The sequence below is a fragment of the Emys orbicularis genome, chromosome 4 (assembly GCF_028017835.1).
Source record: "Emys orbicularis isolate rEmyOrb1 chromosome 4, rEmyOrb1.hap1, whole genome shotgun sequence".
Classification (NCBI taxonomy): Eukaryota; Metazoa; Chordata; order Testudines; family Emydidae; genus Emys; species Emys orbicularis.
Genome location: NC_088686.1, coordinates 107487981 through 107605616, shown reverse-complemented (window position 1 = coordinate 107605616; position 117636 = coordinate 107487981). Strand labels below are relative to the sequence as shown.

The 117636-nt window shown below is 47.4% G+C and overlaps 2 protein-coding genes across 2 annotated transcripts in view; one reads left to right on the top strand and one right to left on the bottom strand.

Moving 5' to 3' along the window:
* Nucleotides 1–10977, top strand: part of LOC135877784 (serine/threonine-protein phosphatase 6 regulatory subunit 3-like) — a 14621-nt gene extending 3644 nt beyond the window's left edge. The window contains exons 2-7 of the mRNA XM_065403336.1: nucleotides 3347–3414; nucleotides 3897–4027; nucleotides 5279–5397; nucleotides 7178–7331; nucleotides 9695–9801; nucleotides 10823–10977. Coding sequence (XP_065259408.1) covers nucleotides 3347–3414; nucleotides 3897–4027; nucleotides 5279–5397; nucleotides 7178–7331; nucleotides 9695–9801; nucleotides 10823–10977 — 734 coding nt within the window. The remainder of the gene's footprint in view (nucleotides 1–3346; nucleotides 3415–3896; nucleotides 4028–5278; nucleotides 5398–7177; nucleotides 7332–9694; nucleotides 9802–10822) is intronic.
* A 40537-nt stretch (nucleotides 10978–51514) lies between these two features.
* On the bottom strand, nucleotides 51515–116774 carry LOC135877783 (NACHT, LRR and PYD domains-containing protein 3-like). The gene is made up of 11 exons (XM_065403335.1): nucleotides 116459–116774; nucleotides 111305–113027; nucleotides 101687–101776; nucleotides 82834–83004; nucleotides 72685–72855; nucleotides 66995–67168; nucleotides 65067–65237; nucleotides 63221–63391; nucleotides 60716–60886; nucleotides 53584–53754; nucleotides 51515–51614 (listed from the first exon to the last, which is right to left on the bottom strand). Exons 1-11 carry the CDS (start codon nucleotides 116772–116774, stop codon nucleotides 51515–51517), a joined length of 3429 nt encoding a protein of 1142 aa, XP_065259407.1.
* Between the last annotated feature and the right edge of the window lie 862 nt (nucleotides 116775–117636).

Genomic DNA, 117636 nt, shown 5'->3' with positions numbered 1-117636 from the left:
GGGATATGATAGAGGTCTATAAAATCATGAGTGGCCTAGAGAAAGTAAATAAGGAAGGATAAATAAGTAAATAAGGAAGGATAAATAAGTAAACTGGGGGATGGCGACCAATCCTTGACCTCAGGCGGCTCAACAAATTTGTCAAAAAGCAAAAGTTCAAGATGGTTACTCTCACCACCATAATCCCAGCGCTGGAGCAGGGCGATTGGTTTTTAGCCCTCGACCTACAGGACGCCTATTTTCATGTGACTATACACCCGGCCCACAGACGCTTCCTACGTTTTACTCTTGGCTCAACACATTTTCAATACAGATTTCTCCCCTTCGGACTGTCCACGGCCCCCCGTGTTTTTTCCAAGATCCTAGCCGTAGTTACTGCCTACCTCAGAAAACAAGGGGTCGTAATATTTCCTTACCTCGACGATTGCCTCCTCAAAGCTTCAACGTTCGACGAAGCTCTCCGATCCACGCGGCTTACCGTCGATTGTTTCCTATCTCTAGGCTTGCAAATAAACAAAAACAAATCCACATTATGCCACACCCAACATCTGGAGTTCATAGGGGCATACCTCGACTCCCGGACGGGATTGGCATCTCTTCCACCCGACCACTTCAACTCCATAAGCCGACTGGCCACAAAAATTCGCAACAGTCCCCAGGTGACTGTCCGAGACTGTCTACAAATACTAGGTCACATGGCCTCTTGCACTTTCGTCGTGCAAAATGCACGCCTCTACATGAGGTGCTTCCAAGCGTGGTTTGCCACGGTTTACAGACCAAATGTGCACTCTCTAAACAAGACTCTCTCCATACCTTTCCGAGTCAAAGATTCTCTACTGTGGTGGACAGTTCACTCCAACCTCTGCTCTGGAGTCCCCTTTCTTCAGGAGGCTCCATCCCTCATACTGACTACCGATGCATCTCTGACAGGCTGGGGTGCACACATGTCTCACCACACAGTCCAGGGGCTATGGTCTTCAACCGCGACCTCTCTGCACATAAATGTCCTAGAACTTTGAGCCATTCGCAATGCGTGCCGTCACTTTCTTCCACTAATCAGAAATCACCATGTACACATAATGACAGACAACATTGCATGCATGTTCTATGTAAACAGGCAGGTAGGAGCTCGATCCCACTCGCTTTGCACAGAGGCTATGAAGCTCTGGAATTGGTGCACTGAGAACAACATCCGGGTATCAGCTGCCTATCTTCCCGGAGTGATGAACACCACAGCGGACGAACTAAGCAGACCCTTTCCCTGGGATCACGAATGGGAGATAGACGAGAAAACCATTCACAACATATTCCGCATTTGGGGTCACCCAACCATAGACCTTTTTGCAACTGCAAAAAACAAGAAATGTTCCGACTTTTGCTCCAGAGCGGGACTGGGCAAACATTCCCTGGGAGACGCATTCATGATCCCATGGCACCGAAACTTACTCTGTGCGTTTCCCCCGATACCGGTTCTCAACAGGGTCCTGATAAAAAGGTGAACAGACCATGCCAAGATGATCCTAATTGCCCCGTCGTGGCCCAGACAACTGTGGTTTCCGTTCCTCACCAGAATGTCAATTCAACCACCAATCTCGTTGCCTCTCATCCCGAACCTCCTATCACAACAACACGGCCGATTTCTCCACCCCAACCTGTCCATGCTTCACCTCAAAGCCTGGTTCCTACATGGTTCTCCCAAAGCGAACTAGATTGCTCTGAACAAGTTCAAAGAGTGCTCCTACATAGCAGAACACAATCTACTCACACCATCTATCTACGAAAGTGGAAACGATTCACACATTGGTGTTCAGCTAAACAACGTTGTCCCACGTCAGTATCTCTCTCGCTCATACTTGACTATCTATTGGACCTTAAGCGATCCGGCCTTTCTTTCAACTCCATCAGAGTCCATTTAGCTGCTATTACAACTTTTCATGACAAAATTGATGATACTTCTGTTTTTGCTCATCCAATCACCAAGCGTTTCCTCAAGGGACTCCAAGCCCTATACCCAGACATTAAACCACCTACCACCCTGTGGGACCTTCATTTAGTACTAGCTTGTCTAACTCAACAACCGTTTGAACCCCTAGCCACGTGCTCCCTTTTACACCTTTCGATGAAAACAGCATTTTTAGTGGCAATTACCTCCGCCAGACAGGCAGGAGAAATAGCAGCTCTTATGGCAGACCCACCATATACGCTATTTTTCAAAGACAAGGTTACCCTCAGATTACACCCCAAATTTCTTCCAAAGGTGCATTCGTCATTCCACATTAATGAGCCGATACACCTACCAACCTTTTTTCCGAAACCACATGCGAACTCATTCGAAGCCACAATGCATACATTAAATGTACGCAGGGCCTTGTCCTTCTATTTGGATAGAACAAAACCTTTTAGAAACTCTTCTAGACTTTTTGTCTCCATCGCGGAGCGTTCCAAAGGTACTCCTATTTCTACCCAGAGACTTTCAAACTGGATTTCTCAGTGCATCCAGTTGTGCTATCAGATGAAGAAGGTTACACTTCCAGACAGCATCAGAACGCACTTCACTAGATCTCTGGCTGCCTCTATAGCATTCTTACGCAAAGTTCCCCTGGCTGATATCTGTAAAGCAGCCACTTGGTCCTCTGAACACACATTTGTTAAACACTATGCCCTTACTCAAGGCCCTCTCTCTGATATACGTTTGGGCAGGGCTGTACTATCTACGGCATTCCTATCAGATCCGAAGTCCCTATCTCCTTGAGACACACTGCTTTTAAGTCACCTGGAGTGGAGCACCCACAGGGACATCTCTCTCGAAGAAGAGGAGGTTACTTACCCTGTGCAGTAACTGACGTTCTTCGAGATGGGTGTCCCTGTGGGTGCTCCACTACCCACCCTCCTCCCCTCTACTTCGGAGTTGGGGTAGCCTCCGTTGTAGAGAAGGAACTGAGGAGACCGGCCACGCATGCGTACTATTAAGCTAGACTCACAGCGGGGGGGCAGCCTCTGCGCATGCGTGGCCGGTACGAGTACAGCTACAAAAATCTCCGAGCAAAGGCGCAGGGACGCACCAACACCTGGAGTGGAGCACCCACAGGGACACCCATCTCAAAGAACGTCAGTTACTGCACAGGGTGAGTAACCTCCTTTTTAGGAGTTCCCTAAGTTAGTACAACCTAGGGAACTTCTAGAGCATGCCAGCAGCATCTGTGTGGGACATTTACTGCGTAACATGTTGGTGTATTTTAGAAATCACACTGCTCTAGTGCATATTGCTGCACTGGGTAGACAAGCCCTCAGATTCAGGAATAGACTCGGATCTCATTCTCTGGGTCTGTGCTGTTTGCTTATTCAGTTTATAGTGTGTGGGTAGTAGCTGCTCAATCTTCCACCAAAATGCAAAGTATGGTCTTAGCCAGCAAGGTAAAAGGAATAAGGGGACAGAAGTGTAAAGATCTTTCCCCAGAAAATGTTTCTCTGATGTGCTAACCTCTCCCTCCTTGAGTGTATGTGCCTCTCCCTTTAACCTCCCACCACTCCCCCCAAAAATCTGGAGCATTCTTTGGTGCAGTGAGCTGAGAGAGAATCCACAATGGGGAAAATGTCCCGAAAACGTTGAGATGTTCTTTAGCTATGCCCAGGGAGGGAGCAGGCAATGTTAAAACAGGCACCCCTGTAAGGCAGAGTTTTCTGAACTGCCCTCATAGAAAACTTAGTCAAAGCTGATTAATCCAAATCTGGGTGCATATCTCATTCATGGGATATAGTGTGGGCTCCTTATATGCACCTTTATCCTTTTCTGAGACTATATTAAAATTGTTTAACCATAGAAATAAGGTGGAGTAGTGTACAGTTTGTGAATGGTCTTTACCCTGTTCATATTTTTGCTTTGTGTTCTGCTGTAGGGGAATATTGCATTGTTTGAGGCATGCTGTAAGGAGAGAATACAGCAGTTTGATGATGGTGGTTCTGATGAAGAAGATATATGGAAAGAAAAACACATTGCGTTTACACCAGAATCCCAGAGACGATCCAGGTGAATAGTGTTTGTTTTCCATCCAATTTGTACTACAGAAGAACCTCACTGTTCTCACTGAGTACATCTGTTGATGCAGATTCTTGACTGCTTGGAAGGCCTGCCTAACAAAGAGAATTCAGAGACAAATTGAGTGGTTGCTGCTGTTCTTGGATAACTTATTAGAGGATGGGCCCAGCACCTGTCCCTTCCAATCTTCTGCCTCTGTAAGAGGTTTAGGCATCAGCCCTCTTTGCTACTCAGCACTTCAGCTTTCCTTTTTTCTTCCATCCTTGCTCCTTTCCTCCACTGCCACTTGGGCCAAACCTCCGCAGTCGTCCTCCTGGTTATGATTTTCAGAGGCACTGAGCTGTCCAGCCCAAGCAGCCTGCCTTCCCTTCAGCATGCTACACCAGCAGGAGGCCAGTGTACTCAGGCTCTATAGTGCCAGGGTCCCCCTCCTTGTGCTGCAGTAATGGAGATTTTTTTTCAAAGAGCAGGTTGAGGGGAATCCGTTGTCCCCAGTGCTTCCACTGCCCCTTCAGCTTTCTACTGTCATCCAGAATTTCCTTTCAGGGATCCCTTTGGAATGTCTCCTCTGACCTTCGCACAATAGCACCATATACCCTGTTGTCAGTTCTCCCTCCACTTGCAAATACCTGTGACCAGGAATTTCTGGGCCAGACCATTATGTTGCTGCTGCATTTAGGAATGTGTATAGGGCCAGGTTATCAGTGCTGTGATGTCCATGCAGAAGTGAAGGAACAGCCTGGATGTCCGTCTGGAAGGGAGGAGGAGTGGGGAAGCTGTTGCCCTGCTCTCCTTAGGACTACGTCTGGCCTTCCTCTGGCATTGCAGCAGCCCATGTGGAGCAAATGAAGTCCATCTCTGCTTTTTTGCCTGTTGTTGTTTGGCCTGGCCCGTAGCTATACTCCCTCCACTTTCCTATTTACCCTTGCATGAGGGCAGTGGCAGCCATCTTTCCTTTCCCTTGTTGCTGTGGGAGAGGAGATGGGTCAGTTAACTTTGTCAAGTCAAAAAACACCCTAAAATCTTCATCCTTTCTGGCAGTGCTGAAGAGTAAGTTTAATAGCTAATGCTGCAGTGTAGTTCCAGCTGATCCCTCAGTGTTTATGGTCAGACTTGCCTCATTCCTACATGCTAACTTGATTTGCAGTTCTGTTTTAAACTTGGGAAAACTTCACTAGCCAATGCACCCCAGGGAATTCCTTCTAAGTATTGAATGTAAACAATCCCTTTATATTTTTTAAGCTCGGGCAGTACGGACAGTGAAGAAAGTACAGACTCTGAAGAAGAGGATGGAACAAAACAAGACTTGTTTGAATCAAATACCAATACTGAAGACAAAATGGAAGTGGACTTAAATGAACGTAGGTGGTTTTTATCCTACTGCCTCCATCTGCTTAGATTACCTGATGGCGGAATTAGATTGCAAGTTATCAGTGTGGGAAAATGTAATGGTCATTCAGTTAAGTGGTAGAGCATAGTTCAATTTTGTCTTCCTTACCACTTTATTGAGGTCCCTGCAGTTTAATATCTCACCTTTGCAACAAGAGATTTTCTGAGTAAAGTCCTCATAGCAGGATGTGAGTGTTGTCAAGTATGAGCACCTCAGGTGCCTGGCTGAGTCAGACCCTGATCGTGTAGGCTCTCTGTGAGCTAGGAGTTGAAAACATTTCTATTTATAAAATGGGTTTGGGTTTTTTTTAAAGAAATTGTTTTTCCTCCAAAAGGGATGTGTAGTTTAAACAAGTTTGAATCTGTTTAAAACTGATAAAAGCTTTGGAGACCATCAGTCTAAACCATTTGATATCTTCACTGAAACTAGTGAAAGTAAAAATTTGGCTGTGAGCAGAAAATATGTACCCGTTTCAGACAAACTTTTACTCCATGCTGGTTCTTTTTTAATAGTTTTACACAGGAGCCAACAAGTGACTTGGGCTGTAGATACAGACAGTTAATGTTTTAAGGCATTAGACTTCTAGGGGTTCTTAAGCCTGGTCTGAACACACAGATGTACCTGTTTTACTAAAGGCACGACTTTATTTTATACTGATTTAGTAAAAGTGGTGCAATTTTGTTTGTAGATAATCATATTAGATTAAACATGGCTTACGTCAGTTTGGGTCACATCAGTAAATTCACAAGTGCAAGCTAAACCGATATAACCTCTTTTAAATTGAGAGTCCACACATACAAGTTGCACTGGTTTAATAAAACTGATTTAAATTAAACCAGTGCAACTTCTGTGTGTAGAAAAATCCTAAGCGTTTTTTATATTGATTATAAGGAATTATAAAACCAAAACAAAATGAGGTGTTTTTTTTCTCTTTTTTGCTTTTGTCAGATTGGTGTCCCTGGCATCTGTGTCTCCAGGTTTTGATCCTTGTGGATATCCTCCCATATCTGTCTAGATTGGGATTTCCTATTAACATTTTAGTTAGTCACAGAGCTTCCTTTTCAGCCTGTTTTATGTATGTAAATGCTAATGAAAACAAATATTTGCTTATGGGAAGATGAAGTACCTTGAATGAGTACTCTAAGTTAGAGACCTATTTTCAAAATAAACTTGCTCCAAAATTTAAAATTCTAATGGGAAGAATTTTAAAATGTTAAGTCCTCATTTGTTTTTTGCAACAAACTTTGCAGCACTGTGCTAGTGAACTGATTAATTTATTTTCTTTGTTGAAGCTAAGAAAAACACACCTAGTAAACAGAAGCTAAACCGTGAGAACAACACTCAGTTTTAAAAAACTTTCATTTTTAGAAACAGGTGTTGACAGTAACAAATACATATTTTTTCTGTAAAATGTTGACTATATTAATCCCTGGTGTAACTCCATTAAATTATTTTTAATTTTAAGTGTCATTTGGTAGATTGGCTTGATTGCAGAATGCCATGAGTTATAGTGGTATTTTGCTCTAGCTTCATAGACCAAATTAATTTTGTACTTGTGAATTGCATTCAGTTTCTAACTTTGCATAGTGTATGCTCTTCTATATGTACATTATGTAAGCCCCTATTATAATTAGGGAGTTTGCAGTGTTTCAGGATAGCTATATGTGCATGTATAGAGTCATAACGTATTAAGAAAAGTGAATTATATCAATTTCTAAATACCTTATCATTGAAATTGTCACTGTTTCTAGCACCGAACTGGTCGGCTAACTTTGACGTACCCATGGAAACTGCACATGGTGCCAATTTGGATTCTGTTGGGTCTGATGTATGGAGCACAGAAGAACCTATGCCAGGAAAAGAAACTGGCTGGGCTTCTTTTTCAGAGTTTACATCTTCTCTAAGGTAAAATAATTTTATTATTCTTCAGCCCAGGCTACCAGCTGCCAATGATAATGGAAGCTGGTACTAGTCCCTTTCAGTGGGCATATGCATGTCTTTTGCAGAAATGTTTGCATAATACATTACGGAGTTCTGCTTTAAACATAATTAGTGTTACTTGTAGTTTGCTGTACCATGTTGTTGGGGATTTTTTGTGGCGTTAAAAGGTATATTGTGCGTAAGGGTGTCATCTACTCTACAACTATAATCTACTCAGGAGACCCAGATATGGTCCATTTCTGGTGTAGATGGTATCTGATCATACATATCTTGCTAATCAATTTGGTTGATTGCTAGGATGTTTGGGTCCTAGCCACACTTTAGATTGGGCCTAAGTGACACATGCAGCTGTTTAATGTGAAATAAATTGAAAGACTCTGATGGCTCTGTTTTGTGATGTAAAAAAAATAGTTTTGTATATGTCTGAAAATCCATCCACTCCATGAAGCCCATGGTGACTTGCTTAGACAGTCCCATAGTACTTTGAAGTGCTTGGCACTTTTTTGCTGTGTATTGGTTTACATCAGAAATAGTCAGAGCCCTAGGTATAATGAGATTGTAGCCATGTTAATATCCCCATCAATGTGAATCTTTAAAAAATTGCCAAATTATTGTGCTCCAGAATGTACTTGTTCATGTAGGGCCGGTCTACACTTGAAACACTACAGCAGCACAGCTGCAGCGCAACAGCTGCCCCGCTGTAGCACTTCAGCGTAGACACTGCCTACAGCAACAGCAGTGGGAGGGGTTCTCCTGTCTGCATAGGTAATCCACCTCACTGAGAGGGGTGGCAGCTAGGTCGACTGAAGAATTTTTCCATTGACAGATTGTTAGCTACACTGGGGGTTAGGTCAGCTTAACTGCGTTGCTCAGGGTTAGCTGGGTTGACCTAACTTTGTAGTGTAGACCATGCCTTTAGTCTCTTGCCTGCATGGTTGGTGAAGATAATATTCAGAATATAAATCAATTAAACAGATGCAGCGATGTCTGCCTGAGTCTGCAGCTGCCCTGAAGCAACTGGTCCAAGAGATGTGACCTGCACCATTCATCTCCATTGGGTTGTTATAATGAAGTCTCATCATTTCAAATGTCACCGTTACAGCTCTTCAATGCAATGCCCGAAATGGGGGCAGGGTGCAATTGGCAGCTAGCTTGTCAAGAATTACTGGTGTGAGGACCAAGTAATTCAAACTGCCCTCCCAAATTTAAAATGAACTCTGCTCATAGATGATGGGAAAGAGATGTATTCCCTCTCTGTAACAAGTGTCCAACTATTTAATAGGTAACAAAACCCAAAACTCTTCCTTACCTACCTGCCAATATCTGTATTATTTCCTGTAGCTTCTGCAATGCAATTAAACATTAACAGTACCAAAATCTACAGCACATTTCAAAATTGAAAATTTGGGGGCAGTGTACAATAAATTGAATTTAATATCAAATTAAATAACACAAGGGATATTGTCTGACCTAGACTGCTTGGAAGTAAAAATGAACAATGCTGCATAATTTCAAGGTTTCTGCTGCAGTTTTGGGATCCCAGCCCCTACTGTGTAAATTGCATCTTGTGCCCTTGGAATGAACCCACTATTGTTTCAAATTCACTTCAAAATGAGACCCTAATTCTGCAGTTGATAGCATGTGGGTGGACTGCTATCCTGCACGGAGCATTGCCTTTTATAGGACTTAAACACATGCTTTCATGAATAGGGATATTTTTGCTGAATCAGGGCAAGAAATCATTTACAATTATTTCAGATTGGAAGTGGCAGAAATGTGGTGTCTGTTTGGGGTTCTGTGGGATGTATACATTTTGAGAACTTAATCCAGATACCAATGGACAAGCCTCCATGTTATAAAGATCACCTTTGTGGTCGATCAACCTTGTTGGCAGAGATGGCATTGATTTGATTTGGATATAGAGATTGAGCAACCCTCTTGCCCAGATACCATTACCTTGAAAGGGACAATATATAGCTGAAAATATATTTAAAAGGAAACTGCAAGGGGCAAAAAAAATTAGGCTTGTCCTTTTTATCCAATGCCCCTCTCTCTCACACACGCGCGCACTCTTCATGATAGTAAACCAGGAAATCTTAATTCTGGCTTTTCCTAACTTTTTAGTGCTTGACTTTGCATCCTTAAAATTCTTTTAACATTTCTTGGATGAGTCTTAGTATAGTTGATTTCAGTAGGATTCTGGAGTCGATAGTATTCACAGAAATAGAAACATTATTTTTAAAGGTTCTGGTTGCATGTGAGCAAATTTCATTTTAATGTTTAGAAATCTTTTTCCAAAATGTAATTCACTTTCATTTGTATTTAAGTTCGAAAGAGTCTTTAAGAAGTAATTCTCCTGTGGAAATGGAAACAAACACAGAACCAATGGATCCCCTGAGTGCAAATGTATCTGCACTTGCAACACAGCCAGAGGGTAAGTGCACTGAAATTACTCAAATTATGTGCAAATGAATAATTTAGAAGCAGAGTGGCTTAAATGAGTAGCGCATTGGACTTCCTGGTTCTACCACGGGCTTCCTGGGAGACCTTGGGCAAGTCATTTCCCCTCTTAGCACCTCTGTTCCCCCATTGGTAAACTGAGGGTAAGGATACTGACCTCTTCTGAAACGAGTTTTGAGATCCATGGAAGAAAAGCACAGTATAAAAGCAAGCTATTAGTGTTAATATTAACTTTACTTTTTATTAGTCAGTGAGACTTGGGCAGAGCTTTAGTTAATTAAGATGGCCTTTAGCATCTTGAGTCTTTGGATGCAGCAGTGAACAGTCTGTGTGCCCTTCTCTCCCTCCTGTCATCTAGCTTTTCCAACACATGCTCAAAGTGGATTAAAAATTACCAGATCAAACCCATGTTACCCCACTTCCCAATTGCATTGTTAATGAACATAACAAGTGCTGGAAGTCCGGGATCTTCAGACCTAACTATGGGCTTGTCTACGTCGGAAACTTACCAGGAGACCTGTACCAGTATGATAATACCAGTATAACTCCCCATGTGAATACTCTTGTTCCAGAATAAGTGTCAAAATGGGGAGTTATATCAGTAAATTTCCCTGTGTGGACAAGCCCTAACTAAGAGCTGTAGCTGCTGCAAATTATCTACATTGCTAATTGATTTGGAAAATGAAAAGATTATTATGAAACATGTATGTTTTCTTCAGTAGCTATTAAATATTTTAAAATATTTGATTACTGTGTGTGTGTGTGTGTGTGTGTGTACACACACACACACACACACACACACACACAGAGCTGAGGATGCAGAAAATTGAATTGATATTTTACCTGCCATGTGGGATTTGCAAAGTAAACAAAACTGCAGCGAGATTATGTGTGATTACAGTAGACATTATCCTCCTACACATCCTCACTGATTTGTACTTGCTCATTAACTATAAAAATCATTAGCAATATCCTAATTTGTTTCACTGTATCAGCCCAAGGAAGTGTTGCTATGGAGGCCAGTTCAGATGGAGAAGATGATGTGGAAAATGCAGACAAGGTAACTGAGACAGTAATGAATGGCAGCATGAAGGAAACACTGAGCCTTACTGTAGATGCTAAAACTGAAACAGCTGTCTTCAAAAGGTGAGCAAACCTAGTTCATTTCTCTTATTCACTCAGGGTGTACACATTTTTTTGTTCCTCCTTTAAAAAATTTTTAAATAAATGTTGACTGAGCATTTTATTCAGTCCTTTTGGAAGTATTTCATAGAACTAATGATTTCCAGGACACTAATTAGACATCTGCATGCAGAGATTTTAAACTTAACAGTCTGACTCCAGTTTTCTGTTATCTGAGCTTTCATTCATATGTAAATTTCGATAGAGGTTATGGAGCTAGGTTATGTTCTGCATTGGGACAAAAACAAAACCTTTTCAACCGTTAACCAAATTGTGTTGAGATGTCAGTTTTTAGATTGAGACTTGTTTTTTCAATTAGGGAAGGTTTTGTGTGACCAGGGCTTTTGGGTGAGTGAGCTGCTTCTTCGAGTATTGGTCCCTACGTGTCTTCCACTGTGGGTGAATTCTTTCAATTAGTGTCCTTTGGTCCATATATGCACCCGTGCCTTCTGTGTGCTTTCAACCAAAGGAATTTAAGGGTGGAGCGAAGAGGACTGGACTAACTGCCTCTCCAGTTCCTTCTTACTGCCATATGGCCTTGATCAGAATGTCCAGTGTCTGGAGCTTTCCTTCGATTTCTCTGATCTGTAAATATTCCAAAATTTGCTTTTGCCTATAGTTCTTTAAACCACAGGTGTTTTCTCAGTTTCATTGTGAGCCCTGACCACTTTCAATGTAAAGTGCTCTCTTTTGGCCTTGCCACTGCCTTTATAGTTAGTTTTTTAAATAGTTTTATAGCTTTTAGCAGAGTTTTCTAGTTAGATTTCCTACCTCAGGAGACTCCCCTCTTCCCCTCCCCTGCCCATATCCCTTCCAGCACTATGATAATTGTTGCTGCTCTTCTGAGTTTCTTCTAGTTTGATAGTGTATTTCTGATCATGAGGTGTCTAAAACTGAATGCAAAATTGCTTGTGCAATAGCAGCAGAACTGTTTAGAGCGTATATCCCCTTACTGCTACATGATGGTGATGTTTATATATAACAAAATATGACTCTTTTTGGCCAGTGTTTGAGTAAATCGCACATCTAACTATTCTCCTAGTCTATCCCTGTCTCTTTGAATTTTATAGTCCGTTTTTATTTTGACTGGTCCTTATTTTTTGATCCATGCAGCGTGAAGTCAATTACTACTATTATGGTTCTTTTACCTCCTGCCTAAGCTGCTTCCATTCACAAGTTCTTTGCTATAGAATTGTGAATTCTGAGATCCATAGAAGAGTGAAAAAAACAAACTCATTGTAGAAAGATATCTTGACTTCTAACCCTCTGAAGGAGACTATATAGTTAGACCTGAGCTTCAGATGAAAGTCCCAAAATACCTTTAATTTGAAAGGAAAGTCCCCTAGACCAATAGCATGCCTAGTAAGACAGAGATCAGGTCAATGTGAAAGATGGGAGAGTAGCTTGGAATAGGAAAACGTAACTTGTAATCCCACAAATCGGGGGAATGTTCCAGAATGCAGTATGGCAAGCTTTGATAAAATCAACTCTCTGACAATTGTAATCATGTGCCTTTTCATTCCTTGTAATCCTAATCTGTAAATGTTTCAAAGCAGTGCACAGAATTTTGTGGGAGCAGTAGAACTCCCATTAGAGTCAATATTTGTGTGGCTAAAACCCCATTTGCTGCTTTGGAAAGCTTTGGGATGTGGGGATGTCCAGAAGTAGTGAGGATATAGAAATTTGCATCAGTCCTTCTGGCTTGTTCCTCCCTGAGTTAGGCACTGTATACAAATTCTTACCATATTCTCTCATTTTGAATTTATTTAGGCTGCTGCTGATAGAAAATTGGTATAATGAAATTGACAGGGTCCCAGAGAGACTTGGGTGTTCAGATCAGTCTCCCTCTTTTTCCCTGAACCATGGGAGCAAAACTTGAGATTGCACAAGGGGTTTTCAGTAAATGTATTTAGGGCTTACTTTAGGTCAGCTAATTTATTATTACTAACCGTTGTTTGAATTGAGGTAGCACCTGGAGGCTGTAATCAGAATTGGGCCTTTTTTGTGCTAAAATACATACATGGAGGTACACACAGTTCCTGCCCCAAAGAATTTTAATTTTAAAGGAGGTATCAAAAACATTTGTGGGAGAAGATGGGAAAATAGTTATAGGCATGTTTATTTGCAAAGACAAAACAAATACCAGAAATCCCTCTTGGGCATCTGTCATCAGTTGGGGTTGTTTTGTTTGTTTGTTTTTTGGTAGGCATCTTGGGAAAAGTTGCTCTGAGGAAAGATTTAAAGGAGAACAGAGTAATAGCTTTATGGACTAGTTAGGAAGGGTGTTTCATGCACTCTTTAGTGTTGCTCTTTATGGCAGTGCTTATGGAAGAAACTGATAAATGGGTAATGAAAGCTGACAGAGTAGAGGTATTTAAGTTGTGAAGGTCTATAAAGACCAGAAGTTTGAATTTCAAACAGTGAAGAAAGGAGAGCAAGTGGAGAGACCCAGAAGTGGGAGAAAATTCTGGCCATGTCACAACCTATCTGAGAGAAGATCCAGACAAGAATTTTAGTGGTATGAAGAAAAAAGGGATTAGCTATGTTAGGGAGTCAATATTAGGAAGATTTGGACATGGCCTGGATGTTGTGCAGGTCTTGAACAAAGGTGGAGTCAAAGCTGACAGCCATATTATGGACCAGTGTGACAGGAAGGATAGCAGGTGTCAGGTGTGATGGAGAATGGGTGGAGTGGGGAGGGCTTTGGAGGAGACAGACTTGAGTTAAGTTTTGGTTATATTACATTTAAGTTAATGGCGAAACATCTAAAAGGAGATGCCAGTTTAGATGGATGAGCTCTTAGGTGCTACTGTAATGCAAACAAATAATAATGGAGGGAGATGGGTCAGTGGTAGAGAGATGTCAGTATGATTGGCACAGAGGTGGTAGCGGGATCTGAAAGTGTCAGTGAGGTCATCTATAGATGGGATCTTCAGGAAGAAAGGAAGTGGGCCAAGGACAGAGCCTTGTGGGATGGGATACCTGGGTAAAGTGAGATATGAAAGCAGGAGGATCCACTGAAAGAACAACCAAAGTAGTAGGACAACTGGGAGAGGAGAGTCTCTCAAATCTTAAGAGAGAAAAAGGACTTTGTCAGATGACTTACGTCATATGGTGGCAGGTTTACAGTTTGAGAGCCAAAAGGATACTCTAAACAATGGCCAATGATTTATTTTAGAAAGTGTCCCAAGCAACGTGCCTAAACATTACATTGCATACAGAAATAAAAAAACAAATGTATAATGGTATTTCTTTTAATTCTTCCTGTCTTGCATTTCATACAATGTAATGCTAGAATATCTCCACAGAGAGATTCCAAATGGTAAACCCCAAGAAATTACTTGATCCATCTGGTCAAAATAGAGGCAAACCACAACAATCTTCAGGGTAAAAAAGGACAACCAGTGTTACTTGTTTGTGCATAAATGATGCAGGAACCCACTCACTTTAAAGAGGAAAAAAAAGTGTCCCATTCTATAAAATGGAATATTCCTACTTTGTCTTACTTCCAAGTGAGCACTCCTGAATATATTTCACATGTTGGTATCAGAGTATTTTTAATGCACTACTGCTAACTTTATCTGCTATCTTGAGGATGTCCTATGTTGTATTTTTGTGATTGTTACTGAACCAGTTATCTCAGTACCAAAACCACCAACTTTGGCTCCAGATGTCTGGGTTCCAGGTATGGTGTCCTTGGGGGAAGTAGCACTGCTTGTTTCCTCTAGTGATCTCCTGTTCCCTAGCAAGCAAGGAGAAATGCATGCAGATACTCGCTGAAAAGTTTTGCAGTAAGATGGGGGCGTTTACAGGGATTACGAAGATCAGATGAGGTTTGAGGCATTCTGTGTTACATTCAAATTACAAAAGGTGATAGTTCTAATTTTCTGTTGTATATTACCTACACCAGAAATGCTGAATCATGAAATGGAAGTTATAGAAAATAAGTAAATTTATAATACCCAGATTGTGATAAGTTTCCAGAAGTATTTTTCTTGTGTTAGGAGATAGTGGGGTTTAAAGGTATAGTTGGAGAATTCAACTGCCCATTTGTGAGATTTGAATGGGCTCCATCTTTATCACCCTATATGTACTGATTGAGATTTTAACTTTTTATGGTAAAAATTTGTAAATATGCCCCTTTCCAATTTTTTCTCTATCACCTGTATTGAGAGTTTAGTTCTTAGCGGCAAACTTTTCTTTCATCTATCACCCAGTTACAGCAGAGTATTGTCCAACAATGCTGCTTTTATGAGAGAGTGCCAAAGGTTCAACAATTGTTAGTGTACACTGTGAAGGACAATAGTGATGTCGAGTATAATTAAAGGATGACTCAGCCAAACTGGTCTTTCTCTGGTATAAGGTATTTACTCCAACAACAGGGAATTTCCTTACTTGTGTCTCTTTGTGAATTCCAGATGCATGTTCAGAGCTCCAACTCATAGTTATCTAGCAATGAGGACAAGCCCATCCTCTTGGCAGGCTGCAACCTTCCAAAAGGGGGGGAGGGATAGCTCAATGGTTTGAGCATTGGTCTGCTAAACCCAGGGTTGTGAGTTCAGCTCTTGAGGGGGCCACTTAGGGATCTGGGACAAAATCAGTACTTGGTCCTGCTAGTGAAGGCAAGGGGCTGGACTCAATGACCTTTTTTGGGGTACCTTCCAGTTCTATGAGATAGGTATATCTTCATATATCAAAACTTAATCTATAAACATGAGCCATATAATTAATTTGTATAACAACTATAGGGGTAGGACTTTTAAGCTCACATAGATACCTGGGATCATACTGTATTTCTGATTCCTGGTCCAGGACTACTATTTGAAAGCTTTCTGGTCCAACTAAGTGTTCTTAGCCTTGGTTGCAGGATCAAGCCATAGGCCCTTACTTCAGTGGAACTAAATAGCATGCTAAAGTACCTTGCTGAATTAGGGTCTTAAAGATCAGATCATTCAGATACTCTCTGGAGATGTCTGTTCCACCACAGATGGGTAGATCTTTCCCTTCTTACATTGTAGGAGGTAGTTATAGCTGTAAAGTACCTCGTTGCATTCCTGCCCTAGAACATTGTCTCCCTGACAGTGCAGAGCAGCAAGGGAGTACCTTTTTTTTACCTGCATAATTTTTTATTTTGCGCGTTTATTATTTTACTACAATTATCAAATTTCCTGTCGTTTTCTCTTTCCATTTTTCTCCTTGTTCTCCACTGAGAGACACGTATAGAAGGAAGGGAGTGCCTCTTTTATTACCTGGTCAGAATCTCTTTCAAATATAGAGGTTAAAGCCAGGGTATCTCTAGATCCTTTGCAGTGGATCTTCCGTAGTGTTCAGAGCAGTCTCAGCACAGTTAGAACCAGTGCAGCCCATCCTTCAATGTATGTGTATGATGGGCCAGAATAAGAGGAGGGTAAGCAAAGCCATGCAGCTCTCTTCTGCTCTCTCAGAAGTGCGGCCTCTGCAAACAGATCGATTGAGACCAAACAGCCCCTGTTGTAACGGCTTACAGTTTTGTTCTTTGGGCTGCTCCCGGTATGACTACACTAGGGGCCTCTCCTCTGACGTGTTTCTTCTTTGAGTGATTGCTCATGTTTATTCCACAATAGGTGTGCGTGCTCGCCACGTGCACCAGTGCTGGAAATTTTCCCCCTAGCAGTACCCATAGGGGAGGGCCCCAGCGACCCCTTCATGGCGCGGTATAAGGGGCACTCCCCCCACCTTCAGTTCCTTCTTGCCACCAGTGAAGGTGCTTTGGAACTGCTCTGCTCCAGCTTTGCTGTAGCTCGTCCCTAAAACTGCTTGTTCATTCAGTGTATGGTACCTGTAGTTAGTTTAGTTTAGCTACAGCGCCCAGTCCGGGGCATGCCCCGTGCCCCAGGTTTTAAGTCGTGCGACACTTGTAGGTGTTCTATGCCACTGAGTGATCCGCACGCAGACTGTCTGCGCTGTTTGGGGGAACCCATCTCAGCGATTGCTGCAAGATTTGCAAGTCGTTTAAGCCTTGGACCAAGAGAGAAAGGGACATTAGTGTCCGGGCTATTCCGATGGCATCGGTGCTGACCCCGGCTCTGGTGCGCCGCTCCGAGTCGGCACTGGCCACCGCCGTGTTGGTGCGTGGTGACCCTTCGGTGCCATCGACTAGTCGGCACTGCTCCCCGTCCGTGGGGCACGCCAAGAAGGCTAGAAAGAGGCCTTCTTCGCCATGGCACCAAAGTAAACCCGGGACAGATGCTAGACCCATGTCGGGCAGTCCTCGATCCCCACTGGCCACTAGGCCTCCGACTCAAGTCGAGCGGAGTAGCCCGGCCCAGTCGGAGCAGGCCTCCCTGGATGTCCGGATGCCCTCCACGCCGGAGGCCCTGCAGGCAGCCCGGGATGTTATGTCCATGCCGGTATCAGGAGCACCACCGATGTCGGCCCCGCGCTCCTGAGGTAAGCCACCACTGGGATCTCCGCAGTCGCCCCCACCTCAGTACCGGTCTCAGTCAAGGTAATGTTTCCGATGCTGTTCGCCGCCCAGTGACGGCTCAGGGCAAAGTCTACGTGGATCGCCCTCGATGCCCACCAGGCTGTCTGATTGGGTTCCATCTGACCGAGACTCTCGGTACCACTCCGCCTCAAGGAGCGAACACCGACAGGACCGAGACAGACGTCGCCAAAGGTCCTCGTCTCGGAGGGGTTATCGTAGCCGGTCATGGCATGGACGTTGATATCATTCCTGTTTGGCATCCCGCTCCAGGACCCTGCCATGGCACTGCCTCCGCAGCCCCGGGCGTCGATCGCTGGCGTATCGCCGTCGCAGGTCCACCTGCCGGAGCTGATCGCAGAGCAGCTGTTACGGAGGGTACGGGTCCTCCATGTTAGGATAGCAGTCCTGTGGTTGGCACCGCTCCCAGCACCGCCACTCCTCCTGGTCTGGGGACAGCGGTAGGTCATATATCAGCCCGGCCTCCTTTCGAAGTCGTCCACTGATGGGCGAGGCCAGCCAGGCCAAACAGCTGGTCCTGCTGGTGCCACAGCAGATGCAGTGGCACCAGGCCCCAGGGGTGGCCCAATGGTACCAGTGGGCACCATGGCCTCTGACGCAGCCCCCGGTGGCTGGAGCCTCAGAAGGGCCATCATCCTCCCTCTCAAGACCTCCGAGGAAGGAGTTGTGGGATGTACATCCTCGGCACCGTGCCCGGAGACCGACCAGGCGGTGGACCCTCCAGTGCCGGTGGACACCCAAAGTACCGCACAGCCTCCTCGCCCTCCCCAGATGACGCGATTACAGCCCCTCCTCCCTCCTTCCCCCAGGAGGACTTTAGGCCCCACCAAGAACTCTTAAAAAGGGTGGCATCAAGCCTCCACCTCCAAGCAGAGGAGATGGAGGAGCCCTCGGGTTCCATGTTTAATGTGCTGTCCTCCTCGGCACCAGGCAGGGTGGCCTTGCCTCTCCATGAAGGGGTGTCAAAAATTTCAAATACCCTGTGGCAAACACCAGCCTCATTGGCCCCCATCTCCAAGACAGCGGAACGCAAGTATTTTGTACCCGCTGAGGGACATGAATACTTATACACCCACCCTGCTCCTAACTCCCTGGTGGTCAAGTCGGTCAACTACAGGGAGCGGCAGGGCCAGCCAGCCCATACCCCGAAGAATAAAGATTTACAGAGGCTGTACTCTTTTGGAAGGAAAATTTATTTATCCTCGAGCTTCCAGTTACAGGTGGCGAACCACCAGGCTCTCTTGGTCGAAGTCTGAGGACTCCCTCCAGGAGCGTGACAGGAAGGAGTTCAAAGCGCTGGTGGAGGAGGGTACAGCAGCTGCCAGGGCAACCTTGCAGGCAGCTTCGGATGCAGCAGACACAGCCACGCGGTCCATGGGCTCAGCGGTGTCCATGAGAAGGGTGTTGTGGCTCCTGCTCTCTGGACTGTCCAGTGAGGCGCAGACCCCCTGCAGGACCTCCCGTTTGATGGCAAAGCTTTGTTTGCGGAACAAACGGATACAAAGCTGCATGGCCTGAAAGACTCCTGCACGACTCTCCAGACTCTGTGTCTCCAAACTCCGGCTAAAACTAAATTCAAGCCGCAGCAGACTCCTGCTCAGGCCACCCACCCAAAATATGAGACCGCTTCTAAGAAGTTGTGGGACTATAAGCGGTGCCCACAGAGGCAGTCTTGCCCTGTCTCCCAGCTTGGGTCCTCCAAGGGCAAGCCGGTGGGGGAAAAGGCGGTTTTGACGGGACGCCTGGGGGCACCCTGCCAGTTCTCATCAGGGAACCACCCCCAATAAAGCTTCCTTTTTCCAATCGGCTGTGGGTTTTCTTCCTGGAGTAGCCGCGGCTGACCTTGGACCGATGGGTCCTCAACACCATCTCCCGGGGCTACGCCCTCCAGTTTACTTCCTCCCCGCCCCCGTCCTTCCTGGGGGCCCCCTTGCATGTAGCCCTGCTCGAGCAGGAGGTGGGGCAGCTCGTGGGCCTAGGAGCAGTGGAAGCGGTAACCGGGGAGTTCAAAGGCAAGGGGTACTACTCCCACTACTTCCTTATCCCGAAGGCCAAAGGTGGGCTCAGGCCCATCTTGGACCTGTGAGGCCTAAACCAGTACATGGTGAAGCTCAAGTTCCACATGGTATCCTGGCCTCCATCATCCCCCTCCCTGGATCCCAGGGACTGGTACGCCGCCCTCAATATGCAGGACGTGTACTTCCACATTCATATATTCAAGGGGCACAGACGCTTCCTTCGTTTCACGGTGGGCCAGGAGCGCTACCAATTTACGGTCCTCCCATTTGGCCTGTCCACAGCCCCCAGGGTATTCACAAAATGTATGTCTGTGGTGGCGGCCCACCTCAGGTGCTGGGGAGTCCAGATCTTCCCCTATCTGGACGATTGGTTGGTAAAGAGCACCTCCCGGTCGCAGGTGCAGGATCATGTGGCGCTCCTGTCCACGTGCACCATTTTGGGCCTGTTGGTAAACAACACCAAGTCCACACTAGTCTCAGTTCAACGCATAGAGTTTATCGGGGTGGTCCTGAACGCCTCGTCGGCCAGAGCCTCCCTCACACCAGACAGGTTTGACACCCTGAAGGTGCTCATTGACATGGTCACAAGGTTTCTGGTGACAACAGCCAGAGTGTGCCTCCAGTTCTTGGGTCATATGTCAGCGTGCACGTATGTGGTCCGTCACGCCAGACTCAGGATGAGGCCCGTCCAGCTCTGGTTGGCCTCGGAGTTCTCCCAGGCCAGGGACAGGATGGACAAAGTCCTCACAATACCCGAACCAATGATCACCTTCCTAGGGTGGTAGTCCTTCTTGAGAAACATGCTCCAAGGGGTCCCATTCAGGGGCAGGCCCTGGCGCTGATGTCAGATGTGTCAGGCCTGGGATGGGGGGCCCATGTGGGGACGTTCAGACCCAAGGTCTGTGGTCGGCTCGGGATCTGAACCTCCACATAAACGTTAAGGAGCTCAGAGCGGTACGGCTGGCGTGCATGGCCTTCCACTCACACCTGGAGGGCCGGGTGGTCAGGGTCCTCACAGACAACACGGCCTCAATGTCCTATATCAACGCAAGGCAGGGCCCAATCCTCTGCCGTAAAGCCCTCAGGCTTTGGGACTTCTGTATAGCCCATGACATCTGCCTACAGGCCTTCCATCGGCCAGGTGCCCAGAACGCGCAGGCGGATTGCTTGAGCAGGGACTTCTCCTCTCAGCACGAGTGGTCTCTCCACCCAGAGGTGATGCACAGACTTTTCCAAGTGTGGGGAACTCCCTAGGTGGACCTGTTCGCGACGCGGCAGAACCATCGCTGTTCCTGGTTCTGTGCCGGGGGCTGGGATAGGGCACTATCTCCAATACCTTCCTCCTGTCCTGGTCAGGCCAGTTTCTCTATGCCTTTTCCCCCATTCCCACTGATCGGCAAGATCCCGGAAAAGATAAAGACGGACAAGGCCCGGGTCCTTCTGATTGCCCCGGCATGGTTCAGACGGTATTGGTACAGGACCCTCATGGGCCTGGCGGTTGCCCCACTGTGGCTGTTGCTGTCCCGCCTGGACCTGCTCTCCCAGGACCAGGGCTGCCGCCTCCATCCCAACCTATCGGCACTCCACCTCACGGCGTGTCTGCTCAATGGTTAGGTAGGGAGGAAAGGATGTGCTCAGAAGGGGTTTAGTGCATCCTCCTAGTGGTCTCTAATGGTCAAAGTGGTCTCGGTTTTCCAGATGGGCGGATGAGCAGGGCATTTCCCCGGTGGCTGCCCCGATCCAGCTTATCCTGGACTACCTCCTTCACCTTAGAGCCCAGGGCCTGGTGCCCTCGTCAGTCAAGGTGCACCTGGCGGCCATATTGGCCTTCCATCCACCAGTGCAGGGCCACACGGTATTCTCCCATGCTATGACTGGCTGATTCCTTAAGGGTTTGGATCGTCTCTTCCCATATGTTTAGCCCCCAGTCCCGCAGTGGGACCTAAACTTGATGTTGGCCCGTCTCACAGGGCCCCTGTTTGAGCTGCTAGCCATGTGCTCCTGGTTGCGATCACGTCAGCTAGGCGGGTCTCGGAGCTCAGGGCCCTGACCTCCGAGCCCCCGTACATGGTGTTTCATAAGGATAATGTCCAGCTCCACCCACACCCCTCCTTCCTCCCGAAGGTGGTCTCCGCCTATCACATGGGTCAGGACAGTTTTCTGCCAGTCCTCTGCCCCAAGCCCCATGCGTCCAGTGATGAGTGCCACCTCCACACGCTGGATGTGAGACAGGCTCTGGCTTTCTACCTGGAACGGACTAAGCCGTTCAGAAAGTCCTCTCACCTGTTCGTTGCCTCTGCCGAGTGCATGAAAGGTCGGCCAATCTCCACTCAGCGGCTCTTCAACTGGATCACCTCATGCATCCGTACCTGTTATGACCTGGCGGGAATCCCTCCGCCACCAATTGTGACGGCGCACTCAACTCTGGGGCAGGCCTCATTGGCTGCCTTTTTGGGCCACGTCCCCATTCAGGACATTTGTAGGGCTGCCATGTGGTCTTCAGTGCACACGTTCACCTTGCACTATGCGATCATCTCCCAGACCGGGGATGATGCCGGGTTTGGCAGAGCTGTGCTTCGTCCCGAGAATTTGTGAACTCCTACCCACCTCCAACAGATATAACTTGGAATCACCTATTGTGGAATACACATGAGCAATCACTCGAAGAAGAAAAGACAGTTACCTTTTCCGTAACTCGTGTTCTTCGAGATGTGTTGCTCATGTCTATTCCACATCCCGCCCTCCTTCCCCTCTGTCGGAGTTGTCTGGCAAGAAGGAACTGAGGGTGGGGGGAGCGCTCAGCTCCCCTTATACCGCACCATGGAGGCGCCACTCCAGGGGTCGCTGGGGTGCTCCTCTATGGGTACTGCTAGGGAAAATGTGGTGAGCACGTACATCTATTGTGGAATAGACATAAGCAACACATCTCGAACACCAGTTACGGAAAAGATAACTTTTTTTCTCATCTTCTCTCCTGTAACCCCTCTATTTGCCCCAGAGACCCTACCTCATCTCATCTCCTGTCTCTCTCATGTCCCCCTCCCTTACCCTTCTCTTCTGACTTTCCCCTCAAACACAAGCATTCTTTAGTCTCTCCTGTCTTTAAAAAACAACAACAACAACAAAAAACCCCAAAATTTCATTTGCTTCTCAAACTACTGGCAACCATTTTCTTCTTTCTGAAATCTTGTCTTCAGTGATGCTGTCCTCCCCTGGCTCTCCTTCTACCATCTCTCTAATCACATCATTTTGTCCTTGGGAGGTTCCTCCTCATGTCCAACTTTCCAGGACAATTGTTGTTTGGTTCCTCTACATCTCTTTTCCCTCTACATCTTATCTTGGGGTAGTCTCATCTGGAAACAAATTCAACTATCATCTCTGCCTTGTGATAACCCAAATTTACATGTTTAATGGCTAATACAAGTTTAACTAACTTTTCTTATTGCTGCATAAGTATGTAGCTTTAGAAATTTTGCTTTCATTGTCAAGTTCTCCCATTGAGTGAAAGTGTCCTGCAATAACTAGGAAAGGACTTTCAGTGGGTATGTGTAACCTCCATTGCCACAGAAAAGGCTTCTTGATGGTAAAAGGATTGTTTTCTATTACTAACTGCCACTAAGTCATGGTATGGGTTTGGGTGACTGTAAAAAAGCGCTTTGTGCAAATGAGGTGCAGTGCTCAAACTTGTTTCATAAAAATTTTAATAACACTATATGTTGTCAGTTTACTTATGTATTATTGTATAGACAAACATATGAGACAAACATTTTAATTGATAGCTTTGAAAGGTTTACTAGAAAAGTACAAATACTGCTTTGTAAACTCTGTATTGCTAATGCTACTCTCTATTCTAAGGGAAATTCAGTTCTGTAATGATACTTGTGTAGAACAATAGAACAACACTAAAGGAGATAAACCTGAACAAACTAGATTTCACAATAAAAAGGGAAATCAATTATACCAACAACAAAAAAAATCTATTTGGGTATAGTAGACTCTAAACTCAAATTTTAATAACACTATATGTTGTGTGATACAGGAGGGCCAGGGAGCAGTGGTAGAAGTGAAGTATATAAACCCTAGGTTAATTAAGGCGTGGTTCCCTGTAGACTAGGGCGGGTTGCTACAGGTTAATAGGAGCACCTGTAATCAATTAAGGCCCTGTTAGAAACCTAATAAACCCCCCTGCTTCAGGCAGTCAGGGGGAAGGAGAGAGGACTGGAGCTTGGAGGTGTGCTGTGAGACTTGGAGGAACAGAAAACCAGAGTAAGGGAGACCCTGCCCCAGCGTTTAAGGACTGAAGGTACCCCACCCAAGGGGGAAGAGGGTAAGAACCTGCAGGGGTTGAGAGGGGCTGGGACTCAGAGTGAGGAGCAAACCCAGACCCCTCCCCTGCTTCCCTCCTTTACCACCTTCCTGGGCCACTAGTGGGGCCCACGGTGCCCCAAGAGCAGGGGTAAGGGGTGGTATTTTAGCCCCCCCCACCAAGAAAAGTGCAGGACCCACCATACTATATCGACCATCTTGTCACAGTTGTCAGTTTACTTATGTATTATTATATAGATAAACATACAAGACAAACATTTTAATTGATAGCTTTGAAAGGTTTACTAGAAAAGTACAAATACTGCTTTGTAAACTCTGTACTGCTAATGCTACTCTCTATTGTAAGGGAAATTCAGTTCTGTAATGATACTTGTGTAGAACAACACTAAAGGAGATAAACCTGAACAAACTAGATTTCACAATAAAAAGGGAAATCAATTATACCAACAACAAAAAATCCATTAGGGTATTTGGGTGTAGTAGACTCTAAACTCTTCTCCTTCAAAGACTTCTGCCTGGATTTCTTGTGTGGTAGCTGATGGTGCTGGAGCACTTTAACCTTTCATAAGACTGACTCACCAATGGATTGTCCTTGAGCTGCCAAAGAAGTATTCTGTTTGAAGAGGGGAAAATTTTAAAAATACATTTCACATGAATTTAATGTAATTGATATGATATATGACATTTCTATACTTTGAAACAAAAATTTAACTGGTAGTGCTTCATCCAGTGGTTTAGGTGTTGCCAGAAAAAAAAAAGTGCAGTCCGCCTAGTTGAAAGGCTGCAAAACCAATACCACCCACACTTACCACAGATCAATTCCTAGCATTTCTACATCCAAGCCTCCAGGAAACCATGTATCATCTGCCCCCCACCAAAAAAATTGGGAAAAGGTGTGTTTTGAACCAGGTTTGGAAGGTCATCAAACAATGCAATTCTTTAGTCTGAAAGTTTTCTTTAGGAGGAATGATATGCAGTTGTCATAACCTGAGGTGGAGATCCCAGCAAATTGAAGAAATAAGTGTTTTTTCAGGAACACGAGATTCTGATGCCCTTCAAATGACTAGCTATGGCACTGTGATTCATGTGCCAGGGAACGGGGACATTATTATGAGTGAAACTGGATGAGGTACACCATCCGTTGTGGTAGGCATACGTTGGACTCGTGAATCTTGGATGGCTGTAGGGGTGCCTTCTTCGCCAATATCTCCTGTGACCTACATAGCATTTAGAAGCTGGCACATCTTCCATAGTAATTTATGTTGGTGCTGCTGGCGGCTGCTGCTTTATTAAGTACTAGAGTTAGAGTGTAAGACTCACTGTCACAAATGTCTTTTTCCTCCTTTTTTAAAGGAGGTTCCTGTCATGAGCGAAGCACTGCAAGAATGGGGCAGAGTAAGGACCCCCTGAAGGTCTGGTAAGAGACTGACACTACCAGAATCATAAAGGCACTCTGGAATGATTAGGATCATCAGGGACAATTGGAAGAGAAGGGTTGATTTCACCAACAGCCTTAATCTGTATTTTCTTCTTTGTTGTGGCTGTTGACAACAGTGCTACGTTGTCTATTCTTATCAAAATATGATGGCTCTTCCAGAATAAACTGAGGGACAGAAGTGGAAAATTTGCAGGTTATGGCATTTTGACAGCTATCGGATGAGGTGTTATAATTGGACTTTATATTAAAATATAGTTTATTCCTATTTTTAAATAAACAGGATGGGGGGGGGAGAAATAGTATATTTAAATAAATAAGCAGAATATCGTGAACTCCAACATGTGGTAACAGAAAGTATGTGCCAATCTATTACTTTTAAGACTCACTAAAGGAATATTAAAGGGTTGTGTGTAGGTATAATTCCATTTTTTTTACTATAGAATTAGTGTTAATTCTCTCTTCATCTGTCCATATATATATATATACACAATGGCAGATGAAGACAACTTAGACACTGGTTAAAAAAAATCTCTACATCTGAAATGTCTGGAGCTGAGGAATTCCTACTAGAGGACCCTCAGTTTGGATATTTACTAACAGAGCCAGAGTTTACTGACTCAGGGCATGATGCAAAGCACATCTCTTTTCTCAGCCTTTTGCCTGGATGAAGTGAACATTCTTGTCTTTTGTCTTGTACAGTATTCTTAAGGTTAAATCGAAGGTGCTCACTTCAAAACAGATTTATATTTGGTATGTTTCAAACTTACAGAATCTGAGTGTAGTGAATGACGACTGCTACCATCTGTTTCCACAATATTTCCAATGGTAACTGTATGTGCAAAAAATATTGTATTAGCTATACTATAAAAACAATCTATTCAAATTCAATTGTAAAATGGGGGGGGGGGTTTATAGAGGGCAATAGATGCTGGCATATAGATGGTACATAGTTATGTCCATGCTAGGCTAGTCCCTTGGTATAGACTCATGAGTCCTTTGTGATTGTCATCTTCACATTTTCCATGTGTAGTTTGTATAGTAATTTGTTTACTTCCTGCCAAAATCCTCAATATTATAGTACACTGCACATGCACTGGTCCCTGATGTGTCACTTCAGCACATCACTGGAGCTCTAACTCAGGATAGCACAGAGACAAGCAAGAGAATGAATAAGGGCTCATCCCCCATTGAGAGGTTATACAAGCTGGGAATAGAACACAGATCTCTAATATGGCAGACAAGTCTAGGTCACTTAACCACACTGTCTGACAATTTTTTGTCCTGGGTTAGACTGTCTAAAATGGGGCTACTCCTGCACATGTACCTACTATTTGTGTATTACACTTCCTGTTCTATTGGCTACTTCCTAGAGAAGAACCCTGCTGATGACACATTATGGAGGGAGGGGTTTGTTACAGATGCACATAGTAGAATTTGGTTATTTTTTAAAAACCTAGAAAAGTACAATTTAAAAAAAAGAGTACAATTAAGATTGAAAGATCATTCACTCAAAAGTTAAGAATTGCTAGAATACAGATTGCCTCTTCATGGATGGCAGATATAGAATGGTGGAAGGGTGGCTAGGAGGCAGATGCATAGCTTAATGCCAGAAGAGACCATTAGATCATCAGTCTGTCCCCCATTCAATGTAGGCCATAGAATTTCACTCCTGGTAAGTCTACACTACAGTGCTACGTCGGCACAACTGCGCCACTGTAGTGCGTCTGGTGAAGACGCTATGCCAATGGGAGAGCGCTCTCCTATTGGCATAATTACTCCACCTTGGTGAGGTGGGGGGTGGGGGGAAGAGGCTTTTTCACACCCCTGAGTGACATAGGTTAGATCGACTTAAGCAGTAATGTAGACCTGCCCTCAGTTACCTCTGTGTTCAGACCAATAACTTGTATTTGACTGAAGCAGGTCGGGAGAGAGGGAGTTATAGTTACTTAATTTTAATACTTTTTCCATCTAGATGCCTCTTGAAAATGGTTTGTTTTGGTACGTTACCAGGAGTGTTCTACTTCCAATTCCTAATGTAGCTGCAACTAGTCTAGATAATTAAGTGCTAAATACCATGCATTTTTACACATTTTTAAAGTATTACATGCATGTGAGAGAGAGAGAGCCTCTTCCTCACCCTGTCTCCGATGAGATGAATGATATTGACACACATTACTGCATCTTCTACTCCTCCTCCTCTTCATAGTGGTAGTAGTTGGTACAATTAGCAGTTTTGTTACTGCAGCAGTTCCTTGTACCTAAAATATTGCCAGAACCAAAACTTAGCATAGGAAACCACACCACTACAATCCTCCTTACAAAACCCACTCACTGCACCTCACTTCTGTCTTGCAGCAACCTGTCCTCATCCTTTCTGTATTACATACTGCTTATCATACTGCATTTTGTCAAATTATATGTCGGACTTCACATGTCTGAGGCATAAAGAGCTAGACTCAAGACTACCTGATTTATTTTTACTAGTGACCCAATCCATGTTTGAAACATCTGAAATTCACCCCTTCTGTCCCTTTGTGTCAGATCTAGTTTTAAACCATAAACTATAGTATAACCATTAAACCTTTAAATATCTCATGCACGCAGTCTCATCAAAGTATAGTTAATTCTTAAACACAGATTGCTCCAGCAGCTTCAAACCCAGAGCTAAATATTTAAGCTTGTAAACTTCATGTAACCCAACCGGTATCAAAAGTTCCTCAAGATTTCTTCCCTGCCCTTAGCTCAGCATCCCTGCTGAGCTCCTAAATTCTGTACGTTTTCCTTGGTTCTACCACATCCTGCAACCCTCCTGGGCATACAGTTTTCTTGCCTGAGTCACCTGCCACATACTTCTTAGCTCTCCCAGGTGCCATACCTCAATCCTTCCTCCTAGTTCCATTTTTTTAGTCCATGTAGACTTTAAACGCTTTAGGAGCTGTTGTAGTGCCTGCTGACTCACTAAAGTCTGCCTATAGGTCCTGTGGACATTAAAAGTCCAGAAGGAGCAAGAATCAAGGCATGGCATGTGGGGAAGAAAGGGAGGCTGGGGAGTAGTGGGAAGCTGACTTGAAAAGGTTTCCTGGCTGGGGAGCCAAGCATCCAGTGTTATGCAGAGCTCTTCAGTGCCACAATGTTCCTTGGGTCTCAATGCCCTGCAAAGTGTTTTGGCTCACATGCCCCCCTCTAAAGATTTTGGGTTCTACAGTGTGTCCTACTGTGCATGCAATCAGCAAAAAAAAAAATCCCATACAAAAAATTTTCTCTAACTGAAGTTAAGATTGAGAGCACATATCAAAGAAATATGAGCCATACTATACAACAATTAAATTGACAATAAAATGAAAACGGGAACAAGATTTTAATATGTTCAAAGTAAAAAGGTGGCAGATTTTATATCACAATCTATTCAAAAATTAAAATATTGAAATGAGAAGAAAACAAACCACTGGTGTTAAATATTATGATGGTTAAAAAACAGTGAAAGAATTAATCAGAACAAACAATCCTACAACATTTCCTGAACCATTGTATAGTAGCCACTTTAGAAACAAATTATTTTTCAAAGTTGATACTTGTGACACATCTAAATATTAGCATTTAAAGGCAAGTATTTAAATAGTAAATATATATGTTGTATAGTTTAAAATATTTTTATAAAAATATAAAATATTTTATAAACTTGAAATAAATATTTTCTAAGTGAATTTTTAAATTAAACTTTAATGTAACTTGATGGATGCATCTTTATATTCATAATTGCATAGTGTAGCACTTAAAAAAAAAATCCAGTGGGATCCCAGTGCAATACTTATATTGTGCTCAAATACAACAAATTCTATCACAGGCTACATCATAGCCGATTAACAATTTATAAAAAGCACAATCTTCACGTACATAATCGATTACACTTATAAACAAGCACCCAACCAAAACTACTTTAACTACTGCCCCCTGTAGTCAGCAAGAGTAATATATGAAAAGCCAAGCAATTTTCTTCATTTGTAGCAACAAGTTGGAAATTATCAGTGATCAAGCACACTGGAATATTTTACTCTTGGTGGTTCAGACATTCTGCAAATTCTAGCCTTGCGAAAAGACAAACTTTAATTAATGAATAAATAGCATGCTGAAAGACCTAATTAAAAGCCAAAATTAAAGATAACTTCAGCGATAGTATAGTATATCTCTTAGAACTCTTATTAGATATAAAAAATAACACATCATTAAAAGTAGAGATGTGATCATGAAAATCCTTAATTGTGTGAATCAACGGTTTTTAAAATAAGGTTGTGGCTGTAGATAAGAAAGGGATAAAAATTAAAATTGTAAGATAACATTCTAGAGCCAGAGTTAATGTCATTTTGATTGACCATTTGCTGTAGATGATATACATGAATACTGAATGAGACCAGATTAAAACCTGCCCTTGCTGTATAGTGTGTTTGATATCACTCTGGATTTCATAGGGTTTTTTATGTTTGGGTTGGTTGTACCTGCCAGCTATCTTAACTGTTACAAAATTTAGTGGTTTTGTTTGGAATTTTACATATGGCATCGCAATTATTAAGTAAGTAGGGTGGAGCAGGAGCATTAGAGTTAAAGTTGCATTAGTGTTTTCATTGTAGCATGGTGTGACAAGGTTGGGGATCACCACCGCGGCGCCTCCTACTGGTCGTCTCGGGGAATTGGTTCGATCCAGTAGAGCGCCCCCTTCTGGTAGTGTCCCGTCTGTCGTCCCACCTTTGGTTGGCGTGTGGACCCTCGTTGCTCCCGACGCATGGTGTCCTCTTCTGGAACACTGCCCTCCGACAGTGTCCCTTTGTCCATTCACACCCCCTTCCGGGGCTGGATGATCAACAGCCCTACACCTCCAAGTCCGATCCCTACAGCCCAGGATCTGGTGTAGTCTCTACTGGCCACTCCCTGTGGCCTATGGCTGGGTGTACTTGCAAGGGGAAAAAGGGGGGGGGACCCAGGCCCGCCCACTACTCTGAGTCCCGGTCCAGAGGCCCTCTAGCGACAGCCTCGCTGTCCTCCTTCTCCTTCCTCCTCTGTCTGTTCCTCTGGACCGCTTCCCCAACGGCCCTTCTTCCCACTAGGCCCTTTCCTTCAAGGCCTGCCGCCGGGCAGACTACGGAGTAGGACCTTCTCCCGCTCTCCAAGGCTGGCTTGCACTGCGCTGTCCGTGGTGCTGGCCTCCCAGCTCTGGAGACAGGCCTTCCCTTCTGAAGGCCTGGGACAGACTGCCCGCTCTCTGCCTAAGCAGTCTTTTATATGGCTGAGCTTGGCCCTGATTGGCTCGCAACAAGCCCTTCTCTTATTGGCTGCCGGGATATGCAGGCACCCGGGCCTGCCGCAGCCCACACTCTCCGGGTGTGGGGCAGCCGCCCCACCACACATGGGCATTAGTTTCCTCAATTTTGTGTTTTGATTTGCCAGATTAATTTGAAATAATTTTAGTTTGTAAATCGCTCATATAAAAAGAGTTGGTCTCAAAACAGAGTTTGAATTAACCCAAACAAAAGCTCAGCTATGGCAATACAAGACATTCAAATAAGATCCTGATTAAATATCTATGCTTTACATTATGTTCTCTACTTGAAAGGAGGAGTTTCTCTCATTATTTTCTAAGTATCTGAAAGCATCTTGTAACATTCCTGTTATTTTTGGTGCTCTGATGATTATTTTGTGGAGGAGAGAGATTTATGAGGATGTCACTTTTTTTCCCCCCATATTGTACACTTTTTATAACAATAATTCTTCTTACCTGATGGCAAGTTTTTAGGTAAAATACAGGGTGCAAAATAAGGTTGCAGTTGTTGATAATCTTGTACCCTTCCGTGTACAAGAATAACATCATCCATGGTTCCATCATAAATATCGCATTTGCTGTGGGTTGGTACATCCATCACATAAACATAAGGCAACTTTGTACACATCTTACATGACCAATCCTGCAATTAGAAGCCATGTAAAATGTATTATTTTAACCTCCCGGGGGGGGGGTTCTGATCAGCCTAGTGGCCTGGAACCAGGAAGTTAGCCTTCGTCCCAGGGCAACACAACTTACTGGCTCAAGTCTAGGAAATTAGCCCTCGTCCCAGGGCAACACGGCCTACTGGCCAAAGTCTAGGAAATTAGCCCTCGTCCCAGGGCAACACGGCCTACTGGCCAAAGTCTAAGAAATTAGCCCTCGTCCCAGGGCAACACGGCCTACTGGCCAAAGTCTAAGAAATTAGCCCTCGTCACAGGGCAACATGACCTAGTCACTGTCTCAGCAGGGGGGTCCCACCGAAACACGTTGAGGCTTACCGGGTCCGACGTACCAGTCCATCACTCCCCTCGGGTTGCTTACTACTAGCTCGGACGCTGGGGTATCCCACAGGTCTCCTGATTCTCCGCAGGGCTCGAGGTCTGCCGCCTCTTCTGGTTCCTCCCACAGTGAGGCTCCACCCCGACCTGGAGAAGTCTCCATTCCGGGCGGCTTCAGGAGTGCAGGCTGGTCCTCCACCGGAGCTTCCCGGATAGGTCCTTCTCCTATGCCTGCCTGCCTAGGCTGGGCTACGCTCTCTCCCTTCATACTCTCTGTGCACTTGGAGCATACCCAGTACGAGCGGGACGAGTCCTCCACCATCAGGGCTACCTGCCAGGTGCTGCTGGAGTTGGGGTGGGGCATGGCTGCCCCGTTGCAGACCTCCCCCTTTACTAAGGATCCCCCGATTCGGTCCGTTTCCTCGCCCTCCTCCCCCGGCCTGGAGAAGAAATCTGCATTAGCATGGGCCTTACCCAGGCGATGGAACACGCGGAAGTCGTAAGGCTGAAGGGAGAGGTACCACCGCATAATTCTAGGGTTTGTGTCCTTCATACTGTGGATCCATCGTAAGGGTGCGTGGTCTGTGATCAACTTAAAACTATTCCCCAGCAGGTAGTAACGTAGGGCGTCGATGGCCCACCATACCGCTAGGGCCTCTTTCTCTATCGTCGCATAATGACTCTCCCGGGGGAACAGCTTACGACTTAGGTATAGTACCGGATGTTCTTCCCCGTCTATTTCTTGGGATAGCACTGCGCCCAAGCCTGCTTCGGATGCATCCGTTTGAAGTATAAATTCCTTCGTGAAGTCCGGGTGTCGCAAGACAGGTTCTCGAGTGAGCCATTCCTTTAGTGTTGCAAAGGCTCTCTCGCATTGTTCGGACCATTGTACCTGTCGAGGCTGAGAGTTCTTTGTCAGGTCTGATAGGGGGGCGGCTATGGATGCAAAATCTGGCACGAAACGGCGGTAATACCCAGCCAATCCTAAAAACTGACGCACGTTCTTCTTTGTCTTGGGGACGGGTACGTCTTTGAGTGCTTGCACCTTGATAATCAGGGGTGTTAGCTTCCCCCCTCCTACCATGTATCCCAGGTATGTCACTTCTTCTTGCCCTAGGTGGCATTTTGCCAGGTTAGCCGTAAGGCCGGCCGCTCTGAGGGCCTGTAACACCCCTGCCAGGTGGTGTAGGTGGCTCTCCCTGTTGAGGCTGTAAATCACAATATCATCTATATAGGCCGCCGCATATTAGTTGTGGGGTTGGAGGACCTTGTTCATCAAGCGTTGGAATGTAGCCACTGCTCCGTGTAACCCGAATGGCATGGTTATGAATTGGAAGAGGCCGAAAGGGGTAGGGAAGGCTGTCTTCGCACGGGAGTTTGGCGTGAGGGGCATCTGCCAGTATCCTTTAGTTAGATCTATGGTTGACAGATACCTGGCTCCCCCGAGCCGCTCCAACAATTCGTCCACCCTCGGCATTGGGTATGCATCAAATGGGAGAGGGCGTTGACCTTTCTGAAGTCGATGCAAAACCGGGTAGTCCCATCTGGCTTCGGGACTAAGACGATAGGGCTGCGCCACTCACTCGTCGATTCTTCCACCACCCCCATCTCCAGCATAGTCTCTAATTCCTGCCGGACCATATCCCACATTTTCTCGGGTAACGGTCGGTGATTGTCTCTCACCCTCTTCCTGGGGTCGGTGGCGATATGATGACTCAGAGTTGTTCGGCCCGGACGGGCAGATAAAACATCCGGGAATTCCTCCACTAATCATTGTAAGTGTTCTCGCTGTCTGGGGTTGAGGCCTGACCCCAACGTGGCTGGCCTTCGGTCGGGAGTATCTCCCGCTAGGAGTCAGAGTTCCGAGTCTGGGGTGGACGGGCCAATGAACAGGGCTTCCCAAGTTTTCCAGGCCTTCAGAAGATTGACGTGGTAAATGCGAGTCTCCTTACGTCGCCCCGGTAGTCTGACTTCGTAGTCAACCGGCCCCACTCGTCGGATTACTTCGTAGGGGCCCTGCCATTTGGTCAGGAGTTTTGACTCCGCTGAGGGCAGTAAGAGCAGCACCCGATTGCCTGGGCCGAATTTCCTCCCTCTAGTCCCGCAGTTATAGAGGCGTTCCTGGCCTGCCTGGGCCCGTTCCAAGTTCTCCCGGGCGAAGGCCCCTAATGTTTGGAGTCGTTCCCAGAAGTGTAACACATATTGTGTGGTTCCGAGGACCCGCGTCTCCTGGGCTTCCCACTCCTCCTTCAGGAGGTCCAAGGTCCCCCTGGGCTGCCTCCCGTATAAGAGCTTGAAGGGCGAGAACCCCGTCGAGGCCTGTGGTACCTCTCTTATGGCGAATAATAAGGCTGGCAACAAGGCATCCCAATGCGAAGGGTCCTCCTCTACAAACTTCCGCAGCATAGCTTTTAGAGTGCCGTTGAAACGTTCTACCAGGCCATCGGTCTGCGGATGGTACACCGACGTCTGGAGTGTTCGTATGTGGAGGAGGCGACACAGCTCTGCTATTAATTTGGAGGACACGTTCGTACCCTGGTCAGTCAATATTTCCCCGGGTATCCCAACCCGGGCGAAAATCTTTACTAATTCATTCGCAATAGTCGGCGCTGTCGCCGTCTTTAGGGGAACGGCTTCGGGATAGCGCGTTGCATAATCCACCACCACTAGGATAAAGTGGTTCCCCGTCCTACTCCTTTCGAGGAGACCGATGAGGTCCATCCCAATCCGCTCGAAGGGTACACCAACGACCGGCCTGGGTACCAGGGGCGCGTGGGCTACCCCTTTCGGCCCAGCTCGCTGGCATTCTGGGCAAGATGCGCAATAGTCCCTCACCTCTCGGTGTATGCCCGGCCAGAAGAACCGGCGAGCCACCCTCTGTAGGGTCTTCTCGTGCCCCAGGTGTCCTGCCCAAGGGTTTGCGTGGGCTAGTTGGAGGAGGCCGAACCGCAGTCTCCGGGGCACCAACAGCTGATGGAACGTCTCTTATGTCTGGGGTTCCTGCGTTATGCGATACACGCGGTCCCGCCATATTTCAAAGCGGGGGCCCTGTGGAGGCCGTGGTGTCAGGTCCCCCTCGGTGCCCGGGTTGGTGGCCTGCTCCCAGGCTCTGCTTAGGGTTGGGTCTTCTCGCTGTTCCTGTAATAAGTCCCTGTCTCGCTCTAGTTCTGCTTGGGCGTCCTCCACTGAACGGGGCCTGTCTCCGGGGTGATGCGCGGCGGCCTCCTGGGTTGCGGAGGTCCCCTCGCCGGGGTCACTCCGTGGTCTGCACCCGAGCAGTCCCGCTCTAGGCGCCTTAGTCCTGTCTGGTCGGGATTCGGGCGGCTGGTACTTCAGGAGAACCTCCCCGAAGCCCGGCCAATCCCGTCCCAACACCACTGGGTAGGCCAGCCTGGGGGCCACTCCCACCCGGAGACCCCCCTCTCGGCAGCCTACTTCTATTTTCACCCAGGCTGTGGGGTACGGGCGGATGTCCCCATGTACACACTGTTGGTGGATCGGGGGTCCTGAAAGATTAAGGTTCGGGACCAGCCCCTCCCGTATGAGGGTTTGACTGCACCCTGAGTCCACGAGGGCGTTTGTGGGGGTCCCTTCGACCCGGACAGGGACCACCAGCTTTCCTATCCCTCTCCTCCGAGCCCTTCGTCCAGCCACCCAGGCTTGCCCGTAGCTGCAGTCCATGAAAGGGCAATCCCGTCGAAAATGTCCTTCTTGTCCGCAACCCCAGCATCTCTCTCGAGTCTCTGCCGGCCCCGGGCCTCCCCCAAGGAGGCCTGCTCGCTCTGGGGGCTAATGCTCCCTCCGAGTCGTCACCTGGGGTGTCTTGTGTCTGGGCTCGGGAGGCCTCGGAGGCGCGTGCCGGGTGCCTGCCGACGGTTTGGGGGGTCCCAACCCACAGAGATTCCCCTTTTCTATCCCGCCCTTGCGACCAAGGTTCCCTGCCGCTCGGGGTGGTGCCTCAGCCCCCTCGGCAGATAAGTAGTCCTCCATCAAGGCCACCGCTGCTGACAAGATAGCCGGTCGATGTCGTCGCACCCAGGCCCTTCCTTCTGGGGGCAGGATCTGGGTGAACTGTTCTAGGGCCACCATCTCCGCCACCTGGGGGCCCGTCAAGCCCTCCGGGTTCAACCACTTCCAGCAGTGGTCTCGGATGCGTTGGGCCACGGCGCGGGGTCGGGCCCCCGGGGGGTACTGTTCCTTGCGGAGGCGCTGGTGGTAGATTTCTGGGCTAATGCCGGTATGATCCAAGATGGCCTCCTTCACTCGGGCATACTCAAGGGCTTCCCGGGGGTCGATGCTACGGTAGGCGGCCTGAGCCTGTCCCGTCAAATAGGGGGTTAGCAAGGTGGCCCAATGTTCTGAAGGCCACCGGGCAGCGGTCGCTACCCGCTCAAACGTCACCAAGAATGCTTCTGAGTCGTCTTCAGGCCCCATCTTAGTGAGGCGTACGGGTAGTGCCTCTAAAGTATCCCCAAGTCTGGTCCCCATGGGTGTGGCAGGGGTGACTCCTGTCGGGCGTAATAACACAGCCATCTGCTGTACCAGGTGTTCCTGCTGCGCCTGCTGCTGGGCAGCCAACTCCCGGAGGAGCTGCTGCTGGCGCTCTTGGTGCGGAGTCATCAGCAGTTGCTGTTGGCTAGTCATCTGTTGCAGCATTTGTACCTGCTGCTGTTGCTGCTGGGCCGATTGCTCCTGTTGCTTTTCCAGCATCCACTTCAGGAGCTTCTCTGCCTCCATCTTGGGGGTCAGTGGGGTACTCCTGATTCAACCCCCGCACTCTGGACCCTTTAACAGGTCCGGATCAATATGCCCACATTCTCCACCACGTGTCACAAGGTTGGGGATCACCACCGCGGCGCCTCCTACTGGTCGTCTCGGGGAATTGGTTCGATCCAGTAGAACGCCCCCTTCTGGTGGTGTCTCATCTGTCATCCCGCCTTTGGTTGGCGTGTGGACCCGCATTCCTCCCGACGCACAGTGTCCTCTTCTGGAACACTGCTCTCCGACAGTGTCCCTTTGTCCATTCACACCCCCTTCCGGGGCTGGATGATCAACAGCCCTACACCTCCAAGTCCAATCCCTACAGCCCAGGATCTGGTGTAGTCTCTACTGGCCACTCCCTGCGGCCTATGGCTGGGTGTACTGCCAAGGGGAAAAGGGGGGGGGACCCAGGCCCGCCCACTACTCTGAGTCCCGGTCCAGAGGCCCTCTAGCGACAACCTCGCTGTCCTCCTTCTCCTTCCTCCTCTGTCTGTTCCTCTGGACCGCTTCCCCAACGGCCCTTCTTCCCACTAGGCCCTTTCCTTCAAGGCCTGCCGCCAGGCAGACTACGGAGTAGGACCTTCTCCCGCTCTCCAAGGCTGGCCTGCACTGCGCTGTCCGTGGTGCTGGCCTCCCAGCTCTGGAGACAGACCTTCCCCTCTGAAGGCCTGGGACAGACTGCCCGCTCTCTGCCTGAGCAGTCTTTTATATGGCTGAGCTTGGCCCTGATTGGCTGTCCCCAATCTGGGCTCTGATTGGCTCGCAACAAGCCCTTCTCTTATTGGCTGCCGGGATATGCAGGCACCCGGGCCTGCCGCAGCCCACACTCTCCGGGCGTGGGGCAGCCGCTCCACCACACATGGGCATTAGTTTCCTCAATTTTGTGTTTTGATTTGCCAGATTAATTTGAAATAATTTTAGTTTGTAAATCGCTCATACAAAAAGAGTTGGTCTCCAAACAGAGTTTGAACTAACCCAAACAAAAGCTCAGCTATGGCAATACAAGACATTCAGATAAGATCCTGATTAAATATCTGTGCTTTACATTATGTTCTCTACTTGAAAGAAGGAGTCTCTCTCATTATTTTCTAAGAATCTGAAAGCATCTTGTAACATTCCTGTTATTTTTGGTGCTCTGATGATTATTTTGTGGAGGAGAGAGATTTATGAGGATGTCACTTTTTTTTCCATATTGTAGACTTTTTATAACAATAATTCTTCTTACCTGATGGCAAGTTTTAGGTAAAATACAGGGTGCAAAATAAGGTTGCAGTTGTTGATAATCTTGTACACTTCCATGTACAAGAATAACATCATCCATGGTTCCATCATAAATATCGCATTTGCTGTGCGTTGGTACATCCATCACATAAACATAAGGCAACTTTGTACACATCTTACATGACCAATCCTGCAATTAGAAGCCATGTAAATGTATTATTTTTTCCATAAATAAGAACATAACAAAAAGCCTTGTACTGTACATTTTTGAAACATTTGATTTGTCCAAAATAAATTACATTCCATAAGAGGAGAATCCAAATATGTAATGTATTTTAGCTATGTAGATATATTTTTTGAGAAAGGAATCTTATCTGATAATCAGTTTGTGTGTCAGTACACACAAATAGAGATTCTCCTTTAACCTAAGGAAGAGCTGGCAACAGCGACACAATAATTTTCCTGCCTTTCAGTTTGAAAGTTTTACTTTTTCTTTTACTCCGCATCTGAAAGTTGATCTGGAAGGAGTACATAATTTTTGATTCGAGGCAGTCTTGCTGCAGGCTATCAGGCACAGAACCTCAAAGGTATTTAGGCTCCTAATTTCCATCTGGGCATCAGTGCTAGCTTTACCAGATGCAATGGGAGCAGGGTTCTCCAATAAAAAATGCACATAGCAGCATGCAGAGGAAGCTAGCCTTTCCGTGCACATTTTTTTTTTTTTATACAAGCAGATAGTGTACTGATCCCAGCATAGCAAAAATGGTCCCAACATGGCTGGATAAATATCCAGAAGTTCACATTTCTATCTGAACTATCCAAATTTAGGACGATCCCACCAACCTTCATTGTTCTCCATCTCTACATAGTCCAATCCTCTTCTTAGTCCAATCCCCTTCTTACAGAAAAGCCAGGAAATCATGACCCCAAGGACACTGCTGACCCTGCCCAGAGCTCACAGGGTGAATGGGGTGTGGGGGGAGCAGGCCAGGCTACAGACTGCACCAGCACTTCTCCTCCCCTCCCCCACTAGAAAGGCACCTGCTGGCAGTGAGCTCAGCAGGCAGGGGAGTGATATTGGCACAGATCCTGTGGGCTAGGAAAGACCCCAGTGGTGGGCAGCGCCGTGACAGGGACTGTGAGCTCAGGCATCATGTCTGCAGAGAGAACTAACATCCTTTTCTTTCCTTATTTTCCCCACAGAGTGGACTTTCACCGTCTAACTCCAGAAATGCAGGCAGAGCTGTATGCAGTGAAAAAGATAAACCCTGATTTGATCATAAAGATGCAGCCAGAGGACTGAGTGGGAGCCGCTGCACCAACACAGCTCTGGCCTGGCTACCCTGCCACTAGCTGGGTCATCAGCCAGGGACAGTTGAAGACCTGGCCCACTTACTAGACATCCCACCATCCCCAGGGATTCCAGCATCATATTTCAGCATCTGTGGCAGGGGGCTAAGTAGAGATTGTCAGGCCCAACCCTCCAGTCTGAGGGCAAGAAACTCTGGAGTAGAAGCTGGATTTGCTCCATGCTTGGTTTGACCTTAGAGGGGGGAGTTGATTTGTGGGGTGGAGCAGGAGGAAGGAAGGGGGGGCAGTGCAGGGGGGTCACCCAAGAACCATCCTTGGATCCAGTGGGTTCTGTTACAATAATTCAGTCATTATTGGTTGTATTTTTCTTCCCCTACACCCCCCCTGTCCCCCAATTTCACACAATTCCCTGGCCATTAAGGTGACATTCTGTGTCCATCTACAGCATTTGTTTATGCCAGATGTATGTTTCTGTGTCAGTTTTGCTGGAGTCCAATAAAGATCACAAATCAAGAACTAATGCTGCACTTCAGAGTTTGTATTTCTTTGTATAGTTTTTGCTATTCTTGTGCACGAGAATTCTCCCATTGTCCAAGGCTGGGGGAGTCCTCAGGGCTGCTTCTCAGACCACTTTCTCAGGGTCAAGAAGCTTGCACAGGCAAAATGACTGTTTGGGCAGCTAAAAGAGGGTTCTTTTACCCTTCTCTGGGTGCTCATGGCTTTATCAGAAAGGTGCTCTAGGTGGCCACAAAGGCCCGTGAACACCCATTTGGGAGTGGAAAATAAAAAAGCAGGACAGGAAGATGATTAAGGCCTGGCCAGTCACCTGGTTGCATGTGCCCAGACGAATGCTGCTGTTCTAGTTATGCCTGGTGAACGATTAATATATCAGCACAAGTGAAGACACCCACCTCACTGCCACTCACTTGCTCTCACAGTTACAACACAGCCACAGATCCTATTACGCATTGATTAAAATACCCCCAAACACACAGACTATGCAGGGCCGGCCCACAACATTTTGGCACCTGAGGCAGGGAACTCAAATGATGCCCCCATGCCCCCTCGCTTGGGCCAAAACTTTGAAAGGTCTCAATTCTGCCTTCTTCCTGTTCTACTCCTCTCATAGTACTGCTCTGCTACCTACCCCAATAGAGGAGAACTAACAACTTAAAATACCTTGTTCAAAAATTTTAAGTAACATTTAACTTTCAAATGTAACTTTTCTTGTCTGCATAGTAAACTCTGGCATTTTTATCTGTTTGAATAATCAAAGTGGTGCTCTCTGTGCCTTCTTGGTTGCAAAGATTTGAACCAAGGTCCACAGTCTGGGCCAGCTCATGCGCTATTGAGATGGTTGCAAGGCCGACTAGCCTCTCCTGTGTCATTGTGGAGCGTAGATATGTTTTTATTAACTTCTGCTTGGAGAAGCTGCATTCTCCACTGGCAACTGTTTCAGGAAGTGTTAGAAGTATGCACAGAGCAACAAAAGCATTTGGAAAGAGGGTGGTCATCTTATTTGTGCAGATATATTCCAGAACAGCCTTTGGAGTTGATCCTGCTGAAATGTATCTTGAAAGGGCTTTCAGTTCATCACCGAAATCACTTGCATCAATATCGCGCATGTCATCATGTGTCAACACTGTCTCTAATGCCCTGCATTGCTGGTGTAAGTCTTCTTCAGGTATAGTGAAGAATTTTGGAATATCATACAACATCCCAAATATACTGCTGTGTTCCTTGAGCTGCATGAAATGTACTTCAACTGACTGTATTGCACAATCTAGCACCTGGTTAAAGAATTCAACTTTGAATTGTTGTTTGGGGCTCTCATGGGATTATCCCGTGACTCGTAATCAAAATGTTGTCTTCTTTGGTGACTCTTGTATTCGTGGGAGAATAGCTTCAGTGTGAAGTTCCTCTGCCAACTTCTGTGCACTCTTCAGAACATTTAAATTATAGAGAGAGAAAGAGACCTATCTCTTAGAGCTGGAAGGGACCCTAAAAGGTCATTGAGTCCAGCACCTGCCTTCACTAGCAGAACCAAGTACTGATTTTTTCCCAGATCCCTAAGTGGCCCCCTCAAGGATTGAACTCACAATGCTGCATTTAGTAGGCTAATGCTCAAACCACTGAGCTATCCCTCCCCTTCAGCTGACCGGTAAGACTGCAGGTATGACTTTGCTTTGTCCAGTTGTTCCATTGCTCCAGATATATCAAGGTCAACACCTTGGAATCTCTTGCTTACAACATTTATTTCAACAGTATGTCATGCCACAACACTAAGAGACACAGAAATTTGAAGTTATGTATGTTTCTGGTGATTCCATTTCCCTCTGCCACTCTTCTCCCACGAACAATTCCTGTCATAGTATTATCCTCCATAATGGCAACTATGGCAGCATCTATCTTCCCAATTTGGTGTTTGATAGGCTTTATCACCTCCACTCAACTTTCCCATCATGTGGCAGTCAGTGGTTTCAGTGTCAGAGAGGATGTTCCCAGATGTTGCTTCAAAATTTGCCATCGATGAGTTGATGCAGAGAAAAATACATAGATGCTTTGAATTACATTAAAAAATTCAGCAGCCTCATTAGAAACTGATGCTGCATCACTAACCAACAAGTTCAATGAATGAGACCTGCATGGGACAAAAAAAGTTTGAGGGTTTAACTCTCGGGTCCGTGTCTGCACTTCTCTGTTCTTTCCTCATGTTGGCACCATTATCGTAGCCCTGACCTCTCATGTCAGCTATCACAATTCCCAAATCTTCCAGCTTTTTAAGAAGTACATTTGTCATACCAGCTCCTGTAGTATCATCAATGTCAATAAATTCTAGAAAATGCTCTCTGACAGTCACCATTGCAGGGACATTTTCACTAGGTTCTGTTGTTGTTACACAACACACCATTAAAGTCTGTCAGGTGTGCAGTCCAGAATAACAGAGTAATATCTTGCTGACTTCAGATCTGCCACTGTTACCTTCTCAAAGAAGGAGATCAGGTTGGTTTGCCACGATCTACCTTTTGTAAAACCATGTTGTATTTTGTCCCAATTACCATTGACCTCAATGTCCTTAACTACTTTCTCCTTCAAAATTTTTTCCAAAACCTTGCATACTACAGATGTCAAACTAACAGGCCTATAGTTACTCGGATCACTTTCCCCCACCCCCCTTCTTAAAAATAGGAACTATGTTAGCAATTCTCCAGTCGTTCGGTACAACCCCTGAGTTTACTGATTCATTAAAAATTCTTGCTAATGGGCTTGCAATTTCATGTGCCAGTTCCTTTAATATTCTTGGATGAAGATTATCTGGGCCCCCCGATTTAGTCTCATTAAGCTGTTCGAGTTTGGCTTCTGCCTCGGATGCGGTAATATCTACCGCCATATCCTCATTCGTCATCCTACCATTATCCCTAAGCTCCTTATTAGCCTCATTAAAGACTGAGGAAAAGTATTTGTTTAGATATTGGGCCATGCCTAGATTATCCTTAACCTCCACTCCATCCTCAGTGTTTAGTGGCCCCACTTCTTCTCTCTTTGTTTTCTTCTTATTTATATGGCTATAGAACCTTTTACTATTGGTTTTAATTCCCTTTGCAAGGTCCAACTCTACATGGCTTTTGGCCTTTCTCACTTTATCCCTGCATGTTCTGAACTCAATAAGGTAGCTTTCCTTGCTAATCCCTCCAATCTTCCACTCCTTGTAGGCTTTCTGTTTTTTCTTAATCACCTCTCTGAGATGCTTGCTCATCCAGCTTGGTCTACAACTCCTGCCTATGAATTTTTTTCCCTTTCTTGGGATGCAGGCTTCTGATAGTTTCTGCAACTTTGACTTGAAGTAATTCCAGGCCTCCTCCACCTTTAGATCCACAAGTTCTTCAGTCCAATCCACTTCCCTAACTAATTTCCTTAATTCTTTAAAGTTAGCCCTTTTAAAATCAAAAACCCTAGTCCCAGATCTATTTTTGTTTATCCTTCCATCTAGTTTGAACTGAATTAGCTCATGATCGCTCGAACCAAGGTTGTCTCCTACAACCATTTCTTCTATGAGGTCCTCACTACTCACCAAAACCAAATCTAAAATGGCATCCCCTCTTGTTGGTTCTTCAACTACTTGGTGAAGGAATCCATCAGCTATCGCATCCAGGAAAATCTGAGCCCTATTATATTATTACTAGCACTTGTCCTCCAGTCTATATCTGGGAAGTTGAAGTCTCCCATGGTCACACAATTCCCATTAGTGTTTACTTCATTAAAAAGATTAAAGAGGTCTCCATCCATATCCAAATTGGATCCCGGCGGTCTGTAGCACACCCCAAGCAGTATCTCAGGGGAGGCTCTAGTAGCTTTCTTTCCCAATGTGATTTTTGCCCAGACAGACTGTCTTATTTCTTATTTCTTTACAGTCTACCTCATCATTGATATACAATGCTACTACACCACCTTCGCCTTTATTTCTGTCTTTCCTAAACAGCACATAGCCTTCAATACCTGTACTCCAGTCATGACTACTATTTCACCATGTTTCTGTTATCCCTATAATATCTGGTTTCACTTCTTGAACCAGTAGCTCTAGTTCCTCCATTTTGTTACCTAGGCTCCTCACATTAGTGTACAAACATCTTAATTTTTGCTGTTTGGCTGCACTGACATTCTTTACCCGATTAGGCACAGACATTCTACCGCCAGTATCACCTATTAGACTGGTATCTACACAACCCTTCCTCCTTACGTCTATTCTCATATCCACGGCGGTATCCTTTCTTACTTTGTTTTCTTCCTTCTCAATGTTAAATTCCGGCGTGGAGATTACCTGGACATCTCCCAACCGTCTCCCCCAAATTCCTAGTTTAAAGCTCTCTTCATCAGTTGTGCCAGCCTCCATCCTAGAAGTCTATTTCCCTCCTTACTCAGGTGAAGCCCATCCCGAGAGAACAGTCCTCTGTCCATGAATGCTTCCCAGTGGCCATCCCAAAGCCCTCCTTGTAGCAGCACTGCCTGAGCCATCTGTTGATCGCCATAATCTTGTCACACCTTTGTTGCCCTTCTCTAGGAACAGGCAGAGTCCCACTGAAGATCACCTGAGCCTCGATTTCCTTAAGCGTCTTCCCCAGCCTGGCATAGTCTCCCTTGATACATTCCAGCGAGAATCTATCTGTAGCATTTGTTCCCACATGAAGGACAACCAGCGGATTCTTTCCCGCTCCCGTTAGGATCCTTTTCAGCCTCAGGTCCACATCCCGTATCTTAGCACCTAGCAGACAGCACACCCTTCTGTTCTCCAGATCAGCTCTAGTTACAGGCCTGTCTATTCTTCTCAGTAAGGAGTCCCCAATCACGTAGACCTGCCTTTTCCTGGTAACGGTGCGATTCTCCGGTCTATCCCTTGCTCCCTCTGGGTGCAAGTCCTCTCGATTTCTATTGTCCCTTGTAATTCTCCGCAACCCATCCCGTATCCTCCTGGGGCTCATATTTGGTGTTGTTATCTCCATTGACTCTTCCCCTCTTCCTATAGGACTAGCTGCTCTTCTCTTCTTCCTTGCCCTCTGACCTTCAGCGACCACCTGCTGTGCCCCTTCTTCATTTTCCAATTCCGCAAACCTGTTCCTGAGCTCTATTTCTCCTTCACTAGCCCGTCTTTTCCTCTGCCTGGTTCTCTTAGTCAAATGCTTCCACTGTCCACTTTCCTCACCCAGCAGTCTCCCCTCAGAATTCTGTGGTCCTGTTTCCATCTGCAAGTCTGAGCTTTTTCCTTCAGCCTCCTCATGTCTTTGCTCCATCATCTGCTCGAACCCCCTTCTAAACTCAACCAGAGTTTCCATCTGCATCTCCAATCCTTGGATCTTTTCTTCCATCAGCTCTATCAGGCGGCACTTCATGCAGACGAAACTTTTTTCAGATACCCCCTCCAGGATCATGTACATGCCGCAGCTTCCACATCCAGTCATCCTCATTGTATCTTCCACTGCTGCCTCTGTATCGGTCATAGCCTTCCCACCTAAAACCTGTTAGTCCGGGAAACACAAACCAAACCACCACCCCCCACAGGAAAAAAAAAACAAAAAACAAAAAAAACCACCACACACCCCAACAGGCACCAAAACAGCAGCAGACCACCCCCCCTCCCTTCACTAGCCTGTCTATTCCTCTGCCTAGCTCTCTTAGTGTCCCCCACAAACTCCCCGGGCCAACTCCCACTGACACTCCCCTGTTTACAGCTCTGTTTGCTGTCTCCTGTGCCACTGCAGCTGTCTATGCCGCTGCCTGACTGGCTGGCTACCTTTATAGGATCCCTAAGCAGAGAAGCCCCGCCCGCTAATCAGGGCTCAGCTTCTCTCCCAGCACAGCCTCAGTTCACCTCGGGGTAAGGCCAGCCCTGAGGGTTGGAGTGAGACACATGTGCTTGTGGGCTTGACCTGGGCAGGAGCCAGACTGGGCTTTGTCTAGCTCTGAGCTAAAAGGAGTTAGAAGAAAATATACATTTTAATAGCAGGTCATTTTGAAGAGAGGCGGGCTGGGGATAGTGGGGGACTGTAACCCGAGAGCCTCTTGACCAAATGAGTCCAAGTTTCAACCACCAACTCCACCCTAGGATCTCTACTGGCCTAGCAATTTTCAGGCCAATCTGCTACTGCACATGGATTTTAAAATGCTTGGAAAAATCAGCTGTAAACTGCAACACAACCTTAGCTATGGGGCAGCTCTTTTCCCTCCATAACTGAAAAGGGGCTTCTGGGAGACTCCTAAACTTCTTTACAAAGGGTGACTATAGGTGAAGAGCCATTACACGCTCAGTGGGCACTTGTGCAGCATTCCCACATGATATGATCTTGTAAGCGGAAATTTGGAAAGTCTTGAAAATAACCCAGAGGGGCAAGATATTTGAGGGAGAGCCCCAGGACCACTGGAAAAGTTATTGCCCATGAAATCTGAACTTCCCATGCTTGTGGAGACAGAATTTGATAGGCCATGTCTGCCATGAGGTGCTTGGTGATTGGTAATGCCTGGCTGAGAGGTAACTAGCAATGAGAGTGCAGAGAAGGTCACCCACCTGTCTCCAAATGCTCCTCATCTCCCCTTGCTCCGTGAGGGTTACCGCTTATGTTTGTCTTTTGATTTACAAATATTTTTGTCTGAAGAAACGTGTTTGTTCCTTTCCATACTTAGGGCAACTTAGCTCCGGAGTCCTGAATTGGATTTTCAGTCTGTGAGTTTATAGCGATTGGAGCAGCCGTGCAGCAGTTTATCCTGTTAAGCCTGGATTGTTTTACGTGGTAATTCCTCTCTTACAAGACTAGAGTGGAGACAATAGGTTGCTGTGGCACAAGGGACAAAATCTGCTCTCAGTTACTTCCATGCAGCTCCACTGAAGCACAAATGTTACACATGGACAAGACCTGGGATCTTAGGGCTAGTGCAGGATGGTTCCTGCAGAAGCCAAAGTTGCTGCACAGGGGTAATTCACGGTGGAATTTGACCCTAACACATTAAGGGGTTGATTCTCCCCTGCACGGCCCCATGTTCAGACAGCTGCATCTGAGCAAAGCTGGTGAGAAGAGCGTATTAAACCTTACTAGGGAATTTCACCTGCTCTATAGGTCTAATACTGCAGCCATTGCAGTGAACTGCAAACTTCCCATTGACTTCAGTGGGGCAGGAATAGGCTTTATGGGTCTGCTCCAAAGCCCACTGAAGTCAAAGGGAATCTTTCCCTGGGCTTTGGATTCAGCTTTATGTGGAAACGCTACCGCTGGAGTAATCACCACATCACACCAGCATTGGACTTTTTTTTGAACATGACTGGTCTGATTTGGAGTTATGTTGGTGAGAGCTTTTTCCTCTCACGCTAAGACTATGCCCCCATGTGCGTCATATACTCATGTCCAAGAACCCACCTATGCTTTGATGGAAACAGGTATAACACTATGTACATGCATAGCTCTGTGGCCACACTACCACTGTAAGTACACAACAGTAGCCCTGCCACTTCAGGGGTGTCACAGGGAGACACTACAAGAACCGCTTTGCTGTGAGGTATTGGTACTGTCCTCCACCTTCACACGCTTGCCTATGGCATGTCTTGGTCATGTCACTCTCTGATTGTTACTCCCTACAGAACTGGGAAGACGACATGGAGCAATTGGATGATGATCTGGTTCGTCTCCCGTTCCTTACTGAGGGATAAATGGTTATGCAGTGAAGTGGGTGCTCAGCAAGCTGCTGGATGGAATCGAAGATGGCTGACCCTGTGGGGCACTGACAAGTCAATTCTGCTCACACTGTATAGCTATGTGAATGCCAGTATTGTCACGGTGCACCCTTCTAGCGACTGTCACATCTGGTGAAGGAGAATCAGCACAGTGTGGTAGGAGCCAAGTTTTGTGCCGAAGGAGGCAGTCGCCCTTCATGGTGCACTGTGACGAGCTTGCACTAACTCTCCAGCACCAGAACACTTGATTCAGGGAAGCTGCACCAGTTCAGAAGTGGGTGGCTATTGCCCTGTGGATGCTGGCTATACCAGACAGCTATAGGTCCATTGTAAACCACTTTGGAGTTGACCCATCCACTGTCAGGGTTGTGGTTGTGCAGGTTTGTGAGGCAATGAACACTGATTTACCCACAGGTGGTTGCCATAAGAAAAGTTCCAGCACTACTAGTTGGTTTTCAGAGAATGGGGTTTCCGAACTGTGCAGGGTCATCGATGGCACCCATAGCCCAATATTTTGCCCCCTGTACCGGGCAAGTGAGTCAGTGAACTGAAAAGGTTACTAGTTAATCGTTCTGCAAGGCTTAGTGGATCACATACTGCTGAATGGAGGGATTTGGTAATCTATGAAGGTGGACCAACCAGATTTGCACTGCCGGTGAACCTGAAGAACCAGCTGGAGTTTTGCTGCAACAGAAATTGGCTGAAATATGCTTACAGGGCGGAAAAGTCAGCACATAGTACTTTAAATGCCCTTGATCTTAAAACTGAGAATTAAGCACCAGAGCAAGAAGGGATATTAGTGAGGAGAGTGAGGGGGCATTGTAACTCGGGGTCTTCCTCAGTTCACCATGGGGGTGGGGGGCGGCTGCTTCAACCTGCTCCTATTCTATGCAGTCTGGCAGGGTGAGGGCACCTCTTCCAAGCTGCAGCCACAGAGCATCTGGTGGCACCTGAAGATGGGAGACCCAAGCTGCATTTTGCAAAGGGTAGAGAGTGTGCCCTGCTCCATGGCCATCCTTCTCCCTGTGCCCCTGCTAAGACCTGTGTCCCTTTTCATGCTCCCCTCCCTCCCTGCCTTTTCTGTACATGATTATTGCCTGGCACATAGTCCATGGCAATGCCCATCTCTTCGCTTTGTGCAATATAGAGGATCATCCCCACAGACCGTGTTTGATTGCAGGGAGCATGTGACAACCAATGAGGACTGGTGCAGAAAGGAGATGGGGGAGAGAGCAAAATGTGTCAAAACATCTGAGCAGTTGATCAGCTGCTAAAGTGAGGCCCCCTCAGATCACAGCCAGTGCTTGTTAGGAGTGAGGAGGCAAGATCTTCACATGCTAAAATGTGGGTTCTGTGCTGGTGCAGACCAAGTGGAGTACCATGTTCCATGCACCTGTTCATTTTCTACCACTCATTCAGTTCACACATCACCCCTCCACATCATACCCTGTCATTCTGTGCACATATCCCAGCACCTCAAACAGTAGCCTCCACTGAGCCAGCCCACAAGCTACACAAGGGAGGGAAAGCACAGTCGCAGGCCCGATCCTTCATAGGTAGAGACCAGGGCAAGGATAGGGCTTCCGTGTGTTCAGGGGAAGTCCCATCCTTCCCAATAAGCACCCTAAGCCCATGGCTCCCTGCCCCTAGCCCTGTCTCCCATTTCCCTGGGAAAGAAACTGCCCCACCCTTAGACCCCCCGCCCCCGAGGGCCCTGGCTTTCCCCAATATCTGGTTTCGCAGTTCACAGACTTAAGGCAGAAAGGGCTGTTGTGATCATCTAGTCTTACATCATGCAGAAGGCAACACAACGTCCCTGAATTAATTCCTGCTTTGAGTCCAATAGTTGTGCTTGATCTAGAGCAAGTCTTTCAGAAAAATATCCACTCCTGATTTTAAAAGTGATGTCCACAGTTCCATTGAGAAAATTGGCTGGCTTAAGGACTGTCAAAAGAGGCTCTGTGTGTGATTCAACATATTCATCCTTGTGGGACAAGACGTCCATCTTTCCATTTCTAGCACCCGGACAGTAAGTCACAATGAACTCGAATCGGGCAAAGAATAGTGACCAGCAGATATGATGCTGATTTAAGTTTTGGGGCTGTGTGGCAATATTCCAAGTTCATGGAGTCAGTAAGTTCCTTCCAAGAGGTGGCACCACTCAGCAAAGGCTGCCTTCATTGCCAGTCACTCCTTAGCCCAGATATAGTAGCTCCTTTCTGCCAGGTTAACTTTTGTGACTAAATGGCACATGCGTGGCGCTGATTATTAAGGGAACAAATGGGTCTGCATAAAGCAACGGATACCTACAACTGTACATGAAATGAGGTTAAGGGATTCTCATCCCTTTTTATTATTGCCCTTAGGCCTAAGCACTTAACCAATATTCGGGGCCTTGCTGGGCTGTTTCTATTAGGACGAGAAGTTGATTATAGAGTCAGGAATTGATTTGGTGCAATCTTGTTTATTTACAAAGAACGTACACAAAGTTCTGATTCCTGAGCACAGTAGGAACAAACAGGAGGCAGTTTTACTCAGAAATCCCCACCTGCCTTTGCAGCTTTTCCTGTGCCCCAAGGACTCGGTCTGTGCATCTCCTACTGGTGCATCTCGGGAGGTGCTGCGAGGTAGCATTAGTAAAATTTGCAAACTTAAGAACCCAGGGTAAGGCTAAGAAGCCTCACCTTTCAGGTAAACAAGCCACCTGAGGGAAGATGGGTATTGCAGAACATCTGGGATCCCTCACCTTGGGGAGAGGAGGTCCAGACATCAACAAACTGGCTATGCCAGCTTTTCACCAGTCTCCCTGCACCCAGTAATATCTCTCTAGGAGAAGTGATGTGTCACCAACATCACCGTCAGGCTCCTTGACAGCAGTTCCAGCTTCTAAGGGCTGGTCTACACTGGGGGGAGAAGAGGGGGGATCGATCTAAGATACGCAACTTCAGCTACGCGAATAGCGTAGCTGAATTCGAAGTATCTTAGATCGAATTACCTAGGGGTCCACAGGGCGCGGGATCGACGGCTGTGGCTCCCCCGTCAACTGCGCTACCATCGCTCACTCCGGTGGAGTTCCGGAGTCAACGGGGAGCGCGTTCGGGGATCGATATATTGCGTCTTAACGAGACACGATATATCGATCCCCGATAGATCGATTACTACCTGCCGATTCAGCGGGTAGTGAAGACGTACCCTAAGTGATGAGAAACCAGACAACTGCGAGCACTGAAGTGTTCACCATCCCACCCCCCACCCCCATCATCTTAAATGTCTTCTTTTCCCCTTTTTTCTATTTTTGTCTTGGTTTTGTTAACTTGGAGATGTCCCAGCCCTTTTTATTCTCTAATCTGATGGTGTGAAAGCGTGGTTTTGTACATGCGTGCAGCATGTGCGTATGAGCACCAGTAGAATCCACACCAGGAAAGTGCCTTAAAGAAAGTTCCCCAGATAGAAGTAGCCCTAAAATAGTCTCGAAGATATTTGCTGAAGTATGTTCTGTCTGTGTGTGTTTGAGGCCTGAGAAACAAAGCTGTCAGCTGTAAATTGCTAAATAAGTGATGACAAACTTCTGCCTATCAGTGTTTTGTTTTTTTTAAGCCTGCACTGTAATAGCTCTGGGTGAGGGGAGGAAAGTGTTCACCACCACACACTGAAATGTCAGGAGGAAGCTTTGTAATTAGCTCTGAGCTTGTGGTTCAGACATTAGATAATAAACTACTTACAGTATTAAGATAGTGACCCAGCACCAAGTTATAGATTTGATTGACTGGGTAAAATTCTTTAGTTGGGATTCATAACCAAAACAGTCACCTTCTTAGATCCCTTTTTAGGATTAATACAACAAATAATCAGTTCTTTTTAATCTGATGAGGTAACTAACTTGGTGACATAATTTTGATCCAACATTGAGACTAATTTAATCAGGGTTTGATTTTGATTGTTTAGTTGCATTGCTCTATGCCTCATTTAGTTTTGTAGTACGATTAGTAGCTTTGCTTTGGTGATACAGTTTGTTGGCGTATTAGTTTTAATACAATTTATAAAATTGATACCAAACAACATTTCTTTCAATAAGCAACATGGGTCTACAACCTTGAGGATGTGGGCAGATATCAATGGGTGAACCTAACAGCCTAACCAGCTCCACATAATAAACCTCTGGTTCTCTCAACCCTGACAGTCTCTTCCAGCCCTGCGCCTGTGGAGGCTGAATGTGTGAGTTCAACAAGCTCACAAAACCGGAGCATATTTTCCCCATAGTGTGAGGTTCTCACTCTTAACACCAGTCAGGAGAATGTGCATCCGGAGTCCTTGGTGATGGCAGAGATGCCTTAAAAGAGGCAGGTCCTGTCCCTAGCCGCTGTCCCAGCTAGCAGGCCGACAGCCAGGCCAGAGCGGTGTCGGTGCAATGGCTCCTGCTCACCAATTCTTCCATATACGTATGATCATATCAGGTTTCCTCTTTTTCACAGCATCTAGCTCTCTCTGTGTGTCTTCATTTACATTGACACTGCTCAAGCTGTGGGGGAAAACAAGTCAGAAAAAGTGTTAGACATAATGCCCGAGAACACAGCCCCTTTGTAGCAAAGTTAGCCACACACCATTGTTTTTCGTGAAATTATCTTTAGAATGGACACAAACGACTATTGCAATGAATGTTCAGACATAACTATCTGGGCCCATCTTCTTTCCCCATCCCACACATTTTGGGTCCACCCCGGTAGTCACCATCTGCACTGGATTCCCTTTGGAGTCTGACCAGGCCCCTCCTTGCCTGCTGAAGAGGCTGCTGTTGAGTGACGTGCGGAACTCTCAGCCCACTTAGAGGGAGGGAGATGCCAGCATGTGACATTTATAGCAAGCAAGAAAACAGACTTCAGGGAAGTTATTTGTTCCTGAATTGTTATTAATCTATCAAATTATTGTTTTAAATCTAAATCATTTTGAAAGCTTTCATCCTGTGTTTTGGTTGTAACATCCCAGAACCAAAGGCTGTGTAGGGGATGTCTAGGACTGCGTGGAAAACTGGACGTTGTTTAAATGTATTTGCTATCCCAACGCTCCACAGAACTGACTTCCATTTTTTAATTCCCATCGGCCTTTTATCTTCCTTTATTTCTGGTCCTTTTAGTTCTCTCTCTTTTATAGATTTGCCTTTTCCCCTTCAGGCCAGTAGTCTAGAAATTTCAAAACATTCTCTTGTAGCTGTGGATTTAAAACTCCTAGCTGGCCGGCTGTGCTGGATTTAAATGCTGCTTAAGCTGAAACCCTGGTAGCTTTTATGATCTTAAAAATCATTTAAAACTGCCTGTATTGTTCTGGAGGAAAAGGCAGATGTCAGTTGCCTAATGAGCCAGCTGGACCTTCCAATCCTACCAATATCAGTATGAGCTGCTGACCGGAGCGACAACCAAGATGAGGAGGAGAAGAGTGAAGGAACTGGGTTGCCACCATAGACAGAAACAGAAATTAAACAGAAACAATTAGGTATTCACTTTGTATCCTTTCCCTCTTTTCCATCTTCTTTTTCTGTTTGTCTGTTTGGCTTTGTCCCAGAATTATTTGTTGAAATGGTGGTAAATTATCTTTTGAATGGAGGGCTATTTTAATTCATTTATGAAACACCCCAGACTTCTATTCTCAGTCCTGCTTCCTGATTAAAATAACAGATTCTAACATAAAACGACGCTGCCTTTGGAGTGCTCAAACAGCCACTTTATTATCCCATGTTTAAGCCAGTAGAGCTGCATGAATAATAAATTTTTCAGGTTGGTGGCTGAACTGAAAAAAAAGAAAAGAAAAAAGAAAAGGTTCATTTTGAACCAAAACCTCATTTTTCCGTTTTTTAAAAAGAAATCAAACAAACAATTTTTTTTGGTGCCAAATGAAAATTTATTTGATCTGAAAAAAATTCGGGTCTTTTTGTGGTTTTGTTTAGTTTCTTTTTAAGTGTTTTTTACCCTCAAAAAACCAATTAATCAAATTAGCTACATTTCTAAACAAAACATTGTTTCAAAGTGACAAGTCAAATCTTTTGTTTAAAAGAAGTCAGCTTTTTATTCTTCCAAAATTATTCACCAAATGCAACCTCAATTTGCAAATATTTTCATCCTGAAACTGCATTTTTCTGCAAATTTACTATTTGAGCAAAAAATGTCACCCAGCTCTACTATTATCACAGCAGTGGGTCTCTCTTCCTTTCTCTGCGGGAGGAGATTAGGTGCCAGTTCTTGGGTGCATGGACAATAACACTGTGACCCCAGGAAAAAGAGCTTAAATCACACCACTATGTGCCAGATTTTCCAAGGAACTCAGCACCCACAACTGGGGCTGGATGTTCAAGGGGACTGACGTCCCATTTACCCAGGGTGCTGAGCTCGTCTGAAAATCCGACCATAGAAGTCACAAGCTACGACATGCTGAGCACTTTAGAAAACCTGGCCCCATGTGAAAGGAACACCCGTGAAAGGAGCCCACTTGTAACTTACCCCAGTTTCTGCAGTTTGCAGTTTGGGTGTTTCAGTCCTTCACACAACTGTTTCACACCTGAATTGTCCATTGTTTTCTCTCCCAGAATCAACTCTGTCAGCGTCTGGTTGGTGCTGAGAGCAGAGGCGAGATCCCCACAACAAGCAGCTGTGAAATGGCAACCACTCAGTCTGCAGGAGCCAGAGATATACAAAGATTTGTGACTGCTTATTTTTGCCCCATTCGCTGGCATCAGCAGTCTTCATTCTAGGCATGTCCAGATAAACCACAGTGCTCTGAGAGGAGGCTTTGGGATTATTCATAAATTCCAAGGCCAGAAGGGGCCACTGTGATCATCTGGTCTGACCTGCAATATAGGACTTCCCCCAAACAATTCCTGTTTGAACTAGAGCAGAGCTTTTAGACAAAAATATTCAAACTTGATTTTAAAATTGCCAGTGACAGAGAATCCACCACAACCCTTGGTAAATTGTTCCAGTGGTTAGCTACCCTCACTGAACCTTATTTCCAGGCTGAATTTGTCTAGCTTCAACTTCCAGCATTGGATCCTTTTATACTTTCCTCTGCTAGACTGAAGAGCTCATTATCAAATATTTGTTCCTCACATAGGTACTTCTACACTGTGATTATGTCACCTCTTATACTTTTCTTTCTTAAGTTAAGTAGATTGAACTCTGTCACTATAAGGCAGGTTTTCCAATCCTTGCATTATTCTCACGGCTCTTCTCAGGACCCTCTCCAATTTATCAACATCCTTCTTGGACTGTGGGCACTAGAACTAGACACAATATTCCAGCAGCAGTCACACCAGTGCCAAATACAGAGATAAAATAACCTTGACTCCTACTCGAGATTCTTCTGTTTATACATCCATTAGTGCTTTGGGCCACAGCAACGCACTGGGAGCTCATGCTTAGTTGATTATCCACTGTACACGCCCCCCCCCCCAGTCTTTTTCAGAGTCACTGCTTCCCAGGATAGGGTTCCCCCCCTGTAAGTGTGGCCTACATTCTTTGAATCATAGAATATCAGGGTTGGAAGGGACCTCAGGAGGTCATCTAGTCCAACCCCCTGCTCAAAGCAGGACCAATTCCCAACTAAATCATCCCAGGCAGGGCTTTGTCAAGCTGGGCCTTAAAAACCTCCAAGGAAGGAGATTCCACCACCTCCCTAGGTAAAGCATTCCAGTGCTTCACCACCCTCCTAGTGACATAGTGTTTCCTAATATCCAACCTAGACCTCCCCCACTGCAACTTGAGACCATTGCTCCTTGTTCTGTCATCCGCCACCACTGAGAACAGCCGAGCTCCATCCTCTTTGGAACCCCCCCTCAGGTAGTTGAAAGCAGCTATCAAATCCCCCCTCATTCTTCTCTTCTGGAGACTAAACAATCCCAGTTCCCTCAGCCTCTCCTCATAAGTCATGTGCTCCAGACCCCTAATCATTTTTGTTGCCCTCCGCTGGACTCTTTCCAATATTTCCACATCCTTCTTGTAGTGTGGGGCCCAAAACTGGACACAGTACTCCAGATGAGGCCTCACCAATGTCGCATAAAGGGGAACGATAACGTCCCTCGATCTGCTGGCAATGCCCCTACTTATACAGCCCAAAATGCCATTAGCCTTCTTGGCAACAAGGGCACACTGTTGACTCATATCCAGCTTCTCGTCCACTGTGACCCCTAGGTCCTTTTCTGCAGAACTGCTACCTAGCCATTCGGTCCCTAGTCTGTAGCAGTGCATAGGATTCTTCCGTCCTAAGTGCAGGACTCTGCACTTGTCCTTGTTGAACCTCATCAGGTTTCTTTTGGCCCAATCCTCCAATTTGTCTAGGTCCCTCTGTATCCGATCCCTACCCTCCAGCGTATCTACCACGCCTCCCAGTTTAGTGTCATCTGCAAACTTGCTGAGAGTGCAGTCCACACCATCCTCCAGATCATTAATAAAGATATTAAACAAAACCGGCCCCAGGACCGACCCTTGGGGCACTCCGCTTGAAACCGGCTGCCAACTAGAGCCATTGATCACTACCCGTTGAGCCCGACGATCTAGCCAGCTTTCTATCCACCTTACAGTCCATTCATCCAGCCCATACTTCTTTAACTTGGCGGCAAGAATACTGTGGGAGACCGTATCAAAAGTTTTGCTAAAGTCAAGGAATAACACATCCACTGCTTTCCCCTCATCCACAGAGCCAGTTATCTCCTCATAGAAGGCAATTAGGTTAGTCAGGCACGACTTCCCCTTGGTGAATCCATGCTGACTGTTCCTGATCACTTTCTTCTCCTCTAAGTGTTTCATAATTGATTCCTTGAGGACCTGCTCCATGATTTTTCCAGGGACTGAGGTGAGGCTGACTGGCCTGTAGTTCCCTGGATCCTCCTTCTTCCCTTTTTTAAAGATGGGCACTACATTAGCCTTTTCCCAGTCATCTGGGACCTCCCCCGATCGCCATGAGTTTTCAAAGATGATGGCCAATGGCTCCGCAATCACATCCGCGAACTCCTTTAGCACCCTCGGATGCAGCGCATCTGGCCCCATGGATTTGTGCTCATCCAGTTTTTCTAAATAGTCCCGAACCACTTCTTTCTCCACAGAGGGCTGGTCACCTCCTCCCCATACTGTGCTGCCCAGTCCAGCAGTCTGGGAGCTGACCTTGTTTGTGAAGACAGAGGCAAAAAAAGCATTGAGTACATTAGCTTTTTCCACATCCTCTGTCACTAGGTTGCCTCCCTCATTCAGTAAGGGGCCCACACTTTCCTTGACTTTCTTCTTGTTGCTAACATACCTGAAGAAACCCTTCTTGTTACTCTTAACATCTCTTGCTAGCTGCAACTCCAAGTGCGATTTGGCCTTCCTGATTTCACTCTTGCATGCCTGAGCGATATTTTTATACTCCTCCCTGGTCATTTGTCCAATCTTTCACTTCTTGTAAGCTTCTTTTTTGCGTTTAAGGTCAGCAAGGATTTCACTGTTAAGCCAAGCTGGTCGCCTGCCATATTTACTATTCTTTCTACACGTCGGGATGGTTTGTTCCTGCAACCACAATAAGGATTCTTTAAAATACAGCCAGCTCTCCTGGACCCCTTTGCCCTTCATGTTATTCTCCCAGGGGATCCTGCCCATCTGTTCCCTGAGGGAGTCAAAGTCTGCTTTTCTGAAGTCCAGGGTCCGTATTCTGCTGCTCTCCTTTCTTCCTTGTGTCAGGATCCTGAACTCGACCATCTCATGGTCACTGCCTCCCAGGTTCCCATCCACTTTTGCTTCCCCTACTAATTCTTCCCTGTTTGTGAGCAGCAGGTCAAGAAAAGCTCTGCCCCTAGTTGGTTCCTCCCGCACTTGCACCAGGAAATTGTCCCCTACACTTTCCAAAAACTTCCTGGATTGTCTGTGCACCGCTGTATTGCTCTCCCAGCAGATATCAGGGTGATTAAAGTCTCCCATGAGAACCAGGGCCTGCGATCTAGCAACTTCTGTTAGTTGCTGGAAGAAAGCCTCGTCCACCTCATCCCCCTGGTCTGGTGGTCTATAGCAGACTCCGACCCCGACATCACCCTTGTTGCTCACACTTCTCAACTTTATCCAGAGACAGTCAGGTTTTTCTGCAGTTTCATAACGGAGCTCTGAGCAGTCATATTCCTCTCTTACATACTCTCTTACCTCATCCTAGAGGTACACGTTTCTATTTGTCTGTACTAAAATGCACATATTGTTCACTTGCGCCCAATTTCCCAAGCAATACAGATTGCTCTGTAGCAGTAACTTGTGCTCTACATCTCTACATTATTTCCCATTTTGCAATTTTTGTGTCATCCGTAAACTTTATCAGTGATACTATGTTGTCTGCCAGGTCATTGATAAAAATGTTACAAAGCATAGGGCCAAGAATTGATCCCTGTGGGACCCCCATAGAAACACACCCTCACGACTTAAACACTACAAGCCCTGGAGGGAATACTTTACCATGTGCAGGTATTGTGTCAGTTACTATGTGTTCTATATGCGATTGTTCAGATGAGTTTAAGGGAAAGGTAGATTGAGGGTCTATTTCTAATGGGTGGGGTAATCCTAACAATATCCTGTAATGACCTGCTGGCTCCCTATTGGATACTGCCCCCTCTAGAGTGGTAGGAAGAGAAAGGACTAAATCCTAGCTTATTCTGGTGGAGGAAGGACCTTGATTAGCATCTCACCAGCAGGGGGCGCTGTGTTAACCAGAATGATGAGGAAAGAGAAGTGACATCCTGTGGACAGAAGGGCTCAGGCTGGGAGAGCGACATGGCCAGTGTGTGTGAGAGGGTGAGCAGCAGGCTGCAAGCAGCAAGGACAGAAAGCCGGGCAGTGGTATCCTGAGAGCCAGGGCAAGGAGGCAGGTGGGAAGGTGAGAGCTGATCAGGGAAGCAGGCTGTGGCTGGCAGGCTGGGAGCAGCAGCACCAGGACATGTGGGGTGGAGCAGCCTGCAAGCAGGAGGGGAGAGGCAATTGCTAAGGCTGGGTGACAGGAGGACAATGCAGATTGACCCCAAGGAGATCAGAGATGACAGGGCTGAGCTCTGGCCAGTGGGGTCGCAGACAAGCCCTAAATTGTCTGCCATGAGAAAGATGGGCCAGAAAGGGCACCAGGTGCCAGCCCACAGCCAGCTCTCAGTGACACACTTGCTGGCTGGGCTGTGTTATCAGTAGCTGGGTGACACTGTAGATTTGGCCATGCACTGCTACTGGCTGGGGACAGACTGGCTAAGCAGCAGTTCTGCAAAAAAGGACCTGGGGATTACAGTGGATGAGAAGCTGGATATGAGTCAGTAGTGTGGCCTTGTTGCCAAGAAGGCTAACAGCATATTGGGCTAAATTAGTAGGAGTATTGCCAGCAGATGGAGGGAAGTGATTATTCCCCTCTATTCGGCATTGATGAGGCCACCTCTGGAGTGTTGCGTCTAGTTTTGGGCCCTGCTCTACAGAAAGGATGTGGACAAACTGGAGAGAGTCCAGCGGAGGGCAACGAAAATGATTAGGGGGCTGGAGCACATGGCTTATGAGCAGGGCCGGCTCTAGGTTTTTTGCCGCCTCAAGCAAAAAATGTTTTGGCTGCCCCCCACCCCAGCCCTGGGCTCCCCCCGCAGCGCCCTGCCACCCCAGCCCTGGGCTCTCCCCCTGCACCCTCACCCCCTGCTGCCCCAGAGCTGGGATCTCCCCCCCACCCCCTGCCGCCCCAACCCCTGGGCTCCCCCCCCACCCGCACCCTCTGCCGCCCAAACACTGGGCTCTCCCCCCCACCCCCCCGGGCTTCCCCCCACCAGTGCTGACTCTGCCCACTTCCCCCCTCGCCTCCAGCCGGTCCGGCGCTGGCAGGGTCGGGGTAAGCAGCGGGGCTCCCTGGCCGCGCCTCAGCCCAGGCTCCCTCCAGCTGGGGCTCCCACCTCCAGGACCGGCTGGGACCCGGGACGGCAGAGTCGGGGACCGCCTGGCAGAGGGCTGAGGAGCTGGGGCAGGGCAGCCCCAGAGAGAGCGGAGCCCCGGAGAGCAGGACACAGGCCCCATACGACAGTGCCTCGGGCACCAGTCCCCACTATGGCCCCGCTGCTGCTGCTCCTGGCCGCCCTGCCGCAGTCCCTGGGTGGCTTGGGCCGCTTCGCCCAGCCCCGGCTGCGGCGCTGGGGGGCGGCCGCCCTGCGGCACCTGCCATAAGGTGCGGGCGCTGCTCCCCGACGAGAACTGCAGCGGCCCCAGGGCGCCCCCTGTGCAGGACGCGCTGCTGCTGCCAGGGCCCGCTCTAGGCTTTTGCCGCCAAAAGCGCAAAAAAAAAAAAAAAAAAAGGCTGGCTGGAATGCCGCCCCTGAAAATGTGCTGCCCCAAGCACCTGCTTGGTTTGCTGGTGCCTGGAGCCGGCCCTGCTTATGAGGAGAAGCTGAGGGACCTGTGGTTATTTAGTCTGCAGAAGAGAAGAGTGAGGGGGGATTTGATAGCAGCCTTCAACTATCTGAACGGGGGTTCCAAAGAGGATGGAGCTAGGCTGTTCTCAGTGGTGGCAGATGACAGAACAAGGAGTAATGGTCTCAAGTTGCAGTGAGGGATATCTAGCTTGGATATTAGGAAACACTATTTCACTAGGAGGGTGGTGAAGCGCTGGAATGGGTTACCTAGGGAGGTGGTGGAATCTCCATCCTTAGAGGTTTTTAAGGCCCGGCTTGACAAAGCCCTGGCTGGGATGATTTAGTTGGGGTTGGTCCTGCTTTGAGCAGGGGGTTGGACTAGATGACCTCCTGAGGTCTCTTCGAACCCTAATCTTCTATGATTCTATGAAATGATGGGTGATGATCGGGGGGAGTCCCAGCCTCTTTGTGGGAAACACATTAATGTTGATGTTGCTTATTCACATTTACTGTTTACAGCCAGTTTGGGAGAACAGAGCAGTATTCAATTTCCTTTTCTTTCCAGCCCTTTTGGTAGAGCAGGAGTGACAGCTCAGGTTCAGGACAGTGTGCACATATGTGGGGCTGTTACTGCCTTAGTGAGTAAAGTCATTGTTTTTCTAACTTCAAAATATGCTGCATTTGTGGTTGCTAAAAACCACAGGATTCTGCCCTTGGCTGCACCAAGTTCACATCTGGCCGTGCTGAGAGACTTTGAGGAGAAAATATTGGCTGTAACCCACCTTCCTACTGCCCTGATCCTGGACCAGGTGGGGGCCAAAACAGCCTCTGGTATAACTTAGAGGAAACTGCGGAACTAAAATTCATTTGCAATTTAACACCATTAATTTGTGCTTGAATAGGGACTGGGATTGGCTGGCTCACTACAGAAGCAACTTTGCCTCTCCTGGAGTTGACACCTCCTCATCAATTGTTGGGAGTGAACTACATCCACCCTGATGGTGTTGGCCCTGTCAACACTGGTTCTCCACTTGTGAGGTAACTCCCTTCTCTTCATGTGTCAGTATAATAATGCCTGCATCTGTAATTCTCACTCCATGCATCTGAAGAAGTGGGTTTTTTACCCATAAAAGCTTATGCCCAAATAAATCTGTTAATCTTTAAGGTGCCACCAGACTCCTTGTTGTTTTGATAAATAGAGTGTAACTCACAACAACACCATGTTAACAGGCACTGACTAAATGGAACCAGCTGGTACTTACTGCAGTATCTGTAATTTGCAGTTTGGATGTTTTAATCCTTCACACAGCAGCTGCACTCCTGAATCTCCTAGGTTGTTCCACCTTATGCCGAGCTCTGTCAGGGTCTGGCTGGTGCTAAGAACAGAGGACAGATCCTCACAACAAACAACTGTGAGATCACAATACCCCAGTCTGTAGGATATGAAGATATACAGAGAGCAAAATGACGACTTGTTTATGCCCCATCCTCTGCATTTCCCCTCCTTGATACCTGTATGCAACTCTAAAAGTGATTCTTAATTTAGAAGCAATACAGAAATCACTTCATTTTGATTCAGATTACAAAAAGACCCCTATAGAATATCAGGGTTAGAAGGGACCTCAGGAGGTCATCTAGTCCAATCCCCTACTCAAAGCAGGGCCAAGCCCCAGACAGATTTTTGCCCCAGATCCCTAACTGGCCCCCTCAAGGATTGAACTCACAACTCTGGGTTTAGCAGTCCAATGCTCAAACCACTGAGCTATCCCTCCCCCCCATACAAAGCTGTCGACCTGGGTGGGCAAACTACGGCCCACAGGCCATTTTAAGCCGGCCCTCGAGGTCCCACCGGGGAGTGGGGTCTGGGGCTTGTCCTGCTCCGGTGCTCTGGCGTTCCAGCCGGGGAGCAGAGTCAGGGGGCTGCTCTATGTGGCTCCCGGAAGCCGTGGTATGGCCCTGCTCCGGCTGCTGCGCACTCCAATGGCCCCATCCGGTGCTACTGCTTCCGGGAGCCATTTGAGGTAAGAGCCGCCCGGAGCCTGCATCCCTGAGCCTCTCCCCATGCCCCAACCCTCTTCCCCAGCCCTGATCCCCCTCCTGCCCTCTAAACCCCTTGATCCCAGCCTGGAGCACCCTCCTGCACCCCAAACTCCTCATCCCCAGCCCCACCCCAGAGTCCCCACCCCCAACCAGAGCCTGCACCCCTTCCCGCACTCAAGCCCCCTGCCCTAGCCCTGATCCCCCTCCCACCCTCCGAACCCCTCGATCCCAGCCCAGAGCACCCTCCTATACCCCAAACTCCGCATCTCCAGCCCCACCCCAGAGTGCGCACCCTCAGCCGGAGCCCACACCCCACTCCCCGCCCCAGCCTGGAGCCCCCTCCCGCACCCTGAACTCCTCATTTCTGGCCCCACCCCAGAACCCGCACCCCCAACCAGAGCCCTCACCCACTCCCGCCCAATTTTGTGAGCATTCACAGCCCACCATACAATTTCTATTCCCAGATGTGGCCCTCGGGCCAAAAAGTTTGCCCACCCCTGCTCTAGATCTCTATCACACAGTTAGTGCTACAACCAAAACCCCAGTAGCATTAAATTAATTATTCTAATAGGAACTCATCCATCCAGCTACAGAAAACACCTTCTCAACCCTCTTTAAAACCCCAATCAAACAGAGGCTCTTTGCAGCATGCCCAGAAGGTCCCTAAATGTGGGGTATTTTGGACTGGGGGGAAAGGCAAGTCCCAGAGCCCTCACAGAGGCCAACCATCCCTTCTCTTTTATAACAAAGGGGGGATTAGCTCTGTCTCCCATGCTGACTGCAGTTGGGGCAGTCTGGCCCAGTGACAGACACAATCCCTCAGGTAGGCCGGTCCCAGGCCATTTAGGGCTTTATAGATCAGAACCAGCCTCTTAAACTCCACCCAGAGACCAATGGGCAGCCAGTGCAGATCCTGCAGCCATCTGCTCCCAGCCGGATGCCATGCTCAGTAAGTGACCTAGCGCTGTCTACACTGGGGCATAGGTCTGCTTAACTAAGTCTCTCGGGGGTGTGACTTTTTCATGCCCCTGAGTGACGTAGCTGGGTCAACCTAACTTTCTAGTGTCGACCAAACCTTAGTTAAATAAACAGAGGACCTACAGAAAATATCTATGGGGCATGAAGAGGCTCTGTGTGACCCAACTTCTCTCTAGTAAAATATGACAAATCTACAGTGCAGTGGGGTCTCTCAGCTGTACATGGGAGGAGAGTAGGTGTTTTTGGGTGGTCATTAGAAGAACTGTTTGGGATTTTTTCAGTGAAATAGTTTTGCCATCAGAAAATGCAGATTAGTCACAAACTTTTTGTGGGAATGTCTCAGTGTTGGGAAGATACCGTCTCTCCGAGCCAGGCTGGACTTTCTGGGCAAAACTACAGAGAGAGCAAGACTAGAATAGCCTGTAGCCCCGTGGTTGGGGCATTCACCTGGCCTGTGTGAGGCCCAGCTTTGTCTCCTCCCAAATCAGGCAGAGCAGTGACTTTAACCTGTGCCCCCCACATCTCAGGTGGGTGCCCTAACCAGTGGGCTATTGGCTAGTCTAGCTTCTCTCTCTCTAAGAAGGTGTTTGTTTCATCACAATGCAGAAGGGGGGAAATACTGAGTTTTCACAGGATAGAAAACAGTTCCCCACAGCTGTTAGTAGTACTGATGCCTCAGTAGACAAAGCTCAGGTCACTGTAGTACAATGTTAATAAGCACAGACTGCAGGAAATCAGCTGTTACTTACACTAGTTTCTGTAGTTTGCAGTCTGGATGTTTCAATCCCTCACACAGCAGCTGCACGCCTGAATCCCCCAGTTTGTTATCCGCCAGTTCCAGCACGGTCAGGCTCTGGCTGGTGCTGAGAATAGTGGAGAGATCCCCACAGCAAGCAGCTGTGAGGCTGCAACTCCCCAACCTACAAGAGACAAACACACAGAGAGGGAAGTGATCACTTGTTTCCTCCCGGTTGGCTGTGGTTCCCTCACTGTTGTCAGTGTCTGTCTGGAGAGGGTTTCATTTCCATTCTGGAGGGAGGGAAGGATGGCTCTTGCCATATGTGCCACTAGCCAAATACTTAGGGGCTAGGGACATCCCAGGTCCTCAGTGAGTAAGGGGTTAATTCTGGCTTCCTTCCATCTGTCCTTGCACAGGTGCTCAGGGAAAGGGCTATCAAAACAGCTGCTGGGGAGCGAGTGGGCGCAGAATGGCTGTGGGTTGAGATGGCTGCAAATCCAGGCTGAGCGAGCCTCAGGCTGGGGTGGATTATGATTTGATGTGTTTAAGTTGTTTTGCTTTGCCTACTGAGATTTACTTGTGCTGAAATATCCTTCCTGATTACCAGAGTCTTGCTGCCTGTACAGTGCTAGGACCATGGTACCACCCTGTACACCTGCTGCTTACGCTGCCTCTTCCCGACTCTCAATAAGACATTTGCTGTTGCAGCTGAGTCTTCAGAGCTTTGCTGGCCCTGCAAGTTTGGCCTGAAACTACCTCTGGGAGGATATATCACGTAGGGTCCCGCAGGGGTCTGTCCTGGGTCTGGTACTGTTCAATATTTTCATTAACAGCTTGGATGATGGAGTGGCAAGTACACTTAGAACATTTTCAGATGGCACCAAGCTGGGAGGGGTTGCAAGCAATTTAGAAGACAGGATTAGAATTCAAAATGATCTTGATTAATTGGAAAATTGGTCTGAAATTGATCATATTAAATAGAGACATGTGCAATGTACTGCACTTAGGAAGGAAAAATATCAAATGCACAACTGCAAAATGGGGACTAACTGGCTAGGCGGCAGTACTGCAGAAAATGATCAGGGGATTAGAGTGGATCACAAAGTGAATATGAGTAAACAGTGTGATGTATTTTTGGAAAAAGGCTAATATCACTGTAGGGTGTGTTAGCAGGAGAGTCGTAAGTAAGGTATGGGAGGTGATTGTCCCACTCTACTCATCACTGGCGAGGCCTCAGCTGGAGAACTGTGTCCAGTTCGGGGCAACACAGTTCAAGAAAGATGTTGACAAATTAGAGAGTCCAGATGAGAGCAACAAAAGTGAAAAGAGGTTTAGAAAACAAGCTCCATGAGGAAAGGTTGAAAGAATTGGGCATGTTTAGTCTACAGAAGAGAAGGCTGAGGGGCAACATAACAGTCTTCAAATACGTGAAAGGTTGTTATAAAGACAATGGTGATCCATTGCTCTCCATGTCCACCAAGGGTAGGACAAGAAGTAATCAGCTTAATCAGCAGCAAGGGAGATTTAGGTTGGATATTAGGAAACACTTTCAAACTATAAGGATATTAAAGCCCTGGAACAAGTTACCTAGGGAGACTGTGGAATCCCCGTCATTGGAGATTTTAAGAACAGGTGAGACAAACACCTGTCAGGGATGGGCTACGTTTACTTAATTCTGCCTCTGCACTGGGGGATGGACTTGATGACCTCTCGGGTCCCTTCCAGCCATACATTTCTATGGAGTGGAAGGTGCAGGGCCTGGGGCTGGTGGAAAGAAGCATTACAGTTCTGTAAACCCAGCAGCCAGAGCTACCATGCTAGCAGGCACAGACTGGAGGAGACCAGCCGGTACTTACAGTATTTTCTGCAGTTTGCAGTTGGGATTTCTCAGTCCTTCACACAGCAGCTGCAGTCCTGAATCTCCCAGCTTCATCCCCCAAAGGTTCAGCTCTGCCAGGGCCTGGCTAGTGCTGAGAGCAGAGGAGAGAAACCCGCAACATACAGCTGAGAGTCTGCACCCCTCCAGCCTGCATGACATGAAGAGAGAATGGAAAATGACTCATTTCTGACCCATGCTCTGTGTTCCCCTCACAGATGTCCGTGTGAGTCTAGAAAGATTTGTTATTCCGGGAGTGCAGGGAGAGACGACAGCACTGTGGGAAGAGGCCAGGGGGAATAAAAACACGAAAGGCCGTTAGTGTGGATTTCTTCCATGCACGCCTGTCAGGCAGGGTTTAGCTCTCATTTATGTTGGTGTAACTCTGGAGCAAATCCCTTGCAATCAATAAAGGCTGACTTGCAAATACAGAGCAGCTGAGAGCACAGTCTGGCCCGTTATGTCGGTTACCCAGCACTCCACAAGTGACTGTTCAGTTGAAGTGAAGGGAGGGGGCAGGTTGTGGGGGCACTTTTAGTGGGTTGGGAGGGGGAAGGTTGTGGCTGGAAAATAGTTCAAACGTTTTCATTGCTAGCGCTCTGGATCCCTTCTGGTTTAAGCAGATGCAGCCAGAATAAGCTCTCCAGCCCCAAATGTTCCCCAGGGCCGTTTTGGGGCAGATTTTCAAGAAACAAAAGCACCAGCGAAGTGAATGTCAAAATCAGCCTTCTTTTACTGCAGCTGCTGTCTATCATTGGAGGTTTGGGGTTAATGCCACCAACCCCTAATTCAGGGACCCCCATTCTCTCCCTAGAACATCAGAGCCATGGCTGGAGGGATGAGCTGCTTCTGTCCCCATCTCTCCCCACCAACCTCCAAGCAGGGCCTCAAAGCTCTGCCTGTCAGTATGTAGGTGGACAGGACTCGTCTCAGGGCTCTTTGTTTTTTCTCCACCATCAGTAACGATTGGCCTCTCCTCCCCCACAGCCCTGCAGAGAGTGATGGTGGCACCTCTCTCTGGTGGCAACTGCCCCGTCTCTCCCTCACAGCTCAGAGGAGGGTGGGTAACGAGAAACTCACTAATAGTGATATGGGGGGGGGGGAGGGGAGGGAAGATTCACAGCTGAAGTGTGTCTGCTTCACTGCTGTGCTGCTCTGACAGATCTACTGGAATAGTCCATGGAATAGTCTCCACCTGGAAGTGGTGTAAGCTCCATGGCTTGGGCCATCATCACAGACTAGACAACTCATGGGGAAATACACAGTAGGGAGCAGGGTATGACGTGAAATAATGGCCTTGTAAACCTGGTGCAGTGCCCACCGCCCACCAGCTTTGGATCTAATGTGCTGCAGAGAAGGGGTCTCTGGAGACTGTGTTAGTGACAGATCACTCCTACATCACCACCCACCATACTCTGATTGACAGCTGCCTCAAAAGGAGGCAGCTTGTGCCACTCATTGGGCTGGGGTATCTGCACTCAGCTGCTTTGACGCCGTGGAAGGCTTTTAAAGTTTTAAAAGTTAATATATAAAGGTGTCAAAGTCATTAAAGTTATCTTTAAAATGGGCTGTTAGTGGAAGGGTAAGAGTGTTCTTTTTTTTTTTTTTTTTAAAAGCCCAATATTAAAGAATTGGTTTAAAAAAATTCAAATATTTATTTTCCCAAGACTGGGACTGTGTTGCCAGCTGTCTGCTGTGGGCCCACCTTTGCTTAATATTTCCATTTTCCAAACAGGGCAGGCTGGGTGCGTGTTATGAACCATTGACAATGGTGCTGGAGAGACATTTAACTCTCAGCTTTTCCATATACCTACAGAGGGCAGACACCAGATACCAGCGACAGCCCCTGTGAAGCGCTTTACATAGAGGTCACCTGAAAATACACAGAGGAGACCAAATATTACTTACCCCAGTCTCTGTAATTTGCAGTTTGGATGTTTCAGTCCCTCACATAGCAGCTGAACTCCAACATCTCCCAGAGAAAAATTATAACTGAGGTCCAGCTCTGTCAGGCTCTGGCTGGTGCTGAGAACAGTGGAGAGATCCCCACAGCAAGCGCCTGTGAGACCGCAAAATCTCAACCTGCAGGAGAGACAAATGCAGGGCAGATCCATCAGAGAGCGAATGAGGCTCATCATCGGTGTTCGACAGGTGGCCCCACCCATCATCTCCTTTCCCTGACCAATCAGCATCAGGAATGAGCCAGAAATCCAGCCCTAGACTCTGTCCCAAGACCCATCCCTTGACCAGTGAGAACCCAGAACCAGGTTTGGGTGTGACTTCCTGCATTAGCCCCACTGCTTGCACTATAGAGAAAGAGAGAAAGTGAAGTTTCAGGGAAGGCTCTAGGAAAGGCTTAGGAGGAGGAAAATGGGGAAGATGGACGTAGAAGTTTGGAGGGTGGAAAATATCAGAAGAGAGAAGTTAATTGGAGGGTAAAAAGAGACACTACAAAACAATGAGGAAAAAAGAGTCAGAGAGAAAAGGAGAGAAGAAAACATTCAAGCAGAGAAAAACTAAAAATAGTAAAGGGAAGACCTAGTGACACTCTGTTACATTATTTTATATCAAGTTTGATCCCAAAACGTTGCAATAAAATACACTCATGGCATGTGGCCAACCCCAAAAGTTCCAAAATTATGAGTCAGGCTCCAAAAAGTCACAATATCAGCTTAGAATTCAGGGGATTTTTTTTACAAATACATTTTGGGTTCTTTTTCTTTGTCTTCTGTTTTTTGAGACTTTAGGGTTTGTGTTTTCAGGCTCTCTCTGTAACCACAAGGGCTAGAAACTTAGCTTTCATTTTTAAAAAGTGAGGGGCTCACTTATTCACATGACTCCAGAAGCTGTGACTTTAAGAAAAACCATCAAATATCAAAATTTGTGATAAAATCATGAGATGGCAACAATGTTATATATCAGACACCATGACTCCATAGGACTACGGGGTCTCTGTAGCCTAGTTAGGAATGGTAGGCGGGCTTGGGAGTCCATTTGTCTGGAGATTAGAGGAGGGAATAACCTGATTTTTGTTTACCTCAAAATCTTTACTGTAAAATAATGGGTTTTCAGTCCTCCTTTAATTGCAAATCTGAATGCAAACTTAATTATAGAATTGCTAGCACTCCCTCCACAAGTTTTTCCCCAGTGTTGGTGTTGGGTTTTAGAATATTTCATGCTTGCATCTACCTGAAATAATCATATATATTTTGGGGTCCTGTGGTTTTGATGCACATCTGTTTTTGCAGTACATTACCTGATGTACTAGCAAGTTATCCTAGCACAGAAGTCCAGATGAACACCCGCTGTGCTTGTATTATTGATTATTTTATTACATTATTTTTATTGCACAGCATTCTGACTTTGAAACATATGAAAAGCTTCTAAAATAAAGGAAATTGCACCTAACTTTTCAAAAATGTCTGGGTGGCCATGGCTAGTTCATGCCACTGCTCACCGCTGCCCGTGCTACCACGGCTACGCTACTATTTTTAGTGCAGTAGCTCAGATCAGCACTAGCATGCATGTGTGTACATGAGCTGGGAATCACACACCCCCAGCTCCAACTGCAGACATAGCCTAAGGCTTCTAGGGCCTGGTCTACACTACCCGCCGGAATGGGCGGGTAGAAATTGACCTCTCGGGGATCGATTTATCGCGTCCCATCAGGACGCGACAATCGATCCCCGAATCGACGCTCTTACTCCACCAGCGAAGGTGGTAGTAAGAGCCGTCGACGGGAAGCCGCGGAGGTCGATTTTGCCGCCGTCCTCACAGCGGGGTAAGTCGGCTGCGATACGCCGAATTCAGCTACGCTATTCGCGTAGCTGAATTTGCGTATCTTAAATCGACCCCCCCCTGTAGTGTAGATGTAGCCTAGGGCAGAGAGCTACTTATCAATGGATAGACACTAGGGGCAGTGATGAGGGGTCCAACCACAGTATCTGATCTGAGGAACTGTGTCCAGAAAATTCAGGAACCTGTCTACCCAAGGCCTGGAGCTACCCAAGCAAAAATGCAAAAGCCATGAAGAGCTGTGGGGAGGTGAACTCCTGCCACCCGCCCCATGGATACATACTTGGAACAGCTAGCTCATGCTGCTGCTCACGCTGCCATAGCTACATCACTATATTTAGCACGCTGGGTCGATGAGAGCTAGTGCGAGTGTGTCTAGTCACTCTGGGAATCACACCCCCAGCTCCGAGTGCAGACGTAGCCTTCGTGTGGGCAAAAGACTGTGGGAGTGTCTCATGGATATGAGACTTTTCCACTCCAATCCAAGGTTTACATGCAAGACACACAAGAAATATAAGCCAGCCTCTGGAAAGCATTACTCTAAGCACCAGCCACCAATCCAGTGCAAATGAGTTTCAGCCACGGCACACAAAATTACTACAGACACAGGCACACCTCAGGATCAAAGCTTGTGTTGAACAAAGGAAGGTTAGTGGCTTAAAAGCCCTTATCAGCTTGGATTAGATCCCTGACCTGGTCTGCATCCCCAGAGCCTGGCTATCTGACACTGCAGGCTGGGAGCTGGATCATTTCATCCTATCAGCTGACACAGGGCCCTACAGACCCAGACTAGGCAGTTCCCCCGGCAGAGAGCCAATTTTATTGCTATCCAGCTTCAAATGCAAAAGAAACTGCTTTGTAACAAAATCCCTTGAGTGCATCTACTTAATCTGAGAGACCAATGACAAGACCAATAAGACATCCCAGTAGCACAGATCTATTACCTACAGAGAGCTCAAGTTTTCTGGAGGAGCTGACAGAGACACTGGCTGACATGGTGATGCAGTTCCTGAGGCTCATCATTCTTGGAGGCTTAACGATTCACACTGACAATGCATCTGATCCAATGCACAAAACTTTCTATTTGCCCTGTTCACCTTTGGATTCTCACAGGCAGTCTCTAGGCCTTAAACACACACACAGCTGGTTACATCCTGACCTTTATAATGAACGTGGATCACTCCCTGATGCCAGTCAGATTACCACCTCCAAAAGAGAAAGAACATAAGAATGGCCATACTGGGTCAGAGCAAAGGTCCATCTAGCCCAGTATCCTGTCTTGTGACAGGTGCCCCAGAGGGAATGAACAGAACAGGTAATCATCAAGTGCTCCATCCCCTGTTGCCCATTCTCAGCTTCTGGCCAACAGAGGCTAGGGACATCATCCCTGCCCATCCTGGCTAATAGCCATTGGTGGACCTATCTTCCATGAATTTATCTAGTTCTTTTTTGAACCCTGTTATAGTCTTGGTCTTCACAACATCCTCTAGCAAGGAGTTCCACAAGTTGACTGTGCATTGTGTGAAAAACATACTTCCTTGTGTTTGTTTTAAATCTGCTGCCTATTAATTAATTAATTTCCAGGCAAGACGGTCTTAACATCATGGTCCATACTAGAGAGCTCATTGATCCAGTTAGACCCACAAAGCACTGATGCCCTAGCCCAGCAGCTAAGGACTAGAAGAACCAGTGAGACATCACAGTCACTGACTGACCACAGCCATGAATACTTTGGTTCTGAAGCACTTCCTTCCCGTATGGCCCTCACAGAGCTTTGTGGTTTCTTCTTCCTGTGACAGATGATGCAAGGAGGCAAGAAAACCCAAGTGTCAGTGTTGAGAACACTCAAGAAGAAACAGATTTCTGAACAACGAATTCTTCTTAGTCTCCTCCATGGCCAAGGAACAGGCAAAGAGATCCTCCTTCTCCTCTTCCATAGCAACCACCAAGGCAACATCGATGCAGTTGGACTATGGAGGTGTGAATTGCAACAGCACAGCATTCTGGTGCATGCAGCTCCCCAATGTGGATGGTCCTAGTGTGAACTAAGAGGTACCTAGCTTGTGTTAACATAGTCCTCTTCAAACAGGACTATGTTAGGATGCACTAGGTACCTTTTTGTTTGCACCTGCATTGTCTATATGGGGGAGTTATAACACAACACTTCGGTGCATGCTGCACTTCACACCCCTGTAGTCTGAACTGCAGGGCTGTGTAGACACGCCCCAAGTCACACCCCACAGAACTATTCTGGATTGTCAATAACATTGCTAACCTAGATGTCTCCTAGCTCCAGAGCCCAGCACCACTCAGCGTGAGGAACTGTACCCACTTCACAGAGAAGATCTTCCACATCCAAGATGGCCTCTATGGCCCTCAGGGACAACACAACACCCTCCTCAGAATTCTGTTCATTCACAGAACAGGAATCCTAGAGATGCTAGAGGAAATCTGAGCCTCTGCCTATGACTCCGATCCTTGATCTCTGTGGCTAGTGCAGGACAGCAAGAGCAGGGCCATCCCTAGGGGGGTGCAGGGCCCGGGGTGGATGTGATGAATCCATCACTTCCGGGACCGACCCGTCACTTCTGGGAGCGAACGCGCTGGCCAATTGCTCTGGCCCGCAGGGCCCCCCAAAGTGCGGGGCCCAGAGCGGTCGCCCCGATTCGCTGTACCCTAGGAACGGCTCTGAGCAAGAGCATCTAGAACCCCTACTAACAAATACTGTCATCGTCTGCTTTTGAGGATAGAAATCTGCTCCCCCAACCTGGAGCATGCAGTAACCTGGCCAGGACTTAAGAATCCATTGCTTGATACAACCAGCCTTACAAACGAATGCCCGGTATCATCAGGTCTCCTGTTTCTGAGCAATCTAGTCAAGCAGCTACTGAACAGTTGCATCCAACTTTACCTGTCCATTGGCAATATCCAGCTGGATTTTAAGCCTAGACACAGAACAGACATGGCATGCCAAGGCTGATGGAGAACCTCCTCCTGTCCACAGGTGAGGGGATTTTTGAAGCTTTTTACTGTCAGGGTTTGCAGAATGGTGACAAATCCTGTTCTTGTTGGAGTCAACAGTAAAACTTGGAGATGGGGTGGGGGAGCACCTTAGTATTGGGATGTTGTGTGCAGCAAAAACTGCTTTCATCAGGCTGAACAATGATGGGAGGACATGGGATGGCGAACAGAGAAGATTCAATGGCAGCCTGGGTGTAGGTGGGAGGACATGAGGAAGTAAAAATCAACAGGGAGGTCACAAGCGTAGATGGTGGGGGAGGTTCGGGACAGAGGGAGGAGCAGGAGGGGATCAAGGCAGCAGGAACGGACTTAAATGAATCTTATATTCTTTTGTCTCCAGTTGGCTCAAGGGGGTGGGAGGTGAATTCCCTCAGCTCTGTAAGTGCTTTGAGATCCTCAGCTAGACGGTGCTCTAGGAGGGCATGTCATTCAGCTTCAGGGATAGAGACTGTTCCTGTCCCTCCCACCACCTACCATACAGACCAGGGGAGAGGGATGAGAAGTGGATGCGGGGGTGACTGAACATGAGGAGAAATTGTTCACAGAGGGATCAGAGCTGTCCTGGATTGCAGGTGGTGATTTTCCTTCACTGAAAGGGTCCTCCTGGGTAGTGCCTCCTTCTTGCTCTCACATGCTTGGGGGTGGGGAGAAAGTATCCCCAGCTGAGGCATGAATAGGAGAGACTCAGATTTTAGCCTCACCTCGTACCTGCAGGAAGTTTATCATACCCCATCACACCTCCTGCCAAGGTCTGTACATAAAGGAAACTGGTCAATACTTACACTAGTCTCTGCAGTTTGCAGTTTGGCTGTTTCAGTCCTTCACACAGCAGCTGCATTCCCATGGCTCCCAGTTGATTATTACTCAGGTCCAGATCTGTCAGCAACTGGTTGTTGCTGAGAGCAGAAGAGAGCTCCCCACAACAAGCAGCTGAGAGTTTACAAGCCTTCAATCTGAAAGAGATAGATGCACACATTAGAGAATGAGCACGTCTGTCTAGCCGGTACTCTCTTCTCAATAGAAATTCCAGCGTGGAAAGCCAAGAAGCCTTTACCATAGTCGCCATGACCCTTAATTTAAGGATTTGCAACGTATCAATAAACAAATGAATAGAGACTGGTGTGAAAAATGAAGAATAAGGGAATTATATAGGAAGCCAGTTGTAAATTAGAGTTTCTCTTTCTTGTAGACTAAAAGTCTCAGTGCTTTAGAAAGAAATATCACCCAGATCAAGGAGACTATGACCAAAATAGACAAACTGAAGATATATTGTCCTCTTGTATCAATCTAGCTGCATTTACACCAGGGGTTGAATTTTTAATTTATTTTAATTTTAATTGACTTTTCCACACCTCTGGTGTCACGTAGCTATGTTGACCTAAATTTTAAGTGTAGATCAGGCCTTAAACATGATGGCTAGATACTGAGGGCTTATCTATACAAGGACATTGACCAGAACTGCTCCCTGTGTGGACACACTATTCCAGAATCAAAATCACTTTTCCTTTAGAACAATTACTCTGCTTTGCCAGCTACTGGGATTCTCATCTGTTGCAAACTGCAGAGTTGTCCATTAGCAGCCTGGGCATCTCGGAGCTGCTCTAGTTTACACTAGGGAACCATTCCAATACCTGGAGCTGCCCTGAATCTGGGAGGCATAAAGATGGTTTAAATCCACTTAGCTCCACCCTCCCTCTGGAATGTGAGATCTTTGCTGCACCTCTTAGAAGCTCAGCGATGAATCTTAACCTTGGTGTTGGCAGCAGTGGGATTGTAAAAGAGAAGTTTACACTGGGGTCCTTCTATGTGCATCTGTTATGTCCATTAGCCTGTGTTCCACAAGTGTGTGTTCAGCTAAGCTGAAGGTGAGGGTAGAGCGTGGCTGCATTTTCAGTGGGCTGGTGAATCCTGAAATGCAGCTGTGAAACCGTTCAAAACTTTTTCTCGCTGAGCTTGGAGGGGCCATGGGAAGTGCCTTGCCTCTATTTGCCAGAAGCTGGGAATGGGCGACAGGGAATAGATCACTTGATGACCTGTTCTGTTCATTTCCTCTGAAGCACCAGGCATTGGCCACTGTCGGAAGACAGGATACTGGGCTAGATGGACCTTTGGCCTGACCCAGTATTGCTGTTCTTATGTTCTTATGTGGTGTGGCTGTGAGGAACCCCAAATGTGGGCCTAGTGTATGAGGAAGGGGCTCTACACATCCATCAGCAGCATAGTAGGCGCAGAGAGGTGTGAAGTGGCCCATTCATCTCAATGGGACATTCTCAGCTGAATGAGAACACCGCATGGAGATGAAAACAGCCTGAAACAATAGCTCCGAGAGGTGTGAACTGCTCCATTCATCTCAGTGGGAGTTCTCATCCCCCCACTCCGTCAGGTATTTAGTATTCTGGTTTACACATGGGAGGCAGGAAGCTGGGCTCAGATCCCCCAGAAGTTTCAAACGTAAGTAATGTAGGCTGGATCTGACCTACAGGCTGTTTTAGGCTATGTCTACACTACAAAATTAGGTCGGATTTATAGAAGCCGGTTTTATAGAAACCGGTTGTATGCAGCCGATTGTGTGTGTCCCCACATAAAATGCTCTAAGTGCATGAAGTCGACGGACCGCGTCCACAGTACCGAGGCTAGCGTCGACTTCCGGTGCATTGCACTATGGGTACCTATCCCACAGTTCCCGCAGTCTCCGGCAGTCTCCGGCGCCCATTGGAATTATGGGTTGAGATCGCAATGCCCGAATGATGCAAAACAGTGCCGCGGGGGGTTCTGGGTACATTGCGTCAGGCCCCTCCCCCGCCGTCACAGCAACGGCAGACAATAGATTCGCGCCTTTTTACCTGGGTTACCTGTGCAGACAACATACCACGCCAAGCATGGAGCCCGCTCAGCTCAGCTCACCGTCACCATATGTCTTCCGGGTGCCGGCAGACATGGGACTGCATTGCTACACAGCAGCAGCAGCTAACTGCCTTTTGGCGGTAGACGGTGCAGCATGAGTGGTAGCCTTCATCGGCAATCAGGATGCTGGTAGCTGTGGGGCTGGCAGCCGTAGGGCTGCATTGCACCAGCCCCTTGCCTTTTGGCAGTAGATGGTTTATTACGACTGGTAACCGTCCTCGTCGGACAATCATGGATATCAGTCATAGTATATTATTTCCTGCCAAGTATTGTCTGCTGAGCACCCAGAAGAGGCCGAGGGCGATCTGGGTGCTGGCAGACATATGGCTGGCACACGTGGGGCTACATTGCTACACAGCAGCAACCCCTTGCCTTTAACCGTCCTCGTTGGACAATGATGGCTACCAGTCGTAGTATACTATTTTCTGCCAAGTATTGTCTGCTAAGCACCCAGAAAAGGCCGAGGGCGATCTGGGTGCTGGCAGAGATGTGGCTGGCACACGGAGGGTTACATTGCTACACAGCAGCAACCCCTTGCCTTTTGGCAATAAATAGTATATTATGATTGGTATCCATCATCATCATACTGGTACGCGCCCAGTATTTGCTGCCAAGCACCCAGAAAATGCCGAGGGCTATCAGTCATGCTGCACTATCGTCTTAAGATGTAAAAAATAGATTTGTTCTGTATTCATTTCCTTCCCCCCTCCCTCCGTCAAATCAACGGCCCGCTAAACCCAGGCTTAGGAGTTCAATCTCTGGGGGGTGGGCATTCTGTGTGACAGTTGTTTATATTTCTCCCTGATGCACAGCCACCTTTCTTGATTTTAATTCCCTGTACCTGTACGCCATGTCGTCACTCGCCCCTCCCTCCCTCCCTCCCTTCTTCCCCTGGTCTTTAGATACTAGTTTCGCGCCTTTTTTCAGACCAGACGCCATAGCTAGCACTGGGATCATGGAGCCCGCTCAGATCACAGCGGCAATTATGAGCACTATGAACACCACGCGCATTGTCCTGGAGTATATGCAGAGCCTGGACATGCCAAAGCAAAACCAGGACCAGCTGAGGAGGAGGCGATTGCAGCGCGGTGACGATAGTGATGAGGAAATTGACATGGACCTCTCACAAGGCACAGGCCCCAGCAATGTGGAAATCATGGTGTTACTGGGGCAGGTTCATGCCGTGGAACGCCGATTCTGGGCCCGGGAAACAAGCACCGACTGGTGGGACCGCATCGTGTTGCAGGTCTGGGACGATGCCCAGTGGCTGTGAAACTTTCGCATGCGTAAGGGCACTTTCATGGAACTTTGTGACTTGCTTTCCCCTGCCCTGAAGTGCCAGAATACCAGGATGAGAGCAGCCCTCACAGTTGAGAAGCGAGTGGCGATAGCCCTGTGGAAGCGTGCAACGCCAGACAGCTACCGGTCAGTCGGGAATCAATTTGGAGTGGGCAAATCTACTGTGGGGGCTGCTGTGATCCAAGTTGCCAGGGCAATGAGAGACCTGGTGATATCAAGGGTAGTGACTCTGGGAAACGTGCAGGACATAGTGGATGGCTTTGCTGCAATGGGATTCCCAAACTGTGGTGGGGCGATAGACGGAACCCATATCCCTATCTTGGCACCGGCGCACCAAGCCACCGAGTACATAAACCGCAAGGGGTACTTTTCAATGCTGCTGCAAGCCCTGGTGGATCACAAGGGACGTTTCACCGACATCAACGTGGGCTGGCCGGGAAGGGTACATGATGCTCGCGTCTTCAGGCACTCTGTTCTGTTTCGAAAGCTGGAGGAAGGGACTTTCTTCCCGGACCAGAAAATAACCGTTGGGGATGTTGAAATGCCTATCGTGATCCTTGGGGACCCAGCCTACCCCTTAATGCCATGGTTCATGAAGCCGTACACAGGCAGCCTGGACAGGAGTCAGGACCTGTTCAACTACAGGCTGAACAAGTGCCGAATGGTGGTGGAATGTGCATTTGGGCGTTTAAAAGCGCGCTGGCGCAGCTTACTGACTCGCTCAGACCTTAGCGAAAAGAATATCCCCATTGTTATTGCTGCTTGCTGTGTGCTCCACAATATCTGTGAGAGTAAGGGGGAGACATTTATGGCGGGGTGGGAGGTAGAGACAAATCGCCTGGCCGCTGATTACGCGCAGCCAGACACCAGGTCGGTTAGAGCAGCACAGCAGGGCGCGGTGCGCATCAGAGAAGCTTTGAAAACTAGTTTTGTGACTGGCCAGGCTACGGTGTGAAACTTCTGTTTGTTTCTCCTTGATGAAATCGCAGCCCCCCCACCCACCCGGTTAACTCTACTACCCTGTAAACCAAGCACTCCACCCTCCCCTACCCTCCCCTCTTCAAGCACCACTTGCAGAGGCAATAAAGTCATTGTTACTTCACATTCATGCATTCTTTATTAATTCAGCACACAACTAGGGGGATAATTGCAAAGGTAGCCCGGGATGGGTGGGGGAGGAGGGAAGGAAAAGGACACACTGCACTTTAAAACTTTAAAACTTATTGCACTGGAAATCATCTAGGCTGGAGTGACTGGGTGGCCGGAGGCCCCCCCACCGTGTTCTTGGGCGTCTGGGTGAGGAGGCAATGGGACTTGGGGAGGAGGGCTGTTGGTTACAGAGGGGCTGTAGCGGCGGTCTCTGCTCCTGCTGCCTTTCCTGCAGCTCAACCATACGCAGGAGCATATCACTTTGATGCTCCAGCAGCCGGAGCATCGATTCTTTCTTTCTGATTACAAGCTGACGCCACTTCTCCTCTTCAGCCCGCGTTTCAGCACGCAACCTCTGCTCTTCAGCCCGCCACCTCTCCTCTCGCTCATATTGGGCTTTTTTAAAATCAGTCATTGACTGCCTCCACGCATTCTGCTGTGCTCTGTCAGCGTGGGAGGCAGTCTGTAGTTCAGTGAACATTTCGTCACGCGTCCTTCGCTTACGTTTTCTAATATTCACTAGCCTCTGTGAAGGTGAAACATTTGCCGCTGGTGGAGGAGAAGGGAGAGGTTGTTAAAAAAGATACATTTTAGAGAACAATGGGTACAGTCTTTCACGTTAGATTTTGATGTTCACATCACACAGCACATGTGCTTTCGTTACAAGGTCGCATTTTTCCTCTTATATTGAGGGCCTGCCGGTTTGGTGTGAGAGATCACTCACGCAGTGCCAGGCCACAGATTTCAGCTTGCAGGCAGCCATGGTAAGACACAGTCTTTTGGCTTTTTTAACCTTGTTAACAAGTGGGGATGGTTTCAAACAGTACTGCTCTCATTAACCATACCAAGCACCCGTTGGGTTGGCCATTTAAAATGGGTTTGCAATGTAAAAGGAGGGGCTGCGGTTTCAGCTTTAACATGCAGCACAAACCTAACTAACTCCCCTCCCCCACACACCCAATTCTCTGGGATGGTCAATTCACCCCTCCCCCCCACCGCGTGGTTAACAGCGGGGAATATTTCTGTTCAGCAGAGCAGGAAGGGGCACCTCTGAATGTCCCCTTAATAAAATCGCCCCATTTCAACCAGGTGACCGTGAATGATATCACTCTCCTGAGGATAACAAAGAGCGATAAGGAATGGATGTTGTCTGCATGCCAGCAAACACCGGGACCATACGCTGCCATGCTTTGTTATGCAATGATTCCAGACTACGTGCTACTGGCCTGGTGTGGTAAAGTGTCCTACCATGGCGGACGGGATAAGGCAGCCCTCCCCAGAAACCTTTTGCAAAGGCTTTGGGAGTACATGAAGGAGAGCTTTCTGGAGATGTCCCTGGAGGATTTCCGCTCCATCCCCATACACGTTAACAGACTTTTCCAGTAGCTTTACTGGCCGCGATTGCCAGGGCAAATTAATCATTAATCATTAAACACGCTTGTTTTTAAACCATGTGTAATATTTACAAAGGTACACTCACCAGAGGTCCCCTGTGTGCCCACAGGGTCTTGGGTGAGTTCGGGGGTTACTGGTTCCAGGTCCAGGGTGATAAACATATCCTGGCTGTTGGGGAAACCGGTTTCTCCGCTTCCTTGCTGCTGTGAGCTATCTATGTTCTCTCCATCCTCATCTTCCTCGTCCGCCGAACCCGCTTCCCTGTGTCTTTCTCCAGTGAGGGACTCATAGCACACGCTTGGGGTAGTGGTGGCTGCACCCCCTAGAATGGCATGCAGCTCCGCGTAGAAGCGGCATGTTTGCGGCTCAGCCCCGGACCTTCCGTTTGCTTCTCTGGATTTGTGGTAGGCTTGCCTTAGCTCCTTAATTTTCACGCGGCACTGCTGTGCGTCCCTGTTATGGCCTCTGTCCTTCATGGCCTTGGAGACCTTTTCTAATATTTTGCCATTTCTTTTACTGCTTCGGAGTTCGGCCAGCACTGATTCATCTCCCCAGATGGCGAGCAGATCCCGTACCTCCCGTTCGGTCCAGGCTGGAGCTCTTTTGCGATCCTGGGACTGGGACTGGGACTGGGACTCCATCACGGTTACCTGTGCTGATGAGCTCTGCATGGTCACCTGTGCTCTCCACGCTGAGCAAACAGGAAATGAAATTCAAACGTTCGCGGGGCTTTTCCTGTCTACCTGGCCAGTGCATCTGAGTTGAGAGTGCTGTCCAGAGCGGTCACAATGAAGCACTGTGGGATAGCTCCCGGAGGCCAATAAAGTCAAATTCCGTCCACACTAACCCAATTCCGACCCCTAAGGCCAATTTTATCGCTAATCCCCTCGTCGGAGGTGGTGTAAAGAAACCGGTTTAAAGGGCCCTTTAAGTCGAAAGAAAGGGCTTCGTCGTGTAAACATGTCCAGGCTTAATTCGATTTAACGCGGCTAAAGTCGACCTAAACTCGTAGTGTAGACCAGGCCTTAGTGTCTCACAGACATAAGGAAATTTCTGGCCCTCATGGCAGCAGAGATCACCAATGTGAGCCAAGTTTGTAACTGATGCAGTGAAGTCAGCCTGAATCTGCAGAGAGTCTGAAACAATGACTCAGGAGTGGGGACTCTCCTGTCCCCCAGTAATCTGACAGCACTATCAACTTTATTGCTCGTCAGTGACATTTCAGTGCCAACATCAACTACTGAATCACTGATCATTGTAGTGGGTGGAATGAGGGGATTAGGGGATGGGAGCGAAGCCTGCTGGGTTGGGAACTGGAAGTTGCTGCAGGGAAGGAAATGCAGAGAACACACAGGAGACAGCAGAAGAGAAAGCAGAGAGGGGAGGATAGAGAAGGAAGAGAAACCAAAGGCAGAAAAGCAGCAGACTTAGAGGTGAGCAGATTTTTCCACTGATAATGAATGCAATACTAAAGCACTAAACAAACAATAAATAGTAACAAAACATTTAGTTACTACATAAAGGCCGAAGCCTTCCCTTGATCTCTGACATGAGGGGGGCATTCCACTGCGTATCATGGAGAGAATATAGTATTTATAGCCTGACCTAAGGACCATAATTAACCATAGAAGTCAGCCCTCTTCAAGTGAGTTTGACACTCCAGCCTTACACGCTGGAGCATCTATGTACCTTTCTCACGAACACTCTGCGGGGTTTACAGTCAGTCCTGCCTCCCTAATGGATCTTAAGACTGTGGCCACCTTTTCTAAGGCTATGACATGGTTATCAAGTGGCATATTGGTTATTGAAAAATTAGGCCCATCAATTGCTGGAATGTCACAGGTTCCTGACATAACCCAGAGAGCCTCATCTATTATTAGAACAACTACTGCAGTGGCTATTGTGACAATAGTGACTAAATGCTTTTCTATTACCCAGAGGGGCTGTGTGCCAAAGGTCTAAAAATTTTATTAAGACGATGTTAAAAAAAAATAGTGAACAGAGTTTGAGCATAGAAATTTGTGGTTATCAGGGAATAACATACAGATTATCAAGGGTGCAAAGTTTGGTTTAAGATCAGGTGGCATGAGGAATACATAATCTGCAATATTCCCGATTGGGGGTAAAAGGTTGATGGGTCAAAGTACAGACATTGAGATATGAGGGTATGAAGTTCATAGAGTGGTTGTGTTCGGGTGTGGAGTATAATGAGTGGATATGATGATGAGGATGGATTGACCCTCATTTGGTGAGATTTAATGTTTAGGGAGTTTATGGTTCCAGTTCATATGATCCAACGGAGAAGGTCAGTTTAACTGGAACCATAAACTCCCTAAACATTAAATCTCACCAAATGAGGGTCAATCCATCCTCATCATCATATCCACTCATTATTAGAACAACTACTGCAGTGGCTATTGTGACAATAGTGACTAAATGCTTTTCTATTACCCAGAGGGGCTGTGTGCCAAAGGTCTTTCTACAAACTGGTGCCTTCTCTCCGCTGAGAATAGTTTCACCTCCTGCTGTGAGTACCTCACAGGCCAGACACACCTCAGCCAGGCAGGAGCTGAAAATGGTGAATGTTACAGTTCACACTGAGTTGGGCTACTCAAAAGGTGCACAAGGGGCAGGGAGGCCACAGGAAGCCTCGTTTATAGGTTGGGCATAATAAAAGCTCCCTTTTATTCAATGTAAAAAAAGTAATTGAGCTACTTTATGGAATAGACAGCTGAAGCCAATACAGGCCTCTGCCCAAAACACAGGCCATGTGCAAGGCTGGAGCAGGAGCTTACATGTGGCACAAGGGGTTTCCATGACAATCTAATAAACCTAGGGCAGTGGGTCGATTGTGTCTGTGTGCGAGAAAAGAACAGACAGAAATATCACAGAGCGAGAGACAGAAGGGCAGAACAAGGCAGCCGAACAAGCACTGGGAATGTTTCCCAAAGAAAAAGCCCAGAGAGAGCTTGTGGCAGCTCTGTGCTGCTGAAAGAGGTGTGAGCGTTGAGCAAAGAAACTACCTCCTGTTTGATTCTTCCTGTGTTTGAGGAAACGGGACTGTGTGCAGTCTTCATAAACAAGACTGAATCAAAGATACCTGGATCCATCGCCAATTTCTCCATCTAACAAACAATACTCAGGACCCCAAATTTTGGCTAAATGCTCAAGTCAAAAAGGGGTGACACCTCCCTCTCCTTGTGTCCTGTGCTGGGCCCGCCCATGAACATCTTAGGGGCAGAAGAATCACTAAAGGATGCAGGGAAGAGCAGAAAGGAGCCATGATAAAATACACCTGTATGTAATGGCCAGCAGAGCTGACTGGGTAAAACAAAAGAACATGCTGCACCTCCTGAAGGGGGGTTAGCTGCAGGCAAATCCCCCTCTCTTGGCACATGAAGGAGTTACAGGAAAAATTCTTCCTTCCTGAGACGGAATCCCTCCCACAGTTCCCCTGAGACGCACACTGCTCCCAGCATGGAAATGTGTCTATAAGGGACGACTGGGAGATTTAGGGTATTCAGGCTCCTAGGCCTCTTGTGCTTTTATTAGTTGTGAATCAAAATAAGTGTAAAATTATTTTAAAAATCATTAAAATGATGATAAAACAGGGCTTTTATCAAAGTGATTAAGATTCTGCATTAGTTTTAAATGCCAGGGATACATTAGGGATCATTTATATATGATGACTTCTTCTTCAGATTCAGGGGGATTGGAACTACTGCTCCAATATGCCCATATTTATTGATAAATTCCATTTACTGAACATGACAGGCTAGCAGACTGTTGGGAGCCACTGACACACCAGGGGCTGGAGGGAGCATCTTTGGGTATGTCTACATTGCAGCGAGTCCCGGAGCCTGGATTAACTGACTTGGGCTTGCAGGGCTTGTGCTACAGAGCTAAAAATAGCAGTGTAGATATTCCTGCTTGGGCTGGAGCCCAGCACGGGGAGGTGGATCTTAGAGCCCAGGCTTCAGCCTGAGCAGGAACATCTACGCTGTTATTTTTAGTCCTGGAGTATGAGCCTGGATCAGTTGATCTGCGATCTGAGACTTCGCTGCTGTGGGTCTTTTTTGCAATGTAGACACCCCCTTCATGTACCTAAAGGGAGCCAACATCTTACACCATCCTCACACTCCATGGAGTCCTTTACAGAAAAAAAAAAAAGGGTAAATACTCACCCCAGTTTCTGCAGTTTGCAGTTTGCATGCTTCAGTCCCTCACACAGCAGCTTCACTCCTGATTCTCCCAGGCTGTTTCCTGCCAGGCACAACTCAACCAAGGTCTGTTTGGTACCAAGAATAGAGGAGAGAGCCTCACAGCAAGCAGCTGTCAAATGGCAATCACAAAACCTGCAGGAGATAAGCAGAGAGGAAAATGAGAACTTCTGCCTGTCCAGTCCCCGTCGTAGGTTTCTAGAAAGATTCTTTTATTCAGTGGTGGGGAGGTGGGAGGGGGAATCACAGAGGTGTAGTAATGGATGGTGAGGACCACATGGTCATGTGTGGATTTCAATCCACTTACATCTGTAGCTCTCATTGATCCTGTATTCCACATATGAGTGTTTTCTATCTCTGAGCAGACACACTTGGGCATCTGTTAATAAGAAACTTTATTATAAGTAAGGAAAGAAAGACAGGGGTGGGGAGGGGAATCTCACTGGGAATTAATGACAGTGGTGCTGAACTGGAAGGTCTATTATAGTTTTGTGGATGGGAGGAGCCTTTTCTTCTCTCTTGGTGCATCTTTTCAATTGAGGACTCAGCAAATAAGCCACCATCTATGGTAGACTTAAACATTCAGGATTCAGGGGCGGCTCCACTTTACCAAGTCTCAAGTCCCACCCCTCTCTTGATCATACACTAGAAAAGGATGGAATTTCCCTAGAGAGCCCAGTCTCAGAGGGCACCAGAGAGAGGGAGGTCTCTCTTTGCCACATCCCTGAACAAGAACCTACCAGCCATCTGCTGATAGCCTGGAAAATAGATAATGTTAGCAAGGGGGGCTCTCTCTACCTCTGGGAGAAGAATGCTCCTGTGGACCTTGGTACCAGCTCCTGGTGACACAGGCACTGGCATATTTCAGAAGAGACAAGGGTTCTATAACCCTCACAGCCTCATACTGGCCAGGCCAGGTATGGCTCTCAGCTCTGGTGCAGATGGCTAAAGCCGACTGCAATGGGCGGGCAGGGCTGGTTCCAGGCACCAGCCGACCAAGCACGTGTTTGGGGCGGCACCTTGGGGCGGGGCGGTGCTCAGTTTTTTTTTTTTGGTTGGTTGGTTTTTTGGTTCGGCGGGGCAGCGCTGGAGGGTTGTTTTTGTTTGTTTTTGTTTCCGCCGGGCAGTGCTCGGAGGGGGGGCGTGGGCGGCGCGGCGTTCGGGGGGGGCGGGGTTTGCGCGGCGCGGTGCTCGGGGGGGTGGGGCTTCGGGTGGCGTGGCGCTCGGGGGGCGGGGGCTTCGGGCGGCGCGGCGCTCAGGGGGGCAGGGGCTTGGGCGGCGTGGCACTCGGGGGGGTAGGGGCTTGGGCGGCGTGGCGCGGGGGGCTTGGGAGGCGTGGCGCTGGGGAGGCGGGGACTTGTGCGGCGTGGTGCTCGGGGGGGCCGGGCTTCGGGTGGCATGGTGCTCGCGGGGGGGGGGGTGTTACGGCGGGGTGGCACTCTTTTTTTTGCTTGGGACAGCAAAAAAGTTAGAGCCGGCCCTGGGCACGGGGCCACATGCAGGAGCAGGGGGCTCATGTCACCGTAGAGTCATATCAACCATCTACCAGTGGAAAGGGGTTCTGGCAGGGTGCAAACGGGTCCACATGGCGCCCTCTATTATCCCCACAGAAAAACAGTTTGACTGACTCCTTCATCAGCCTCTCAGGAAGTCCCATCCCTGCAGCCCCAATTATCCGGTTCATATTGGGCTTGACACCTTTGAAATCCTGTGTCAGAGAGGTGTGTGTGTGTGTGTGACCGTACAAAATTACAAAGCCCATTTTGTATTAGCTGTTGAACACATGTCTGAACTTGCCCAAGACAAGCCACTGAACTGCATTTCCTGAGCAGGAAAGGTGCTTGACAGCCAGTTGAAGGATTGTAACTGAGAAGCCATCGGGACTACGCTCTGGAGTCATTGACTGTGATTGTCTCAACTTCTGGCCTACCCTCATGGAACACAGGTGCCACAGACAGGGCAAGCATGACTAGGAGAGGGTGCAGGGGCAACCCAGTGGGTCACATGGCAAGGAGACAGAGACCCCAGAGCCGCCCTGTATAGGGAGTGGGTACGACCATCATGACATGTAAGCAGGATGTACAGGAGAGAGAGAGAGGGCAAGAGGGACGCTGCCCAGCCTGAAACCCTGACATGCCTCGGACTTGTGGGAAAGGCCCAACCAGACTCAGGGAGGGGGCATCTGTCATAACTATAAAGGGAAGGGTAACAGCTCTCCTGTGTACAGTACTATAAAATCCCTCCTGGCCAGAGACTCCAAAATCCTTTTCCCTGTAAAGGGTTAAGAAGCTCAGGTAACCTGGCTGACACCTGACCCAAAGGACCAATAAGGGGACAAGATACTTTCAAATCTTGGGCGGGGGGGGGAAGGCTTTTGTTTGTGCTCTTTGTTTTGGGGGTTGTTCGCTCTTGGGACTGAGAGGGACCAGACATCAATCCAGGTTCTCCCCATCTTTCTGAACAAGTCTCTCATATTTCAAACTTGTAAGTAGACAGCCAGGCAAGGCGTGTTAGTTTACCTTTGTTTTCTCAACTTGTAAATGTACCTTTTACTAGAGTGTGTACCTTTGTTTGCTGTACTTTGAACCTGAGGCTAGAGGAGGGTCCTCTGAGCTCTTTAAGTTTGATTACCCTGTAAAGTTATTTTCCATACTGATTTTACAGAGATGATTTTTACCTTTTTCTTTCATTAAAAGCCTTCTTTTTAAGAACCTGATTGATTTTTCCTTGTTTTTAGATCCAAGGGGGTTGGATCTTGATCCACCAGGAGTTGGTGGGAGGAAGGAGGGGGGATGGTTAATTTCTCCTTGTTTTAAGATCCAAGGGTTTTGGATCTGTATTCACCAGGGAATTGGTGAAGGTCTCTCAAGGCTACCCAGGGAAGGGAATTAGCTTTGGGATGGTGGCAGCGGACCAGATCTAAGCTGGTAGTTAAGCTTAGAAGTTTTCATGCAGGCCCCCACATTTGTACCCTAAAGTTCAAAGTGGGGAAGCAGCCTTGACAGCATCTCAGGACTTCTGTTGTTTTTCAAAGATCTGTAACTCCTGAGTACTTTGAAGACAAAGCCTCTGATTAATAAGTCCCTTTGCCAAGCCTGTGTTCCTTGCTTTCCTGCCACATTATCCCTGATGGTGACAAACTAGAAGCCCAGAGAGCCCACAACCCAGGTGGAGCGCTGGAGCAGGGTGAGAGCATAGGCGTGCGCAGCACATTTCATTAGGGTGTGCACCCAGGGATTTTTTTTTAAAGGTGAACATCATAAAGGTTGGGGTGTGGGAAGGGGTGCTGTGTGCAGGAAGGGGCCCAGGGCAAGGGATTGGGGCAGAGGAGGGGTGTGGGGTGTATGAGGGGGCTCAGGGAAGGGGGTTGGGGTGCAGGAGGGGTGCGGGGTGCTGCAGGGGGCTCAGGGCAGGGAGCTGGGGTTCAGGAGGGGTGCGGAGTGCAGGAGGGGGCTCAGGGCAGGGGATTGGGGTGCAAGGTGTGGCAGGGGACTCAGGACAGGGAGTTGGGGTGCAGGAGGGTACAGGGTGCAGGCAGGGGGCTCAGGGCAGGGGGTTGGGGGGCAGGAGGGGGCTCAGGACAGGGGGTTGCGGGGTAAGGTGCAGGCAGGGGCTCAGGGCAGGGAGTTGTGGGGCAGCGGGTTGGGGTGCGAGGTGCAGGCAGGGGGCTCAGGGCAGGGAGTTGTGGGGCAGGGGGTTGGGGTGCAAGGTGCAGGCAGGGGGCTCAGGGCAGGGAGTTGGGGGGCAGGGGGCTCAGGGCAAGGGGTTGGGGTGAGAGGTGCAGGCAGGGGGCTCAGGACAGGGAGTTGGGGTGCAGGAGGGTAGGCTGTTTGCAGGCAGGCCCGGGGCTGGGGATCTGGGATCCCCTGTCCCGGCAGGCAGGCTGGGGGCCGGGCACAGGGGGCTGGGCTGGGCGCTTGGGGCCAGGCCGGGCAGAGGCAGCCGGGGTGGATCGCAGAGGGGCCGGGCTGGTCCCAGGGCTGGACTCAAGGCCGAGGGTGCTGGGCCGGAGCCCCCGAACAGCGCCGGGGAGCTGAGCTCGCAGCCGGCCTACGGGGGGGGGGGGCCTGTGGGCCGGGCTCACCCCCTGCCCCGGACCTGCTGGCTCCCGGGCCTCACTTAAGGTGGGCTGGGCTCAGGGGTGGCCTGACCCCCCCCTCCCCCCAGGCGGTGCCCGGGCTCGCGACCAGTGCTGGGAGCCGCAGGCGGGTTTGGGGCCTGGGCGCTGGAGGGGGGCAGCTGCCTTGGGGGGGGGGGGGCTGTGGCAGCACCCCCACGGGCCACCTTAAGTGGCTGTGTTGGTGCTGCCGGGTGGGAGGCTGCCAGGGAGCACATGGGGCTGTTAAAGCAGCCAGCCCGGACCTGGGGAAGGGGAGCCCGGCTCTACAGGGTGCAGGCCGGGGGCTCAGGGCAGGGGGTGGGTGCAGGAGGGGTTCGGGCTCCGGCCCAGTGCCGCTTATCCGCAGCGGCGCGCTCCCTGCCTGCCAGGGCCCCATGCCGTGCCGCTCACCACGTCCCCGCACAGCCCCAGGGGAGGGGAGGGGCAGCACAGGGCTCTGCACGCTGCCCTTGCCACGCCGTCAGGTACCTCCCCTGAAGCTTCCATTGGCCGCGGTTCCCTGTTCCCGGCCAATGGGAGCTTTGGGAGGCAGTGCCTGGAGCAACCCCCCGGCCCCAGAGACATGGTGCCCTGATGGCTGCTTCTGAAAGCAGCGCGGGGCCTGCGGCACCACGGGGGGCAAATCCCGCGGGCCGGATCCAAAGCCCTGAGGGGCCAGATCCGGATCCGGCCCATGGGCATTAGGGTGTGCCTGGGCACACCCGGCACACCCCGTGCGCACGCCTATGGGTGAGAGTCTGACTGGAGGTGGGACTTGGGAGATCTCAGACACTGATTTCAGGGTCTAGGGCAATGGGAAGGCAGCACCTCACATTCCAAGGAAGGACATCAGACAAGAAGGATGAGGAATGACCCCAAAGATCCAGACCTGGAAACAGGGACTAGACCATACCCAGGCTCACTTGGCTTAGAAGCACGTGTCACCCAGTGATTGGTCCCCTCTTGCAACAGCCTGGCAATCCTACAGCGTGGTACTGGGCCAAGTTGTAACACTTCCATTCCCTGGTGTCATGGGATAAAGCTGATGAAACCTCCTTTTGAATCATTCGGTTAATTGAGCTTAATTTCCGTACATGGAAAGTCATTTTCCAATCACCAACAGTGATTCTGGCTCAGAGTGAGCGATCTTCAGGCTCATGTGACTGGTCCACCGTGTCACATTTTACAAAGCTAAGGTGATAGTATAGACTCCTCTGAGATTCCTCCCCAGTGTGTCTTGAACTTACTAGTCTATCCGTCCTGACAATTTTTTCCCTCATGCCTGCATGCTCATCTGAGTGGAGCCTTTCTCCAGGGACTTGACGTTCTATTTGTGGGAAATAAAAGCTCTTGGAAATGCCAACCAACATTTTAGAAAAAAAAACTTTGTTTCATTTGACACCAATTTGACACATTAGCTCATAGACTCATAGACTTTAAGGTCAGAAGGGACCATTATGATCGGCTAGTCTGACCTCCTGAACAACACAGGCCACAGAATCTCACCCACCCACTCCTGTAACAAACCCCTGACCTATGTCTGAGCTATTGAAGTCCTCAAATCGTGGTTTAAAGACTTCAAGGTGCAGAGAATCCTCCAGCAAGTGACCCGTGCCCCACGCTGCAGAGGAAGGCAAAAAAACCCCAGGACCTCTGCCAATCTGCCCTGGAGGAAAATTCCTTCCCAACCCCAAATATAGTGATCAGCTAAACCCTGAGCATGTGGGCAAGACTCACCAGCCAGACACTCAGGAAAGAATTCTCTGTAGTAACTCAGATCCCACCCCATCTAACATCCCATCATAGGCCATTGGGCATATTTACCACTAATAGTAATAAATAGTTAGAAACCTTCGTCTAATTAAAGTGTAAACTTCCTGATGGCCAGTTTATATCCATTTGTTCTTGTGTCCACATTGGTACTGAGCTTAAATAATTCCTCTCCCTCCCTGGCATTTATCCCTCTGATATATTTATAGAGAGCAATCATATCTCCTCTCAGACTTCTCTCGGTTAGGCTAAACAAGCCAAGCTCTTTGAGTCTCCTTTCATAAGACAGGTTTTCCATTCCTCGGATCATCCTACTAGCCCTTCTCTGTACCTGTTCCGGTTTGAATTCATCCTTCTTAAACATGGGAGACCAGAACTGCACACAATATTCCAGATGAGGTCTCACCAGTGCCTTGTATAACGGTACTAACACCTCCTTATCTCTACTGGAAATACCTCGCCTGATGCATCCCAAGACCGCATTAGCTTTTTTCATGGCCATATCACATTGGCGGCTCATAGTCATCCTGTGATCAACCACTACTCCAAGGTCCTTCTCCTCCTCTGTTACTTCCAAATGATGCATCCCCAGTTTATAACAAAAATTATTGTTATTAATCCCTCAATGCATTACCTTGCACTTTTCACTATTAAATTTCATCCTGTTACTATTACTCCAGTTTACAAGGTCATCCAGATCTTCCTGTATGATATCCCGGTTCCTCTCTGTATTTGCTATAACTCCCAGCTTTGTGTCATCCGCAGACTTTATTAGCACATTCCCACTTTTTGTGCCAAGGTCAGTAATAAAAAGATTAAATAAGATTGGTCCCAAAACCGATCCCTGAGGAACTCCACTAGTAACCTCCTTCCAGCCTGACAGTTCACCTTTCAGTATGACCTGTTGTAGTCTCCCCTTTAACCAGTTCCTTATCCACCTTTCAATTTTCATATTGATCCCCATCTTTTCCAATTTATCTAATAATTCCCCATGTGGAACCGTATCAAATGCCTTACTGAAATCAAGGTAAATTAGATCCACTGCGTTTCCTTTGTCTAAAAAATCTTCTCAAAGAAGGAGATCAGGTTGGTTTGGCACAATCTACCTTTTGTAAAATCATGTTGTATTTTGTCCCAATTACCATTGACCTCAATGTCCTTAACTACTTTCTCCTTCAAATTTTTTTCCAAGACCTTGTATACTACAGATATCAAACTAACAGGCCTGTAGTTACCCGGATCACGTTTTTCCCCCTTTCTTAAAAATAGGAACTATGTTAGCAATTCTCCGGTCATATGGTACAAACCCTGAGTTTACAGATTCATTAAACATTCTTGCTAATGGGCTTGCAATTTCATGTGCCGGATCCTTTAATATTATTGGATGAAGATTATCTGGGGCCCCCCAATTTAGTCCTGTCAAGGCTCCTTCCCCACTCTGAACTTTAGGGTACAGATGTGGGGGCCTGCATGAAAACTTCTAAGCTTAACTACCAGCTTAGATCTGGTCTGCTACAACCACTCCCAAGGGCTAGCTCCCTTCCCTGGGTAGCCTTGGGAGACTTTCCACCAATTCCCTGGTGAACACTGATCCAAAAACCCCTTGGATCTTAAAACAAGGAGGAATTAATCATTCCCCCCGCCCCACCTTTCACCAATTCCTGGTGAATCCAGATCAATCCCCTTGGTTCTTAAAACAAGGAAAAATCAATCAGGTTCTTAAAAAGAAGGCTTTTAATTAAAGAAAAAAAGGTAAAAATCATCTCTGTAAAACCAGGATGGAAAATAATTTTACAGGGTAATCAGATTCAAAGAGCCCAGAGGATCCCCCTCTAGCCTTAAGTTCAAAGCTACAGCAAACAGAGATAAACACTCTAGTAAAAGATACATTTACAAGTTGAGAAAACAAAGATAAAACTATCATGCCTTGCCTGACTGTACTTACAAGTTTGAAATATGAGAGACTTGTTCAGAAAGATTTGGAGAGCATGGATTGATGTCTGGTCCCTCTTAGTCCCAAGAGCGAACAACCCCCAAAACAAAGAGCACAAACAAAAGCCTTCCCCCCACCAAGATTTGAAAGTATCTTGTCCCCTTATTGGTCCTTTGGGTCAGGTGTCAGCCTGGTTACCTGAGCTTCTTAACCCTTTACAGGTAAAAGGATTTTGGAGTCTCTGGCCAGGAGAGATTTTATAGTATTGTACACAGGAGGGCTGTTACCCTTCCCTTTATAGTTATGACAAGTCCCATTAAGCTGTTCAAGTTTGGCTTCTACCTCGGATGTGGTAATATCTACCTCCATATCCTCATTCCCATTTGTCATCCCTAAGCTCCTCATTAGCCTCATTAAAGACTGAGGCAAAGTATTTGTTTAGATATTGGGCCATGCCTAGATTATCTTTAACCTCCATCCATCCTCAGTGTTTAGCGGTCCCACTTCTTCTTTCTTTGTTTTCTTCTTATTTATATGGCTATAGAACCTTTTACTATTGGTTTTAATTCCCTTTGCAAGGTCCAACTCTACATGGTGTGACAGACCCAGACCAGTGGGGTACAGGAGTCTGGTAGAGGGCAAATATACTGTTCACAGGATGAGTAGTTTTCTGTTCCCTGAGTGACCAGAACAGGGTCTGCACTAGAGTAATCAGGAACCTGCTAGAACCAGTTAAGGCAGGCAGGCTAATTAGGACACCTGGAGCCAATTAAGAAGAAGCTGCTAGAATCAATGAAGGCAGGCTAATCAGGGCAGCTGGGTTTTAAAAGGAGCTCACTTCAGTTTGTGGTGTGAGTGTGAGGAGCTGGGAGCAAGAGGCGCAAGGAGCTGAGAGTGAGAGGGTGTGCTGCTGGAGGACTGAGGAGCACAAGCATTATCAGACACCAGGAGGAAGGTCCTCTGGTGAGAATAAGGAAGGTGTTTGGAGGAGGCCATGGGGAAGTAGCCCAGGGAGTTGTAGCTGTCATGCAGCTGTTACAGGAGGCACTATAGACAGCTGCAGTCCACAGGGCCCTGGGCTGGAACCCGGAGTAGAGGGCGGGCCCGGGTTCCCCCCAAACCTCCCAATTGACCTGGACTGTGGGTTCTTCCAGAGGGGAAGGTCTCTGGGCTGTTCCCCAACCCACATGGTGAATCTCTGAGGCAAGAAAATCTGCCAATAAGCGCAGCACCCACCAAGATAGAGGAGGAACTTTGTCACACTGGTGTCAGGGGTGGGATCTTGGGGCGCACAGCGCGGCGGAAGAAGGAGGGTGATTTAAAAAAAAAAAAAGGGAGAGGGTTTATTTTTTTTCACCACAATGGATGACGTAGTGAGGGGACTGATACAAGCTACGGTGGCCCAGCAGGAGGATACCCGTGTCCAGGCAGCCGCCCAACAGGAGGCAGTGCGGCTGCAGCAAGAGACTAATCGCCTGCTGATGGACCAGGCTGCTCAAGACCGAGCTATGTTGCAGGAACTGGTAAACCAGGTAAAGTCCCTTACAGAGCTGAATCGCGGCCATGATGGGACGCGGCTCATACGGGCCAGCCATTGGCTGCAGAAAATGACACGGGAGGATGATGTAGAGGCATACCTTCTGGCCTTTGAGAGGACAGCCCTACGGGAAGCCTGGCCGCGAGATCAGTGGTCTGGCATCCTTGCCCCATTCCTGTGTGGGGAGGCCCAGAAGGCCTACCATGATCTGCCTGAAGAGGCTGCGGCAGACTACCCCAAGCTGAAAGCAGAGATCCTGGCCAGATCTGGGGTAACGACAGCAGTGCGGGCCCAGCAGTATCACGGTTGGAGGTACCAGGAAGACAAAACCCCGCGGTCCCAATTGTATGACCTCATCCATCTCGCACGAAAGTGGTTGCAAACAGAGTCCCGGAGTCCGGAAGAGATACTAGCGGTTCTGGTCATCGACCGATACATGAGGGGACTACCACCAGACCTTCGTGCCGGGGTAAGCCAGAACTAACCCTCCACCTATGATGAGGTTGTCGCCCTGGTAGAGAGGCGAAGGACAGCGAGGGAGCTGACCCGACCAGCTAAGGAAGAGGCACCCAGGGTTAAATTAGCAGCACCAAGCCCTAAAGTTCGGGTGACTGGGCCACCAGGAGGGCCCAGGTGGAAAAAGAGAGAGGCTGAAGGCCCATCAGAGGCCACAAAGAGTCGGAGCACTGAGGGAGAAGAGGATCGTGATGTTAGACTGCCCAAACCAAGAGACCGGGGAACGCCTAGGGCTCCATACAGATGTTATGCCTGCGGGGAGTGGGGACACATAGCTGCACAGTGTTCCAATGCTGAGGAGCCTATGCAGTGTAACCTGGGGAACTGGGCAGCTCCATGCTCCCTAATCCACCTTGTGGGGGTCTCACTAACCCCACATATGTATACCAGACCAGTGAAACTAAATGGGGTAGGGACCACGGGACTGGTTGATTCGGGGAGTGCTATCACGCTTATCTCAGGGAAGCTCGTGAAGCGTAGTCAGCTGCTGCAGGCTAAACGTACGGGGATAACATGTGTCCATGGGACAGTTAGTTACTACCCCACCATCCCAGTAAAAATCGAGATCCAAGGGAACAGTACTGAGGTAGCAGCAGGTGTAGTCCTTAAACTCCCATACCCGGTGCTCATAGGGAGGGACTTCCCAGGGTTTGGAAACTTACTCCCAGTAGGGGGATTGGAGAAAGATGGGAACCCTAAAATTGGTGAGGCATCCACAGCAGACTGTCCACCCCCAATCTTCTCTGAAATATCCCCAGATTTGTTCTCCACTCCCAGACAAGGTAGAAAGACAAAAAGGGAAAGAAGGGCAGCTAAGGCCTTGGGAACCCGAATACTGACCCAAAGCCAGAGGGTCGCTCTTGTAGGTAGGCGGACCCGTGCAGCTGAAAAGGAGGCCACGCAGGAGGGAGAAGCACCTGAGTCTGACCCCCACCCTAATGCTTCTGAACCAGTAGAGGCAACAGAGACTGGGCCCCTAGATCTTGGGCAGATTAGCCCCGGGAGAGGAAATTTTGGATGGGACCAGGCAGAAGACCCAAGGTATGACAACATTAGGAAGGAGGTGACTGAAATAGATGGGGTCCCCGTGGAAGGGAAAACCCAGGGACCAGGACCCTACTTTATAATGAAGAAGGATCTCTTATACCGGGTTGCACCAGTACAGGGGCAGAAGGTACAGCAGATCCTAGTACCTCAAAAACACCAGAACGCTGTATTAAGTCTTGCTCATAGTCATCTTTTTGGGGGGCATTTGGGGGTGGAGAAGACCCTGGCATGAGTCCTACGACGGTTCTTCTGGCCCGGAGTACATGAAGAAGTGCGGAGGTACTGTGCCTCCTGCCCGGAGTGTCAGCTGCACAGTCCCCATCCCCACTTGAGGGCACCTTTAGTACCCCTTCCCATCATAGAGGTCCCCTTCAAGCAAATAGCCATGGACCTAGTGGGATCCCTGGAGAAGACGGCTCGGGGCCACCAATATATACTTGTTGTTTTGGACTATGCTACTTGCTACCCAGAAGCCATCCCCCTGCGGAACACGGCCTCTAAAACTATAGCTAAAGAGCTGGTGGGGATCTTTGCCCGAATGGGGCTACTGAAAGAGATATTAACCGACCAAGGAACCCCATTTATGTCGAAGCTAATGAAGGACCTCTGTATGCTGCTCCATATACATACCCTGAGAACTTCGGTCTATCATCCGCAGACTGATGGGTTGGTAGAAAGGTTTAACCAAACCCTCAAGGCTATGATAAGGAAGGTGGTAAGTTGGGACGGGAAGGATTGGGACACCCTATTACCCTACCTTATGTTCGCTATCCGGGAGGTACCTCAGGCCTCAACTGGGTTTTCCGCCTTTGAGTTATTATACGGGCGTCACCCCCATGGCATACTAGATATCGCCAAAGAGATCTGGGAAGAGGAACCCAATGAGGGGAGAAATATAATAGAGCATGTAATGCAGATGAGAGACCGGATAGCCCGGGTTACCCCTATTGTACAGGAACATTTGGAGAAGGCACAGGAGGCCCAGCAAACCCATTACAATCGCCAGGCAAAAGTGCGACAGTTCCAACCAGGGGATCGGGTTATGGTGTTGGTACCCACGGCAGAAAGCAAGCTTCTGGCCCAATGGCAGGGGCCCTATGAGGTGGTTGAACCCATGGGGGAAGTAACCTACAAGGTGCGGCAGCCAGGACGCAGAAAACAAGAATAGATTTATCACGTTAACCTTCTGAAACCCTGGCATACACAAGAGGCATGCACAACGGTCCAAAAAGACCTAACCCAGGAAAACAAGCCTTCCAAACAGGTGAGAGTGTCTCCCGATTTAACACCAGACCAGAAGAATGAGGTGTCTGAGATGATCTTCCGGAACCAAGATGTGTTCTCGACAAAACTGGATCGAACAACCGAGACATATCACCACATCGTCACGAACCCTGGGGCCAGAGTAACGATGAGGCCCTATCAGGTGCCAGCGGCAAAAAGGGAGGACATAAAAGCAGAAGTAAAAAAAATGCTGGAGTTGGGGATCATCGAAGAATCCCACAGTCAGTGGTCCAGCCCAATCGTGCTGGTGCCCAAACCTGATGGCACCACAAGATTTTGCAACGACTTCCGGCGACTAAACGAAGTATCCCAGTTCGACGCGTACCCCATACCTCGCATAGATGAGCTAGTGGGCCGTCTGGGTAATGCCCAGTACTTGACTACCCTAGACTTGACAAAGGGGTACTGGCAGATTCCCCTTGCAGAAGACGCAAAGGAAAAGACTGCGTTCTCTACACCAGAGGGTCTTTTTCAATATACTGTCCTCCCTTTTGGACTACATGGGGCCCCAGCTACCTTCCAGCGCCTCATGGACAAGCTATTACGCCCGCATAACAGTTATGCTGCTGCCTACTTGGACGATGTGGTCATTCATACCCCAGACTGGGAAACCCACCTGGAGAAGGTGGAGGCAGTCCTCGATACCTTCAGGCGAGCTGGCCTTACAGCAAACCTTGCCAAGTGCGCTGTAGGGTTTACAGAGGCCAAATATCTTGGCTACATTGTGGGTAAAGGTCTGGTAAAACCCCAAGTGAACAAGTTAGAGGCCATCCAAAATTGGCCCCGACCAAGTCGCAAGAAACAAGTCCGGGCGTTCCTAGGTGTGGTGGGGTATTACCGACGCTTTATCCCCCACTTTGCCACAAGGGCAAGCCCCCTGACAGACCTAGTGAAAGCCCGTGGACCTGATCTGGTGAGATGGTCTGACGCAGCAGAGGAAGCATTCACAGACCTACGGACTGCCCTCTGCAGTAACCCCGTACTGATAGCCCCTGATTTCACCAAGGAGTTTATCCTGCAGACGGATGCATCGGAAGTAGGGTTGGGGGCCGTTCTATCACAGATGGTCGGGGAGGAGGAACACCCAATTCTATACCTCAGTCGGAAACTCCTTCCAAGTACATGTGCTGTTGTTGGCAAAGTTTGAGGTTTCAGTATTTGGGCTTCCATTGTGTAGCAAACTCTTCCTTCACAGCCAACACGTAAACAGTTCTCAGACAGAAGGCTTTGTCATGCTGACATTGAAGTTACTGTGACCTGCCCCCCAGCCTTGTAGAAAGAGATTAAAAAATGCTGGGTTTTTTTTTTAAACAAATCCTAAACTGTCATCCCTAAGCCTGGAAATTACAAGTTCAGGATCTACTTTAAAGTCAGTTGAACGAGGATTGGAAATCAGAGAAATGTGCAAACCCAAACTGTCTAGACCCTGAGAACAACCAGAGATCCTGGAAAACACGGTTGGGGATTAAGTTCCCCCCCCCGCCACCCCACCAGCTTTGCTTATAAAAAGCAGAGATGGAGCCCATCAAGCAACCTCATTTTTGTCAGTGGACGATGAAAAGTTGGGTAAGGGCAGCAGCACTTCCCTGAAGGAAGATCCCTGGTACTTGACCCCAGAGGACTGGAGCACAATGGACCCACGTGTCAGGCCCTGTAAAACACGGATGGGGGTTGGGCCAGCTGGCTGCCCTCACAAGAAAACGGAGGGGAGGGGAAAGCTCACCACCCTCCCCCAAAATTCCAAGGGGGTGGGAGAGAAGGAGCCATGGGGGCCACTGGGGAGCTGGATGAGGTGTGGGGCCACGAGGCTGGAGAGCAGTAGGACAACAGGCTGAAGAGGAGATTAAGTGAAATCCGTGTCAACTGCGGTTTGAGGAAGGCTGAGGGGAACTAAGGCCACTCTGGAGTTGCAGAGGGTTGGTGGGAATTCAGAGCCATATGGAGTTTGGTGAATAAGGGCCTGTGGCCGGGTCAGCCTTCGCAGCAACCCCTTGTGGTCCACCATGGTACAATTCACCCTGCTTCAGTTTCCCTTCAGGATCTTCAGTGGTCAGCCACTACCTCCATTGTGACCCAGTCTGTGGTGACTTAACCTTCCAGTTAAGTCACACCAAAGTTCTGCCTCTTCCAGGCTAGCCAAGTTCCAACACACATAACACAAAACCAAAAGGGTGAGTTGTCCATCCCAGCCTGTGGCTGGACCAAGCCCTTCTATTTGCTCTGTTTTTTTTCTAGTTAACCCACACCTGGGCTCCCTGTTTCAGGCTGCCCTTGCCTCAAGGAGGCCCTGACCTGCAGCAGCCTGAGCCAGCTTTCTGGCTCCAGACAGGTTTCTCTCACTGAGTGAGAGCCAGCGAGCTACTCCCTTTCCCAGCCAGCCACCCACTCAGCTTGGTACTCTCCTTTTAGCCCCTCACTCTAGGCCTGACACCTACTCCTGGTATAGCAAGGTGGGGCTGATTGAACCTACAAGTTGACAGCTCCTTCTTGGCTGGTGTATGAGTTGTATACCTCATCACAGGGCCATGTGGTTTTATGGGCATGGGGAATGCAGGAGAGGAGGGTGATGAGGGAGGGAGGAGGAAGGTATGTTATGGGGAAGAACTGTATACGGTTCAAACAATAGCAATTTCTTTTTGTAACCAGGGGCCGGCTCTGGCTTTTTTGCCGCCCCAGGCACAAAAGCCTCCGGCCGCCGCCGCCCCCCCCCCTGCGGGGGGGGCGGGGAGGGAAGGCGGCCGGAGCCCCGGGGGGAGGGCGGCGAGCCCCGGCGGGGGCTCGGCTCTCCCCCCGGCGGCCAGAGCGCAGGGGGCAGGGCGGTGAGCCCGGCTGTGGCCCCGCTCTCCCTGGCGGCCGGAGCGCCGCGCCGCGCCGCCCCCCTCCAGGTGCCGCCCCAAGCACAAGCTTGGTGGGCTGGTGCCTGGAGCCGGCCCTGTTTGTAACTGGGGTAGAGAAATGTCAAACAGTAAAAGAAAAGACACACCGCCAGCTTTCTGACACCCTTTCACCTAAACAACTGGGTAGGGCTGTCATGGCTAGTAATGAAGGTGTCCTGGAGCCAGCTCAATAGCCTGGAGCCAGCAATCATCTCCCAGCTCTACTTGGGCAACAGGTGCTACAGGGCTCTTTAGTCTAGCAGAGACAGGCATAACAAGAACCAGTGGCGGGCAATTAAAACCAGACACATTCAAATTAGAAATGAGGCGCAAATTTCTAACAGTGAGGGCGGTTAACCATTGGAACAAAGCTACCAAGGGGAGTGGTAGATTCTCCATCTCTTGATGTCTTCAGATCAAGACTGGATGCCTTTTTGGAAGATGCTTTAGTTAAACCCAAGTTACTGGGCTCAGTGCAGGGGTAACTGGATGAAATTTAATGGTCTGTGTTATACATGAGGTCAGACTAGATGATGTAATGGTCCCATCTGGCCTTACAATCTATGAGTCTATGAATTTCTACAGTGGATTTATAGCTTTCTCCCTTTTGGAGACCACCTTTCCCCCCCCCCCCCAACATGGAATTACATTAGGCCATTGGGGCCTGGAAACAGCAAAATGATATTTCATTTAATTCTTTTCTGCACTTCTATTCCCTAGTCCTTAGCCACTGTTGTCCATGGCTTTGTCACCTTTCTGTTGGACTGCCACAACTCACTCTCTCTCGGGATGGTATAGGCATCCCATTCAGCTGGCAGCAGATCACTCCTTAAGCTACAAAGGCCAAAGTGAGCATATCACTCTGGTGCATTATGTCCAAAAACAGCACGCTGCAGGCCTGTGGCTTGTTGCATCTCACCCACACTTCTTAACACAGCTTCCTGAACCAGGAGCATAAGATCTATGGCTTACAGTGTATGTTCTCACTTCATATGTTTAGTTTCCTGCATCGCCTCCTTTAAATGGTTCTGTCCTGCCCAAAAATCTGCACATGCGTTGTGAATGGAACATCCTCTCACTTGCAGATGCTGTGGTGGGGTCAGCAGCTCCCACCGCCCTCTGCCATGCTGCTTGTGGGCCTGCAGGGCCAAGATGTATCATGAAGAGCACCAGCAGCTATGGGTGTCTGTGCTCGTGAGGGCCTTGGTTTTAGTCATTTGTTCAGTCATTTTGATTGTTTTGTTATGTTTTCAGTTCTCGTTTTGTGGTTTGTTTTGGAGCTGAACTATCCATTCCTTTGCAGATAGCTCTTTGGGAGCTTGAGATGACCGTGCTCTGAGCTCAGAGGAAGAATATCACTCAGGGCCCCTCCTCCATGCAGTCCAGAGACTTCAGAGTTCTTCCCCACTTCCTGTTGTAGAGTCCCTGGGGCATGTGCAGCTTCCCGGGGGAGGATGGGAGCAATGAGAACCATGGGAAAGTAAATGGAGTTACTTGGAGGTGTGGGAGTGCAGAGGGTAGCGCTTGTCTGGCTTAAGGTGACCAGATAGCAAGTGTAAAAAATCGGGACGAGGGTGAGGGGGTAATAGGTGGCTATATAAGAAAAAGCCCCCAAAATCGGGACTATCCCTATAAAATCAGGACATCTGGTCACCCTAGTCTGGCTGTTAATTCATTAGTTCATTATCCTGCTCTGTGTTCGTATTTGCAGATCTCACCAGTATGGAAGTTGCTGCTGAGGCAGTGAACACACCATGCAATGTGTGCAAATGTACGTGCACACGCACCAGGACAATGTTCACTAGCTGCTGCTTTTCCCTTTTATGATTTTCAGAAGAATCCTCAAGGGACCAAATAAAACCAAGATTTCTGTTTTAAAGTTGAAATTCAGATGTTGCCACAGTGTATTTTTGGCATTGTTAACCTGGGGGGAGGGGAGGGAGGGGGAAATGTTTGGGGCCAGACAGAGCAAAGACCGGCCAATCTCCGGCCAGTCTCCCTTCACATGCTCTGGGGCTGGCATGCAGCAGGGGTACAAGTAGCAGAACTAGCTGGAACTTGGAAACAATTTTCTGTTGCTAATTTTGCATCACCTTTTGTTAATTCATCCACATTATGAAATCTCCTGCTTAGCTTCAGTGAGCAGCTTGTCACGATGACGCCAGTACTCTGAGCTGTCAGAGCTGTCCGGGGCATTGTCAGATTGCACTAGGAATATTTATTGCCCCACTGCAGCTGCTCTGCCAATGCTTGTGCTGAATCAGTGCAGAGGGACATGGTAGTCGACAATATGTCATTGCATTTGATTAAAATCCAAAGGTGATGTGATCTCTTGTGCATCGCTGTAAGTGTGTGAGTACGTGGCTGTGCAGTGTTACAGGTGTGTTAGGAAGAGCTGCTGGTAAGGTCAAAGTTCTCTAGCACAGACGTAGTCTCAAACCACTTATTCACCAGCACCCTGCAGAACAGCTGTGCTCCACAGGGACAATCCAACTAGAGGAGCCCAGGCTCAGACTCTTGGGCATTGGAGCAGAGAATTCTAAACAGCTAGAGCCCTGCTGTAGAACTCCTAGTCAGAGGGGATCAGATTGAGTCCTGGTCTAGCCACATTCAGGGCTAAATGCAAGATCACCTCTTTGCTAAAGACTTTCCCAGGAACAACTCCAGGATCAGCACAGAATCACGGAGTGTAGGGCTGGAAGGGACCTCAATAGGTCATTTAGTCCAGTCCCCTGGACTCAAGGCAGGAATAAGTAATAACATGAGATGGAGATGGTATAGTAAGAGGAGAGAGAAAGAAGCAGGGAGAGAGTTGAGGGGTGGAGCAGAGAGAGAAAGAAAGAAATCAATCCCCTCCCAAAAAACCATACCTGTGAGTCAGGGAGAAATGAAATCCAATATGATACATAAATGTTAAATAAATAGATATGTTCAGGACTTAGATACCCTGGTGACAGGTAGGACTGGGCGAATAATTTATTATTTGGTTCAGTGCCTGAGCTCAATAATATGAAAGAAATATTTTATCTGGGTTCACCTGAAACAGTAAAGTCAATTTTTCCCGATAAAATGAAAAAAAATGTAAAAAAATTAGTTTGGGCTCTAATGAAATGTTTTATGCTACCCTAAACAAAATTATTAGTTTTCAGGTTTTTTGTTTTTGTTTAACTCTATTTTTTTAAAAATTAAACTGAGCTAATTTTTCCTAAGAAAACATCATTTTGACACAAACTTTGAAATTTTGTTTCAAAAATGTCTAAACTAAATATTTTGACTTTTTTGGAAACTTCCCCCCATTTTTATTCAGTCGAAACTATTCATCAGATATGACCTGAATTTGTGAACAGTTTCAGTTGACCCGAAACTGCATTATTTGCCAAATCAACTATTCACCATGTAAATTTCACCCAGCTCTAGTGACAGGCACCTTAGAAATATCTAAGATTAAAATACCTTAGCTTCTCTCTCCTACTTCCTGAGTCTTTCTTGATCTCAAAAATTTCCCCTGGCCACACTGCTTACCTCTGTCTCTCAGGCTCATCTGTGGGTAAGGTAATTGGGTTAACTGTCATTGCAGCAGTAGGCTGACTAAGCTAACCCCACATGTATTAACTGCAAATTTAAACACAATCCTCAGAAGTTACACAATTCTATGTGGTCGCTATACCAACCATGGTGAAGAGCTGCACTGCTGTAGAATTTCTGGGATAGCAGCAGTAATAAGGGGATTTAAAAAGGAAAGAATAGTTACTTACTCTAGTTTCTTTAATTTACAGTTTGGATCCTTCAGTGCTTGACAGAGTAGGTAAATAGGCGAATGTTTTGGCTTACCCTGACGTTGTTTCCTTAAAAAGGAGAAAATAGAAATTTTCTATATTGTTCTCTGAAGACAGATTTTAATTCTATTTCCTGAACATTGAAATAGCCTCTTGGACAGTGTGATCATACACTGCATATAGCTTATTCCGCAGTTACAGTTAATTGTAAATCCCCCAATTCAAAACTGCATCTAGTACTTTTTAAGTACATGGAGTCAAATAGAATATGTGCTACTAAGGTTAACCCATTCATTTTATGAACTTGGGGTACTCTGATTCTTTGAATATTCAAATCCAGTTCTAACTACTCACACAAATGGGAATACCTTCAGAGGTTTTATGCTTATGTGTTAGGCAGTAACTGCTGTATCATTTCTGGAGATACAATAGAAATTATCATGTTTATTTAACTAGGAATGTTGTCTTTAATTTGCCCACAAAGCTAAAACCCAAATATGAGTATTTGTGTAACATTTTAAGTATGACAACTGTTATTCAATATTATATAATTGGGGTTACATTTTGTGAAATTACATCCCTATTAGTAACCAGAAATGGAGCTGTCAGGGTTCCCTCCCCACTCTGAACTCTAGGGTGACAGACCGCATGAAAGACCCCCTAAGCTTATCTCTACCAGCCTAGGTTAAAAAGTTCCCCAAGGCACAAATTCTTCTTTGTCCTTGGAACAGTATCACTGCCACCATTAAGTGAGTTAGACAAAGATTTAGGAAAAGGACCGCTTGGCGTTCCTGTTTCCCCAAAATATCCCCCCAAGCCCCTTCACCCCCTTTCCTGGGGAGGCTTGAGAATTAACAAGGTGAGCACAGACCAGCCCCTTGGGTTTTTAGGATACTAAAAACCAATCAGGATCTTAAAAGCAGAACTTTATTATAAAGAAAAAGTAAAAGAAGCACCTCTGTAAAATCAGGATGGAAGATAATTTTACAGAGCAATCAGATTCAAAACACAGAGGATTCCCCTCTAGGCAAAACTTTAAAGTTACAAAAAAAACAGGAATAAACCTCCCTCTTAGCCTAGGGAAAATTCACAAGCTAAAACAAAAGATAATCTAACACATTTCCTTGCTATTACTTATTATTTCTGTAGTTTTAGATGTATTATTCCGTAGGAGCTGGATTACTTACTTGGTCTCTTTCTTTGTCTCTGAGAGAACAACACACAGAGCACAAAACAAAGCCTTCCCCCTCCCCCAGATTTGAAAGTATCTTCTCTTCCCCATTGGTCCTTCTGGTCAGGTGCCAACTAGGTTAATTGAACTGATTAACCCCTTACAGATAAGGGGATTCTGTACTTCTGACCAAGAGTGATTTTATATTACTGCATACATAAAGGGTGTTACCCTTCCCTTTATATTTATGACAGGAGCTTATTGGTTCCTGACAGCAGAAAGTGTAAAATGGCAGGTTAATTTTAAAGCAGCATCTGTATAAGAAATAGTGCTGAATAATTAAACAATTAAAATTCAAGAATATTCAGATGAATTTTAAAGTGAATTTACTTCCACTGTGTTCACACATCTTTATTGTGTGCTTTCCAAATATTCTAGCAAAGGGAATTTGCAAACAGGAATGTTGTTGAAGCAACATGTTTAAGTCACTATTACAGAATATTCATATGAAAGCAAAATTTGTATTTGTAATCCTGAGCATTCGTACAGAAATCTGGTTCTCATAGTTATGTTCATTGATTCACAGAACCGAAATATCTATGACCTGTGTGTCCAATCAAAATGAATAATTTAGAAAAATTAATATTTAAAAAAAATGAAATTGTTTGGATAATTTGTGAAAAAGGCAACATTCATTGAATGAATTATTCATTATTATCTGCCCAGCTCTAATAATCAGGTCTTTCTTAAACAGCAGTTGTAGAAGACTCGGGGAGACAGGGTGATAATTGGAGAGACAAGTGGGGTCACGGGAAGGATTTTTTATCATGGGGGCAAATAAATCACACATATGTTGCCAAGGAAATGGACCAGAGTTTGGGGGGGGAAACATGAGGAATGGAAGGGTATTAGGGACAAGGTAGATCAGAAGATAGGATGGGATGGTCGATGGTGTCACTGAGGCAGATGGTGGGTAAAAGGAGAGCAGGCCAAATCCCTGTCTTTTGTCACCCTCTTCAATCTGGCTTCCTCACCACTGAAGCTTCCATCTTAGTTTTTATTAACCTCACCCTTGTCAAAGTTCAGGTTTTGTATTCGGTCCTCCCTCTCCTCAACCTCTCCACTGCCTTTAACACCTTTGCTTACTCTCCTCCTCTTGAAACCGCTTCTTCCCTCAACTTTCAGGAATCTGTTATCTCCTGCTTCTCCTCCTACCTCTCTCGTCAGCATTTCATGTGCTGCATCCTCCCATCCCCCTTCACCTTTCATTGGCACCCCACAGGGCTCCACCCTTGGCCCCTCCTTTTCTCCACCTACACATTGACACTGGGAAATTTCATTCAAAATGTGGCTTTGACAGTCAAATTTATGCTGAAGACTTAGATTATTGTAAGGTCATCCAACACCATGGTGTCCCAGTGCCTTCCACAAGACATCTCCCCTCCAGCAGGAAAGAGCATGGTTATCACTGGGGTTATTTTAAAAGAACATGTATAACATGACAGTGCTGGTGAGAGCTGGTTCTTGTGGGAAAACTCAGTCAGAGATGTAGGGTTTGTATTTAGTTTTGAGGCAGTGTGTGTGGGGGGGGGGCAGGGGGTTCCATTCTTATTACATCTATATGGATAGAGACCTCTTTAATGTTTTTAATGAAGTAAATACTAATCAAAATTGTGTGATCATGGGAGACTTTAACTTCCCAGATATAGACTGGAGGACAAGTGCTAGTAATAATAATAGGGCTCAGATTTTCCTGGATGCAATAGCTGATGGATTCCTTCACCAAGTAGTTGCTGAACCAACAAGAGGGGATGCCATTTTAGATTTGGTTTTGGTGAGTAGTGAGGACCTCATAGAAGAAATGGTTGTAGGGAACAACATTGGTTCGAGCGATCATGAGCTAATTCAGTTCAAACTAAATGGAAGGATAAACAAAAATAGACCTGTGACTAGGGTTTTTGATTTCAAAAGAGCTAACTAAAAAATTAAGGAAATTAGCTAGGGAAGTGGATTGGATTGAAGACCTTGTGGATCTAAAGGCAGAGGAAGCCTGGAATTATTTCAAGTCAAGGTTGCAGAAACGATCAGAAGCCTGCATCCCAAGAAAGGAGGAAAAACTCAAAGGCAGGAGTTGTAGACCAAGCTGGATGACGAAGCATCTCAGAGAGGTGATTAAGAAAAAACAGAAAGCCTACAAGGAGTGGAAGATGGGAGGGGATCAGCAAGGAAAGCTACCTTATTGAGGTCAGAACATGTAGGGATAAAGTGAGAAAGGCCAAAAGCCATGTAGAGTTGGACCTTGCAAAGGGAATTAAAACCAATAGTAAAAGGTTCTATAGCCATATAAATAAGAAGAAAACAAAGAGAGAAGAAGTGAGGATGGAGTGGAGGATAAGGATAATTTAGGCATGGCCCAACATCTAAACAAATACTTTGCCTCTGTCTTTAATGAGGCTAATGAGGAGCTTAGGGATAATGATAGGACAACAAATGGAAATGAGGATATGGAGGTAGATATTACCACATCCAAGGTAGAAGCCAAACTCGAACAGCTTAATGGGACTAAATCAGGGGGCCCAGATAATCTTCATCCGAGAATATTAAAAGAACTGGCACATGAAATTGCAAACCCATTAGCAAAAAATTATAATGAATCTGTAAACTCAGGGGTTGTACCGTATGACTGGAGAATTGCTAACACAGTTCCTATTTTTAAGAAAGGGGGAAAAAAGTGATATGGGTAACTCCAGGCCTGTTAGTTTGACATCTGTAGTATGCAAGGTCTTGGAAAAAATTTTGAAGGAGAAAGTAGTTAAGGACATTGAGGTCAATGGTAATTGGGACAAAATACAACATGGTTTTACAAAAGGTAGATCGTGCCAAACCAACCTGATCTCCTTCTTTGAGAAGGTAACAGATTTTTTAGACAAAGGAAATGCAGTGGATATAATTTACCTCAGTTTCAGTAAGGCATTTGATATGGTTCCACATGGGGAATTATTAGCTAAATTAGAAAAGATGGGGATCAATATGAAAATTGAAAGGTGGATAAGGAACTGGTTAAAGGGGAGACTACAACGGGTCACACTGAAAGGTGAACTGTCAGGCTGGAAGGAGGTTACTAGTGGAGGGACCAATCTTATTTAATCTTTTTATTACTGACCTTGGCACAAAAAGCGGGAATGTGCTAATAAAGTTTGTGGATGAAACAAAGCTGGGAAGTATTGCCAATACAGAGAAGGACCTGGATATCATACAGGAAGATGTGGATGACCTTATAAACTGAAGTAATAGTAATAGGATGAAATTTTATAGTGAAAAGTGCAAGATTATACATTTAGGGATTAATAACAAGAATTTTTGTTATAAACTGGGGACGCATCACTTGGTAGTAACAGAGGAGGAGAGGACCTTGGAGTAGTGGTTGATCACAGGATGACTATGAGCCGCCAATGTGATATGGCCATGAAAAAAGCTAATGCAGTCTTGGGATGCATCAGGCAAAGTATTTCCAGTAGAGATAAGGAGGTGTTAGTACCGTTATACAAGGCACTGGTGAGACCTCATCTGGAATATTGTGTGCAGTTCTGGTCTCCCATGTTTAAGAAGGATGAATTCAGCGGGATAAATACCAGGGAGGGAGAAGAATTATTTAAGCTCAGTACCAATGTGGACACAAGAACAAATGGATATAAACTGGCCATCAGGAAGTTTAGACTTGAAATTAGACGAAGGTTTCTAACCATCAGAGGAGTGAAGTTCTGGAACAGCCTTCCAAGGAAAGCAGTGGGGGCAAAAGACATATCTGGCTTCAAGACTAAGCTTGATAAGTTTATGGAGGGGATGATATGATGGGATAGCCTAATTTTGGCAATTAATTGATCTTTGTCTATTAGCGGTACATATGCCCAATGACCTGTGATGGGATGTTAGATGGGGTGGGATCTGAGTTACTACAGCAAATTCTTTCCTGGGTGTCTGGCTGGTGAGTCTTGCCCACATGCTCAGGGTTTAGCTGATCACCATATTTGGGGTTGGGAAGGAATTTTCCTCCAGGGCAGATTGGCAGAGGCCCTGGGGGTTTTTCGCCTTCCTCTGCAGCGTGGCGCACAGGTCAGTTGCTGGAGGATTCTCTGCACCTTGAAGTCTTTAAACCACGAGTTGAGGACTTCAATAGCTCAGACATAGGTTAGGGGTTTGTTACAGAGTGGGTGGGTGAGATTCTGTGGCCTGCGTTGTGCAGGAGGTTAGACTATACGATCATAATGGTCCCTTCTGACCTTAAAGTCTATGATTCTATGATTCTACATTGGGCAGTGAGTTCCACCGTTGTGGCTCCACAGCTGTGACAACTGAGTCTCCTGCAGAGACAAGCCTTTCCTTCCTTGTCAACAGATTGGTTTTTCTTGTGGAACAAAGCCACCAGGCCGAGTCACTGTCATGGAGGGACTGGAGCTCTCTCTCTCTCTCTCACTCTCTCAGTTGGGGCCAGCACCATGCAGTGTTTTGAAAAGAGTCAGTACCACGTTTAACTCAACTCTAGTCAATAGGGAGCCAGTGCAGGCAGCATCGTTTAGGGGAGATTTGTTCCTGGTAACGTAGCCACCCCTCTCCACTGAATCGAACACAAGTTACTCATCTTTACCATTTAGCCCTTTATGGCTTAGCCTTGCCCTGTCTGTCAACTGTAGTACACTATGAAGATGTCAACCTCTGCCTCTACTCTGCCGACCATGCCAGCTTTCATTACTCATTAGTCCATAATATTTTCATGCTTTCTCCCTTGCTATCCCCTATGCCAGGGAGGAACACGTCATAACTCCATTACTCCTCTGCAATAGCCTTCTTCAAATCCCTCCTTAAAACTCACCTCTGCTGTGAATCCTGCAACACACCTGACAATGGCTGGGCAGCTGGTGCACATGACTCCTGCTTACTAACTTCTGCCCATTAGACTAAACGTGATCATTTACTAGTTAGTGCAACCCATGGTGGTGAGTTTGTGAGGTGGGAGCTGGTACTGACCAATCTCAATTCATTCTGGGGCCACCAACATCCTATTACCGGGGAATGGTGTTTAATCCCTAGCACTAGGCTGTTGGGTTTCAGGATTGTCAGGCTGGGTTCTCTTCCTTGCTCTGGGAGGAGTCTAAGCTCTGCTGGTTAGAGACAGCAGAGCCATTGCAACAACCCTCCTGCTTGGGTTGTCTTCAGTAGAACTGGTTAGAAAATGTTCAACAAACATTCCTTAATACCTCTGGGGAGAGGAAGAGAGAGAGAGATCTCACCCCAGAATAGCTAATAACCCTATGGTTAGTGTTTTTCTCTCTGTTGGAGCTATTCCACTTTGTGCAAATCCTTAAGTATTCATTGGGCCAGAGAGAGCGAGACTGATTCTGTAATTGGGTAGTTAGGACACTGACCTGAAATGTGAGAGACCAGGATCAGATCAGTTCCCTGCCTGATTTGGCCAGCGCTGATCTGCAGGGAGTGGTTCTGGGCTCTCAACCTCAAAACATGAGCATCTCTCACATGATTTAAAGGACCACTCCCATGAGTACAGAGGCTACTAGAGATCTGTGAACTGCTCACTGTACGATCTAGTCCAGAGGTGGGAAAACTAAGGCCCATGGGCCACATCTGGCCTGTGGGACCATCCTGCCCAGCCCCTGAGCTCCCGGCCAGGGACGCTAGACCCCGGCTCCTCCCCTGCTGTCCCCCCTCCCCCGCAGCCTCAGCGCGCCGCAAGCGCTCTGGCCCGCCGCTCCTGCTGGGCAGCGCAGTGGTGTGGCTGCGGGCTCCTGCTGCTCTGAGCGGCATGGTAAGGGGGCGGGGGGGGGTTGGATAAGGGGCATGGGGTTCCTGGGGGCAGTCAGGGGACAGGGATCAGGGGGCGGTTAGATGGGGCGGAGGTTCTGGAGTGGTGGTGGTCAGGGGACTGGGAACAGGGCGTGTTAGATAGGCTTGGGAGTCCTGGGGGGCCTGTCAGGGGGTGGGGGTGTGGATAGGGATTGGGGCAGTCAGGAGACAGGGAGCAGGGGGGTTGGATAGGGGGTGGGGTCCCAGGGGGGGTTAGGGACGGGGCGGTCGGGGGACAAGGAGCGGGGGGGGGGGGGGTTGGATGGGTCAGGGGTTCTGAGGGGGGTGGGAAGTGGGAGGTGGCAGATAGGGGTCGGGGGCCAGGCTGTTTTGGGGAGGCACAGCCTTCCCTATCCAGCCCTCCATACAGTTTCACAACCCCGATGTGGCCCTCCAGCCAAAAAGTTTGCCCACCCCTGATCTAGTCACTAGACAGGAACAAAGAGCCACTCTGTCTGAATGTATTGATATTTTGGCTCTTTTCACCTTATAGGCAGGGTGGTCAAAATGGATGAGGCTTAGATCCATGCTATTAGAGGCCTGGTTTCTATCCTCGGCTCTGTTGATGTAAACTTGCCAATCTCTCCATTATCTTAGCTGTAAAATGGGTGGGTGATAGTTATACCTCCCCTAAGGCAGGGTTTTGAGGCCTATGTTAATAAGGGATTGTAGCGGGGTGCTTACCCCGCTCCTGCCCTGAAGGGCTTAAAACAGCCCTGGGAGAGGGCTGTGGCAGGAAAAGCAGCTACTAGGCTGATTGGGGAAGCAGCTGCAGCTGGGCCACGCCCCAATCAGGCCTCAGCTGGCCCTATATAAGAGGCTGGGAGCCAGGAGCTCAACATTCTCTCTCTGCATTCAGAGAGAGAAGGGCCTGGCTGCAGGGCAGTTAACCAGGTATCTGGAGGGGAGCAGGGCTGGGGAAAGGCCAAGGGAGCCGGGGAGCTCCGGCCTAGGAAAGCCCCAGGCTGCAGGCCTGGTAAGGCCTATTAGGTACTGGGTTACAGGGGCAGTCCATGGGTAGCCAGAGGCAGCAGGTCCAAACCCCTTTGCCTGTGATGAGTGGCTTATACTGCAGTCTGCCCCAGTGAACAGGGGCTAGATGGAGACTGGGCAGTAGGCAAGACTGAGGTGAAGTGGGGATAGTGGGTGGGAGTTCCCCTGGGTGGGGAGACCCAGAACTGGAGAGTGTGGGGGTACTGCTGGGGTGGGGGCAGCACCCAAGACAAGGGCACCGGGGTCTGGGAGGGACATGGGGGCCCAGTGGTAAGGTGGATCACCGGCCTGCAGAGGGTGCCCTAACGGCTGGAGAGCTAATTCCCTGAGAGACCAGCAGGAGGCGCCACCGGGTGAGTCTGCGCTCGCTTACAGGGATGAAAAAGGCAGAGAAATATCAAGAGCAGCCAAGAAAACAGCTGGGATTAGAACTTACAAGCTTTTAGCTGGTACCTCAATGCACCGTCTGCTAAGCTACTGGCTATTGTAGTATCTTCACTCACCCAGAAAAAAACAAAAAAACTCCACACTCCCATGCATGACATTGCACTGGTTATGTGGAAACATGTGACAGTCTTGCAAGATGTGCGAGACATAGTAGGTCGGGTTAGGATTGTTTTTGGAGACCTGCCGAGCAGTTGTTAATACCGACACTGAGACACACCACCAATTATTGAATGCACCTTTTTTGTTTGTTAAAATCCAATTATACTGATAGGAAGAAGCTTCTGAAATATTTTTAAGATCCTATGTAATACTGATTTTTTTTTTAAATGGTAATTTTAGTTTTATCCATATGCAGCAAATTGTGGTGAAGCGTTCTAGTGAAAACAATTGTTCTTTGTTATTTTAAAGCTCTGCAGCATAGTTTGGTGGTGACAACACCCGTCTTCTGATTGCAGCTAGAGCTGGTTGAAACTCAGAATTTTGTGGGAAATTTCAAGTTTTGGTTTTGTTCTGAATTTTTATTTGAATATCAGTGAACTGTTCAAACACACTGCCTTCTACACACAACAGCACAGTAAAACTACATGCTGATTTTCAGTTGAGGCCTGATCAACACACAGTTTTAGTACTGCTATAACTATTTTGGTTAGGAGACAAATTTTTACCATAATGTTCTGACCAGTACAATCCCTAGGGTGGGTGCAGTTTTACTACTATAAAGGTGTCTTAGTTGTATACCGGGCATGTGGAAGTGTGTATTTTCTTTCCTAGTGATTTCCTCATCATGGAAGGTCTCAGTGAGCAGCTCTCAACCTTCCTTGTACAATTGTTGACACAAAGCAGGTTTCCCTCCCCCGCTCTTTTGTCTCACCGTGTTTATATCTATACACAAAACAGTACAGCAAACATTTCAGTCATTGAGAGGACAGAGCAGACCAAACAATCATGATTTTTTTTAAAAAAGGTCATTTTTTCCGGTAGTGTGATAACTGTATCACTAGCTTACAGTAACCGTAGAATTGTTCTCAGGTGGGTCATTCAGCCAATTAGTAGTTATCAAGACATAGGGAAAACAACATTTAATCTGTTAATGAAACTACAGATTTTTCAGCTCAGAGAATACTTACTGATATAGCCACTTTTGTCGTCTTGGGAGTTTTTCCTCATGGTCTTCTAAACTAAATGTACAGTCATATATACAAAGTGACTCCAGACTATGACAATGCTTTACACAGAATGAAAGAGCCCTTTGATCCATCTGGGTAAATTTCTTTTGATTTAATTTCAGTTCAGTGAAGTGATCCAATGCATTAACTGCAAAATCTTCTTCATACATCTCATATACACAGTGAAACAACTCAAGCTGATAACTTTGATAAATCCCCTCACGAACACAGGGCAAGATTAAATCTGTTTGTTGGTTTGCTTGAACCCACTTCAATAAATCTGCCTTAATTTTAGGTGAAAGTTTACACCCAAATTTTTCCTGCAGGTCCTTCATTCTTTCTTCATTTAAGAGCCCAAACAGGAATCGCACTGTTAACATTAAATAATTTTTAGAGTTTCCATAGTTTTCTAACAAAGTTTTCACATCTTTCTTTGGAATCCCTGAATCTGTTGTTTCATCTTCCGCCAGGACATATAACAAAGCTGCAAAAAACTCCTGAAAGCTTAAGTGAATGAAGCTGTAGAGACATTCACAGTCAGTTTCTTTTTGAAAAATATTCTCATTCAAAAAGAGAGGGAGAGAGTTTTCTTGATCTAAGCCGAACTTCTTGATTTCTTCTTCCTCAAACAGTATCTTTTGCTTCCAGATTCCATCAGCAGCCAAGGAACAAAGTCCCCTCAGATTTCCATGCAAGTGTTTCTTCGTATTGTTGCTGAGAGGCTTGACTAAACTGGAAAGGTAGAGCATATACACTCCAGTGACTGTTTTTGAAGTTTGTGTGAGATTCTCACCTTTTTCAAGCTGTTGTTTCAGAACCGTGCAGATGATCCAACATATGAAGGGGACAAAGCACATGGTGAAAAGAATTTCATTTGCTTTCACAAATTGTAAAGCTTGTCTTGCTTGGTTTTCATTTCCAAAGAACTTGTGGAAATATTCCTCCCTCTCAGCTTCAGAAAACCCCAGGATCTCTGCATAACGTGAACATTCCAAACATTGCCCGAGTTTCTCCAGGGCAGCTGGTCTTGTAGTGATCATCAGGTAGGATTCAGGAACAACTGTTCTCCTAAATAAACTGCTCAGGATGATTTCCATTGGCTTCTTCTCCCAGGGATCAGTGCACAGATTATCTTTAGGCTGATCAAAGGAAAATCTCAGTTCATCGAACCCATCTATTATGAACAAGAGTTTTTCTGGATTCACCAGAATGTGGTTAACTGGTGCATTTGTATTAAGCCAACTTTTAAAAATCATGTCAGCCACACTTCCCTGCTCATTAAGAAGGTTCATTTCCCTGCAGTTTATGTAGAAAACATAATCAAACTTTTCCTTATAGAGTTCCCCAGCTGCCCAATCGTACATGATCTTTCTTGCAGTCATTGTTTTCCCAATCCCAGCAGCTCCCAGCAGCACAACGACTTGTGGTGTTTGTCCATCTTTATCAGGTTTATAGAGGGTGGCCAGTGTAACTGCAGAACTAGCTCGTTCAGTCATGACTTCTGCATGTCTCCATCCCATGGCCATTATTTCATGTTCTCTCTCCTTTGCCTGACGAGGTCTGTCTACAATAGTCAGGTTTGTGTATCTTCTGTTTAGAATCATATAGTCACCAAAACGACTGTTCATGTCTTTTATTAGCTTGTATTTCTTTTTAATATCTTCTTTATACTTCTTCTTGTAACCTGTATCAGCAACATGAGACATTAGAAATATTGAACTGAAAGTTCAGAAAACAGACAGACTAATATCAGACTAATCTCTTAAAATAGTTCTACTGTAACAACAATAATGGTTCTTCACATTTATAATGAAACCTTCTTCAAAAAGGAGCCTGTAATCACTTAACTATGGGTGAGATCCTGCAGCCCTTACTCAAATACGGACGCCACACTGAAATTATTCATTTGAGTAAAGACTGTAGGCATCACTTCATTCTCAGTGAAATGCAGCCACCTCTCTGGTGAAACCCGGCTACTGTCTGACAGTGCACAGGAACACTACACAACAAGGTAGGTCACCAGTGGAAGAGAATATCATATGCAGTTGAAACAATACTGGGAATGTAGGTGGAAAGAAAGTAACTTCATAAACTAGAATTTGTCAGGACACCTGGGTTTACAAGAGAGAGCATCACAGGATCTTTAATTACCACAATTGAGTACCTCCAGTTACCTTTCTCACTTAAGAGATGGTGCCCCTACAGCAGAGTGTCCTCCAACATGAAGCTAGTACATTTGCTCAGTACTGACCCAGAGGGACACTGCACACATCTGTATTGGAAGTTGCCCAAGGTAATAAAAGTCCCTCTCAGCCCATTATATAAAATTGTTTGTAAAACAACTGATACAAACTGGATCATTTATCCTAGAAAAGCAGTACTGGGGGGTCTGCAAGGCTTCTGGTAAAGTCATAGGTTGGCATGACAATGAGCTGAGAGAGTCTAGAAATAGGAAAAATGTTTATAATTGAAATCACCAAAGGATTTTGATCGGTTCGTTGTAATGGCATGAAGCTGCCACCCCATTTTGTACACAGTTTTTCTGGCGGTCGCTAAATGGAACAGAAGAACACATGAAATGGAAGGAGCGAACTTCCCCATCATGGCTGCAATTCCTGGGATCCACCATGACACAAAGAGTGGAAGGACAGACAAATTGCTTAGGATGAGTACAAAAGGATTGCACAGAGATGTAGGGACAAAATCAGAAAGGCTAAGGAACAAAATGAGTTACACCTAGTGAAGGACATGGAAAGCAATAAAAGGCTCTATAAATACAACAGGAGCAAGAGAAGGACAAAGAAAAGCATAGGTCCACTGCTTAGCAGGGAAGAAGATCTAATAATGGATGATACCTAGAAGGCTGAGGTGTTTAATGCCTATTTTGCTTCAGTATTCACTAAATATGTTAATTGTGACCAGATGCTAACACAATTATTATTAACAACAAGAGGGAAGACCCAAAAGCCAGAATAGGGAGAGAGCAGGGTAAAGACTACTTAGATAAGTTAGATGCATTCAAGTCAGCAGGGCCTAAAAATTCACCTTAGGATACTTAAGGAACTAGATGAAGCAATCTCTGAACCACTCTCTCAGAGAACTCATAGAGGATGGATGAGGTCCCAGTGGACTGGAGAAGGGCAAATATCTTTTTAATGATGGAACAAAAACAACCTGGGGAATTATAGACATGTAAACTGTTCATTTTTGTTTCACAGCAATAGTTCTGGGAACGTATCCAACTGAGTAAGCAGGAACCGCTGTCCTTAGGTAACTTCCTGGGTAGCCATCACATACCTTTTGCTGACAACTCTGATGGGTTTTGACTCTGATGAAACTCTGAAAGGGAAATTACATTTAAACAACAGTGTAAGAATGTAGAGTGTATTTCAATGCAAGTGAGTTTCTGTTCTGGACGGAGGCAGCAAGTGACAGAATGATGCAATTGCATCCTGTGTTAATGAAGTAATCACCAAGGAGAGCATGGCTACCAGCCATCAGTATATGAAGTTCAGTTTGGGGAATACTGCGAAGGGAGTTCAGTTTCTCGGACCTCCCCCTGCCTGGTTCTACTGATGACTAGTCTGCACTTTACATGATGAGCCGGCCACGTGGTCAGAGAAACACAGAACAACTAGCACTGGGACAAAGAGTCAATTCAGGAGTGTTTGTGGGGAGAGGGACTCCCTCACAAACACTCATGTTCCAACACAGATTAGGTGAAACAACTAAAGAGTCCATGCAAAGGACAATTCTGCTCTCGTTCAGGGACGGGCTAGGTGGCTCAGGAGAGCCTTTAAAACCTAGGGATCTAAAACAGACACTAAGGGCAGCCCGAGGGAATTTGTTCGTTTGGGATAACTACCACTTGGGGCCTCTCCCCAACAACCCCTAGCTTTTCACTAGATTCAGTTATTGATAGAATGCTGACTGGATTAAACGTTGCATAGGCAACCAGAAATGTTTGCATAAATATTGCCACTCCTTTTGCCAAGCATCTGTGACTAACTTAGGGGGATAAAGTACCCTTTCTGCACCCCTCAATAATTATTATTTTATTACTGAGTTATGGTAGGATCTAGATTCCCAATCAGGGGCCCATTGTACTAGGTCCTGTGCGCACACATAACATGATTGTCCCTGCCTGACAGAGCTCACAGTCTAAACCAAGTAACTTCCCCCTGCATTGCACTCTGGAGGCTTCTAAACTCTCCCCCTGGGGGACTGTCCACGGGAGTGAATTCCAAAGGCCTCTAGGGAGAGCCCCACTGCCAGCTCTGGAGTGTTCCATCCCAGGGACCCCCGGCAGAACCAACCCAGCTGAGCTCCACGGGCACCGTGGGGTGCAGGGAAGTGGAACAGGAATGACTAACAGGGTTGAGTTTAGCTCCATCACTGAGCACATGGATTTTAACGCTGCACCACTAAAAACTGGCTCCCCACTGGCACTGGCTATTACACTCTTGTGGGACACTGCAAAGCGGCCTGGAGCCTTTGGAACTGCAGCTCTCCATGTTTGCTGGCTCCTTGGCTGTTTGTACTGCACTGAATTTGTTTCTTGAATTAAAAGATAGCCTTGGAGATAATAAAGATCCTGCCTGGAACCCCAGGAATGTCTCATGTTGTCAACCAGCTGTTTGGGGATAACATACTCTGCTGTGATCAGTTACCAGTTACAGAGCCTCAATTCTCTGTCCCAGCTCTGGCGCAGGTTAGAGCAGCCTGGCGGCTGGTCTTACTTGCACTAGTTGCTAATGGTCACCAAGGAATGATCCTCCATCTGGGGATGCATTCCAGCTACTACTCCTCCCCACCTCTCCCTGTCCATGGCACTCCCTCCCTCTGCACCGCTCTGTTGGCTCTACACCCACTGGGGACTCCCCCACACTGGGGATTTCCTCAGAGGGAGAGTTACAGGCTGTCTCTGCTCCCCTTGAGACAGCTGAGTGGTGAAAAGGGAGTGGAGCAGGTGACAGAATCTGACCCACTCTGGGCATCTCTGCTCTGAGTCCCCCGGGCTTCCTGCTTGGATTCAGAATTTGTCATTCCTGCCATCAGCCTGTTTCTCCTTCTGCGCCTGCTGCTGCTGCCCTGGGGGAGATTCTCGGGGCAGACTATCAGGTTTTACAGTAACTTTATGTCTCTTACCTTTCTCTCTTTCTTCTCTGAGTTTTGCAGCAGACTCTCGGAGGTCGATCTGAGTGAAAACGTCTATGGTTACATCTACCACAGCATCTCCACTATAGAATTCCATCAGGAGGTTCTTCGTATCTATCCTGTCGGCATTCTCCAGCCGACCTCGGGGGATGTTACCTTTCCCCTCAAAGTCAGAATGTGATAGTTTGTCTTTAAATCTTTTCAAGTCTTCCTGAGAAAGGTTGTCGAGGGCTCGTAAAAGCAGGTCACTGATTCTGCTGCTTTGGTTTCCCATCACTGGGCATCAAGAGATAAGCTAAAATGCAGTGTAAAGTCTTGGTGTTAATCATTAATTGGATCATTAATAACAACAATTATTCCCATGTACAGGAAAGAAGTAAGCTAATGGTGGGAGAAGGTCACTGGGCTCATAACTCCTCAGTGTTTCTCTCTCACAAATGATTCTTTGTGCCTTTTTCCACATCTGTAAAATGGAGATAATCCTACTGATCTAACTCACAGGGTGAGGTGCATCTTAGCTAATGTTTGTAAAGCCAAGTGAGGTTTTAGGAAGATATGGGCTATACTAATAGTATTTATCAGCCAACTGGATTTGAAAATAGAGGTGGGACACCCTAATTTAATTAATATTTCAAAAATATAAACCCAGAAAATACAGGTTCTGGGGGGGCAGTCAAGGGATGGGGAACGGGGGGTTGGGTAGGCGTGGGAGTTCTGGGGGTCTGTCGGGGTGGTGGTGGATGGGGTCGGGCAGTGAAAATAAGTGAAAGTAAGCTGGTACGCCCCGGTACGGCGTACTGGCAAGAGCCAGTGTGCCATACCGGGGCGGCCCGGCTTCCCCAGGCAGCAATTTAAAGGGCCTGGGGCTCCCAGCAGCGGCTGGAGCCCCAGGCCCTTTAAATTGCTGCCAGAGCCCCACTGCTGGAGCCCTGGGGCTATTTAAAGGGCCGGTCTGTAGAAGCAGGGGAGTCCTGGGCCCTTTAAATAGCCCCCGGAGCCCTGGAGTAGCGGCGGGGCTCTGAGGGCTATTTAAAGGGCCTGGGGCTCCCACTGCCTCTACGGCCCTTTAAATAGCCGCTGGAGCCCTGCTGCTGGAGACCTGGGGTAGCAGCGGCAGCTGGGGGCTCCGGCAGCAG

Coding starts and splice junctions, on each gene's coding strand:
- LOC135877783 (XM_065403335.1), bottom strand. CDS start 116,774: ATGGGAAACCAAAGCAGCAGAATCAGTGACCTGCTTTTACGAGCCCTC. Junction 60,887..63,220: donor TGCAAACTACAGAAACTAGT/GTAAGTAACAGC, acceptor CATATCCTACAG/ACTGGGGTATTGTGATCTCA. Junction 51,615..53,583: donor TGCAAACTGCAGAAACTGGG/GTAAGTTACAAG, acceptor TTTCCCCCACAG/CTTGAGCAGTGTCAATGTAA.